Here is a 126,392-nt window from a genome sequence, read left to right as displayed (position 1 = left end):
TTAGATATACTAACAATGTACTTATACACTATGATATGTCAGTTGAGATACAACAAAGTTTAATTGACTGTACTATTTTAAGACACCATGAAGATATATTTAGCCTGTGTGTTTTAGCTTCTCTGCACTGGCTCCCTGTAAAATCCAGAATTGAATTTAAAATCCTACTGTTAACTTATAAAGCTCTAAATGGTCAGGCTCCGTCATATCTTAGAGAGCTCATAGTGCCCTATTATCCTACCAGAACACTGCGCTCTGAGAACGCAGGGTTACTCGTGGTCCCTAAAGTCTCCAGAAGTAGATCAGGAGCCAGAGCCTTCAGCTATCAGGCTCCTCTCCTGTGGAATCATCTTCCTGTTGCGGTCCGGGAGGCAGACACTGTTTCCACATTTAGGACTAGACTTAAGACTTTCCTTTTTGATAAAGCTTATAGTTAGGGCTGGCTCAGGCTTGCCCTGTACCAGCCCCTAGTTAGGCTGACTTAGGCCTAGTCTGCCGGAGGACCTCCTATAAAACACTGAGCACCTTCTCTCCTTCTCTCTCTCGGCTTTGCTAACACTCATGTCCTGTTACTGCATCTCGCTAACTCGGCTTCTTCTCCGGAGCCTTTGTGCTCCACTGTCTCTCAGGTTAACTCGTATTGCAGCGGTGCCTGGATAGTGTGACGTGTGTGGTTGTGCTGCTGCCGTGGTCCTGCCAAATGCCTCCTGCTGCTGCTGTTATTATTAGTCATATGATTATTGTAACATACATATACTATCATATATTAATATATGCCTACAACATATTGTACCACAATAGCCGTACTTATTAATATTATTACTTTCATTAATGTTGTTGTAAGCTACTCTCATTACCGTCTGTCCTGCATCTCTCTCTCTCTCTCTCTCTCTCTCTCTCTCTCTCTCTCTCTCTCTCTCTCTCTCTGTCTCTTTTTCTGTCTCATTGTGTCATACGGATTACTGTTAATTTATTATGCTGATCTGTTCTGTACGACATGTATTGCACCTCTATCCGTCCTGGAAGAGGGATCCCTCCTCAGTTGCTCTTCCTGAGGATTCTACTGTTTTTTTTTCCTCGTTAAAGGGTTTTTTGGGGAGTTTTTCCTTATCCGCTGTGAGGGTCAGAGGACAGAGGGATGTCGTATGCTGTAAACTCTGAGGCAATTGGTAATATTGGGCTTTATAAATAAAATTGATTGATTGATCTAAATACACTTAAAGGGCCTGTATGTAAATTTAAGGCGAGGATTGCAGATTCCAACCAGCTGAAATTTCTCCAGGTTGGAACACGAAGTGTTAATTGTTGGAAGGTTTTTACCGGGAGTCGAATTATCCAGAGGTTTCTTCTTCCTCAAAACAAATGGAACCAGTGATTTAAACCGGTAAAAACCCTGCATATAGCAGTTTCACATGAATGGCCCTATCTAGAGCCATTGTTTGGTTTGTCCATTCTGGGCTGCTGTAGAAACATGGCAGTGCTACACAGCGATCTCTATGGAAGAGGACCCACTTCCTATGTAGATCAAAAACGGCTTAATCTACGGTAAAGAAAATGCAATGATTCTTATTTTCAGGTGATTAAACACTGAAGAAAACATAGTTATTATATTATATTCCATTTCAACACATTCTCACTCCCATCTTGTCAAATATAAACGCTGTCTCGTCAAATTATGACGTGCTAGGTATGCTCCTGTGTCAATTTTGGATGTTCAGGGATGATGTGTGAATTTATACTTGTTACATGCGTCATCTCTATTAAAAAAAAATCTTCTGTTTTCACAAGAAATAAACATTTTCTGCTTATTAAATGCATACAGTCTTTCAAAATACACTTAGAACATCAAAGAACATGGTTAGCTTTCGAAAAAAACATCATGGTTTGGGTTAAAAGAAAAACACTTGTTACTAATGTAATATAACGTCATGTGACATAAGTCACTCATTCCTTCAGTATTTATTGTGGAGGAGGTTATTATGGGGAGCCGAATTAGATAAGATTTTCCTTAAAGTCCCAGTGAAGGTTTCCTCAAAATAAAATCATTGCACAAAACACCCTCAAGTCTTCTCCTCAAGGTTTCCTTCAAATGTTCACTAAGCATTTATGGTTTTCTCCTTGTCTTGGTCTTATACTTAACAAACCCCTAGACTGTTGCACAAAAGACCTTAGCGACCAAAGCAAGATTAAAAGAAATCATGGTTCTTTGTAGACCTAACTGCATACTTTAGTTGCCAGGACCTATAGAAGTGAAGTTAAAACAAAGTTGTTGTTTTTTTTTTTACCAACATTCTTAGTTTAGTTTGAAAAGAGACTGTATGCACTTAAGAAGTAGAAACTGTACATTTTCTGTTAAAACAGGAGTTTATTTTAAAACGGAACAATGCATGTAACAAGCGTAAATTTAGACACTGTCCCTGAACGACCAAAACTGATGCAGGAGGAGGCCTAGTGGGTCATATTTTGATGTGTAGGGCTGCTGACCAAGTGTTGGTATTGGATGCGTTGGGAGTAAATTAAGTTTTGAAAAGAGACTGCATTTAAAAAGTAGAAACTGTACATTTTCTGTTAAAACAGAAGTTTATTTTGAAAAGAAACAATGCATGTAACAAGTGTAAATTAAGACACTGTCCCTGAACGTCCAAAACTGATGCAGGAGGGGGCCTAGTGGGTCATATTTTGACGTGTAGGGCCGCTGACCAAGTGTTGGTATTGGATGCGTTGGGAGTGAGAATGTGTTGCTTTAATAGCACTAATAATGTATCATAGCAGACTAAGTACATTGTTAGTACATTAAAAACTGATATGAAGTTTACTTAGATTAAGTCTAGTTCAGTGTACTTCTACCTTGGTTTTAAATTACAGCAAATTAAGTTACGGTCGGTGCAGCCTGTTGTGTGTGTTAGAGGTTGTTGACTTTATAAGGCAGGTTAAGGCCACGCTGTGTTGTGACACTGATGGTTAATTCATTTTTCAGTACTTTGGCAGTACTTTCACTCCAGCTCATCACTCCGTCCTCCTTGTCTTGTAAGTCATTCTGGGTCAGGGCTTCTGGCGAAGGAATTAATGTAATTTAATCTCCACCTGGCCTTTATCGCTGGCCTCAAGGAAGTGTAAGCCAAAGCTGTGCAACATGCTGCTTATCACTGGGGAGTTCACTCCCTGGTGCTGCGTACTTAATAAAGGCAGTTTCACCTTTTGTCGTTTTCGCTCATACAGCATAGAGCACAATGCTGACGGAGTGAGACAGTGAATCACACATGATTAATTGTCTAAAATTACCAGAAGCTGACACAAGTGATTAACAGTGTGAAAAATGTTGATCAGGGGTGACTGGAGGGGCGAGGGAAGCGGGGCGGTGGCACATAATGTGGGAAGTGGATGGAGGCGTGTGGAGCTCATTATCAACAGGACACTAACGTGATGGGATGGGAAGTGAGACGATCTAAGAGTCTTAAGACTCAAAACAACATGTGTTGGCGTCTGTGTGTTTGGGCGGAACTGTACGGTGCAACAAGGGGCAGTCTTTAAATAAATGAAATCAGCAGCATGTCTCATGAGCAACTCATCAGGATTCAAGAAGCATTTATGAGGAATCAAGTTACCAGCGTGAGTAAATAAGTGATAAGAGGGAGGTGAATGAATGTTGCATTTTGCTCTGATACCATAAAGTTAAGTGGGGAAACCAAACATGAAGAAAATAATAAATAATGCAAACCTGTGGTTACTTTTTCGCCGTTTTGCAACCAGATGCTAGAAAAAAAATGTTGGCATTGTGTATTTCTGCAAGCCACAGATACATTTATACATTATTATGTTGTGGATATGTTGAAACTTTACATTTTAACAATACATTTGATGTGTGGTTAGGTTTAGGCATAAAAACACTTGGTTATGGTTAGGAAAAGATCATGTTTTGGCTTAAAATACCCGGTTTGGGGGGCACAATCCCCGCTGGAAATGCAGCGGGGATTGTGCCCCCAAGCCAAGAAATACTGGTGGCACTATCTCAACTGGAAATGAGCAATATTTTGGTAAAAAAACACAACCACTTTTCACTGGACTTTCCTCGCAGAAAAACCACAAACCACCAAAACACAACCGTTTTCATTGTTTGTCTCAGATAGTGATCTGCAGTGGTTTCGTCACTTTAGACACGTTGATATGATCCATGCGAAACATTTAAATGTAATGTATTATGGTTTGTAGAAAAGTACAATGCCAACATTTTCTTCTGCTGACTGGGCTGCATTTTGTGTGCATGGCTTTGTTTCCTGTTCATGTACTCTTTTCCATCCTTGGTGTATAAGAATAAGTTTGGAGACATTACTTTTGAGAGCATGTCTTCTCTCAGACTAGTGGACAGAAAACCACAGTTTACATTTAGGTTTATCTTAGTTCAGATTTCTGTTCTGGAAATGTATGGCAAAAAAAAGTCCAAATCTAATGAGATAATGCCTCATTAGCATATTCAGACATAAAATTTCAGAAAACTTGTGATACCAAAAATAATAAGTAATCAACTTGAGAAGATTCTTGTAATACCAGTTAGTTAAAAGTTTTATCTGGGTGCCCTGTAGTGTAATAATACATGTAAAGAAGTAGGAATAAAACCAGTAAGAATTAATAAACATAAGAACCATTAAAAAGTAAGAATGAAATGAAATAGAAACAAATGATAAAGACCAGCAGGTAGACAATAAAAAAAAGGACACAAATTAAAACCAATTAAAAAATGAGAATAAAATAAAATAAGATTATTGAAAGGCGCACCTACAAAGGGATGTTTTCAGTGTAGTTTTAAAGGACAATAGCATTGGGACCCACCTAACATGACTGAGTAAGATGTTCCAGCAGCTTGGAGCAGCTAAGCTAAAGGCAGTTTCACCACTTTTCTTGGAGACCTGGGGAACAACCTGACGGCCTGCTCCAGATGGCCTGAGGGGTTCACCTGGTTCATAGCTCATAAACAGTGCCAGATGATGTAGGGTCTTAAAAGCAGCTATTAAAGTGTTAAAATCAATGCTAAAATTTAATGCAACAACCTCAGCAAAGGTTTACCAGGCATAATATTTACTGTCTTAGATTATCTTGCGTTCAGACAGGGCACGAATAAAACAATTTGCTTATGTAAAATAATTAATGTAAAGACGCGATTAGATGTGAATTCCCACCGGGTGGTACGATGGACGCAACACAAATATCGCAAAATCTGCGAATTAAGCAGCGTGAATGAAGTGAATTGTGCGATTTCTCATCATATGCTTATTCGCAAGACGTAAAAAATCTGAACTTAAGCGACCAATTTGCGCCGTGATAGCCGATCAGCACTGAGATCCTGTGGGGACATATGATGCTGAGTACGTACCGGTGTAAGTTCATTCATCGATTCAGCAATTTCACGCACGTATGATGGCAACAATTTTTATTTTCAAATAATTATACACTAAAGAAAAGATATTGTATTATATTCTGTTTCGGCCAACTCCCTTGGCAATGCCTCGGAGACAATGCTATTTGTCTCCAAGAACACTGTGATCATCTGCTGCTGATTTATTTGAGGTTCCAAGCAACAGCTGGAAGAAGATCAGGGATGCAGCCTTTGTCAATTATGCCCCAACACAATGGAAAACACTACCTATAGCTGCAGGCTGTACCTGCCACTGACAATACCTGCAGTGAGGAAAACTCTTGAGGGCCTAAAAGGTGACACAAGAAGAAGTACCATCAATTAATAGGGTCTCAAATCACCACTTTTAAATGAAAATTGTAGAATCAGATAATCCATGTTTTTAAATGTCCTTTTATAATGAATTGAATTGTCTGTTTTATGTCCATTATGTCTATTTTCATGTGTAACATGAACAGTGTCCCTATTGTAAAACATGTTGTGCTGTATTTCTTGTATAAAAAGTGCTATATAAATAAAGTTTGTTGAGTACTTGAGTAAATATACTTAGTTACATCCTACGCAAACCTCCAACAGGATTCAGTGCAATACCTCCACACAGACTTATTCATCCACCCACTACAAGCAGTGCTTCCCTGTCAGCAGACTGCGAGGCGAGGAGGAGTGAATCAGAGCTTTGGCTCAGACAGAGCGAGTACACATATGAGGTGTTTTGTTGACAGACCTGTCTGAAGATGGCTGTTACGATACTACAATGACATATAATGAAATATTTATCAGTTGATGATTGTAGTAATGTATTTATATATAGTGTATTTGGTATCAGTATGGTTTGATTGAGATACTGTAACTGCAACTAAGGAAAGCATTGATGCAGTTCAGGAGTTGGCCAGTAGATGACAGGCCAGGCTGTTAGATGTTGATTGTGTTTCTAAGTGTGTGTGTGTGTGTGTGTGTGTGTGTGTGTGTGTGTGTGTGTGTGTGTGTGTTGAGGGGTGCAGGGAGCTCGAGACAGGAACAGAGACAAGAGCGCCCCACGCTGGCCTCACTCAACATTCAACTGCCTTAGGAAAAAATAAATATATTCATAAAGGCCAGACATTTGGCGTTGTTTCCTTTACTGTCCCTACAGGTACAAAGCAACCATACCACTTACTGTAATGGTAAAAAAAAAAAAAAAACACATACAAGAACAAGAACACTCAACCAGTTGTGTGGAACATCATCTGACTGGCATGGATGGAAAGGTCTCCTTTGCATTGCTTTTTCCTTTTTTTCTTCCACTAAGAGCCAAATGCAGTGACACTGAACCATCATCTCACATTGGCATCAAATGCCAGCATGGCGCACAGCTTTCACCAAGATAGACACAACTGTTATTGGAGAAGGTGACCTGTCATAAATTTGTATAAGGAAGAGAGCAGAGGGAGGGAGGAAGTTTACATCAGCAAACAGTCTAATTGACAGGCTGTCAGTGTTGCATTTAAGCTATAACTTTCATAAAGTGCCGGCAGTAAAAATGGAGCGAGCGCATAGTTGACCCTTATTGGCATAAAGAAACATTATGCTTCCCCAAGACACATTATGTTCCCATATCCACTCTGTCTAATGGCATTTTTGATCATCTAAAATCTGTCCTTCAGTGACTGACTTCAATCCAGGGAAAATGCCACAATAAATTGAGAAGCAGGCTGTTGAGATTTGCCAGGAAAGTATAATTTTATGTGTTTGACTTGTGATCTTATCAGAATTTAACCAAAAGACTACACTTGGCTACAGGAAGTTTATGTTTTGACACCGCAGCAAACCAATGTTTAAAAGTCATTCTCAGAGTTTTTTCTATGAAGCCCAAGTTGCCAGAAGAAAATGTTGCACGAAACATGCAAACATATTGGTTACGTTTGCCTGTTTCATACGTATCAGCGTTTCTAAAGTGATGAGCTTGCTTCGTCATTGGGGGTGGAGGGGATGGTGGATGGCCTACCACCTAGAAGAGACACCGACCAAGCTTTACACCATTGTCTAACACCAACAAACATGTTTAAGTGAGTCATTGCTGTTTTACCAGTGGTTTTAGCCCCATTGCGGATGTTTTGTAGCAATGTAACCTAATACAACTGCTCATATGATATTTTAGGAATTAGCACTGCACCAATTTGGCGCCACCTAGCGTCGGCGGTATTGCTTGCACTGTCGCAATGACCAAATTGACTGTGGGCTAGAACATGGCTTAGTACTAAAACATTCAAATGTTACAAGTGGCATCAATATTATTAAACTGCAGGCAGAGTGTATTGACAGAGGAAAGGCGTTCACCAGACAAACGGGAGCGGAGGAGAGGATTTTACTCCACTTCTCCTGGTCGGAGAGGCTGGCTGCCCAGTAGCTGCAAAGGCTGCCCTCACAGGCGAGGGGGGGGGGGTATCACTGTCCGAGGGCTGTCGTAGAATGGCAACGAGGATGTCAGCTGACCAACACTCGCTACCCGGTCCCTGGTTGCTGCGATTTGCGATGTTGGCCAGCTAGGAATGAACTAGCAGCCAGTACAGTACAGTCCTCTCTCGTCTAGCTAACATTTAGCCGTGTTACTTACTGATCCATTAGAAAGAAAGCTAGCTGGACATCGGTTTTGAAGCCTCTTTGGTCACGGAGCTCCCTCCATCTCTTGAACCCTGACTGAGGTTTACTCTTGTTTTTCCCTCTTCTTTTATCACTCTCCTTTTTGCTCTTCTTTGCCTCCTCAGACAGATTAGCTCGTTTTTTTTGCTAGGCCGTTTTTCACTAGTTTCCAAACTTTGTCCGTCTGCCATTGTGCTCATGACTCAACTATCTCATGCCCAACTCCTCATAAGGACCAGTTTCAGTCCCTGATTGGCTGACTGACCAGTTTCACAATACATGATGCGTTTCCTGCCGTAAAGCAATTTTTTTCCACGAAATTTCGCCCCCGGTGGCAGAAGCTTATTACAAAGATTGCAAAGCCACTAAGTAACCTACAGTATGTAAACACTGATAGTCTGATTTTACTGTGGACACTACCTTGTGCAACCCACATTATTTTCATAATGATATACAGTACAGGCCAAAAGTTTGGACACACCTTCTCATTCAATGCGTTTTCTTTATTTTCATGACTATTTACATTGTAGATTCTCACTGAAGGCATCAAAACTATGAATGAACACATGTGGAGTTATGTACTTAACAAAAAAAGGTGAAATAACTGAAAACATGTTTTATATTCTAGTTTCTTCAAAATAGCCACCCTTTGCTCTGATTACTGCTTTGCACACTCTTGGCATTCTCTCCATGAGCTTCAAGAGGTAGTCACCTGAAATGGTTTCCACTTCACAGGTGTGCCTTATCAGGGTTAATTAGTGGAATTTCTTGCTTTATCAATGGGGTTGGGACCATCAGTTGTGTTGTGCAGAAGTCAGGTTAATACACAGCCGACAGCCCTATTGGACAACTGTTAAAATTCATATTATGGCAAGAACCAATCAGCTAACTAAAGAAAAACGAGTGGCCATCATTACTTTAAGAAATGAAGGTCAGTTAGTCCGGAAAATTGCAAAAACTTTAAATGTGTCCCCAAGTGGAGTCGCAAAAACCATCAAGCGCTACAACGAAACTGGCACACATGAGGACCGACCCAGGAAAGGAAGACCAAGAGTCACCTCTGCTTCTGAGGATAAGTTCATCCGAGTCACCAGCCTCAGAAATCGCAAGTTAACAGCAGCTCAGATCAGAGACCAGATGAATGCCACACAGAGTTCTAGCAGCAGACCCATCTCTAGAACAACTGTTGAGAGGAGACTGCGCGAATCAGGCCTTCATGGTCAAATAGCTGCTAGGAAACCACTGCTAAGGAGAGGCAACAAGCAGAAGAGATTTGTTTGGGCCAAGAAACACAAGGAATGGACATTAGACCAGTGGAAATCTGTGCTTTGGTCTGATGAGTCCAAATTTGAGATCTTTGGTTCCAACCGCCGTGTCTTTGTGAGACGCAGAAAAGGTGAACGGATGGATTCCACATGCCTGGTTCCCACTGTGAAGCATGGAGGAGGAGGTGTGATGGTGTGGGGGTGTTTTGCTGGTGACACTGTTGGGGATTTATTCAAAATTGAAGGCACACTGAACCAGCATGGCTACCACAGCATCCTGCAGCGACATGCCACCCCATCCGGTTTGTGTTTAGTTGGACGATCATTTATTTTTCAACAGGACAATGACCCCAAACACACCTCCAGGCTGTGTAAGGGCTATTTGACCAAGAAGGAGAGTGATGGAGTGCTGCGGCAGATGACCTGGCCTCCACAGTCACCGGACCTGAACTCAATCGAGATGGTTTGGAGTGAGCTGGACCGCAGAGTGAAGGCAAAGGGGCCAACAAGTGCTAAACACCTCTGGGAACTCCTTCAAGACTGTTGGAAAACCATTTCAGGTGACTACCTCTTGAAGCTCATCGAGAGAATGCCAAGAGTGTGCAAAGCAGTAATCAGAGCAAAGGGTGGCTATTTTGAAGAAACTAGAATATAAAACATGTTTTCAGTTATTTCACCTTTTTTTGTTAAGTACATAACTCCACATGTGTTCATTCATAGTTTTGATGCCTTCAGTGAGAATCTACAATGTAAATAGTCATGAAAATAAAGAAAACGCATTGAATGAGAAGATGTGTCCAAACTTTTGGCCTGTACTGTATTTAGGAAAAAAATGCTGTCTGTTGCCTCTTTAATGTAAAGTTGCATAGATCTAGGCAAGAAAAGTTATGTAGATTTAGTTTATGAAAAGAATAGTGGTTGGGCATCGTCACACAACATACTTAACGTTAAGTTACATAAGTTAGGTTTAGGAAAAGAAAGATGTTTGGTTGTCGTCAAGTTACAGACTTAACGTAGAGTTACGTACTTAGTGTAATGTGATGAAATCTGTCACGAGTCAGTTCAAGCAGGACCCAAATGCAGACTAACAGACAGTTTGAATTTTTAACAAAAAGCAAGCTTTAATGTAGCCAATAGAAAACATCCGGTACAGGCAGGTAACTAAAAGTCCAAATAAAAGCAGAGCAAAAAACTAAACTGAAAACCAACTCGGATAATATGATGAACTCAAATCCAAAATCCAAACAGAACATCAGGCAGGAAATGGAGCAGGGAATGTAACCAGGAACACAGGGGTGAGCACAGGAACAACACATACGAACTGACAAAGAGCAAAGGGAAACACACAGCTATATATACACAAAAAACTAATCACAAGAACAAGACACAGCTGGATCGGGAAGACATGGGCAAAAGGAGGGAAACAAGGGTGTGGAGGGGAACTCAAAGGTGGAGCAAACAAGACTGATACAGAACAGGTGTGAAGGAAGACTCTGGGGACAGGGAAGGACTAACGAGACAGGTGTGACAGAAAAAAGGCGGGAAAGCACACAAAGACAGGAAGTGAAATCAGACACGACGCATGAGGAGAGAATCTACAAAATAAAACAGGAAGCAGATTAAACATGAATGAACAACATGAAACAAGGAGCACAAACAGAGAAATCCTAAACAAAGTCCATAGGATAACAGAATATAAACAAACCCAGGATCATGACAGTATCTTAGAACTTCAAGTTTACTCAGTTTAACATGGGACACAAACACCAGTCTCTTGGGGAAAGTCCTGTTTTGTTTGACCCATCCATCTCCCAGCCTGCTTCCTTACATGGACTTTTGATCTGTATTCTACTTCCTTCTTTATTCCAGTCAGTGCATTGCGTCCTTCACAGTTACATGGATTTAACAATTACTGGCTCATGATTATGTGGGTCATATACTGTTGTATAACTTTTTGTAGGTATAGTAACAAACACTGCACGAGAGCAGCGTGTTTGTAGCAACCCACTGGTGTTTTTCCAGCTGGAACAGTTGCACAAAAAGTGATTGTTTCTTCACTGAGACATCGCTGCACTTCCTGCCGGGACAGTTGCACAAAAGGCAGTTGTTTTTTTTACTTGGACATTGCTGCTTTTTCTGCAGGGGTTGTGCCCTCTAAAACCGGGCATGGTTTACATTTCATACATATCATTTGTGGTGACATAGTATATGAGCTGACTATTTCATGGAGGACCAACAAACAACAAAAACGGTTGTTTTTTAGCAAGTCATCGCCGTTTCCATCAACTTCTTGGGCACCAAATGTTTTTTTAGCGGCTTGTGGCTGTTTTTCCAGCAGGAATAGTGCCATGAGAAGAAACTGTTTTTTACAGAGACATCACTGTTTTTCCAGCGGGGATTATACTCCCCAGAACAAGGTATGGTCTCATGGCAAAACATGATCTTTTCCTGATCTTAACCAAGTGTTTTTTCTACCTAAACCTAACCATACATCAGCCACAGCAGTGTTGAAATGCATAGTTTTAATGTATCTGTTACATATGTAACATATCCCTGGTTTGCAGAAACATACAACGTCCACATTTTTTTTCTTGCGATTGTTTCATGTCTAATATAAAATATGGGGAGAGGTCTCAGTGTCTTGAAGTGTGATCTCATGTGCTGATTGATATTCATGGGATAATGCAAATATTGGAGGACAATGACAAGCTCAAACAAAGCCACGCAGTGTCAGTTAGCTGTGAAAACTGACTCCGATAGAGATGGCACATGTACCTCGTAAGTTATATTCATCACACAATGTGCAGCGTTTGCATTGCATTTTCTCTGGCACATGTGTTTAACTGTAATCTCACCTTTAACCACTCCACCACCACTACCCTTTATCCTATACCCTCAGATTTTCTAAATGTAGCCCCTGGGGGGGTTTGGGTTTAGTGGTTCAGCCGTGGTCACATTGCATAAAAGAGATGTGTCTTAATATTTTATTAGACACATTATGTTTCCACTCTTCTTCATCTCTTCACTCTCTTTTCAACCCCCCCAAACAAGAACGCCATGGCAACACAGATGAACATCCCGTAAAAGGGAAATAGATGGACACTCTGTGCTACAGGAGAAGCATGCTTGACATTTTATCATGTCAAAGATGATTCGTGATTCTTGTTTGGGGTACAACACTAACAGATTTAACTGGTTATTGACTGAATAATTGATGGTTTTCAGTTGACAGTATCTATCTGGGCAATCCAAGAGAAAACCAGTTACAGTAAATCCCTTTGAAATTGTGTATCTTCTTCCTAAATCAGTAGCACCGCTGTGTTGGAGAGACTACAGTAACATGAGCCTTACTTGAATTACTGAATTGATTTCAGTATTGCATGACCATGGCAATCATCAACCCAGTCACCAGAAGAAATGCTGGCGTTGTACATTTCTGCAATCCACGGATGCCTTACATTTATATGTTATTATGTAGTAAATACAATGAAACTTCACATTTCTACATTGTTACTGTCTGAGTTACTGCCTCAAGCAGGGGCATTCAAATATCTCGGAGTCTTCACGTATTAGGGTAGAATGGAGTGTGAGATGGATAGGCAGTTTGATGCGGCTTCTGCAGTGATGCGGCTTCTGCAGTGGCGCAGGCACTGTGCCAGACCGTCGTGGTGAACAGGGAGCTGAGCCGAAAGGTGAAGCTTTCGTTTTACTGATCGATCTATGTCCCAACCCTCACTTATGGTCATGAGCTCTGGGTAGAGACCGAAAGAATGAGATCGCAGATGCAAGTGGCTGAAATGAGTTTCCTCCTTGGGGTGGCTGGACTCAGCCTTAGAGATAGGGTAAGGAGCTCGGACATCCAGAGGGAGCTCAGAGTAGAGCTGCTGCTCCTTTGTGTTGAAAGGGGTCAGTTGAGGTGGTTCAGGCATCTGATCAGGAAGTCTCCTAGATACCTGCCCAGTTTTATGGGCATGTCCAACTGGTAGCAGCAGGGATTACATATCTCATCTGGCCTGGGAACGTCTTAGGAACCCCCAGGAGGAGCTGGAAAGAGTTGCTGAGGAGAGGGATGTCTGGGGTGCTTTGTTTGGCTTGGATGGATGGGTTTCTACATTGTTGTGGTTAATCTGTTGTTTCAGCACATGACCCACTTGATTATGGCATGAAAAAGATCATTTTTTGACTTAAAATACCCAGTTTTGTGGCACAATCCTGGCAGGAAACACCATTGTCTCGGTATAATAAAACAACACCTTTTCGTGGAACCATCCCCCGGGGGGAAACAAAGCAATAGGCTACTATAAAACACCCATGTTTGCCTAAAAAGCTGCTGGAAACACAGCAATGACTTGCTAAAAAACAAATAGTTTTGTTGTTTGTTGGTCTCGAACAGTGGTCTGTAGCTTGGCACACATCTCACATAAGTGTAACACCATTCATCCCCACTATGGTAAATTAATTGTACTTGTATTGTACCTTTCTAGTCTTCCAACCACTCAAAGCGCTTTTACACTATGTCACATTCATCCATTCACACACTGGTGGCCGAGGCTATCATGCATCGTGCCACCTGCTACTCAGTAAGCATTCAGACACACGCTGATGGAAGAGCCATTGGGAGCAATTTGGGGTTCATTATCTTGGATACTTTGACATGTGTACTGGAGGAGCCAGGGATCGACTACCGATCTTCCCATTAGTGAACCCAAGGCACCCCCTATCTACCAATGACAAATTCAGCTGATATGTTATATCACTTTAGCAACTGTAATATGATACATATGAAACGTACAAAGGTAACGTATGAATGTTTTGCAGAAACTCACAATGCCAACATTTTCTTTTGGTGACTGGGCTGCAATCCTGACTATAGCACAAACAGCTCAGTATTATTGACCTTTTAAAAAAAAAAAAAAAAAAATATTTCTAAGTGCTCCAAATATTCCATAAACACTGTTGGTCATCCTTAATGCATCTGTTAGAATCAGAAAAGACAGTTAAACACATGTACGAGCCAGAAAGCACAAGCGTTCTCAGCCACAAAGCTAAAGCTTCCACTGCTTTTTGACCACTTTCAGTTTTTCTCCCCCTCACACAGGAACAGCCATCAATCCCTGACCCATGTTAATGCAACCTTTCAATATTTTATGTTTTTATATGGAGTGCTGACAATAGAACACAGAAATGGAAGGCACATTTTGCCGAGCTACTTCACTGACTCTGTATCCATCTTCTTGGCAGAGCCATGCACCTTGATGCAGAAAGAGGAAAACAGCAAGACAGCGAGGCTCATTTCATCTTTAATTCACACTAAACAGAAGCGTTGAAATGAAGCAGTGGTATTGTGCATGTTCTTGTTTTGTTGTTTTGCACAGTCCATTGCAAAGGGTCGTAATTGGTTTGATTTGATCTTGATTTTGTATTTGTTGCTCTGCTCACACCCTTTCATGTTGGACATATTATTTATATACCATAGCTCCTCTCTCAAGGTGAACTCACTTAACGGCATAATCAACTGTCAAAGTGCCCGGTGGAGGCGACTCAGAGTAAATTAAAAGAAATCAATTAGGTGGGACAAACCTGTGCATTAAATCTGCCTCGTATCGGAAGGAGGACACATGCACCAGGAGAGGATCATTACACAGGTCGCAGCTACTGGAGGAGACTAAGCATGATGAAATACATCCCACACAACAACAACAACAACAACAACAACAACAATAACAAAAGATCTTAGATAATCTAAGTTTAAACACTGCAATGAATCAAAGAGATTTTGAGAATAAAAGTGCAGGGCCATAGATCCTCAGCCACTTCGGCATGAGCAAAACCCATAAACCACTTATAGTAAATAGAAGTCTAATCTATTTCATTTCCTAACCTTCTGCATGTATTTGTTTTAAAAAATTTGCTTGCTTTGGTCTGAATCAGGGACTAATTTTGTTACAAAGTTGCATAATTGCCGAGAGTTGGTTTGTGTTCTCACGGCAGCATTTACAAGCGGACCAGATCAAATGTGAGAAAGGTCAGAATTATCATGCGGGAAAATTCCAGGAAGTAAACAAAACCTGGAGGAAGAGTGCACTTGCAAGATAAATGTGACACTTTCTAATGTCACAATGGAGGGACAACTATGCAGGTTGATTTTAGCGCTGCTCATTGTGGACTATATTGCTGTTCATTTTAGTCAAACCATACAGTTTGAAAACGAGGCGCGGCTCCAACTAGAAAACAATGTTTTGATGCATTGGATGTGCTGAATGTGCATATTAAGGCAGTACAGGAGGAGGTGCACATTAATAATCCTCCAGGACTGTAACATGCTCATGTTTAACCCAAAAAATGTGTCATGTGACTGCAGTTGGATCAGATCCAGGTCGGAACACGTTCTCACCACAAACAAACCGCACCAGAGTTCGTTTGTAAGCGGACTGAGATCTCCTTGCCAAGAAGGTCTCGGTCTGGTTGTTTTGGTGCGCACACGAATGTGATTGCTGTGTCCACAACTGCTGAAACACACCGCACTTAGGGGGCAAACGAACCTGAGTTTGATTAAACCGAATCAAACAGAGTAGGTGTGACAGCACCCTAAATCAACTAACAGCAGGGCAAGAATACGAAAAACTAGCCCAAACTGAAGCCCCGAGAGCTGGTCAAAATAAAATTGCTATCCTGTAATCTTTACAATCTTTGCAATTTAAGCATGATCATAGTAGCAAGGAAACAGACACAACAAATACATCGACACCATTTTAAATTTTTTTTTTTTTTGTTTGGGTTGGGTTTCAGACCTCAGATTATCTGGCTCTGGATTGAGACAACGATTTAAGACCACAGACTTGAACAAGCAATGAACAGTAAATCTGCAAGCTAGCCTAGCCTAGCTATCTTAGCTTGGCTGTTTACCGGCCTAACCAAACTATTACTATGGATTTAAGACCTCAGATTGTCTGATGTCCAGATGTATCAGCTACAGCTCTTTCACTGTATCTCTTCTGGTGATGCTGCTGTAACAGTCAACTCATATTCCCAACAAGCTGCTTCACTATAACTTTTTATGACCCGGTCACACATTAGTGGCATTGATTCTGTCTAAGTATTAAAGTCCCCTGGTTATCTATTGCGCATTACTCATTCCTTGGAATCAATACTTGACCTCTGACCTCAAATCAGTCTTGTTAATGTGTGTAAATTCTGGTATTAACTGGGCTCTCCAAACCTTAAGGAGAAGAGTAACTGTAGTTAGTGATCGATTGTTTGACAATGGAGGTTTTTAAATAACATCCCTCTGGTCGATTTGGTACAGGCAACGCTTGAAAAAAGGAAGAAAGAATGATTTGACGAGCAAAACGTAAATTAGGTGTATAAAAGGGATGCTGTATGTTGCATAGTTATTTCAATAAAACTATTAAATTCACGATGTTATCTTGTTATAATGTGAAATGTTTCATGTGATAACGTCATCCCGTATCCTGTAATAACATGAAGTTATTTTTCAATGTATTACCTGATACTGATCAGTTTTTCTTTTCTTTTTTTTTCTGAAGTGGCATCAATATGTTCGTAATTTTCTGCTATCATTTAATATTTTTTATTTTCAAATTTCTAAATTTAAAGGCTTTGTGTGAGAAAGAAATCTAAAACTCCTCTAAAACTTTGAATGCTACATCACTATATTTAAAAACAGCAACCCTTGGAGAAAATTTGTCTGACTGAACATTCTGTGTAAAGCACATCGACACATACTATGTACTGTATAGGGTGAAAATTTAAAGAATGAATCTCTCCTCTCTTAACTGTGCTGCTGCATGCCTTTTCTTGCCCTGATGCATTATTTATAGTAAAACAGCTATGTCTCAAAAAAGAAGTGATATGGAGCAGAAAAAAACGGAACTGGGGTAAAAACAAGAGCGAGGTGGGCTGTAGCTGTTATCTAAATGGTTACTAGGTTGCTGTTGTGCATGTTTTGAGGTTAGGCCTACATCTATCCAGCATGGTAGCTTAACCAAAGCATAACCTTTTTTTGTTCTTTCTTTTTTTTTCACCAATACAAAACATAAAATTCTGGTATTTTAGTGTTTGAAAAGGATTAGTGGATAATTGTGCAGGTGAACGAGCATCAGCCCCTTTTTTCACACTGCCTGTTCAAGGCAGGAATATCATGCCGTTATGCCACTTTGCCATGATTTACCATTACTGTTTATAAAGCGCTACTGATGCGTATTTTATATATCACACTAGAGACTGATGCTGCTGTGTTATATGTCACGCCCCTCACGCCTCTTTTGAGTCTGCAGTGCCGGGATGCTTGTCTAAAATCAACACTGGAGCAGAATGATGTCGCAGTTGTTGGGGTCTGTGTGAAAATGCAAAGGCAACATGAAGAAGGGACTTCGTAGCAGCCCTACAGCACAAACTCTGTGTAAAAAGGGCTATTGACAACTTGCTGAAACCCCTTTTAAATATGCGCTCTTCAAAGAAAATGAACAGCAGCCAAGAATGTCCACAAAGTGTAAAAACATGGTGAGAACGTGTTCCGACCTGGATCCGAACCAACTGCAGTCGCATGACACATTGTTTGGGTTAAACATGAGCATGTTACAGTCCTGGAGGATTATTAATGTGCACCTCCTCCTGTACTGCCTTAATATGCACATTCAGCACATCCAATGCATCAAAACATTGTTTTCTAGTTGGAGCCGCGCCTCGTTTTCAAACTGTATGGTTTGACTAAAATGAACAATGACAGCAATATAGTCCACGATGAGCAGCGCTAAAATCAACCTGCGTAGTTGTCCCTCCATTGTGACATTAGAAAGTGTCACATTTATCTTGCAAGTGTACTCTTCTGCAACGTTTTGTTTACTTCCTGGATTTTCCTCACATATAAATTCTGACCAATCAAGAGCAGCTTTCTCGCGCAAGTGTGCTTGTAAATGCTGCCGTGAGAACACAAACCAACTCTAGGAATTTATGCAACTTTGTAACAAAATTAATCCCTGATTCGGACCAAAGCAAAACAATTCTAGGTCTGAACGCACCCTAAGATGGCGAACATGCTTAACAACATTATGTTAGCATTGTCATTATGAGCATGTTAGCATGCTGATGTTAGCGTTTAGCTTAAAGCCCCACTATGCTTCAGCCTGACAGAACTGCTCACATAGCTGCAGACACTTAGTCTTGTTTAATCTCTTAATTGTTCTAAAATACACCAATCAGCCAAAACATTAAAACCACTGGTGGGTGAAGTGAATAATATTGATCATCTTGTTACAGTGCAGTGTTCTGCTGAGAAACGTTTGGCTCCTGGTATTCATGTGGATACCACCTGAGACGTAGCACCTACACAAACACTGTTGTGGACCAAGTACAGCCCCCTTTGTGGCAACAATGCGCCTTGATGGCAGTGCCTCCCCCAAGCAGAACAATGCCATGCCACACTGCAAAAACTGTTCAGGAATAGCCTGAAGAATGTGACAAAGAGATCACAGCATTAACCTGGCCTCCAGATTCCCCAGATCCCAATCTGAGTGAGCATTCATGAGACGTGCCAGTACCCCAGAGGTACCCCTGCTTAACTGCAACCTTCTTGGATCAGATTTGGCTCTGACATGTCAAGGCATGGACACAGGACCTCTGGGGGTGTGCTCTGGAGTCTGGTACTAGGGCGTTGGCAGTAGATCCTTTGAGACCTGACAGTTGTGAGGCGGAGTACTGGCATGTCCTGCGGATGCTCGATCGGATTGTGATCTGGGGAATTTAGAGGCCAGGTTGATGCCTTGCACTCTTTGTCACGTTCCTTGGGTCATTTCTGAGCATTTGTTTGTGGTGAGGCATGGTGCATGTTCTGCTGGAGGGGGGGGGGGGGCACTGCCGATGGTGGTAATTGTATTGAATCCACTGAAATTTTAAAGACTTTTGCATTTTTGTGAGTCAGGAGTTCTGGGACAACAGGCTGGTTAACATAACACATATTCAGTTGTATCTCTCCACATCACAAGTGGCTATTAGAAAACAAACTTTGTATTGTGATAACACTGGTAAATAATGCATCACCATCTCACCATTTATCACAGCACTGCATGCAGAGCTACATTTGTGTCATTTGTATGCATTGTGCAGCAGTCACAGGACGAGGTCCCAGGTCCTGCTCCTGATGATATCGAAGTATTAGTGTCTGGGGATGTCACTGCTCAAAAATCATTAATGATGCTTGGAACTGATGACTATTTAAAGCCATCGATACACAATTAACAACACATTCTAGTATGTGCTGAATTAAATCATTACAAGCCTGATCAGGGTTTTTTTCTGACCATATAAATTACAAATACACTGATATGCACATAAAATCAAAGACTTTGGCATGTAAAGTACAATCATCCATTTTCTGTAACTGCTCATCCCCTAAGCGGTCAGTGGGGGCTGGAAACAATCCCAGCATGCATTGGGTGAGAATATGAACATGTTGCCAGTCTATCACATAACTAACACATATGTAGACAAACACATTCACACTCACATTCACACCTACAGAGTCTCCAGTGAACCTAACCTACATGTCTTTGGACTGTGGGAGGAAACCACAACACCCTGAGGACATCCACACAGAGACGGGGCGAACATGTTAACTCCACATAGAGAGGCCTCTGCTGTCCATATGCAGTCAAATCAATGAAAGATGACATTTTTGTGCTTGTCAACTGTAATGGCCCCTTTTCCAGATGTGCCACTCAAAACAGTACTGATGTAAAAAGACCTTAACCAGTATCAGATGGCATTAAAAACTTGTCTGTGTAAAGCCCTAGACAAATGCTTGTGTTGTACATATCTATAAACCACGGATATGCAACATTTATATATTAATGTAGCAGATATATTGAAACTTTTTGTTTAATGTTTCTTTATGTTTTAACAACGATGTGGTTAATGCCACAATCATGGCTTGAAATTTTGCCTGTGACTTGCTACAAAACACCCAGTTTTGGTGGCTCATTCAAGGCATGGAAATGATGCAGACGTGTCACTAAAAAAACCCACCTTTGGGGGCACAATCACGGCTGAAAATGCTGCCATGTGTCATATAAAACACCCACCCAATTTTGGTACCACAGTTGGAAATGTCACCAATGTCTTGCTAGTGGCACAATCATGGCTGGAAAGGCTGCCCACATCTTGTTTAAAACACCCAATCTTGGGTGCACAGTAACGTCTGTAAATGCCACCAATGCTTTACCTAAAAACACCTGGTTTTGGTGCCACAATCACAGCTTGAAATTCCGCCAATGGGTCGCTAAGATACACTCGGTCTTAGTGGCTCAATCACGGTAGGAAATGCCACCGATGTCTTACTAAAAAGCAAACTATGTTGTTGTTTGTTGATGTAAAACAGTGGTCTGCACTGGTCTCACCTTGGTGTCAAGCCATCCACCATCCTCTCCACCTGAGAGATGACAAAGTCAGCTCATATACATGTAACCAGAACTACACCAATTTAGAAACATTAACATGACACGTTTGAAATGTACAATTGTAATTTATGTTTGGTTTCCAGAATTGTACAATCCCAACATTTTCTAGCTGCTGGGCTGCAGATGCAAGTCCTGCATTTTAAATTTTGATGGCAGGGGCAACTATTTTGTTTACATTGTTTTAGGTAACAGATTGTACCTTTAATCTGGTCTTTGCTTCACACAAGACTCAAAGGAGGGGCACAGGTTGTGCCCAAAGGCCCCTAAACCACCTTGGCTATGAATCTATAAAATCAATGAGCTGGTTTGGACAGCAATACATTGTTTCCTGATGCTTAGAGGCATGTGTGGACCATAATATTTCAAATGTCCTACTGGATCATTACTGTTCTTTGTGCTCCAGGTGCAGTCACATTTAGAGGCTGTTCCCTTCACCTTCAACACATAAACATTTGCTGTGGTTCAAGCCCAGAGTGTATCCAGAAAAAAAATATCCAAATGTGCTACCATATATAGCGCCATGTCCTTCACCAGAGGACAGAAAGTCTCAGCAAAGAGTTTCAACTGCATCTGTCCTTCTAACAAAGCAAATTAATTATCTAGTGCTTTGTAGATGCATAACTCAGACCGCCCCAGACAACCCCAGCCCAGTCGCCAGAAGAAAATGTTGGCATTGTATGTTTTTGCAAACCTGGTATGAGTTACATTTGTGGGTTTTAGGTGTATCATACTGACATTTCTTAAGTGACGTAGTATATGACCTGACTTTGTCATCTGGAGGTGGAGGGGATGGTGAATGGTATGTCACCTAGGGGAGACACATGCTGACAACTGCAGAACATTGCAGATCATTGTTTGAGACCAATAAAACCAGCTGTGTTTTAGCAAGTCATTGTTGTGTTTGCAGCGTCTTTTTAGACTCTAAACATAAGTGTTTTGTAGTGATCCATCAGTGTTTTTCCAAGCAGCTATTTAGTTTCCAACCGTGGGTATTTTGTAGTGTCTGTGCTTGTCCAGCAGGTATTTAGGCTCCAAACATGGGTTTTATGTAGTGACCCATCAGTGCTTTTCCAGTGGCTACTTAGGCTCCGACCGTGGGTGTTACTTAGTGGCCTGTCTGTGCTTTTCCCGTTGATATTTAGGCTCCAAACATTGGGTGTTATGTAGCGACCAATCAGTGTTTTTCCAGCGGCTATTTAGGCTACAAACGTGAGTGTTTTGTATGGACCTGTCTGTGCTTTTCCAGCAGCTATTTAGTTTCCAACCATGGGTATTTTGTAGTGACCTGTCTGCGCTTTTCCAGCAGGTATTTAGGCTCTGAATACTGGGTGTTATGTAGCGACCCATCAGTGTTTTTTCAGCGGCTATTTAGGTTCCAACCATGGGTGTTTTGTAGCGACCTAGTGATTGTTTTCCATTGTCTTTTTAGGCTCCAAATGTGAGTGTAATATAGTGACCCATCAGTGTTTTTCCAGCGGCTATTTAGGTTCCAAGCATGAGTGTTTTGTAGTGTCCTGTCTGTGCTTTACCAGCAGTTATTTAGGCTTCAAACGTGGGTGTTTTGTAGGGACCTGTCTGTGTTTTTCAAGCGGCTATTTAAGCTCCAACCATGGGGGTTTTGTAGCGATCTAGTGATTGTTTTCCATTGTCTTTTTAGGCTCCAAATCGGAGTGTTTTTCCAGCTGCTTTTCAGGATCAAAATGTGGGTGTTTTGTAGTGAACAGCCGGCAGTGATAGTGCCATTAAAAGCGGTTGTTTTTTACCGAGACAACGCTGCTATTCCTGTAGGGATACTGCTCCCAAAATTGGGTACTTAAAGCCAAAACATGATCTTTTCCTAACAATAACCTTTGTGCTTAAAAATAACCACACATTAACCACATCAATGTTAAAACGTGAAGTTTCAACATATCCGCTACATAATAACGTGCAAAATTCATATCCATGGTTTGCAGGAATGTACAATCCCAACCTTTTTTTTGGCAACTGGGTTGATAGGCGTCAATGCTACTTTATTCAACCTGTACTACAGAAGAGAGTTTTTACTTATATTTGCCAACAATGTATAAAAAATACACTGTTTAGTAGTTCCTGAATTGAAAAAGGGGCAAATATTACACTTGTCAGCAGGAGTCACTTTGCGTCTTTATTCAGGAAATAGGGTATGAAAGGAGGTATATTCTCATAAACGCGCAATGTTTTGTAATCAAATTAAAAGAAGATACTCTTGATTTTTCTTAAATTTAGTTTTTCAGACTGTCTTCATGTTCAACAGTCCTTATCAAAAGCAAGACACCAACTAAGAGGTGAGAGCTCTGACAACAACCTGGAATAGCAATGGTATATACCTGATTTTATCCTCTTTATTTTGCAACATTGTATGCTATTTACCTTTTGCGGACTAATATCTGAAAATAAATTAATAAAAAGTGAAATGAAACAATGTAGAATATTAGTCCTCAAAGGGCAAATGAAAAGACATTAGCTTTCTTTACTGTATAAGCCTTTATTTGTAAAAAGTCTGTTGTTTGAATGATAACCCTTTTTATACCACATACTTGAACACCTTGTATTTGTAAAAAACACATTTTGTTCAAACACCTAAAAAAGCTGATTGACACTATAACATTAATTTGCACTGACAAAAAAAAATACAACTTCATACTACACAAATGTTGATTCCATGAGTACTGATACTCCAAATGAAATCAAACACCTTATTAAACAACTGAATCAAATAAACGCCCAATGTGAACAAAACAATTACAGTACAAAAACCAAATGCATTTTTCTTCCAGTGCCAGTATATCAGATGAATTACATTTCCTTCTTATGATAAAACAACAACAACAGTAAGAATAACAATCCATAACAAATGCAACAAATACAATAAATCAGAAATGAATCAAATCATTTACTAATTCATATTGAAAAATAAATGGTCTATTGGTCTTGTGGGTTTCTTTCTTTTTGTTGCCAATTTTTTTCCCTATAAAGTGTTGGAAAAAACTTTCTTACTTACTGGTTAAACATGAGATAGTCTCCCTGGTATGCTCTTCCAAAGAGGGAGGTATACTGATGTGTAACTGGGAATCAGCACAGCTTCTTGCAAGCATCATCATATGGTAATTGACAACAGACCTTAACCAGAGGCAACTTATTAAAGAGAAAATACAGGGAACGCCCACTCAGTGTGCAATCACATGGCTTACGTTCAGATGCTACTTGTGAGCATCCTTTACATCCTTTGTAGTTGAAGGGCGGTTGATGTTAATGCTGAACCTGATAAAACTACAGCATGCACTTGGTGCATCTATTCCAAATTGCGTGATTTACAGTAAATACATTGTATAGAAGTACATATTCATGATTCGCATGAATCACAGCGTGTACGTTCTACATTTACATTTTTCCTCCAGTTTTACGAACAGTTTGTTTCACAAGATTTTATAGAGCTGGCTGTAAAACAAGTGCAATTTGAGCATGTAAACACTGGATCTTTCTTTTCCTGGCTGTGGAGATGAATTCGGATGGCGTGGAATAAAAATATATGAAAATAAACCTTTCAAAACTCAGGTCATGCAAAACAAAACCTACACGGTACATACAAAATAATGAATGCACCAGCAAAAGTTCCTCCAACAGTGAGGAGTCTGTCAGCCAAGTTCTGGTGTTTGGTGGATGAAATTTTCTTTCGTGTTTGTGGTCCACTCTTTTATCGGAGGTCGGGCTCCGTGCTATTCATGACTCACACAACACTTTTGTGTTCACAGGTTTGGCCCGTCGTGCATATCTGTTATCTGGGATTGGTGTAATCCCAGATGAAACGCCCTAACATGAAGACTGGAGTCAACAAAAAAATGACAAAGTATAATCACACTACAACAAAAGGCCTAAAGGAGCTGTGTGTAAGATTTTGGGGGAAGTAGTGGCATCTAGTGGCAAGAATTGCAGCTTGCAACCAGCTGAAACTTCTCCCGGTTAGATTTCCTTCAGTGTTCACAGTTCAGATGTTTTTTAGCGGGAACTGAATTATTCTGAGATGTCTTTTCCTCTTAAAACAAACGGACCAGGTGATTTAAAGCGGTAAAAACACTGACGAAAGCAGTATCAAGTTTAAAATCTGTTTTTCTACAACTTAACAACTGACAACTTAAGATCCAGACGTTCAGGTGGATTTTACCAGGAGTGGAATTATCCACAGAGGTCTCCTCCGCCTCTCTAAAACAAATGGACCTGTTGATTTAAACCAGTAAAAACTCTTAATGTCCCTATCTAGAGTCAGTGTTTGGTGTTTAGTCTGTTCTAGGCTACCGTAGAAACATGGCGATCTCAGTGGTCTAAGACCCGCTTCATATGTAGATATAAACGGCTCATTCTACAGTAATGAAAACACAACGATTCTTCTTTTCAGGTGATTATACACGAAAGAAAACATACTTGTGATATTATATTCAATTTCTGCCAACATATCCCCCTAAATCCTTCACACCAGACCTCTCATTAACAGAGCCAAGGGACACTTGTGGAACTGTTTTATCTTTGCATTTATCCAGGGGACAATTTCCTATCAATACCCTCACATAGCTAAACATATTTGCTTCTGGGAGCTAACCCACACAGACATAGACCTCTATTGTAAGCAAGTGAGCAGCTGCACTTGGGCAATTGGCTAAGTGCCTTGCTCAAGGGCACACGTGACTGTCTTATTGAGGAACAGGAAAAGAACATCCCACTCGCCTTCTTAAGGCTATCCTGCTCCTCTAGCCTCTATAAGCCAGCTAGCCGATCATGCCCTTTGTATTTTTAGCAGATTCCTGGACGATTCAGTGATTTGTTGATGGCTGAGGTAAATGCTGCAGGCATACTGTGCTGAAATCTGCTGCAAATCCTTAATTCCGGTATGGTAAATGGGAAAACCCAACTCGAGAATTTCATTCAAGATGTCACCATCCCGTTCGCTGACAGTGAACTAAGACATACTGCAATATCCAGTGGCAGCCTTAGCCTTGTTCTTGAGGGAGCAGGTGAACCAATACAAGCTCAGAGCCACCAGAAACTCCTTCACTGTGAGAGGACTTTGCATTGATTTCTCCATTATTTTGTCCACACCATGTATTTCTTGTGTTTCTTTTTTTTTTTTTTTTTTTTAGGTTTCGTTTGCAGAAGTATGCCAATGCTAGAGAAGCTGTCCATGCCATTAGCAGTGAGGCTAGCTGGTATTACGAACTGCCATGTTTTTGTTCATGCATTAAGAACTATTAAGTGAAAGATATCATATTTACAGTACAATTCACATGTAATTACACATATACACTAGAGGCAAGAAAATTCACATTGAAATCAGTTCAACACTTTTTTTTCTCCTCCTCTGCTCCTTGAACATATGTGTCAAAAGAAATCTGTCTTCTCTCGTATAAGCAAATATCCTAAAGGAAAAGCACAGAACAGAAGATCCTCACAGCTTTTGGGATGAATGTGCTGATTTCATGTCCAGAAAGCAGGTAATACATGTTCTGAGTTAAATGAGGGGTGAGTATATTTTGCATGCATGCAAGGGCTGCTAATGTTTCTCCTCAGTATGCGTTTGGAGTTCATTAAAGATATGCATCAACTGTTTCAAAACATAAACGTTAATACCTGAATTGGCATGTTTGTATTCATTTCTGGAAATAAACCAACCTGAATGGGAATTTGATTCTCGTGTTAGTCTGCCTTACAAAATGTAAGTGCAAGTTGAAACCACAGAGCAGATGGATTCTTTCTGGTTAAACACATTCTATTGTTTCAGTTAAATAACACTTATGGTTGTTCCATAGTTTTCCAAACAATAAGTGCTTGTTTTGCACCGGAACAAATGGTATCCTCTGGCCTCACACTCTGAATCAACTCTTAGTAAAGATCCATCATATTGTCGTTGAACAGTTTGACAAGCTGTTAGTGTGCAGACCAGGATGAAATGATGCAAAATAAATGAAAAAAAAAAAAAAAACTTTGTAAAGGGTTTTATTTGAATGAACTTGCATTCACTAACTATTACCACCTTCCTTTATTTTCATTCTAAAGAACAAGGTTACCTGAAACATGAGTGTGAATGTGCACATCGGCAACCTCAAAAGCGCCTGGTACTCCTGACACAGGCGCTTCTTTCCACAGCTAACATCATATCCCCTTGAGCCAACCCTGAAGTAATATATACTGCGGAAAACAATTAAGATCTGCTCTTTATTTTATTGCAAACACCAGTTGGCAAAAAGAGAATCGTATCTAGTAATGATGACTTCATTGCAGCATCTTGAATGAGACTGTTTAAATTGCAGCATGCATATCTCAGAGATGTCGTTAGTTAAAGGGGAACTCCAACAATTTGGCACACCAAAGTCTGTTTACAGATCTTGGGCAGAACTACTGCATTTGTGAAAAAAAAGAAAATAATTTTAAAGCCTTTTGTGGCTCCAGAAAGGAGATGTGTGAAGTCTGATATATACTCCTAAGTGATGTCACTTGAGTTGGCCTCAGTTGGGTCTGAAGATTATAAATTTGAAGATGAAATTAATCTGTGGGGGTTCTTTGCTATCTTGGAAATTAGCGCCCCTACCAGTTAAGTTAGGTGTAGGAATAGAATCATGGTTGAGTGTTGTCATGTTAAATACTTGAGGTAACGTTATGATGTGATGTTATGTTTGTAAATATCTTAAAGTAACTCACATGGACCCCAGTCTCCTGGGTCAGCCCAGTTAGCAGAAGAAAATGTTGGCATTGTACATTTCTGCAAACCACAAATACGTTACACTTATACATTTCATACGTATCACCCATAATCATGTATATGGGCTGACTTTGTCATCTGGAGGTGGAGGGGTTGGTGGGTGGCAGACTACTGTTCAAGACCAACAAACAACAAAAGTGGTCGTTTTTTAGCAAGTCATCGCGGTTTCCATCAACTTTTGGGGCACCCCATTTTTTCTTATTTTAGGGAAGCTAGGCTCTTTTTCTCGTGACTTTCAGCCCCCAAATGTGGGGGATTTTTTAGTGCCTGTGGCTGTTTTTTCCAGCGGGAACAGTGCCATGAAAAGTGATTGCTTTTTACAAAGACATTACTGCCTTTACAAGAGGGATTGTGCCCCCAAAGTGGGTATTTTAAGACAAAACATGATCTTTTTCTAACAGTAACCAAGTAGTGTTTGTGCCTAAACCTAACTACACATTAAGCATCGTTGAAACGTGAAGTTTCATTGTATCCGCTACATAATAACATGCAAATGTAACGTATCCGTGGTTTGCAGAAACGTGCAATGCCAACATTGAATCTGAAGATTGGTTTGTCTGGGTGAAAGTCCTGTGTTTGTTTGACCCATCCACCACCCCGACCTTCTGTAAGCAGACCTTCTCGCTCTTTATTTATCTACCTCACCTTACTTCCTTCTTTACTTCTGTCGAATGAGGGAGGACAACCTGCAGCGTGTAAGTCACATGATCACAGCCTCCTGGCTCATGATTACATGGGTTACATACGAATTATAGTGCATTACTTTTCATAGGTATAAGTACAAACAGTGAAAGAGAACAGCCTGCCCTGCTTGAGGCTGGCGCCCCGAGGCTACATTAGCCGCTACTAGCATAACACACCCACGTTGAAACAACTGATGCTACTGAATTCAAGTTCATTGCATTTCAATCTTACTTCCATTTGGCAGCTTTAAAAATTTGTGCACATTAAGCCACTTCCTCAGGCTTTAATCTCACCTGTCAACTACAGTATAATACTGAATATGTATTCTCTATGTAACACAATAGAAACTACTAATTTAGCTCATTGTGGCACCCGTTGACTCGTTGCCAACTTTGTCATAAATAACAACAAATTTACTTTCTTCCCATTAAAGACTTATCACTATGTTTTGGTCATGTAATCCCTTCGACCTCACAGTTGACTGAGAGACAAACAACAGATTGTTCAACTGCAGACAGAAACATAACACTCAGCTCAGTACATCTTCCTGTTACTCTCACCATTTTAGATACTTCCTGTATATTTTCAGGGATTACTGGATATTTAAAGGGGAATCTTTTTTTTCGTTCTTTTTTCCTTTTGCTTCAACAGTACAAATGACAATGATGCATGAAATTTAAACAAAAAGAAATACGAAACTGGGATCACAGCTCGGGCCTGTACAAACTTCTCTCTGACTTGCGGAGACAAATTGGTTTTTGGTCAGTATTTCTTTTTTGAGGACATCTTAAGCATACTACACTCAGCGCTCCAGAGGGGAGTGGATATTTCTGATGATAAATTGATTTCTCTGCAGCCCTTTCATCTTCCTCTTATCCCCACGTGCTTGTGTACTGTATATGAAAATTTCCATCTCTTTTCCATATGTATAGTTCTCAGGGACCACGCTGTGTATTCTAATCAGCCAATCACCTTTTTTCTTTTTGCTTTTCTGGTAGATTTGGCTGTGCAGGTTTTACTAGGAGCCTGTTGCTCCCAGTGGAGCCTGTTCGTGCCTGAAGTGAAGATGACACAAAGAAGATGCCGATCTGCACTTCAGCTGAAGCCAAACAGGCACGGGAGGATGTGTTATATGTAATTTTTAAATTTCCCTTCATTGTCTGTTTGGCTTTTATTTGGTGACTGATTTGGATTCAACCTATAAACACGTGATTATCGAGCAGAGATTAGAGGTTTGACCCTTTTTACTGACTCACTCGAATCACCAAGTCAGTTACCCACAGAGAGATGAAACCCCCACCGGCTCCAACTGCCATAGAGCTCACGCACCAGAGACTTTTGCGGACACGTTCTGCGTCTTTTACCTCCTGGAAAAAACGAGGTGGAGTGCTGGATGCTGCTGTTGTGCTTACTCTGTGCCAGCTTTCAGAGGTTGCGCCTTACATTGCAAAGTGATCAATACCACTGTATCACGGCCTTCTTACTAGAATCCTGAGTTCGAAGCTGATCTTCTTTCAGGCTTTGTTTTGAATATGTTAAATTATCTGTGGGACAGATCGTAAAGCCCCGCACTCAATGGATAACTTATTCATATTTACTATAGACAGATATTTATGATATCAACTGTGTTTGGTTGTCCCTCATCAAATGAGATGCAGTGCTCATTGCTGTGTGCCACAAGGGTGTTGCTCTCACTTTTGAGCATGCCTTCTATGCGTCTGCACTAACAACAATGCAAACAAGGCATGTGCACTGCCTTTAAATTCCGGTTTAGCCCTCCCCTAACTTGAATGGGGATAAAATAACTTAATCATGTGGCTCCTCTAGACTTTTCAAATGGTATCAGACCAAATGGATCAAACTGATAGTAAAACGAGTCATTTCACGAGGGTTGCTTGAAAGAGAAAAATAATTTATCCACTGTTTAAAAGACGCTCCTGTTCCCATGATTGTATGTGAGAACAACACATTTTGTTTCTGCTGTGGAACTGGGAAGTTGTAATTACATAGTTTGACCACTTGGTTAAATTGGCCTCAAAGCCTGGCGCTGCTCCTGGGGTCTTGCTCAAAAGCACTCAAGCTGTTTCGGAGATGCTCAACTGGAGATGACAGCTGAGTATAAAGTGTTCAAGTGCTCAAGCAGCCCGAGTCAGACCTTCAGCTCTGGGCTGGCAGAGCGAACACTGTGTTGAAACAAGCGCCAAAGTGGTCAAGGTTAATTAACTCGAGACATTTCCAGAAATACAGTGAATATAAGAGTTGCGCAATAGTGTGAGTAACACGTTGTCTCGCCTCGTCTTTGCACACTAGCTAGTAGCAGGTAGGGGTGAGTCAGTGAACGAGTTAGCGGGGATGAGGACTTGTCACTCCCGAGTCAATAAAAAGAGTCATTCATGCCCTGCACATCACTGTTATCCAGTTGAATTAAAAACAAAATCAAGGTCCTAAAGTAGTTTTTTCCATTTACAAATGAACCTGAGCACTGGAAATGCAGTGTGTGTGTGTGTGTGTGTGTGTGTGTGTGTGTGCTTGATAGCAAAACAAAACAATAATGCATATGGATTATAGGCCTTTTGGTTCTCAATTCATGGCTATTTATCACACATTTTCTCCCCCAGAATCAGTGCATCATTCCTGATTAGGCTGATGTTTCGGATCCTCGGGGTTCGGAGCGTTTGTGTGATGGCACTGATTGAGTTTGAGTGTGAAATGTTGAATCCTTCTCCTCACGTCTTCAGCCCGGGCTGCCCTTTACAATCCCAATCAAATTATCTCGCCTTCACAAACTGCGACTCCAACACAAATGCTCAACAAACAAACAAAAATACTGTATACTGAATGACAACTGGTCAAACTGCGGGCTGATATGTTGACTCTTTTGAATATATATGTCCTCACATTGTCACTGTGGAATCATTTCAATCACAAAAGCCTCCCATTTCCTTTCAGCGAACACAAAGCAGGATATGACGTCAATGAACTCTGCATCTAAAGAGCATGGGAATCAATCAATAGGAGGAAATCAACAGTACAAGTATACTTTCATGAGAATACTGAATGATAAAATGTATAGAATATGTTTTTTTTTTTCACACAATCAAAATGAGTAATGCATACCTTTGACTCTTTTATCTCATAATGCCCTAGCTCTAGAACATGTTCCGACACCCTCTGAAATCACAGTATTTTTCAAGACAAAATCATATCTACAATAATCAGCACTTGTTTTCAACCATAATGAAAAAGACCCCCCACCCCTCCCCCAAGGACGTGTTTCTAAAAATAACATGAGAAGAGAAAGGAACACAAATTTGTGTTGACTCTGGGCGGGAATGCGGCGGTCAATCATACCATCCACGCGGAGCCCATTAGGCCAGAGCTGATGTCTGATAAAGAGAACGATATCACTTCAAAAAACCCAAGGAACAACACATAATCCAAACAAGGTTGCTGTACATAGTAGAACCGGAGATTTCCGTGCATGTTATCCATGGGCGGGGTGGGTGAGGGCGGTGGGGCTGGTGGAGGGAGGGAAGGGGGGGTGTCAAGGATCTCACTCAGCTGATGCCTGAACAGACGAGCCACCACTAATTTCATGAGCTGCAGTAGAGGATTTCTGATTACAATAAGTGTCAATAAAAAGTCAATGGGACTCTGAGACATCTTTTCTCTCTCAAGAGCTTTCACTTTCTCTTTTTTTCCTTGTGTTTTTTTTTTTAGCAAAAATATCATGCAGTCTTTAGTTCCAAAAACCCCCGGGTGGGATCTCGTGTTTGTTTGTTTCTTTCTTTCTTTCAGGAGGAAAAAGAAACTCAAAGCCTTGAAATTCTTCTCTCACAATTATTCTTAAACATTCAAGTCATCCTATTAATACTTTGTACAGCAGAGAGGTCCTTCAGGTTTCACACGTGTATATATAAATATAATATATAGAAATATGCATATACATATGTTCAACTTGTATATGTGTATACATATTTTGGAACTGTATCAAAGCCAATTTAATGTGCTCTCAAAATATGGCCCATGATTCCTAGTGGGATGCACATCAATTCACATAGTACAACCAGTAGATTAGGTTGAAAAATCCAAAGGTGATAGGGAAAATGACCCGGGACCACTTGTCAATGGTGCTAACATCTGACAGGTTTGGGATTTTCAACTTGAGCTTGGAGGAGCGTCGTCGTAGCCGACAGTTGGCCCGGCTCCGCATGGCGCTCCGGTCCAGCGAGTGGTGGCTGAAGCCATCTCGGGGCGCCATGGGCTTCCTGAATTGGACCCCGGAGCTGTCGAAGGACATGACTGAATTCCGAGAGTCACTGACGCTGCTACCCACGTCAGAAGGCATCACCTCGTTGTTCATCTCCAGCGTGGTGAGGAGGATGTTTCCATAAGCATCCACCTGTGAGGAGAGGGGAAAGACACTCAGAGTCAGTGAGGTCTGAAATGTCGAGCAATAGCCCCAAATTCCCCCAATAATGAAACTTATATTAACCCCCCTCCCTTTCCCGAAGCTGTCAAAATGCAGGGATGATATGGAACGTCATTTCTTGCATGCCACAGAAATAGTTAACAAAGAGTTTCTTTATACATACATCTATTAGTATTCACTTTTTTTCTGTGATATAAGTAATCTGAACAGCCTTAATCATCTGACTTTACTGTGAAGGCTGGCCTACAACTGATATGATTTCTAAATAAATGTACCCCAACTTTTCTTTGTTCCTCGAGATACAGATTTCTTCGCTGTGTAAATGACCTGAAGGTGTTGGTTTGAAACGGCACGGAAATGGAGTCCTTGCAATGTGAAAGAAAAATGAAGAGAACATTAAAACGGCTATAAAATTTTGGCAAATAAGCACATTTTCTCAAAAGTTACACAATGCATAAGACATAGAGTTAACAGTAAACAAGTTTGAGTAAGCATAGCATTTAGTACTTCACACAAAAAACAGGGGGCGGGGGCTTCATTCAGTCTGACCATTTCAGCATCGCCAAATCAAATTACCAATGCCTTCTCAATGGGCATTCTGATATTTTGTCCATTTTAAATGGATGTTAAGGTAGCAGAGAATGAATGAAGCCTACAGCTTAAACACAGACAACAACCTAAATAAGATGAGAATGTTTACACCACTCTTGAGCTAGATGAATCGCTATCTCAATGAGAAGGTCTATGCTCGATAAAAAGCAGTCTGTGCTTGAGGTAGAAGCAATGGATGATGGTTGGTGAATACATATTGGGCTGTGGTGGCATCAGTATGCTTCTGGAAAGATTACTTCAGGGAATACTGCATACAGTATGTGTCTGTGGATAAAATGACTATGGCTAGAAATCTTGTGTGCAGAACATAGCTGTTTTGTACTTGAACTCTGACTGACACAGAGAGTAAAAAGAGAGGCAGCAGATGAAGATGCAAACCTGTTCCCTCAGGCGCTTCTCTTCGTATCTTGTGCGCTCGTTGTTGGCTTTGTTCAGCCTCTCATTGATTTTCTTCTGTTGCGCAGGGCCCCGGCCAAAGAACACATAATTTACAAAGGCATATTCGAGCAGGGCCAGGAACACAAACACAAAACAGCCCATGAGGTAGACGTCGATGGCTTTCACATACGGAATCTTTGGGAGAGTCTCCCTAAGGTGGGTGTTAATTGTTGTCATGGTAAGCACCGTTGTCACACCTGAGTACAGCAGCACACACAGAAACATAGAATTTATGGTCAGACACAGAAATTATATTTCACTTTAAAGGGGACCTTTTATGCTTTTCCTTATTTTCTATTTGATATATGATGTCGCAATGTCAGACGTTCAAATTAAAGGTTGCCAAACTTTCAAACAATGAGGTATTTAAAAGCAATCCCAGTGAGCAAGAACCTTGGACTTTGGACCTTTTCAAATACTCAAATACTAGTTGTTTTTTTTTTTTCTATTCTGGCTACAAGATTCTTTATATGTTCATCTGTTCCAGGCATGCTACAGCAAGCGTTTTCACAATGTTCCCTACACTGCTACATGTAGCCACATGCTAATGTCAGGGAAAAATGTAATCACGGCTGCCCATGTTGCTAATTTCTCCTTGATTTTGGATTGTATTCCTTCTGGAACTTTTCTGGTTATGTTTAGAAGCTTTTATTGGTGATTTTTAATGGGAGAATATGCTGCTATATACAGCCATTCCCTGGGTCTAAGTGCACTGCTACATGTAGCTACATGCTAATGTCATGTAAACATGTAATCTAGGTTCGCCGATGTTGTTAATTTCTCCTTGATTCCAGATCATATTCCTTCTGGAACATTTCTGGTTGTGTTTAGAAGCCTCTACTGGTGCTTTTTAGCAAGAGAAAGTGCTGCTATATACAGTCATTCTCCGGCTCTAGGTGTGCTGCTACATGTAGCTACATGCTAATGTCAGGGTAAAATGTAATCTTGGTTGCAGATGTTGTTAATATCTGCTTGATTTCGGATCATATTCTTTCTTGAACATATCCGGATGTGAAGATTTTGGTTTGGAAGCTTTAATTGGTGATGTTCTCTACAGTAGAAAGTATGACATTGACCCATTACAGTCATTCCCCAGCAGTGGTGACATGGCAGACAAGCCAAGATGTGGAAGACCTGGAAAAGCTGACCAATCAGAGCAGACTGGGCTTTTTTGGGAGCCTGTCTCTGAAAAAGACGGGCGAAAAAATTGAGCATCTCAGACAGAGGGTATATTCACGCCTTCCTGCACAGACAATATGAGGAAAATAAAGTGTTTAAAAGTGCTTTATGCACATTAAAGCATGTAAACGTGTTCTGGTAGAAACCCAAAATACAAGTATGAACCTGAAAATGAGCATAATAGGTACCCTTTAAACATTTGCACATTCACATTTAGACACACCATATATTTATATATTTATATTAAACTTTAACTACATGTCGCAGCGATGCAGACCTCCTGTCTATTTTTGTAAGCTGAAACCATTTCCCTCAGTGGCTTTGGTCATGGCTACTTGACATGAATAAAGTTGATAGTTTCACATGCCTGTAAATGTAAACAATGTACACAACCAACTTTGCACATGTGACCGCCACATGCTGTTAGTGCCAGTGATAATCACTGGATTTCAACAGGGGACAGTCGCAAGTTTAATAATGCAGCGGTGGCTGTGTCTTACCCAGGGCCACCCGAGCTGCAGAGGCATCATAATTGATCCAGAAGGAGACCCAGGAGAGGATGGTGATCAAGATGGAGGGCATATATGTCTGCAGGATGAAATATCCAATGTTCCTCTTAATCCTGAAACTCAGCGAAAGCCTTGGATATGAACCTGTAAGGAGAGAAGATGGAGTGATAGTTTGGAAAAGAGCAGGGGCAGAGTGGAAACACATCTGTTAAAAAAAAAAGGAGAGAAACGTTGGCACAACTTAAGAGTTCCAAAGTCTGCACTTTGACAACGCGCAGGGTAGTCATTTCTCCATTTGTTCAGATGGAGCACTTAATTTCCCCAAAGCGATGGATTCCTTTCCAGGGACAAGTTCGATTCCAATTAAACATGGCAGAAAGTCGCAAACACGGCAGATTTTTCTGCAACCCCCTATCTCAGCAGGCAGCTCCAGCATCCCTCTGAGAATTGTCACAGAGAGCTGCTCTGCTTTTCTTTCGCACTTTCTCTGTCCTCTAAACATTACCAAAAGGGCATTTTAGAGGTGCATAATTGCAACACATGCCTTTACACTAAAAAGAGGAAGGTAAATATATTTATATATATGTGGCTGCATGGCGGTAACTGATTCCATTTTACATTTTGTGGGGAAATATCAGCTGGTTGTGCCAAGACATTAATTGGTCTTTTGACTGCATTTTAATTTAAACAACCACAACAATACAATGCTGATGCAGACTGCTATATATACATCATGGCATGATCTCTCTGCTTCAGCTATAACTAGATATTTACGAGGTTGGAAACAATACAAATTGCTCTAAATATAGTTAAATTCTAATCTATGTGTTCTATCTACAGTTTTATTTCCAATATGTCACCAAAGAAAAAAGGCCTCAGATAAGCGCGATGGTTTTAATCTAAAAGGCGATTTGCTATGTGGGGAACACACAATGATGAATGACCTCATCATCCCCAGGTTCCTGTAAATCTTTTAATGAATCAATACTTTAGCATACATACTTCATCAAGCCTGAGACAAATAGCTTAGATCAGATCACCCAAGTACATCGTAGATTAATGGCGGCGACAAATGTTCACAAGTTTCATTAAAGGTGTTATACCTGGCCACATGCTCAAAACTAAAAGGGGGGCAGCATTTCACCTCAAAGCCAACAACTAACTAACGCCAGGGTGAGAATATGCAAAGTTTGACTAAACTACTGAAACACTGCGGTCCAAATAAGGCCCTGATCACACAGAAAGTGTTTAAGGAGCTGAAGGCGCCTTTTTGTAATTGATTTTAATGAGAATGAAGCTTTTTGCTCGCGGTTTTTGCATTGCGACACGCCTTGTGTTTCTGTGCTCTGGGTGCCTGGCGTTTTTGTTGGAGTGCTCTGAACTCCTCGAGCTGAAAACACTTCAACTCAAAGCAGAAAAATGCCCCACATCATCTCTTTCTTTGTCATCTTTGTCTAATCAGATGATTTGAGGGGCGGGCCTGTGGCGTTCACAACGAGTTTACAGTTGGTGAACAATGGAGGAGAAACTGTTGATAGCAATTGCTGGATACCCAGAGCTATATGGCCCGACGATAGACAGTAGGTTGTCAAACTGCTCCCGAGTCATCCTAAAATGTGCCTATAAATAAATAGCTGTCATCGAGGAGAAGCTCCTGGACCAACTGGTGGTACTCCCCATGATCCATCCCCTTTTTTAGGGTCTCATGTGCCCACACAGATCTCTGTTTCCCTGTGCCCAACAAACTACTTGCTGACAACCTCTCACCCTCAACCAGAGCTACAGCAAGTACCCTCTGCTTCAACATTTTAGGAACTAGATACTAATTACTGACTAACGGTTAATTGATTACATAGGAAGGTTAGAGTAAGGAGGTGATGGTGTGGTTGCCTGGCCCCAATACAAAGGCACAGCAAGCATTTTTTTTCACCAGTGGCATTTAATTAGAAAAAAAAGGCAGTGTGGCGTGCCTCGTGTTTTGCAACCTGCAAAAATGATTCTTGTGTGATCGGGGCCTAACACCGCTATCTTAGACATGAATCCGGATAAGTGCCGGAAGTAAACAAGTCACCATTACTGTGCAATGCCATTGTTGCAATGGCTCAAAACTCTGAAGCCTCATTAATCAAAAAAAGGCCCATTGGACCGAAAGCTCATTTCTCCAACAGCCTGGTATACCAAAATCAAACGGCCATTACTTAAAGTACCATTTGACTGACAATGCACACTGTCTGCAGTTACTTTCAGTTTCTCAGTGGCGTTTGAGGCATTGATCTCGGGTGTTTTTCACCAACCCGTTCCTGGTGACTTGAGCCCTATTTCCACCGAGCAGTACGATATGGTACAGTTCAGTTCGGTTTGCCTTTTTTGCATTTCCACTGTGTAAAGTTGTGGATGGTACCAATGGAACCGTTCCGTATCATCCCCATTTTCGGTCCCCTCTCTGTTGGGGTACCTAGCACACAGATCTGGTACTAAAAGGTGGAGCTGTGAACACTGCAGTCTGTTGATTGGTCACTCTCTTTTTTAAGGCTGAGTTGTGGCTGATTTTGAGGCTCATGTAACCACTGTTCATACAGTGGAGAGTTTTATTAGTAAACTGTAACTATAAAATTAAAGGATGTTTTGCTACCTCTTGCAGCAGCTGGAGCCTGAGGAAAAAATAACTTAATTCACTGGGCCGACTGCCGGCAACTTTTAAAGTGGAACGGTTACTTGTAGTGTTACTCAATGTGTAAGCTGACGACGTGAATCCATCAGCACACCTTAAATTTCAGCATGACAACTTTGACCATTACTAAATGTCAGCCTCGTTCTGTGGATGATAAACAAGGTGCAGACTGATAAAGGAGGAAATACAGTGAGTGCTGGATGGATGTCTGAAGGGTTACTTTTGGTTTCAAAGGTACCATACCGAAAGTGTTTGGTAGAAACGGGGCTTTTGACCTCTTTGTCCTCTCATGTTGGACTATCGGCAGGCTGGAAGCTACAGTGACTCACTAGGTACAAGTGGTATTACAGGCAGGATGGGCCAGGGCTAGCTGGACAGGTCGCCAGATTATCGCAGGGCTGACAAACAACCATTCACGCTCACATTCACACCTACGGACAATTTAGAGTTATCAATTAACCTAGTCCCCAATCTGCATGTCTTTGGACTGTGGGAGGAAGCCGGAGTGCCCGGAGAGAACCCACGCTGACACGGGGAGAACATGCAAACTCCGCACAGAAGGGCTCCCACACCCGGGATCGAACCGGCAACCCTCTTACCACCACACCACCGCCATCAGCACCTCTAAAGCTCACTCTGAAGTAGAAATAGTAAACTGCACAAAAGAGAAATACTCAGGAAAGGACCACAAACTCATGTTATACAATAATTACCAACACTTCCTGTACATTAATTGAAGCTCTGATTCTAATAGGAACTCTGATGCTGAAATATGTAAGAGAACAATTACTGTAGTTATCATGAATCAACATTTGGTACTTCAGTTGCACTTTGTTTTTTTGCAATCAGTGCACATTTTACAAATATGTGGAAATGGCCACCTACAATCTGCTGCAGCGAAAAGGAAATTGTCTTCCTGCACGACCCAAATATAATCATATTCCCCGCAGTGACAATGACGTATATACTGATGCCCCCACTCACAGAACTCACAGTGGCGACACAGATCCAGAGGTGTTCATAGAGCATCATTTTGTGTATGCAGTGGAAACATTCAGCCTAATTAGAAACATTTTTTACAACAGCCTTACCTGTAGTAAACCAGACCTCCCGGGACACCAAGCGGACGTCTATAATGGAGAACTGAGGTAACTCTAACTTGTCGACGCCCGTCACAGCGTTGTCTCCTCCTTGCCAGAAGAACACGATGTCATCTCTGGTATATCCGTCTATGTCAAGGTCAGGGCAAATTCAGGGGGAGAGGAGAGAGAGAGGGAAATAAAGCATGTAGAGTGTGAGTGTGGTGAAGAAATAACCATTAAACAGAACCATTTCTATTTATAGTCTGTTACAAGAGTATGGATAATGAGTGGAGGTCGCTCTGACAAATCAAACACGTATTACTTTATGTTTCATTACAGTCACTTAAAGCTAGGCAACCTCACAAGATGCTTTGTCTTAGTTCCTTGTATGTGAACATTTGGAGGCCACTGCATTGCAAGAATCTGTGACTACATCCTAAAATGGCAAGTGATCATCTTAATCTTAATCCATCTTAACTCCCCAACAAAAAAAAAAAAAAAAGGATTTTTTTTTTCTCTGGTAAAATGCAATAAAAGACATTTTTTTCTCACTCATTTCTTTGTTTAGATAAGAGCAAGGTGTAACAGTCTATTAATAAAGAAAGACATGTAACATAAATATGAAATATTTTTAAATAAAACTATCTATCTAACAGTATTTTGAGCTGCACAGCACCCTGTAATCACAGTGAGATTTGTAAATGTCCACAACTGTCATTGTGATTAAATTTGTCTCTGTTGATTCATTATAGCCAATATTTTTAGTATCAACCTCAATTTACAGCCTGTTGTCCAATACCTATGCTTTGTCACGCCCCTCGGACTGTGGACGCACCAGGCTTTCAACTAATTCCAGTGTAAACCTACCTGTGTCAATATTTTAGGGTGATTTCAGACTGAAAGTACGCTTGCTTTGATTAAATCAGGGAATAGAGTTGCCTGGAGTTGGTTCGTGTTCTCACGGCAGCATTAACAAGCGGACCAGATAAAATGCCTTGCGCGAGAAAGCTGCTCTTGATTGGTCGGAATTTCCATGCGGGAAAAATCCAGGAAGTAAACAAAACGTTGAAGAAGAGTACACTTGCAAGATAAATGTGACACTTTCTAATGTCACAATGGAGGGACAACTACGCAGGTTGATTTTAGCGCTGCTCATTGTGGACTATATTGCTGTTCATTTTAGTCAAACCATACAGTTTGAAAACGAGGCGCGGCTCCAACTAGAAAACAATGTTTTGATGCATTGGATGTGCTGAATGTGCATATTAAGGCAGTACAGGAGGAGGTGCACATTAATAATCCTCCAGGACTGTAACATGCTCATGTTTAACCCAAACAATGTGTCATGTGACTGCAGTTGGTTCAGTTCGACGTCGGAACACATTCTCACCACAAACGAACCGCACCAGAGTTCGTTTGTAACCAGACCGAGACCACCACTTCAAGAAGGTCTAAAAAAAGCCACTAAGAACACTCAAACTAAGTGCTAAAATGGGCCAAGCAGGTTAAGTACTACATATTTCATCACAGCTTTATCAAAGGAATTCTAAAGATGCATTACATTATTGTAGTCTGTTGGTGGGAGGAGTTGGGGGTTTAGGGAAAAATGTGTTCTCCAGTAGAACTATGCAGAACCTAAGACAGCACTAAAACAAACAAACAAACAAACAAAAACACTCCTTCAGCGGAAAACTTTTCTACCTAAGACTTTAATCTGTCCATTCTCTCAACCTGCAATCACATGCTCCACTGTCCAGGCTCCTATGAAGCAATATCACTGCATGCATTACCTGCTGCATGAATATTTATTAACGTGTGTCACTTGGTATGGCGCTCCCACACATTCTAAACTGGCAGTGCAATTGAAAGTGACCACAGCAGTAGATTTATGTCAATAGGCCAGTATGCATTCACTGCGGAGCCATTTCTCAGTCCGGGAAGTGTTACTACATTTCACATTCTACTACCCCACGTCCAGACCTGGATGGCATTAAACTCACTAAGGGACCAGGATTCATTACCATTAAATCTCCCTCTGAGGTTATAGGGTAAGGAAATGTGACATTGTCCATGAAATTGAAACAACTGCCTGCCTTATCAATCAAACTGATGGTTAATGTGCACGACTCCCACCAGTGCAGAGTTCTTCAATGAACATAAACAGCAGGTATTCTCACAACTTTTTAATTCGTGGCATATTCATATTTCATTTCGTATTGATATCCCTGAGGGTAAACACTCTGCACTTTTATCTTGGACAACAAGGACCGCAAGTATCTGCTGTATTGAGCGAGTGATTGATGGAGTGGTCGATGAAAATGATCAAGCAAGTACAATTTTTAATTACAGCACGAGCACATTTTGCTCCTGGATATTGACTTATCTAAATTAAAGAATTTGAAAAAGAAGAAAAGACATGAAACTTCAATTCAACGATATTGGGTGATATCATTTCATTTTTATCCAGTTTTCCCTGATATGTATCTGATGTCTTCGCAGATGAACATGCATACAACCAAATTCCTTTTAAGAGCCAAGCTGCCAGTTCACAAGCATGTTCCACTTTTTTTAAAATCCCATTATGATATTTAAGGGTTATTGTATACAAATCTAGGCCACTTTATGTGTCATATGGATTGCTGTACATCTATTATGTTGATCTGTTCTGTACATGCGACACTAATTGCACATCTGGGATCCCTCCTCAGTTGCTCTTTCTGAGGTTTTTAGCATTTTTTCCCCCATTAAAGGGTCTGAAGTTAAAGTTTTTCTTTATCCACTGTGAGGGTCCAAGGACAAAGGGATGTCATATGCTGTAAAGCCCCCGAAGGCAAATTGTGATCTGTGATATTGGGCATTGTAAATAAAACTGAATTGAATTGAATTAAGGGCGGCACGGTGGTGTGGTGGTTAGCACTGTCGCTGTTGTTCCTGGTTCGATCCCGGTTTTCTCCAGGTACTCTGGCTTCCTCCCACAGTCCAAAGACATGCAGGTTAATTGGTGACTCTAAATTGGTGTGAGTGTGAATGGTTGTTTGTCTCTATGTGTCAGCCCCGTGATAGTCTGGCGACCTGTCCAGGGTGTACCCTGCCTCTCGCCCAATGTTAGCTGGGATAGGCTCCAGCGCCCCTGCGACCCTCAAGAGGATAAGCGGTTATGAAAATGGATGAATGGATGATTTGAACTGAATTTAATTAAATTGAATTGAATTGAATTTACTAGTCATAGACTGCTTAACCTGTGAAAAGAGTTGGATCATAATTCCTGTGCAGTCCTGCTGTCAGGGGCAGTCATAGGTACAGATGACCGCGGCTCAAGGCCCAGGGGGGCCTACGGAAAGGTCTGTGGTTGACCCTTAAAAGATAACTTCTGGATTTTCCAACACGGACCCTATTTTCCTGTGTTTTTGTGTCTAAGTGATTAATGGAAACCACAGTTTGTGAAATTGGTCAAGTATTGAGCAAGACCACTGCTAGTGAAACAGGCTGCAATCTAATACCTGGCGGCAATTGAGCACTGTCAATTTACATCCACTTAAAGTGCTTGTTTTTGCCACTGACAGGCTCATATGGTTATTCAGTGTCTGACAAATCATAGAAAGCATCCCTACAGAGATAGACCTTTTTGTTAAAGAGTAAGATCCTTTTTGTTTAACCAGAAAAAGGCCTGAAATTGCCATTGCCATTTCCACCATACTACTATTTAAATAAAGAGTGATTTAAGTGTGTATACCGCCAGCAGTTTTTCTTTACATCTCAGTGTCGGTGATTGTTGGAACAGTAGGAACACAGACCAAGAAAGTTTTGTGAGTTTATTTTGTTTCTGTCTTTGAATGAAGAAGCGTTGTTTCGCAGTGATAAATTGCTGTTTATTAAAGTAGAGCCTGGTGGGTTTGATTATAGTGATTTCTGGGCTGTTACTGGATAAACAAAGAGGATCTTACTCTTTAACAATAAGGTCGGTCCTGTAAGGATACTCTCCATAGTATCGTCAGACACTTAAAATAATAACCTGAGCCTGTCAGTGGCAAAAACAAGCGCTTTTTGTGGATGTAAACTGATGGTGCTCAATTGCCCAATGGGATTACATTGTAGCCTGTTTTGGCCCAGTACCAGACCACTTTCAGAAATTGTCCCAATTAGTCACCTAGACAAAAAAACAAGGGAAAACAGGGTCCAGGTTGAAAAATACCAAAGTTACCCTTTAAATGGGATCAAATACATCAATTTACTGAGTGACTTACATCACTGACAGTAGAAGTTATACGTCTTTACATTTATTGTTATCATTAAAACAGCACTCGTGCCCCTAATGTTAAAATAAAAAGGAAAACATGCAGCCTCATTAGCTCAGTCAAAATCCATCACCAAAATCAGGGTCTCAAAAAAAGAAAAGCAAGAACACAAAGAGATAATGAAAGGAGCGATGAGGCAATGGCCAAATTTGTGGCCCAAAAAAGTGAAAGGTAACTGTGGCAAAGATAATGGTATCATATGAAACTAGACGTCTAGTCTACTAAGGCGTCTATTGGTACCAACCATGTTATGATATCCTCTTTGGAAGAAGCTAAAAAAAAAGCTCCAAATTTAAGTTCAATTTTGGTGAGGTAAAAAGCGGAATTGCCATTTTTCAAAATGGTGCATTTGAATGTTTCTGCATACTGGGGCCCCTAAACAGTCTTGTAATTGCATAGATTGGGTATGGCTGGAAAACCAAGACTCTTGTGGATTCAATGAGCCTGCTGAAACTGGCCTGCTCCCCTGGCTCTGGGGCTGGAGAACAAATCAGGAACAGAAGAGTTAACCAGTACTTCCTAAATAATTACTTTGAGAATTTGCTTTTTTGCTGAGAGTTAGATGAGAAGATGATATGAAACCAGGAGACAGTTAGCTTAGCATAAAGAGTGGTAACAGGGGGAAACAGCTAACCTGGCTCTTTCCAAAAACAGCTACATCCACTCACCGGTCTAAAGTTCACTAATTAACACTTCTATCTTGTTAGCTTAATCCACACTATGTCTTGTTTGTAGTTCTCCTCTAACTCAATGAAAATGGCAGATAATCATAAATTAATGTGCTAATAAATAACTTGAGATGAAATTGTATGATACTCTCTCATTGAGCCAAACATCTGATCTCTACACACTGATCAAGTCCTTAATAAATCATTCCTGATTAATCAGGTGCCAAATGACACTTAACCAATAACTAATTATAACTTCCTTGTTTCTTACACGTGTGTCTCTTACCTGTCTCATGTTCAAATTATTCATTAAAGTGATTACTGTGGTTGTGGTGGATGTTTACTCAGACACTGCATGACATTAATGTAATTAAGGGGTTAAAGAGCCACACTGAGGGATATGTAAGGTCGCTAATATTAATGTCATCATTTTGCCTTCGCCACTCAAAGATCCAGTGGTGGCCCTGTCCATCTGTCACACTGAGGGAATCAATGCACATCAGCAAGCACTGTGATTTCTTCACTATTTCTCAAGGCAGTCATCAACTGCAGAGGTCAAGCCTCTGACAAATGGCACACATTGGCAAAGATGCCAGATATTTCACTCATGACTCCTCTAAATGATCTCAAGTATAACTGTATACCAAAATAAAATGACTTAATTAAAGGGCGGGTCTACTTTTTTTGTGGGGTATGACATTCGGTAGCTTCCCAGTAGTGTTCCTAAACTCAAAACATTTTCCCACGTGACCTGATGATGATAGATTTCTGCATGTTGCTCCTTATAAACCTGTTTATGAATGTTCTGAAAGTCACACAATAACAAAAAATAAGCGATAAAGGCAGCAGATAGACCAGCAACGCTGTTAGGTAAAATTATTATTCTGCCAATGGAGTCTGGTAAATTTGATAAGTGCGATATCATGGCTTCAGCTCCCCCTCTGACAGAGCTGTCTGATTGCAAGGTAAAGCTGTAAAAGTAATCTAAATATAGCGTACCCTTAAACTGGTATTGTCTTCTTTAGGTGGTCCTTTATTTAGCTGGCTAAATTATGTTTTTCTGCTGCCCCTGTCCACAGCAACATATCCTTGATGGTTCATATGAATTAGTGCCCTACGAATAACATTAAGTACTTAATGAATGTTATGGAGGTGAGATTTAGGACATGAAAAGTTACTGTGGTTAGGTTTAGGATAAGAAACATGGTGACAACGTGCCTTAAAATGACTCAGAGTTTAATCAAAGTCTGGTTCCAAACACTAGTCCTCTGGGACAAAGCCCTGTGTTTTGTGACTCATCCACCACCTCACCCTGCCCCCTTACGAGACCGCTTCCCACTTTATTCTTGACCCCCATCAGCACATTGGTCACTTTATCACAGCCTTCCATATTACGCAGGTTATGCACGAGTTCCTGACTCATCATTACGTGGGACTGGTACGAATTTTGGTGCATCACTTTTCATAGAAAAGCATACAAACAGTGCATGAGAACAGTCGGTCCACAGTCATTCCATTCCATTGACAGTAACAGTAACTTTACTTTGCAGAACACAACGAGTTACTCATCTACCTGCTGCCTCAGTTGGTTGGTTTGTGTTATTGTGTGACTTTTTGGAAGCGAACTAACATGGCATCCACGGCACTACATTGCTTAGCTTCTGTGCCGGTACTTCTGTCTGCTTCTCCAAACTGGGACCAGGACTACTGTCGGGGGCTGTACGCCCGCTGCGTTTTTTGCGCCCTCAAATTCATTATTTTCAATGTAATGGCTGTGCCCTGAGATAAACAGAGTTCAACTTTTGGAACGCAGCAGTGTGCAATGCATGTCATGTGACAAGGAACAACTAATCACAGCTGACAGATATCTTCCCCTTCTTCCTTAAATATCAGTCAGTAGTAAACATGAAGGAGGAGTCAGTCATTTTAGTGCAGGGCTACTCAGAGCTTTACATCTGTCCCACAGACATTACACATCCAAGACAACACCTGAAAGAAGATCCACTCTGCACTCCGGATTTCTGGTGAGTAGGCTATGATACGATGCTTGTTATGGTTGTTTAGCAACCTCAGACGTAACCTGCCTCCGGGCCCTTGAAAGTTGGCACAGAGAAAGCACAAGAGTAGTGCCCATCGTCTGACCTTGTGTTTTCCAGGCATTTAAAAACATGGCATGTGTATGGCCCCAAAGTCATACATTGACAACTGATCTATAAATGTGTATAAATAAAAATATTACATCATATTATATTTAATCTCAAAGTGTCTTCACCTGGTTAAATAAAGGTTTAATATTCAATAATTCTTCTACTTCCGAGCTCAAATCTTCTGAGCTAACATACATGTGGGGGGTTGAGAGGTGCTGTTACCCACCTCAGTATTTTTGCTAATGGCTGAGTCAAAGTATCTGTTTGAAAAATGCGGAAAAGAACGCAGATAGACCCGCCCTATGATGTCATTTGTAGAGGTAATGCAGATAATTTTAACATAATGACTGCCCAGTACAAACAGCTTCCTGGCAATCACAATTATTGCTTTTGCAGGTTGCTGTAAGTTCAGTGTCGAGGTCTGTGTTGTGAGGGACAGTGTCAAATCATACTCACAGCTTTCAATTTCCAGGGTGCAGTTCTGTTCATCGAGAGGGTACCTCCTCAAGTCCATCATGCAAGCAGCAGTGGTGGTTATTCTATGAGAATTAGAAGGAAACAGAACAGAGATTTTCATTACGACATGGATACACCAGGACACGGACAACTGTATGTAATGATTCCCACAAATGAGGAAAAGGGTTAAGAGGGGGGTCATGATGTGTCACAGATTAATGTTGCACAATATGAAGAAGCACCAGAAATTTCACCAATTGCTCAAGTTGAACTTTCAGAGTAATTATTTTGTGGCTGTTTGTTAAAAGCGCTGCAGCAGTTCAATAATTCACGGCTAGCTTTTAAACTTACATTACTGAGGAGACATTTTGCCAATACAGCATGTATCCGGGGGTTTGAATGTATTTAACTGTGAACGCATTCATGGAGACTCTGCCTATGTACATGTGGCAAACCATTGCTTTCTTACTGTATATCAAAAGGGATGGTGTAATTTCTAGGGAATTTTCCACAGTATTTTTCCTCCTTTTCCAGAGACTCTTAAATATGATTTATTCTTTATGTTTCCATGAGTAGTCTGGAGAGGTATTTCCTTTTATATGGATCACTAACTGCTCGGCATCTGCGATTTTGTCAATGCACATTATTTATTGCTAGTACCAAGGTATGCATTTCTGCCAGGTAGCTTTGGAAAATATGTATGCATAGCAGTTTATTAATATCAATAAATCCAGTAGCCCAGGAAAAAACAGCTTTGGCTACAAATTACACATGGAGGGGTCTTTGGCATTTAACTGAGATATTTACCGGTGCAGCACATTTTAGTAATTACATTTCTGCTGTTCATACCAGCTGTTATGTGTTCATCATGCTAGCTTTCATTCTCTTACCGCCCTCCTGTGTAAATGAAATGGAAAAATTAATTTCCAGCTCATCATCTTGGTGTCAGAAGCCACCGGCTCGTCCCCTTGCAAGCGTGCTGGTGGCTTCAAACGCCGAGCATGATGAGAGTAATATTAAGTTTTACCCTTTAAAGCACATTTTAGATACTTTATCAATCATGTTTAAGTCATAGCCACCCATGCTGCAACAGTCTGTGGTTTTACATTGATGCAGTGAGCACATGTACACAAAAATCTACTGTACCTGGAATTAGTAATACAGCAGATAATAAGCAGTGTGCATTGTAAATATATTGCTTGAACACAGAGTTTGTAAATTGGTCATGGTGGGGTGAACAGAGTGCTGTCGGCAGGTAATTGGAAAACAAAATATGTGCTGCTAAAGCTGATTGGGGCAGATTAACGCATGCGGGGCCTCTGGGTTCGTGGTAGCAGGAGGCACCAGAAGGGTAAAGAAAATAATACATAAACAAAATGTGTGACAGGTATATATTTATTATTCACAATGACACTGAGCTGCATTCTGCTGCACAAGCATTAAGCTGCCCAAACTGCATTGTGTTCTGCTCTACTGTACTGCACCTCCCTGCTGCCTCACAGTGCTGCTCCGCTCTGAGTGTACAGCACGGCTACTACTGACACACTGTGAGGAGATAACATCACGCCTAATTATACTGATAGGAAAGGTCACTTGGCAATCGTGATTTTCTAAGCAATAGTTGAAAAAAAACATTGTCTTTTCCACAATGACCTAATAATAACTGCTTAAGTTACTAACTACTATACAAAGAAAACAAAACAAAAAAAAAAACAACCCAGACATCTCTATTGTGAAATAACCAAAATTGTTCTTACTTTGGTAATAAATCTAAATGCCTGCATGGTTTCTACTAGAACATGTCTACATGCTTTAATGTTAAAACACAACCAGACATGTTCAAGCAGAAATACAAACCAAAAGTGGGGAGAAATTTACGACATCTGCAACGAAGATTACATGTTTCCCTGAGGTTAGCATGACGTTGCAAGTATCTGTGTACTTGTAGCCAGGGAAAGACTGTGTATGGTGGCACCTTCTCTCAAAAAAATCACCAATAAAGCTTCTAAGCACAACAGGACATATTCCAGAAAGAATAGGATTCTAAAATCAAGAAAAGGTTTGCAACATCGACAACCAAGATTATTCGCTTCCCTGACCTTAACATGTAGCTACATGTAGCAGTGTACTTGCAGCCAGGAAATGACTGTATATCGCAGGACTTTCACCCATTAAAAAAATCACCTTAAGCTCTTTAACACAACTGAAAACGTGAAATAATATAAACTGAAATTAGGAAGAAATTTACAACATCTACAACTAAGATTACATGTTTTCCTGAGGTTAGCATGCAGCTACATGTAGCTGTGTACTTGCAGCCAGGAAAAGAGTGTGTATAGCCGTACCTTGTCTTGACAAAGTAACCAATAAAGCTTCTAAACACAACAGGAAATGTTCCACAAAAGAATAGGATCCAAGATCAAGAAAAGGTTTACAACATCTGCAACCAAAATCAACTGTTTCCCTGACATTAGCATGTAGCTACATGTAGCAGTGTACTTGCAGCTGGGAAATGACTGTATATCGCGGCACTTTCACCCATTAACAATCACCAATAAAAGCTTCTAAGTACAACAGGACATGTTCCAGAAGGAAAAGAATCTGAAATCAGGGAGACATTATAATCAGCAACCGAGATTACATATTTTCATGATGTTAGCATGCAGCTACATATAGCTGTGTACTTGCAGCCAGGGAATGACTGTGTATAGTGGCACCTCTTCTCGACAAAATAACCAATAAAGCTTCTAAACACAACTGGACATGTTCCAGCAAGAATATGAACTGAAACTGGGGAGAAATTTACAATATATGCAACCAAGATTACATGTTTTCATGATGTTAGCAGTGTACGTAAATCCTTGCAGTAGGATGCCTGGAGCAAATGACCGTATATAGAAATCTTGTACAGTTTTCAGAACGGTCTAAGGCCTGAGGTTCACAGGGATTCATTTTACATATGTTTACCTTGTTATTGGAAACTTTGGCCATGTGTAATATGAATATCTGACATTGGAATTTATATATATGACAGAAATAAGGAAAAAAAAAACTGTCTAATGACAGTAAACTAGAGAAACTTCAAACACATTCTAACCAGGGCTTTCTACAACCAAAACCATGATACCACAAATACATCACCAAATAAAAGAAATGTTTTAAAAGTATTCCAAAGTTGCACCTTATAGTATGCAGTGAAAAATGGAACAAACTAAAATAAGGAGAAACTAAAATGTACTGCCTGAAATCTAAAGCGGTAGCGAGGCCCTGTGTCCTTTGTGATCATAAACAGGAAGACATATCCTGTCAAGACACAGTTATTGTTCTTAAAAGACAATACCCCTGGTAGCACAGTGAAGCAGTGAAACCCTGGCAGCAGCAGCAGCACCAGCTCGGAGTAATGGACAGAAATGAATTCTTTACCCCTTGGCAGAGAGTAAAAAAAAAAAAAAAAGAAAAAAAAAGAATAAAATTGACTTTATATGTGACAGTTAACAAGTCAGGAGAGAATCATCATTGAGTAGGCACAAGTTGGGACGGCTCACAGCAAGGGCCTGGGATTTGGAAATGTCAGCAGATGTAGGTCAGCAACTTACAGTCCCACCAGAGACGGTCAGCAGCAGCCTCAGACCTGAGCAGGCACTGCAGTCCCACACTCAGCAGTCTGTTTACTTTGTAGATTTCAACATGATATGCAAGATGAGTCCGTTTGTGTTTTTTGTCTTTTTTTTATCATTGTCACGAAGAGGTGTGAGATGACTATAGGGGCAAAGAACTATAAAGAGTTTGAGAATAACTGTCGCAAATGTAACTTCTTTAATTTGAATACAATGCAAATGCATTGCAAAACAAACTGAGAGCTCACTAGTAGGCGTCTGAGGAGGAAAGAACTATTAATTCACAATTTAAGGTGTACTCCACTCATTTTTACAGGCCATTCTTGGCTTTTCAGACCATGTATTGTGCCAGCAGTACGTGACAACTAAAAGCAGTCTGGAGGTGGATCCCAGAGGCTCAGCACTACAGACAGGGAGGCTTTTAAATATATGAGCAATAGTTTTGACACCTACACAGTCTACTCCTGAATCCCTCTCTGTGAGGCGGCTTGCTTTCCAAAGAAGATCATAGTACTACACTATGGTTTAATAAAGAGAGGAACTCGAGAGAGCAGATTCACCGGAATGGGAAGAGAGAAATCACCATCTGGCGAAAGCTTAGCTCAACGAAGCCCTCAATGCTCTCAGGACCCAGCGCACTATCAAACAGGATTGTCAGTCCGCTAACGATGATTCAGCCTTTCAACTCACTGGCAAGTTAGAAAAAGCTGCTCTATCATGCACACAGGGCTGGACACTTTCTACTGACACCGACTTCTTTTATTGATGTTTCCAATGACTTTGTTTGTTTGCAACACCCAAATGTTCTCCTGCACCACTCAGCAGTCTTCAGACCTCTGTCCTCTTCACATAAAAATAAAGCACATGGTAAAAATCTAGCTGCAATATATCTCAATATGACACCTTAAACAAGGTTTTCAAAATCAACATTTGTTATAGAGACATGTTTGGGTAAGTTTTCCAGATCTGATTTGATTTTTGGACACCGTCATTACTTCTCACAATCTATGGCAACTCCCTGGGAATTATAAGCAATTTATAGACCAAGTTAAATCACTTATTTTCTGTCATTTATCAAATGTTACAACGTCAGATGTTTATATTAATTATGACCACTGTTTCAAATGATGAGGTAAATGCATAAAGAAGTTGTGACGATTTTAGTTTAGAAGCTTTTATTGTTCATTTTTCACGGTAAAAAGTGCAGCTATACACAAGTACGCTGCTACATGTAGCTACATGCTAACATCAGGAAAACACGTAATCTTGGTTGCCAATGTTGTTAATTTCTGCCTGATTTTTGATCATATTCCTGCTGGAACATGTTAAGGGGGTGAATACAGGTGTTTCAGCACAGACAGTATGAGGTGTTTTTTGAACATTTAAGCATGTAAACGTGTTTTAGTAGAAACCCCAAATACAAGTATAAACCTGAAAATGAACATAACAGATCCCCTTTAAGGTCATGTAGTAAATGTAGCAGTAGTAGCAGCAAAAATCTTGCAATCAAAATCCTACTCAAGTAAGAGTACAGACTTATTATCAGCAAAATGTAACACCGTAAAACTTCAATTAAAAGCCCAGGCTATTGTTTGCTTAAATTACTGAAATCAACAGGCCTATATTTGGGAAAGGCCTTTAATTCCTTTCACATAAAACTGTTGCTCAGCAAAGATGGGAAATACAATCAACTTGGTAATTTAGGCTTCAGAAAACATATCAATTATGAATCATTCATTTGATCTAGCTCCGACTGAGAGCACATCAGAGAGAGAGTGAGTTACAGCACTCAGGGATTACAGCACCCAGCATACCGACACAACCCCAATTTATCCTGTTAAAAAATCCTCACAACCTTGATTCATTTTTATGGGAAAACCTTTTTGAGTATTTTGATCTGAGGACCCTTACGGACTAACGGAACAACCCAGTTTTATACATCCGAAGAACCAAAAAAAAAACAAAAAAAAAACCCCTGCTTGGCAACCAGACCATGACAGGCGTTTATTTGTCAAGTTGTGTAGCCACACAGGGCTAGTAAAATGGACTGGGCGTTTAATTGGGACTAGGCTCTTAATTGAAGTTTTAAGGCAAATGTACTCTGTTCAGAGGCAAAGTGACCTCTGTCGGCAGTATGACATTTTATATGTCATGATTAGATTGGTCATACTGATGCATCAATTAAAATAACAAAGCTCTACTTAACTATTTTTTTTCCCCTCTTGACTATTCCCTTTTATTTCCTTGACTATTTTTTAGTCACAGGTCAAAATGGTTAGGCACCACCAACAAACAAACAACACTAAAATTTCATAGGCTTATCATATGCCACATCTGATAACTAGAAAAGTAAGAAACTAGAAACTGTATCTGTAACATAAATGTAGCATCATAAAAAGGACAATATTTCCCTCCAAACTGCAGAAGTGTTGAAGTATAAAGTATCATGAAATTGAAACACTGAAGTTCAGTACCTCAGAGTTGTTTATAAAAACAGTACTTGGGTAAATGAACAGTCAGAATCAGATCTGATTTTAGTTCTTCAAATGTTGATTCCTCAACAATGGTTGCAAAATACAAAATTTGTTGTCACTTTAAATCACTGTCTGTACATTTTGTAACTACAGCATTTTATAAATAATCCTAATTGCATCCATGCACATTTTAGTGTGTAGAAAAAAAAAAAAAAAAAAGCTGACGTAATCTGCTTGGTTTAACTGCAGGTACAAACACGAGATCATTGGTTAAAAACATGTGGACACAGTTGTGAAGTACAGCTTGTACTTAAAACAAATACAATAAATAGAGGTGGTTGATCAACACAAGTGAGCGCAGCTCAGATTAAAATCACTGTAAGCATCATGAATCGAGGTAAATAATGGTTTAAAAATAAAAGACAAACAGCAGTATCAGCACATTTCACAGTGAGTGGATAGGTGAGAGCACAGTACTGGGTGCAGCAGTGTGTGTAATATGATTGTCCACAGTTTGCATTCTACTCAAGAGTAGCACGGGGGATGGATTCAAACAGGCGGTCTTTACAAGAAAATGCATTCAAGACAACAAAAACCTGAAGCGTTCAAACTTGAGAGGCATTCAAATGACTTGAACTGAGAACGTAACATCTATTGTTAAAGTTACATCTATTGTTCTCAGAAAAAGAAAATGTCCGCACAACCCTTGGGCAAAGTCAAACATTTTCACAAAGCGATTTAATTGCATGCTTACAGGAAGCTTGTAAAGGTCCTGAAATCACCATGGCATGTAGATTATGCACTGCCTCTAATTACTGTACAATGCTGAAAAAATGGTCTGGAGGACAGATCCAAGGGCTTGACGCCATCTGCCTTTTACCATTACTGCAGTGGGTGATGGTAACAGTAAACCCCTGTGCAGTATGCTTGAAGATGAGATGTTGGAGGATGCTGGTGTCCCCAGCAACAGCCTTAGCTTTCTGTTTCATGCAGGCACAAAGCCAGTAGAGGTGCAAATGCAGGTGTAATGCTATTTTCTTCTGGCACAAGTCCATTTTACGGTGCTTGTGCCTGCTTGGTACTTTTGTGGCTCCAAAGGAACCTTGATGTGCTGAGGTACGTGTGCTGAGTGGAGCAGCTGGGAATGTTTATTCAGATCAGGTGGCGCAGTGTCATTTTGGCACCAAACAGCGTGAAACTGATCCTATTTCCACCTGCTTTTATTTGGTGGAGGCACACGTATGTAAAGTTTTTCATTTAGTTCACATTTAAAACAATCAAAGATACATTAAATTCATTGATTTATGCTGAATTAGCACTTACACAAATGAGTTATTCCCACCTATATTAGCTACAATTGTTTACAGTATATGAGGTCCTTCTGTCTCAGTTCAGTTGATCCCTTTAACCATTAACCAGCAGCAGAAGGGGAAAGACAGAAGGTGATTTGAGTGGCTTGTATTGAAGCAGATCCCACTGGTACCTGCTGACGTATTCCTCTAACAAATGATGTATTCATCCCACTCCAGACCCTTTTCAGGGTGGGAGCATGCTGTTCCAAGATTGTGCATTGCCCAACCCAGTCGCCAGAAAAAAATGTTGGCATTATATGTTTCTGCAAACCATGGAAACCGTACATTTGTATGTAACATTTGTGCACTATTATGTGGCAGACACACTGTTTACATTTCAGCGATGCTATGGTTAACATGGGGTTAGATTTAGGCAAAAAAACAACAACTCAGTTATGGTTTGGGCTTAAAAAACACCCTGCTTTATGTGGCACTATTCCGACAGGAGATACAATGATGTCTGGGAAATAAAAAAAAAACCCTGCTTTTCGTGGCACTATCCATAGTGGATAAACAGCCATGGGTCACTCAACAACACTCATGATTTGGGGGGGTACAAAGCCACTTTAAATGCAGTGATGTATTGCGAAAAACATCGTTGTTTGGGAGCTCTTGGAAGGAGAGAGCCACAGGTCACTAAGAGACACCCACGTTTGGAGGCTGCAAACTTGAGTAAAAACACCCCCATGTTTGGGGGCTGAAAAGCCACTCCAAAAACACCCACATTCGGGGGCTGAACAGTTGCAGGATAAACAACTATCAGTCGCTAAAAAAACCTCACATTTGGAAGCTAAAAAGCCTGTAGAAAAACATCCACAGGTCACTAAAAACTACCCATGCTTGGGGGCTGAAAAGCTGTTACAAAAACAGCTACAGGTCACTAAAATACACCCATGTTTGGGAGCAATAAAACTGCTAGAAAAAAACGCTTTAACAACACCAACATTTAGGGGATGAAAAGTTGCAGGATAGCCACCACTCACTAAAAAACACTCATGTTTGGGAGCTAAAAAGGTTGCTACAAAAACAGCTACAGGTCACTAAAATACATCCACACTTGGGGGCTGAAAATCTGCTGTAAAAACACCCACATCTGGGGGCTTAAAAGTAACAGAATAAACAGCCACCAGTCACCAAAAAACACTCCCGTTTGGGAGCTATAAATCCGCTGGAAAAACTCCCAATTTTGGTGGCCGAAAAGCTGCTTTAACACCCACATAGAGAGGCTGAAAATTTGCAGGGTAAGTTGCCACCGCTAACCAAAAGAAAAAAAAGTGCTACAAAAACAGCTACAGTTCACTAAATTACACACAACTTTGGAAGCTGAAAAAACGCTGTAAAAACACTCAAAGATTGCAAAAAACACACAATCATTTTGGTAATAAAAAGTGCCTGGAAAAACAGCCATGGGGCAAATAAGAAAAAAACATGTTTAGAGCAAAACAGCCAACGGAAAAACAGTCAAGGGTTGCTAGAAAACACCCTTGTTTGGGGACTACAAAGCTTCTGGAAGAACAGCCTCGGGTTGCTAAAAACACCCAAGCTAGGGGGCTAAAAAAACAGCTGGAAAAACAGCAAGGGCCCCTAAAACCCCACTTGTTTTGGGGCTAAAAAGCTGCTGGTAATGCAGCAATGACCTGCTACAAAAACACTTTTGTTGGTTGTTCGTCTCAAACAGTGGTCTACTGCTTGGCGGGTGTCTCGTCTAGGTGTCAATGCAATCAATCATCCCCTCCTAATCCAGATGACAAAGTCAGCTCATATACTGTGTCACTTTAGAAACACTGATATGATATGTATGAAATGTACAAATGGTTTGCAAAAATATACAGTGGCACCATTTCCTTCTGACGACTGCCAGACCAATATGAAATTGTCACAGAGGGTAAAGAACAAACCTTAAAAATTTATCCAGTAGGCAGACATTTGCAACATGGTCTTCGGCGGCAGTGAGACTGCATTTTTACAAAGCTGATACCTTTTGAAGAGTCATAAAAGGAAAAAGAAAAAAAAACTTTTGCCATCAAATCTCCTTTTGTGTCAGCACCAATTCAGTAATCCAGAGTTTCTGAATACTGATTATTGCATTAATAATTCATTACTTCATATGATCTACGCCTTGTCACTGCCATTTTATTTTATTCATGGAACAAAACACGTTCCCAGCTTCTTTGCTTCCGTCAAATGACTTTATTTTAATGACTTGTGTTAAGAAAAGCAGCAATCCGTTCTGAGCTCGAACAAACCTCAGGACGCTTTCGTACTTTTAGCCGTCCCCAAGGGATTTTAGACGGGTCCCTGTGTGCACATTCATTGTTGACTGAATTGTCTAGTTTGTCACAGTGATCTGGGACATTTAGGTGGTGAGTATTTTGAACCTTTTTTTAGCCTTTCTGGGACAGTGAGTCTTGGATTAAATGAACCCCTCTCCTTCCAAAACATTGTTATTGTTTGTCCTGAGTCACACTCAGAACTTTGTAGACTGCTAACTTATAAATAAAGCTTTAAAGACTGTTTTTCTTGCCAAAAATAAATCTGTCATAATTCTGCCACAGGACCAAATACTAGCAGCGGTGATCTTGTTTTTCTGGCGCCACATGTGAGGTTATCAAAATTTTCACTTGCTGTACTGCTGCCACATGACAGAAGGAAATGATAAAGGCAGCAGTTTTCTAATTAAAAGTCTCCTTCCCATCCGTCAGCTAAGTGATCCTGTTTTCTACAGTCTAATATTTAATGAAGTGTTTGCTCTTGCTATAGATTTCTAAATACTGCTGATGCCATCTATCCATTTTCTGTATGTGCTAATACTGTTCAGGGTCACGGAGGAGTAAACCCTATCCCAGCATGAATGAAATATCTTTCCTGTATATCCAGATTTTCTTCCGAGGCATCATCTTTTGCATTAATAAATCTTTGCAAAAGTAAAATTTAAAAAGACACAAAAAAATCCATCCATCCCTCCTCTATGCTATTCCACCTTCCTTCCAAACAATGGATGTATAATAGGGCTGCCCCCTAATAGTCGACCAAACATTAGTCGACCAGAAAGGCCAGTAGTTGGCAAGATTTCATTGGTCACTTAGTTGCAGAAAAAAAAAACAAAAAAAAAACAAACAAACGTGAAACTCTATTAGGAGCTGCACCTTGTCAAAATATATCAAAACCTATATGACTGGACCATGTGGGAATTTAACTTGAAAGGACAGACACAGGAAGTGGCCATGCTCAGCAGTCAGACAGGAGTCATGTTACAAACCAATCACAGCCGACAGATATCTTTCCCTTCTCCTGTAAATATTCAGTCTGATAATACGGAAAAGTTGATCATGTTAGTGCAGGGCTACCCAGAGCTTTACATCTGTCCCACAGATGATAGGCCTACACACTGATCATGTGTTGCTGAATCAGTTTTCTTAACAGTACTGACTTTTGTGGTGCACAATGGTCAGTTTGTGTAAATTAAAAAGTTCTTTTTTAGCTAAACAAAATCTCAACAGCCATATTGTTTTTTTCTTTTTATAGCTCTTTTCTGAAAATTGCAGCTTCTACCAAAAGTTCACCCAGATAAATGTTGAAACTGAGAAAACAAAACCAAAGTGGATGCAAAATAACAGCAAATACACAGTGCTGATTAGTCACAAATTAAAAAGAGAAATGCTGATGTAAGCCACCAGTGAGATGTCTCAAGCATTCTTACCTCAGCCCGTATAAGACAGTGCCATCCGGGTGCAGTCGGATCATACGGTTTTTTACCGTCACGCCATGAAGAAAGGACTTCTTGTCATTAAGGAAGTAGGTGTCAGGAAGCCAAAGCTGATCTGCTACACGGTTGTCCAGAGTCAGGTTTAGCTTCAGCTCACCATAGGCCAAACGCTTATCTCGCCAGCTCTGCTGGAAATACATTGTGATGGTGTAGTCCTGGGGAGGAGGAGAAACGTACATGAAGTCACAGACGGAAAATAAAAAAAAACAATTTCAGTTGTACAGAAAGTCATGAGAAATGGGAACAATTTAGAAAAAAATGCATTTCTGTTTTTGTTTTTTTCTTTTGGTTTGAGTGACCCCTTCAGAAATAACAGACAAAGCTGGGACTTTGAACACAGATGTTATCCCAGGCAGAAAGTTTAATACTGGTTTCAGTCAGTTGGCAGATAATACCATAAGTTATGTAGGGGGAAGAACAAGAACAAGGTGGTGTGTACTAACAGGCATGGAAATATAAAAGAATAAAAATGCCTCTATTCAGTAAATCTACAACAGCAACAAAACCAATGCATCTGCTACGAGGGCACTACAACACTATGTTTAAACTCTCAGGTCACGAAAACTGTTTTGCTCTTTTACACAATCAGTAAAACTAAACTGCTCAGCATTTGTAAAATAGGACATGGGCAGCAAACCAATAAATACACCTGTGCTAGTACTGCTGTACTTTACTGTATCTAACTGAGAAAGTGCTTAAGTGGAGATATAATGTCTGCCTGCTAATGCATCATTACCCCTCTGGTCAGAGTAATGTAGTCTACAGTCAGACATATGAAAGATACACATTGGCTCCATTTCTAGCCTACACAGTCCAGTGATTTTAAATATTGTGTTCCATTCGTCTTGGATCATTTTTGCCTGTTATAATAGCAAGTTTATCCACACTCCATGTGTTGGAGCAAGACGCATGTTAACACAGCGAGTATCCTTTACATCCTGTTTGTGATTAATGATGCCATAATGAGTATTAATATTGAGTATTAAAGTAAATGGTACACGGACTGCACTTGTATAGCGCCTTTATAGTCTTCTGACCACTCAAAGCGCTTTTTTTAAAGCAGTGTAATGAGTTGACTATTCTGTCTAATATCAGGCAATTTTTGACACTTGACTGTCTAAATTAAAAAACAGTTAGCAGTTTCAAACTTTGTGTGCGTTTTGTTGAATCGGTGAGAGTCAATACATTTAAAACTCACATAATCCATCACCATGAGCAGAAGTAAGACAAATAAACCAAAGAAAGAAAGACAGAGAGGGTGAAAGAAAACAAAAAATAGAAAAGCTGTCTCACCATATGGGAGGAGTCACGCTAATTAGAATAGAGTGCTAAGAGACAGAATGACACTCAGTTGCTGGCCATGTTTTCTTCACAGCTCAGCCTGCATTCATGAATGCTGTCAATGTGCTGTCTGGCAGAATTACACTGAAGAAATGATCAATCGTTCGAGACAAAATGACAAAAACGACAACAACAAAAAACAGTCCCTTTTATGTTAAGTCTTAGAGAGTTATTGAGTTGTATGACTTTATAACCCAATAATATATTCATTGTTTTAGGATCCATCCATCTTATGGTCGATCTACATCCCAACCCTCACCTATGGTCATGACATCTGGGTAGTGACCAAAGGAATGAGATTGCAAATACAAGTGGCCAAAATGAGTTTCCTCTATGGGGTGGCTGGGCTCAGCCTTAAAGATAGGGTAAGGGGCTCAAACATTTGGAGGGAGCTGAGAGTCAAGCTGCTGCTCCTTCACGTTGAAAGGGGTCAGTTGAGGTGGTTCGGGCATCTGATTAGGATGCCTCCTGGGCACCTCGCGTCAGAGGTGTTTCAGGTGTGTCCAACTGGTAGGAGGCCCCGGGGCAGACCCAGGACACGCTGGAGGGATTACATATCTCATCTGGCCTAAGGTCCCGCAGGAGAAGCTGGAAAGCGTTGCTGGGGAGAGGGACATCTGGGGTGCTTTGCTTTGGGTAATTTTATGATGTTTCTTTTCTTGTTGTGAATTTACCATTTCAATTTCAGAGAATATCTTACTTTTTTCTCATAAATTTACAACTTTAATCTTGGAAATTCAGACTTTTTTCCTCTGAATATTACCCCCCTGTCCCGGCTCAGTATTTTCTTTGGTCTACAATGGCCCTTAACACGCTTTTTTTTACAGCTGGCAATGTTTGTGTGTGGGAAGCCAGATAGGGATCATGCATTCGATAATGCACTGGCAACTCCCTCTGGTTGGCTGTTTGGGAAGTGAAGGATGAATTGGAGACAAAAAAACAAAGAAGTCTGTAACTTACCATGTTAACTTCTGAGATGGAGTCGATGCTCGCTATGTTGATGCTCATTCCTACGATGACTGGAGGACCTGAAGGAACAAAAGAAGAAGTGAAGTCAGCGAAAAGGACAAAAAGATAACAACAACTGAACTTTGAAAGGCGATCAAAATTGATGGAGTTGTAATAATGTTAAATTAATTGGATTTCTACTTTATTGTAAAGTCCACTTATGCTTTTATACCAGCCCACCCTCACCAAAAAACGTCCATTTGGTCGGTCTGTCCAAGCACCTTATTACGAGCCATACTGTAATTATGTTTATTGTTAGGTGGCAACTTCTAGTGGCCTTGGTAATGATGACGGGAGCAAAGGAGGAAGTCAGATGACGTAGTATGAAGGGCGACTAGAGCCCTATTTGGACGGGATTAGTTTTCCAGGTACAGTTAACGTGGGGTAAAGTAATAATTACTTTTTTAGTTTTAGATTTTAGTCCCGTCCGAATGTGCCATGTCAGTAATCATTACCGCACAATGTCAGTAAAGATTACCGCGACTTTTACCTTCTGTAAAAGGGTCCCGGAAAATTACCTCAGGTAATACTAATCCTGTGCGAATAGACCAGCAGTAAATATGTGTGTGTAGATATTTCATCATATCCTGTTTACAAGTGGTTTTTCGTGGATTTTCAAGCATGGAAGCTCTTGAAGAAGCACTCAGTTTTGCACTTCACAGTCGGACAAGTCCGTGCGAAACCTCAGGTACTGTGGGCCTATGACGAACGCGATTCAAAACCAAAAGAAGGTCCCATCTTCTGTGTTTTTCCTGGAAGGAGTGTGGTACGCACAGGAAGCAACGTCATATGCACATGACGACAGGAGGGGATGGCGGTGCGTGAATGGATTAACCCCTCCCACTTGTCGTAGTTTTACTGATATTTCTTATATCGTTAATATTACCGCAGCCTGTGGTAAAGTGACATTACCCCACGTGCCTATGTAAAACTAATCCCGTCCGAATAGTGCTAAAGTCTGTACAGGGGAGAAAGTCAGGTTGATAGATGGGTCAAACAAGAACAAGACTTTCCCTAGGGAGACAGCTGTTTGTGTCCCATGTGAAACCAAAAGTTAACCATGACATTTAAGTATGCACCGCACTAATTGACCCCACGCAAGTAACGTACGTACATCACTGAAGTTATGCAACAAATATAGGCTACTTGTTTTAACCAAACCATGATCTTTTTTTAAAACCTTACCACATAATTTTGGCGTGCAACGTTAACCAGATTTTTACTGCGATCAGTATGTGTGCCTGTTGCAGGTGCTCTCCTATGGTCATATATGTCGTTTTTTGAGTCACTGGCAAACAACCTATTCTGTCCTTTAGGTATGAAGATATGTTGTCTAAAATGTATTTTTCTATTCTTTTAATTCTCACTCAAATTTTTTCCAACACAGACGAATGGATTTCACCCAACAGTAGACTGTTCTGAGTTAAAACACCAGCATCAGATAGAAGATTTGCATTATGCATTATTTGCACATGTTGAACTACACTGATGAAAAATTTAAATCTGTTTTCGCTGCTCAGAGAGTGTGTACATATAACAGGAGGTAAAGATCAGTTACTCTCAGCTTATGCTTATGAAACAATGCTGGGAAAATGCACTCATCCATCCTAATTTTGAGGCTTGGCAATCCATGCAAAGGAACAGGAACAGCAGACTGAGCCTCACTGACATGATTACAGTACATGTTGTAGACATGTAAACAGCTATACACATCATCTTCCTTATGTACAGATAACACTTATCCCACTTCAATATTCACACAACTTAAGGTTTACAAGGATTATCCATTCACAGCGCTCATGTTCTCACAGTCACTGTAACCAAGAGGAAGTGACTTCAGACGTACTGTGTGATTATGTTGAGCAGGATCACCCAGATAAGCCTATGTACAACGATGTCTTAATTTTAAGGGGTATTTTTTAAATCAAATACATATTTCACACATACATGCTTGCAATGATAAGTGAGCATTTACCATATGCAGCAGCTGGGTATTCTCAGAGCCTCAAGCAATCCTTTCAAGACATATGGTTTGGTATCAACATTCCATACCTTAAAGCAGTGGTCCCTAAGTGGTGGGTCACGGTCCAAAAGTGGGTCCTGGGATAATTCTGAATGGACCACAAGCGACTTGCAAATGTGTCAAGTTTGTAAAAAACACTTTTTTTGAAGTGCAGTGAATTTCTAGCACATAAACAGAGACAGCAAACTACCTTCACAACATGGCCAAATGCAGTATGACGTATGAATATATTAAACTGTGTGAACCTTGAACTAATCTTAGGACAAATCTGGGCCCCATGGCTGGACCAGTTGGGAACCACTGCCTTAAGGTTATCGACCAAAATAACCCAGTGCCCAAGTTGCATTGAAACATTTTAAGTCAAACAATGCCTACATATCCTTCTGTAGACGTTCTTTGATTTAATGTGTGATTGGCTCACAACCGCAGCAGCTACAACCTTCATTCATTCATTCATTCATTCATTCATTTTCTGTAACAGCTTTATCCTGTTGGAGGTTGCGGGAGGCTGGAGCCTATCCCAGCTGACATTGAGTGAGAGGCGGGGTACACCCTGGACAGGTCACCAGAATATCACAGGGCTGACACATAGAGACAGACAACCATTCACACTCACATTCACACCTACGGACAATTTAGAGTCACCAATTAACCTGCATGTCTTTGGACTGTGGGAAGAAGCTGGAGTACCCAGGGAAAACCCACACTGACACAGGGAGAGAACATGCAAACTCCACACAGAAGGGCTCCCCCCGGGGTGCGAACCTCTTGCCGTGAGACAATGCTAACCACTGCACCACTGTGTCTATTTGCAACATGTTTTCCTTTAATGCTTTTTGGCTTCCTGCACCCTTTTTTGAAATCGGCATTTTTCTGGAGCATTTGCCTTCATCAGCCACCATAATTTTAACCACACAAACTCTGATATATATTAGCATCACACTACAGCCACACCTGCTCGGTCAACACATACAGTGAAGAGGCTGGAGGCGGAACAACAGAGAGGGCTGGAGTCTATTCAAAGTTATTTTCCTTCCTTTTATCTCTTCTTTCTATCAAGCAACAAAATAAAGAAAACCAGCTCCCACCACATGAGAAGCTGTAACCGCCGGCAGTGGATTTTGTGAGTGAACTGACATGTTGACACTGATTCTGAGTGTTTCATCATAACAAATGATTTCTCCTTCTATGCATTTTTAGTCCTAATGTTATCCTCAACACCTAAACACGCTCCCCGCCCCCCTCTTCAAACTGTGCCAGCTGTACATTGCTTCAGTGAGAATGATCAGGCCACAAAATATGAAGTGCTGACACAGAGAAGAGAAACAGACGAAAACATTTCAGTGATTGGTTTATGAGGCAGTGCTGAATCAGTATATTCAGATAATGTTTCATGGTATTATAGTGGAAATGGTATTAGCATAAGGATCATAAACAACACAGAAAACAGCTGTACTACAATATGTGCTTTTTGCGTGTATCATCACATTCAAGCGGTACAGAACCTACCTCTACTCAAAGAGGAGGAGCAAAGAAAATGGCATTATATTACTGTTTATGTATATTTGCAGTGCAGTCGGCAGAAGAAACTGTTGACGTAGTGCATTTCTGCAAACCACAGATACGTTACATTTGTATGTTTTATACATATCATATCAGCGTTACTAAAGTGATGTAGTTCTGAGCTGACTTTGTGATCGGGAGGTGGAGGGGATGGTGGAGGGTGTGAGACCTTGTAAAGATGGCTGCTAAACTGTAGACCACTGTTCGATACCAACAAACAACAAAACTGGTTGTTTTTTAACATCTGCCTCATTTCAAAACAGATTATGGCAAAAAAAAAAAAAATGGTATTTTAAGCCAAAACATGATATTTAATATATTTACCACGTTTTCTGTGCCTAAACATAACCCAAGTAGGCAGCCTCTCCAATTGTAATTGTGCCACCAATATTAAGGGTTTTAAGTAAGACATTGTTGCATTTCCAGCCGTGATTGTGCCACCAAATGTTGGTATTTTTACCAAGATATCAGCACTATTTCCAGTGGTGATCGTGGCACCAAAACCAGATATTTTAAGTGAGACGTAGGCGTCCTCTCCAACTGTATTGTGCTACCAAATCGGGTGTTTTAGGTGAGACATTGCAGCATTTCCATGCCTTGACTGTGCCACCAAAACCGGATGTTTTGTAGTGAGACAGAGGAGAAATTTCCAGCCATGGTTGTGGCACCAAAATTGAGTATTTTAAGCCAAAACATGATATTTTACTAACCATAAACAAGTGTTTTTTATGCCTAAACATCTCCCCACGTTTAAAACAGTAGTTGAGAAGTGACACCTTGGTGGTATTTCAAGCTGTGATTATACCACCAAAGTTTGGTGTTTTTAGCAAGATATCTGCAGCATTTCCAGCCATGAATGTGGCACCAAAACCAGGTATTTTAATAAGATGTAGGCAGCCTCTCCAACTGTAATTGTGCCACCAAAATAAAGAGTTTTCAATGAGATATTGTGGCATTTCCAGCCATGATTGTGCGACCAAATGTTGATGTTTTTTAGCAAGACATCCGCAGCATTTCCAGCCATAACTGCGCCACCAAAACCAGGTGTTTTAAGCGAGACATAGGCAGCCTCTCCAACTGTATTGTGCCACCAGATTGGGTGTTTTAAGTGAGACATTGTGGCATTTCCATGCCTTGACTGTGCCACCAAAACTGGATGTTTTGTATTGAGACATAGGAGAAATTTCCAGCTGTTATTGTGGCACCAAAACCGGGTATTTTAAGCCAAAATATGATATTTTTACTAAACGTAACCAAATGGTTTTTGTACCTAAACAGAACCCCACCTTAATCACGGGGTTGTTGAAACATAAAGACATGTAAAGTTTCAACATATTCGCTACATAATAAAGTAAAAATGTTACATTTGGCATTGTACATTTCTGCAAACCATGTTCCATGTTGAAAGCCACGTCACCATTGTATTAATGTACTTACTGACACCTGAGTTGTTACCACACTGACCCATGCAGATAGGTTAATGATGTCTGGACATCCAAATCAGCTCTGATTACTTGCAAGTAAGAATTCTTACATTTGCTTTAAATATTGTTTTACTACATATCATTTCATTTTGATAAAGAACCAACATAAATTTGAAAATCTGTGTATTGGGAGAGAAACAATATTCAATATATGAGTCAATAGGCAACTTAATATTACATTGTAGGGCATTAGCGGAACAGTACTGTGTATAGGAGGATTAATAAAGCCAAATACTTCCTATTTTCCCTTTCAAGATATGAAACATACAATGCCAAAATTCACTATTTATTTATTTTTTTTATTTGCACAGTAAAAAAGAAAAACAAGCAAACAAAACCGACAGAATACAGCAAGCAGATTGTGCAGGTGAGATTTAAAAAACCCAGAGAGGCTTATAGAGGGAATCTCACCATATCAGCATTAAGAACATATATTAATAAGTCCATAGCAAAAAACAGACAAACAAATACAAAAACATGGAATCAAAAAGCAAAGACAACAACAAATAGAATTGTGAGTGAGAGCATAAGCGTATGTGTGTGTGCATGAGTGTATGTGTGTATGTGTGCTCAAGCGAGCATGGGAGTGTGCGACTGTATACGCACGTGCCAAAGCACAGTTGTATTCAGACAAATCAGTCAAATCCTTACAGTGGATAGAGGATGGTCAATTATAGTTACATGTGATCAGTTTGAAGAGTTTGGTTCATCAGACAGGACCGTAGCCTATATTTGAAACTCTTGAGTGAGGTAGACTGAGATGCAATTTGAATATGACTGTTCCAAAGCTGAGCCCCTCTATATCTGATGGAGAATTGACAAAGCCTAGTACGAAACATTGGAAGATGTAAACATTTGACATGTCTCGCATTATACTTATGAACATCACTGTTAGTCTGGAAAAATTCTTTACAAGGCATGGAAAATGAAGCAGACGGATGCAAGATTTTGTAAATTAATATACAGGTTTGAGATACATTTATTTTAAAAATTGATAAAATATTAAGCTGATTGAAGAGAGGGGCTGAGTGTTCTATCCTATTGCTGAAAGTGGCAATTCTGCAGAACTTTTTTTGTAAAATACAAAGCTTATGAAGGTGGATGTGACTGTGGCTATGAGGTTGATATTTGGGTTTGTCCTGTTCCATCCTTTTAGACACCCTCTCCCTCTGCTGCCTTGTTTGTCAATGTCCTTCTCTCTAATTCAAATGAACAACAAAAGATAGAGAGAGAATAACAAATGATGGGAAATGTACTGATCAGCATCCTGATCAAAAGCAGCCATAAGTTAGTTGTCTTTACTTTGTTGGGTTTGTCCTTGCACATCCGTTCAGATCACTTGTTTTCCTCTGTTCTTTAAAACTTTGTAACGTCTCACTCCCCACACAATCTTGTCTTGTCAGAGTGACAGCCATGAGCGAACAACACCTAAGTGTCAGGCAGGAAGTCATAAGTTAGCATTTCTTAATTTCAATATATTTTGGTCCTTTTATGTTAAAACTTCAGGATAAGGCACAGACAGTTATGAGCCATGTGACTCACAGAGGACGGGGTGATTCATTTTGACACTCGGTTGATGGATGTGCTGCACAGGTTCACAAAATAGACTTCAGTGCATGGTGTCTGTTTGACTAGAACAGATCTACAACTTTCCCTTTACTCTAATCCTCTCAAAATACAACGCTTTGAAATGCAAAAAGATGGAGGGAAAAAAAAAAAGATCTTGACAGTTACTGTAGACAGCATGTGTCATGGTGATGTTTATGGGTTGCGGACTTGCACAGTTCAGATCCCATAAATATTTTTGACAATGTATAAAAATTGCTAATATAACCCTAATCTGTCCAAAGAGCCTTCACAGCCCCGAAATAAAGAATCAAAGTGCATAGAAAGGCCACACAGCTATACTTTCTTAGTAGATCATATGGCTAAAAATACAGTCCAATCAAAGCTGTCAGTCTGCACTTTACCCTCTCTAACTATAGTGTTTGTCTGTAATAACAGCATAGAATCACAATTAGTGTGTCTGGCTTCAACTGCTTGCATGGAGCTCATTGTACACTGTCTAATATGAAATTAAAGAGGAATGAGAACATTTAACCAGAAACAATATTTGTTTAGTTTGATGACTAATTAGCCAAGGGAAACTCTTGCATTGATGGATGTAACTTCATAAAGTGTAATTTACTCACACCGCAGTAAAGTTATCTGTTATATTTTTCATATGGGTCAGACTCCACCAGGTGCAATGTCCACTTAGTCACTGAATATTTCATTGTACATTGCATCAGAACATTTCAGTGTATCGCCCACACTTGAAAACAAAAACAAACTAGACCTGCATGAAAGTATAATACCCCACGCAAAGTCCAACTAAAGTCTCGCTGACCCAAAGCGATGGTGAAGCCAAGAACAACACTGAATAAGGCTTAAACAGGTGGTTTAACACACACGTTTGTTTGTATGCTTGGGCGGGCTCAGACGCCCTCCTGCAGGGCACACTGCCAGGATCTGATCCAACTCTGGACCGCAGGGACTGTTGAGTCTGTGTCTGCACCAGAACTATTGCGAATGAATCATTCACGAGTGATGACGTGTCTCTTACCTTAAGCACTGTGAACTCAAAACATAAGAGGCCAAAATCCTATGAATAGACAAAAACATCCCTAACTACCCTTACATGAATGGACAGTTCACCGTCCAAAATACATATTTTTTTATAAATAGCACGAAAGGTAAGAACTTGTATTTGTTAATCTAGATTGGTTTGCTGTGGGTTGCAGTGTGTTGGAGACACCAACTGAGATATCTGCCCTCTCTTTAGTAGACTGGAACTAGATGGCACTTGGCTTGTGGTGCTCAAAGTGCCAAAAAAGTTCAATTGAAAAACTCAACAGTAATGTCTCTTTCTACAAATCATGACCCGTTTACTCAAGATAATCCACAGACCTTATTGTGAGAAGTTTAATGTAGGAGCTATTTTCTTTCTACCGATCTACACCCACCATCCATATCACAGCGCAGAAAGAAGTGTGCATCTACTCATAGACAAGACGCTCATAATCGTGACAGCGCAAGATGTAAACATAAATAGCGTCCTCCTCGGCTGAGCTGTAAAATTAGCTAGCTCAGTGATGCTAGGTAAGCCAGCAGTAGATGCACACTTCCTTCTGTGTGGTGATACTGTCGGCAGGTGTCGTCATCCATCATAAGACTGACCTGCAGAAACAACGGACTGACTAAAATGCACATGGAAAAGCAAACTGTAGGAGAGCTCAAGCACTGTGGCCATACAGTATGCTTCAATTTAGTGTTCTCCGCGATGTAACCTGTAGTATGCAAGTATTAGCATTAATTATTATTGAGGAAACATTGAACTTCAGGCAGTCATGCGTGCAGGAACAAATGCACTTGAATTAGGTTAAAAAGATTTATTTAAAAAAAAAAACATGGCTTCTTGCATTAAAACATTGACTGGTTTCGACCCTAAGGTCTTCATCAGGGTGCAAAAAAGTGTCTTTCTTGACTTTCATATGATAAACAGCCCTCGAGCACACCACTTCTTCGTCCACACAAGCATGAGTTAGTACTTTGGGTTAAATCCACAGTAGGTGGCTGCGTGTACACTGTGGGGAGAAGGACTCGCCTTCCAGTTTCGCTAACTAACACATTTGGGTGATGCTGTCTACTGAATGTTGGCAGCCATTCTGTGCTAATGTAATGATAGCTCAATATTAACACCTTCAGCGTTTGTGGTGGCAGCAGGGAATTTTATGAAATAGCTGAAAAGTTGCTAAATATAGCAAGAAAGTTGGCAAGTTGGTAAAATCGAGTGCACCGCTGTAAAGGAAAGGGGCAGGGGTGTAAAAATAGACAATGCAGACAGTGCAGAGAGAGGGCCTTCCGATGGCGTGTTGGCCAGAGAACAGGCTCTTGTAACTCAATCAGATTGCCACATCAGAAATACATCCATGTTCAAAGCTGAACTCATGTTAAATTAAGAAAAAGTGGGGCCAACTGCCATATATGTAAAAGCAAACCCATCTCCATCATGGTTTCTTTCTTTTTTTTTATCTTTTTTTTTTTTTTGGTCAGTAGCCATCTATTCTTAAATAAAATTTTACGTGTACTTTACATAAACTATGTAACAACAAATAAACTACTATAAATATTTAATTGAATGAATACTTTCTTATTTTATTTGGTATTTTTGTCATACACAGATTTGCGCTGATGATTCCTGGGTAATATGTATGTTGATGTTGTCCAATGTCAAGTCGTAGCTAGTTTAGATGCAAAGTGTTACACTAGGGCCCATCATACGAACATACACTGGGGCCTGTCCTAACTACCATACACCACTGGAACAGGATGTGCTGGATTTATAACACAAGACTAAACTAAAGCATCATTGGGAAATAGAATGGGGCACAATACTCACTTTATCTCAATTATCTTGTTTCCATAATTGCTGGAAGCCAAAATCAGAATTGATAACAAAATTCGATTGATTCCACAACCCTACAAACATCTCTACGGCTGATATCTCCAACACTCTGCAACTCGCACCAAACCAATCTAGCAACTAAAATAAAAAAATATGCAGTTTTTGGGGTGAACTATCCCTTTAACACATTTCAATGCATGAATCTTCCTGAGCTATAAGTAGCTATTATGGTGCAGCTTGCAGATATAATTGGATTGGCTTACATGTGCTAAACACCACATGGGTGTATAACATTTCTAATTGCTTGGAAAACCGTGTGGCAGCTGTGCGGTGGGCAATTCATGCATACGTTAACAAGTCGACAAGTTATTGGTGTTTTCCAGTGGCATCGGTCAATAAGTAGTTAGTGTGTTTGTTCTCAAGTTCACTGAAACACCAAAAGCAACCGCTGCAGTTCATGGAAGAACGTGTGCAGCAGTTACAAAAAAAAGTCACGAGACGAAAACATACTCTCCTGTACTGTCCTTACAATCTGAGGTATTAGGGTCAGGAAATACTCCCCTGAAGCCTGACTGTACTCATCTTTGACATCACAAAGTTAAGAGACATACAAAACCTGTAATGTTAAACTTTGGTGTGTTTCTGTCTGAGTTCATTCAGTATCAGATCATCAAAAGACAAACAGCACAGACAGTTTGAAACTGACTCAAATCCATAACGACTGTTTGTTAATATCTACCCTGAACCATCTAAATGACTTAAAGATCCTTTTTCCCATGGGGCCGTGCAGATATTGGTTAACTAAGATGTTCCCTTCAAATACTAGTACTAAAATATTAACCAGCAAACCACTTGACCGTAAAAGGCCCATCTATCCTCTCTCTTACATTCTGTAATCCTATTTCCTTCCCTCCACTCCTCCCACTACGCTAAATGCCCTGAAGCTTTGTCATATTCCCTGACCCAACTCTTTCAGAAAAAAAAAAGGGGGAAAACGTAGGGCCATTTTCCATCGCACTTCGTGAAGGCAACCAGTAACAGTTCTCCCCAGAGATGTCAAAGTACATTCGTTCTCAAGATGAAAACAGAAAGCACCAAATCTCTCTCCCGCTCTCTCACTCTGCATATTTTGACCCTGCGTTAGTGAAACAGAGGCACTCACTTTGTCACCACAGCTTTCTCAAAATAAAACCGCAACCTGCACTTGCACTTCACAAGTTGGGAGAACAACAACACTCCTTCAGAAAAAAAAAAAGAACCCTTTACATCTTAAAATAAGCATTTCTCCATTAATTGTCGACCAACATTTCAAACATTGACTAGGAAATGCTTGATTTTTTTTTTACTTCACATAAATTATTTGAAAAATAACACTAATAAAAGATGAAAAAACTGCTTATGCCAAGTCTATTTTTTATGGATTTTATATAAAAGGAAGGAGCGAGTGAAAAAACATACTATCCCGAGGCAAACCATATTGTCTCTGAACAAACAGTTTCCACTACTTTACCAAGAATCCAATGAATGTGTCAACCAGCTCCCGATTTCACGTTGATGTCAGCCAATATCACAATAGGAACAGCTTTCAACAGATGATGATGATGATGATGATGATGATGGCTTGAATATAGATGTGAGTGCATTATAACAAACAGATGCACTGATCTTGAATTGTCAACTAGTTGTGCCTTTTGACTGAACCCAGTGTGTGGTCTCCTGCAGAAACAGGCACAGTAATCGTGTTCAGAGGACAGAAGAGACTTACAAAAGTCTCCTCGGTATGAGAAATGATCTCCTTTGTAGGAGATAATTTTTTAGACTTAATTAGGCAGTTTTTGGAGGGGAAAAGCCATGCAGAATGAAACACTTAGTGCACCATACAATGGGCATTTCAAAGTTCAACCAAATGCAGCATAAACAAAGGTTTTACCTTGTCAGGTAACTGACTACAAATGTCCACTGTAAGACATAATAGATTCTACTTTATACGCACCACAACAGTTAACACACATTGTCTAGGTTTCCCCAGAGACACTTCTCATCTTGTATATTTGTGTATTTTGCCAGATATTTAATACTCTGTTGTTATAAAATTGAGCACAGGAAGAGACCCTGACCCAGTGAGTGACCTGATCCGGGGAACTTACTGGTTGTTGTGGACACTTGGATCACTAAGGATGAGCAGTACGGAGATATTTTGTGGATTCAATTTTGTGTTCCTGGACGTTAGTCTGGGGCGCCGTCGACCATTAGATGTGCTAGCCGCTCCACCTGCCGATCTCTGCAAGGGATGTGAGGCCTCCCTCGGCATATGGGTGAGTAGATAATGGCTGAATTTTCATTTTTGGGTGCACTATCCTTTTAAGCAGTGCGAATTAAGTGAGTAGCATGATTTCCATCATACGCTTATTCGCGAGAGAAATCTGAACTTCAGTGACCTACACCCCTACCTACAAAGGGTGGTAACAATTTTTGGTGGTCATATGCTGTAACTAATCCAAGCTAAATAAGGCTGTGCAAATGTTTCCAGTGGTAAAGAAATGTAAATTGTAGATTTGTCGAGTCACCAGTCATTACCAGTTAGCAGTTTTACAATACAATAAAAATATGGCAGCACTTTGCAGTGATCCATTTAAAGTCATTGAAAGAATAGTTTGACATTTTTGGACATTTGCCCATTTGCTGCGTTGATAAAGTTCCCACATCTGTCCAGTAAATATCTGACTACAGCTAGCTGTCGGTTAACTTAGCATACAATCAGAAAGTAGGGAAAACAGCGAGCTTGGCTCTGTCCAAAGGTCACAAAATCAACCTACCAGCACCTTTAAAGATCATTTATTTGCATGTTTTGTATCTTGTTTGTACAAAAAACTTAAACTTATGAACCCTGTTGGCTCTAACAAGACATCTGTCCTTTAACTCTTTAAAAACTTAGAGAAAGAAAACATACATACTGACAGTATGAGTCATTTATGACATTTTCTTACATTTTCTGCCACACCTGTGAGTATCACCATGGCAACTAACGATACATTCAATCCACTATCCATCAATCAACAACCATCTATGCAAGCGTTTCTCTGAGTCCATAAGCAAACAGGAGACTCTACAAATGGCCTTTCTGTATTGCTTTAAGGTGTTTCAGACTTTGTAAGCTTCAGCCATCATCTAAAATTTGCTCTGGGCACATTAAGATATTCCGACTCTCTTCCAAATGAGAGAGTTTACTGCAGCACTGGGACTTTCAGAGGTGGGCATCAAGTCAGGGTGTGCAATTTATTCTCCAGCTTTTCTCTATGGCAACAGAGGTGATTATTATTATTAAAGAAAATACAAGAATTAACTCTGTGAGCAACACAATCAAGTACATTAAATATCTATAGAGCTGAGCGACCAGGAAAACTCAGCTGATGTATTGACAGTCAACATGAAGAAACTGGCCACCGTGTTCACACTGTTGTTTTGGTGCCAATGAGATATTGATCACTAAGTGCAAAATAATAGAGAAACTGCCATATAGCTTTCTTAAAGGGAGGGATGTTATCCAACATTCTTGCCAGAGTGGTACTGTATGCCATCTGTTTTAACCTAAGCTTGTTTGTATTTGATCAAAGGTCATCTGGTTTCTGGATTTCACGCCCATGTTTGTCAAACAAGCTGGGGTCCTTTGCCATTTAATTAGAGAAAATTTAACAAACACAAGCTATTCCATTAATAAAAGTATTACTTATGATCAACTCTGGGTAGTATTGCCAGCTTCACCGGATATCATCACCTCATCAGATAAGCAGCATAAATGATGTGCTCATGACGTGGACAGTACCTTCCACTTAAAGAGCCACCCAACATAACTATAACTTCATCTTCATAAACTCATCTTCATTGGTCGACTACAAACATGACGTATCATTTGAAACATGGAAGTAGCTACATGCCCATTAGCCCACAGCGTCATTAACAGGCGGCTCGCTCAGTGTGTGACGTGCACTTGTAGATAAAATATAGGCCTATATTAATGAAGGTTCATTAGTACGGTTTTGTATTTCTCTGTAATGTAGCACAGCGTTAACAATGTTACTGATACTATTCTTTCTCACACCTTCAACTCAAACCATTGTGTTGCCCCGCCCAAAATACATAATATGATAATGAAATTAATATTGTAAACATGTAAGAGACTAGTCGACTAATGGGCCTAAATGACAACTATTGGTGGACTAGGAAAATTCTTAGTCCAGGACAGTCCTAGAGAATACGCAAACATATTTGGAACTTTTTTTAAAGCCACAGGAAACTTGGCTTGAAATCGTAGAAACACATTTATGATATCAAAGATCAGTGTCTCATTAAGCATCCACAAAAATCTGAGTGAAAATAATGTTCGTAACTACAAGAAAACCTTGTTCAAAAACAGCTCATTTGGCTGCTCAAACCATTAGGATTGTGGGGACATGATCAGATCAAGCTTGATTGACAGCTCACTATCAGTTCAAGTGACGTTAGCATTTTCTTTTCTTTTTAATCTCTAGCGTTAAAACGTTTGCTGCCACAGAAACAGTTCGCATTAGCTTTGCCATGCTATCCTTTTTTTTTTAATCGACTCCATGATAGATACAGATTTGGCATACCCCAGTCTCCTTGTTATCTTAACACATTGGGCTCTAGTTTCCCGGCACGGCGCAGGGTGGCGCAGGGTGGCGAACCCCGTGCAGAGCTAGTTTCGAGCAGCGCAACCCGAGGCGGGCTCAGTTGGTAGTTTGGCAGACCGAGGTGCGCTGAGATGGGTATGGTGGCGCAGCAGGGGGAGGTGTCGACAGATCCAGCTTGGCGCAGTGACAGTTTCGTGCCAAAAGGCTTCGCCGAAGGTGTGCTAAAAGCTTGCCAGCTGAAACCAGGTCTACTGTCAGCGCAGGCGGAGCGCAGCCGGTGTAAGCCGAAGTTTGGCTGACCGGCGGACAGTGCGCACACGTTACCAAAACCTCACAGGCAGGTTTCCAGAATATCAGGCACATTAACGATGCAATAAATACCCAAAAAAAAAACACTATTCAATGCAACTATCTGCAATCAGCACATAAATGTATCTCTATACCGACTGTCCCGTCACATCTGATGTCAGATCAAAGGAGATTGGCACTGTTTGGCACGCATAATGGAAACCCAACCTGATTTGATTAACACAGCTGCAAACTAATGAGTTCACATCCCTCTCAGCCAACCACGCATATTTAAGGGCGAGGAGAGGGGCTCATTTGATTGGTGTGATGTGTATAAAACCCATTCCACGCCTTCTCTCCTCCCTCTTTCCAACTTGCGCAGGTAGGAGGGACAGAGGTGGGAAAGAGGAGTAGCTGCGCCAGCGTGCACGGTGTGCCAAACTTGCAAGATCCACCTGGCCACACCCATTTGGCGAAGCGCAGGTGCACTGCGCCTCCACCTCGCCCGGTCTGCGAAACTAGAGGCCATTAGCTTTCAAACCACGTGAAGCATGCATGGGGATGGATTACTTTGAGAACAGGTTGCAGCAGGTCTGAAAATAGTCTGTGCTGCTGTTTGCAATGTAAACCATTGTGTGGCGCATGCATGCAAATTTGATTGGCACAGGATCAGCTGTAACTGAGACTGACCAGCTGGTCACCGATCATCGCCGATCAAGCTAAACATTGGCCAATTCCGGATACCAGAAAATCATTCGGTGCATCTCTGAATATATCAAAGCGAATTATATTTGTGTTGCATAATAAAATGACAAGCATTGTTTAGGAATGTAATCATGCTGTAAACAGTTAAATTGAATCTTGTGCATTCTGTAAGCAGAAAAATAAGTACTGCTCAGCCTTCTGGGGTGTCATGGGCCTAATTCCTCTTATCTTTAATGGGAAATGCCTCCTTAATAATACTAACATAACTGCATCTTGAAACTAAATGCTGTAACATTTACATTACGTGCTTACTGAATGGTGCTGCCTGCCCGATGATCCCCATGGTAACCGTTTACAATTAGCACATCATCCTCACAACATCTAAACTGTGTTTTAGTATCGGATGATTGACCTGGATCACGGCTGAAGGAATTAAGGTTGTGAGCTTTGTGATGATGATAGCTGCTGCGTCGAGCAGATTCTCTAGATGGCTCAAAAAACAGCCAGTCATCGCTGTGCTTATCATGCTTTCACTCCTTGTTGACAAGTTTCTTTTCTTATTTAGCCTAGCTGTCCTCTCCTTTGCTTATTATGTATGTATGCTGTCCTCTCATCTCCAACAATGTGCAGCCACATTCAGCTTCCAGCCTGACAGTCTTATCTCGCCTCAGGGCAGACAAGCTAAACTGATGTAGTGGGCGGTGAGGCTGCCCTATTTAATGTTTTCCTTGGTAATGGCAGCTCATATCAAAACAATATAAGTTCACTGTCAGGGTTTGGCTGTAAGATTAAAAGACATATCCAGAATTTAACTGAGGGCAGCACAGAGGTGTCTCTGTGGGAGCTGGATCCCCTAACTGGTCATCTTGTTTTTCTAATTTGAGCTATGCACCTCAGTGGCAGGACCTTAGATATACCATCTCCAAATCCCATGGTATCTGTAACTGCTGCAGAAATCTGACAAATAAAATCCTTCTTGGTTGTGCACAGAATCGAACAGATTAAAATAGCCAGTTCATGTCACTGTATAGACAATGCCAGCTATGTTCTGGACTGCATGATGGTTCACAGGTTTGCCAACTCTACCTGTATTTTGATCGGCAATGCATCATTAAAGGGACAGTTCATCTCAAAATCCAAAATACATATTTTTCCTCTTACCTGTAGTGCTATTTATCAGTCTATATTGTTTTAGTCTGAGTTGAAGAGTGTTGGAGATTTTGGCTGTAGAAATGACTGTCTTCTCTCCAATATAATAAAACTAGATGGCACACGGCTTGCGGTGCTCAAAGCACCAAAAAAAACCATTTAAGTCAGGAACACCTTAGTCAAAAAAACTTAATTTCCATTTGCAGCATTATATTTGGCGGTATGGCTCTGTTCTGGGGCCTCTCTGCCTTTCCTCGGGCCTACGCAGAAAGCCTCTTCCATGCGCCTACGTGGAAAGCCTAAGGCGGAGAGAGCACACCTCTTCACCCTTCCACGCACCTATGGTGAAAGCCTTACAGCAGAGAGGGAACACCTCTCTGCCCTTCCATGCGCCTACATGGAAAGCCTAAGGCAGGAAAAGCAGCATCAAAGACCCCCCCGGGAACAGAACAGAGCAGCATCAGTGACAAACAGAAATGACATTGATAAGTCAGACACAGCATGAAAAGGAGGAGCTGGGGTGGAGGCAGGTTGCAAAGCAGCTTGCAGAGGAAGCAGCAACAGTAGGCAGGCCAGAGCAGTTTAAATAGGGTGCCCTGAATGAGATTCACCAATTGGTTGCATAGAATGGAATCATGTGATCCATCAGCTGACTCCCTTCCATCAATCAGCTGCATCATCAGTTGATTGGCTGTTTGAGATGGGCTGATGTAGCTGGGATGTGAGCTGAGCTTGATATTGTGTCCTGTCTGAGCTAACCCTATGCTCAATTTGAAAAACTCAGCAGCAATATCTTTTTCCAGAAATCATGACCTGGTTGCTCAAGATAATCCACAGACCCTGTTGTGAGCAGATTTTGCAAGGAAGCGTGCATCTACCCACGGTTGTGCTCATGACAGCACAAGATTCAAACATTCATGGCGGCCTCCTTGCCTAAGCTGTAACGTATGCTAGCTCAGTAGTGCTAGGTGAGCTAGCAGTAGATGCATGCTTCCTTCCTGTGAGGTGATATGGTTGGCTGGTATAGTTCGGTAGAAAGAAAATAGTTCCTACATATAACTGCCCACAACAAGATCTGTGGATTATCTTGAGTAATTGGGTCATGATTTCTGGAAAGAGACATTGCTGTTGAGTTTTTCAAATGTCTTTTTTTAGCGTTTTGAGCACCACAAGCTGAGTGCCATCCAGTTCCATTATATTCCAGTGGTGGCAGACATCTCTACGGCTGATATCTCCAACACTTGGCAACTCACATTAAAATCATTTAGATTAATAAAAAGCACTACCGATAAGAGGAAAAATATGTATTTAGGAATTTGAGGTGAACTGACCCTTTAAATTTTGAGCTGGGTGGGTGGTTGTGTTCCAGGGACTCATCAGAATCCCTCATCAGACTAATGTTAAGATTACATGGACAGAAGAGAGAGTCTCACCTCCCTGCTGATATTCATCACTTGGGTTCCTTATTTTGCAAATTTGGAATTTTGCAAACCTCAAAAAGGTATTGCATTAGCATTTTCTTGGACTATGTACATTAATAATGTCGGCTTTAGCCATTGCTATGATTTTCAGCACACCCTTTAATTTCACGACATATCTGAAAACAAAAGAAAGGCGCAATGCAAAGGCGGTTTTAAAAAATCAAAAGTTAAAAAAGACAGATTACTTTCAGTCTTATCAGTCTGATATCTGAATGCAACCACAAGAGGGCAACATTATGATATCCCCTCACTGTCTTCACTGCTTATAAATTGGATATTTTAATAAATGGAGCAGCATAAATTACCCGCAAACAGGTGCTGAGATTAGGGGCTGAGTTAAATCTTTTGGCATATATGGATTGATTCCGTACTCGTGCCAAAAAAAATGAGCTTTCAAGAGACGAAAAGACACCTCGTTGCACCCCATACAGCATCAGCACATGATGAAATCTGATTAAAGAGGCTCCTGAAGGAATCTAGACGGTAATATTTAAGGTTCTGTATGGTTTACACAGAAAGGAGAAGCACTGCTTTCCCCCAACATTAATGCTTACTAGAAACCTTTCATGATGTTTACATTTTTATGTAAATATGAAGCATTTGAATATTCAGTATGCCAGAAATACCAGTTCGGTGTATGAATATTTCATACTGGATACGCTGCATTTGATAATGGATAGTGTTGTCATGTTATTCCACAGATCCTGTCAGTTGTAAAACCTGTCAGTTCTGAAAGCAAATTTGGTGGACGGCAAAGAAAACACCACTCTGCCTCTTATATGAAAAAAAAAAAAAAACCTCTGATAATCAACCCATTGCCTAGCAACAGAGGGTTCCATAGCAACTGTGCAGCATTTTCCCTACAGTGTTGCAAGAGAAGCATGATGATTTATCCAGTCGAGTCTGTGTTTGCTTTTGTTTTCAATGGCCACTGCCCTCATGAAGCCCTTTTTCTCAAGAAATTAACAAACAGAACAACATGTTACGTCGCACCGAATTCTTCCCTTCCTGCGTTTAATACAACAGCCTCATCAATTATTTCCATCATGGCAGAAAGCAACTGATACAGCTGTGGAGAATGCAGCAAAGGCTTACAAAACCAGAAGGTTTCTTTGAAAGGCACCAACTGTGGCCAAATACTGAAGATCTAAAAAGCAACAATAGCCTTAAAATTCAATTACTCCAAACAGTGTTTGGTCTATTGAATTCATTATTGTACCAGTTTTCATGTTTCATGTCCACCCTGTACATTGGTAAGTAAATATGATCACTCAGGAAAACCCATCACTGCTTGGCTGCCATGAATTTAATGTACAATTTAGAAGCATAAAAGATTCCTATTGGGCTCTGTGTGAATGTCTGAGACTGTTGTGTGTGTCATGGTACAGCCACAGTCTGACACTCTTAACATCTTTATCATCCTTATCATTGACTTTGGGTAGTATATATAGACTAGCTATAGGCTAAATACAAGTGTTTGTTCACAATAACTTCTAGAAAACCCCCACATCATGTAAATGAAATGAAATGGCGCTGAGCAAACACCAGCTAAATTGTTTAGGTTTTAGCAACCTAAAAGAGGCCCACTAAAAAAACAACATCAACTGAAGTGTATGCTATATTAATTTCAGTATTTTTACTGCTTTACCTTGCCGTCGCTCAGCCCTCTCCAATGGGAAACTGAAACGGTTAGCTCAAAGCCACCAGACTCCATTGACAAAAACAGTAATTTTACTTTGCAGAACACAGGAGTTGCTGGTCTACAGCCGCCTTGATCAGTGTATGTGTAAACTTAAGTGAATATATCACGTATCATGTTGTGTAAACTTAAACCTATATGGATTTTTTGTGGTGGGTGCTTAGCTTCTTTACCAGCAAGTTGGTTTATCAAAAGCCCCATTTCCACCGAGCAGTATGGTACAGTTTGATACGTTTTTTACCGTTTCCACTGTAAAAAGTTGTGGATGGTACCAATGGAACTGTTCTGTACTGTTCCCATTTTTGGTCCCCCCTCTGTTGGGGTACCTAACACACAGATCTGTTACCAAAAGGTGGAGCTGTGAACACTGCAGTCTGTTGATTGGTCAATAGAGGACGGTCACTCTGCTCAGGGCTGAGTTGTGGCTGGTTTTGAGGCTCATGTAACCATTGTTCATACTGTGGAGAGTTTTATTAGTAAACTGTAACTATAAAATGAAAGGATGTTTTGCTGCCTCTTGCAGCAGCTGGAGTCTGAGAAAAAATAACTTAATCCACCAGGCCGACTGCCGGCAACTTTTAAGGTGGAACATTAACTTGTAATGTTACTTAATGCATGAGTTGATGACGTGACTCAATCAACACACCTTAAATTTCACTGTGACAACTTTGACCATTACTTTATTTTTTTATATGACATACACTTTGACCGGGTTATGTGAACTGCATATATCCCAATCCTCACTTGAAGGAAAAAAAAAAAAGTGTTGTGGAGCATTGTTCCCATGGGCTCCAGCAACACTAACATTTGACCTTGCCTGAGAAGGACTAAATGCACAAACCTGCCTTTTTATAATTTTTCAATTGAGAGAGACTCTCACTGCAGCCTGTTCTATTTTGTTCTGAAAATGCTGGCGTGCAACCTCGTTCTGTGGACGATAAACAAGGTGCAGACATTACATCTATGAGGAAATACAGTGAGTGTTGGATGGAGCAGTGAGTGACAATAACCCCGCCCACATTTAAAAGTACTGTTTGCAGTGGAAACACTAGGATCTAGGTACCATGTCTTCAGGGTTACTTTTGGTTCCAAAGGTACCATAATGAAAGTGTTTGGTGGAAACGGAGCTAAAGATGCTAGCAAAGCAACACAATACATAAAATAAGCACAGTTGAAATGTCATACAGGTCGGATCACTGTGTTTAACCCTTACATAGTTTCTGTATCCTGGGGGATACAGACATTTGACAGGCTGTAGGGGAGGGGCATTAAGTGGGTGCACTTTTTATCATGAGAAACACTGAAGGTGGGGATGTGTCATCTACTCAGGTCATGTAGCTTCATGCCATCATGCCATCATTCAAAAATATACTGACTATTTGTATCAAAATTAAAAATGACAGCCTGTGTTGTCAAAGGATAATTTAAGGATAATCTTCTATGTTCTTGGTGAAAAATAAGGGTGATATAATGCCAGTGGATTGCATAGATCAAGAGTACACACTAAGACGGAGGTAGTTCTACAGCTGTGACATATTGGTCCACAAGGCGGTGAATATAGATTGTCTTTATGAATGAAGGTATGTAGGTCACCACAGGGAACTACTTTAAGTGCCCGTGCTGCCTGAGTTTACGCATACTGCACCCTCGAGACTTTAAATATCCCTACACATTCACAAAATAAGAACACTTAAATTCATAATTCAGCAATCATCCAAAAAAAAAAAAAGACTTCTATAAAAGACAACAGTTTTGAATTCAGTCATAGCAAATACCAAAGTATGGCATATAAGATCGATACACAAATTGATAATATTATAATATAATAAATATTCTTCCATTTCCTCCATGCTCTTCTTCGTATATCCCAGCATGCACTAGCTACGAGAGTACACCCTAGACAGGTCACCAGTCTATCACAGAGCTAACACACATATAGAGTGACAAACACATTGACACCTACGGGCAATTTAGAGTTTCCAGTTGACCTAACCTGCATCTCTGCTGGACTGTGGGAGGAAACTGGAGCAGCCGGAGGACACGCACTCAGACATGGAGCGAGCATGTGAACTCCACACAGAAAGATCACAGTCTTGAACAGATTGGAACCCATGACCTTCTTGCTGCGAGGCGACAGTGCTGACCACCGAGCCACCATGTGGTCTTCATAAATATTAAAATACATTCAAAAGTTGTGTTATCTTCCTTCCTCCATAGTGCTCACCATTAACAATTTCACAAGAAAATGCCTGTTTTCTGCATGGCAGGTAAAAGTGTACATCTCCAGTGTCATTTGTTTTCAATATGAAACATTTGAGTATTTCTCACATATAAACATTTAGTGACCGTTCTTTACAAAGTCAATGATGTCTCCTCCAACATACAGTAACAAAGCCTTTTAAACTGAAAAATAGACATATAGAAAAAAGATATACAACCCAAGCAACAACCTCCAGGGCTGAAAATGAAGCCAACATGGAAGTACCTAAAACTGCAGTTCCTCTAATGGCCACTTGAGACTGGCTCTAGAAGGGAGTCAATCCCCATAGACTCCAATGTTAAAATGCCCAACTTTACAGCAGAAATAAACATGTTTACAGCCTGGTACAAAAAACAGATTTGGACTCTAGCTAAATTCCCATGCTGACAACTGTATGAGGGGTTATAACTTACCCATTTAAATTTCATTAAGGCTTAAAGTTAAATCATATTTACTATAGCATTGATTATCAGGAGCAGTTTTCCACAATTTTATTTTTTTCCATCATTTTAGTTCATTCTCAGAAACTCTTGTACCTATCATACTCCTATTGTTACTCTATTAGTCACTGTTTTTGCTTGTGCTCCTTGAAAACACTTCTATCTTGTATATTTGTATATTTTTCCAAATATTTAACTCTACTGTTCCAAAACTGGGCCTAGTGAGTGACCCTAACCTGGGGAACCCACTGGTTGTCTGGTTGATACTGATTGGGAATCTGTAATTTTAAGCATTCTCTGGCACAAGAATTTCCTTCGGGATAAATAAAGTTCGACTGAATTCAATTGAAAAGTTATACATAATAGAGAGTGGGGCCCTTTCAGTGACAGGTGGACGCCGTCCGTTGACAAGTCACTACCATGGTGACAGTGTTGGTTAAGTAACATAACCATGGCGTAACCTCAGATTCACAGAGTATAGACGAAGCTATAGCTGTTGCTATTTCAGTGTGTTTTGAGTTCATGAAAGTTAATTGTAACATAGAAAGTCTTGTACGCTTTTGGTCCTACTAAAAGACCCTCTAGGGCGTTCGATTTTTGGTTTTTCAAATGAGCACATTTTGTTTTAATGGTTTTAAACTTGTTATTAGCTTGCAAAAATAGCATTAGCATTACCAGTAAATGTAATATAGCTGTAATACACCATGCTTACCAAGCTAGCAGCTAGCTTTAGGGTTAGCCCCATCCTCACATTCAAATATGGTCACTTTTGGCTCCAAAAATCCAAGATGGTGACACGTGGCTACATCCATTATTTCATTGTTAAATGGTTTTCTCAGACTAAGATGTTTTGTGCTTTTAGGTTTATCAGTATGTGCAATGATGTGTCTATTGTAGAGTTAAATAACTGAAAATTCAGACTGTGATATTTCAAGCCTACAGAAAGTGTGTCTCAACTTAGATGTGTGTTAAATTAGCCTTTCATTATGTGCTGCATGCAGCACAGCATTACACCACATTAAGGTTTTTGTATGACTGATGGCGTTGATGGGGAGATTACAAAGATGGTGATGACCAGGCTGAGAATTTTTGGTTGTGACTACTCTGACAGTGGTGAAAACCTAATTTAAAAAAGGAAGACTCTTCAGTCTAGAAATGAAAGGGGAAACCTGATTGCTGATTAATTACATCTGCAAAGAAAAAAAAGGTTGAAAATGTTGGCAATGGTATTCTTGGTATTTTGGCACAAACGCAGTAACGTCCCCAGTGTGATTTGATCCAAACCATGCTGTTCAGTTTTATTGCCCAACAGGCCACCAGGAGACCTACTGACTTGACATCGCAATTCATTCTGCAGTTCTGCTTAATGTTTTTCTCGAGGCCTGATTAATCGTGTCAGATATTTCCAACTTCAGTCATTTAACCTGGACACCTTCCATATCCATCAATTCTTAAAAAAAAAACCCATACATTTTACTTATTTTATTTAACATCTATTTAACCAGGAGTAAAAGACTCATTGAGATTAAAAATCTCTCCTGGTCACGACAGGCAGCATTACAAATAACAAGTTTGCAGACATAAAACAAACAAATAATAAATTCAGAATTAAAACAAATAACAACTTACACAAACTATTCAATCATTCTTCAATCATTCAAAACATCTCCAGGCATATTTGCCTGCTTCCAAGTCATTTCGAAACCCTTTCAATGTACTCAATGAGACCAGCTCCTGAAGATTTATGCTGCCTTCAAATGGAACTCGTGAGCTCGTGGTTACGACATGGGAAGCCCTTTACACAAGTGGGTAAGTTGTAAGAGCACCGCTGCTAGTTTACAGTAACATGGACACTACTGTTGGTGTCTATAAGCCAGCGAGGCTAACAATTTAGCAAGCTAGAAATGCAAAGGAATAATGACAAGGCCATTGGGAATACTGTAAAACTTCAATTAGCAGCCTGGGCTATTATTTGCTTAAATCACAGAACTCAACAGGCCTATATTTGGGACAGGCCTTTAATTCCTTTTACACAAAACTGTTGCTCAGCAAAGATGGGAAATGTGATCAAATATGTTTTTTTGAACCAATATGAATATTGCTTGTATAAAAATTAGGCTTTGAATAACATATCAACAATGAATCATTCATCTGATCTAGCTCTGAGAGAGTTATGACACCTGAGGATTACAGCACCCAGCATACAGACACAACAACACTTAATACTGTTAAAACAATATTCATAACTTGACTGAATTGGAAAGCTAATGATGTGTAGCATGTTTATGTGCGATCTATACAGCTATCTAACGTTAGCTCAAGTGTGTAGTCGATAATCCAGTTTTATACATCCAACGATCTTCTATAAAATGAACTGCTTGCCAACCAGACCAGGCGTCTAATTGAGACAGGACTGTATTTGTCAAAATGTGTAGCAACACCAAGCTGGTAAAAGGGACTGGGCGTTAAATTGGGACCAGACTTTTAATTGAAGTTTTACGATATCAACATTTTCCTTTGTAAAATTAAGAAGAACTCTAAACAATTAAAATTAAAACTCGTGAACCCAGAGCTTTCAGAAAATTTCCACTTACAAGGAAGCAAATACGACAATGAGGAGGTGTTCGTACAGACTCTTCTTGAAGACACTGTAAACACAACCCCATTTCGGGGCAGCATTAGGGACAAGTAAGTTTGATTCCAAGCTGTGGGAGCAGCATACTCGACGTCTTCAAAATTTACCATCTCACTTTTGTCTTCTAGCCAATAAGATTCTTGCCCTGCCTGTTATTTCAGTAGTGTTGATCCCACAGTAAACAAAGTATTACATGCATGTTCAGTAATTAAAATTCAAGCCATTGTAAGCATTATTATTACTATTATTATTACTTTGAGTATTTTCTAATGTTACTTCTAGGGTTAGGGTTAGGTTAGGGTTAGTGGTTCTTCTGTACGATCTCAGATGAGATCTCAATCTACAGTAACTGAGACAAATGGGTCATCATCATTGCAGCTTGCATTGTCATTACCCTAGGATAATAACCTACCTGTTAAATTTCTAGCACTAACCAAATGAATAAACAGTGCGCTGCTACAGCAACAAGAGAAACAGCAAGGCAAGATTAGCGATAGCTGGTGAATAAAAGGAAAATCATTAAAGTGGCTCCGGCACGACGAGTGAAAAAGGACAGAGGAGAAGGGAAAGGAAAATGATGAGGTAAAACAGGAGAGCAGAGGCAGTACATCACAGGAAGCCGGAGAGACAGGGGATAAGTAAAGGTGGCCTCATCTTATCGTCCTATCCTGTCACAAACCTCCAACCTGATATATGAAACCTACTTAAATTCCACACCAAGACGCTACATATGAACAATGCTTCCTACTTACATACACAGATTTTGTCAGTGAATTATGAAACTCTGCACACATTACCGGCTGCCATTCCAGCCCATAAATTAAAATCCCATGAGGTGCATTATTAAAGTACTCCAAAGGGATGGAGAGTGAATTACAGTTGAAGGTTTACTTTAATTCTAGATTAGTCAGGTAAATAAAATATTGTTTAAATGAAAGTAAATTGTAAACGCATATCTTTTGTCTTATACGTTGAGGTTGAAGGGTGAGATTTATTCACTGGAGACAGTAAAATGAGTCGAACCAAGCGAAATAAATTGGACATAACATTACAAGACCGCAAAATGATGCTTCAAGATGCGCAGAGCTGGATTTGATGGCTGTATGCTGCACAAACAGAGGACGGTATGTGCAAGATGGTATGAGTCATGATTCTGTTTTAAACTAAATTTCAAAAAGAAATGAAATGAAGACTCTTGAAGGTTAATGTCTTTATTAAAAAAAAAGGCGGCGTGTCCATGTGCTGTACAGTGTGGGTACTTGAGGACAAAGTCTGCTCACTGCAGGATTTATCCTGAAGCCATTAGGAAACTTATTGGCCAAATAAGTGTATGATTCATTTAATAGTCCTTTATGGTCCAGCTTATAATTTATTTACTCAAAGGCCTAATTTATTCAGCAAGTCGCATATTGACAGTTTTAATCAATGCCATCATTTCCATGTCCCTTAATAATTTGGAAGGGAACATTTTGAAGTATGAGCAAGAGGGAAAGGTAAGGATTTCTAGGATTTTCTGACAAGACAACTGTCTCGGTCTCCTTCAAAGCTAATCTCCTGAGTAACCCAACATGTGCAGTAAATCCCAGTTACTTCAGTGGCATGCCATGTAATGGTAAGTCCTGCCGAAGCTGCCTGCATAATTACATTAACCTGTGGTAATTATGTGTAGATCCTCCTCAACGATCATGGCTAATATGTCCCAAGAGAGCAGAATTCATGAATTAAGTCTCTATTAATATATTAATTTGTGGCCATTACACCAAGTCTGGTGTGCATGCATCAAACAGGAGGTCACGTTGTTGGCTGCTGTTTTGACAAATCTGTTTTCATTACCGCTGATTCCTCTTACTTGTTTGTTCAAGCTGTTATGTCAATTACGGGGACCAACGAAGACCATCACAGACCATAAAATATGAAATATTGTCAAGCTGGTACCTGAAGGCATCAACGATAAACCACAGCATCCTTGGTTCACACCTAGCCGGGGACCTCTGCAGGTCATCTCCTATATATTTCCCCTCATTTCCTGTCATCTATCTAATGCCGTGACGATGGGCGTTATAAAACTGGATTGTGGGTGTTGCTTTGACATCAAACATACCTTACATAGTCCTACCATAAAGAAATCGAAACCCAATCACTAGAAATGTGGGCATTGTACATTTCTACAAACCACGTTATTAAGAAGCAGATACATTGAAACTTAATGTTTCAACTAGGGCCCCCTAGTAGTCGACCAAACGTTAGTCAACCAGAAGGGTCATTAGTCAAGAAGATTTCATTGGTGGCTTAGTTGCAGAAAAAAACAAACAAACAAAAGTGAAAGTCTATTAAGAGCTGCACCTTGTCAAAATAAATCAAAACCTATATGACTGGCCCATGTGGGAATTTAATTTGAAAGGACAGACACAGGAAGTGGCCATGCTCAGCAGTCAGACAGGAGTCACGTTCTAAACCAATCACAGCCGACAGATATCTTTCCCTTGTTCTGTAAATATTCAGTCTGATAAATATGGAAAAGTTGATCATGTTAGTGCAGGGCTACCCAGAGCTTTACATCTGTCCCATGGACAATAGGCCTACACACTTATAAACAGCTCCTGGAAGAAGATCAGCTCTGCACTCAGGATTTCAGGTAAATAGGCTGTACGGTGCTTGTTAGGGTTGCTCAGCAGCCTCAGATGCAACATGCCACTGCACTCTTGAAAGCTGGTACAAAAAAGGCACAAGAGTAGCACCCAGCACCTGACCTCGCATTTTCCAGGTGGTTAAAGATGCCGCATGTGTACAGCCTCTAATTTCCAGGGCTGGTACCTGCGGTTATTCCACAGGCTAGTTAATAACATGTGGGGCAGGAAATCCAAAGTGTGGGATCATTTTGAGAAGGTGAAGGACGAACCCAAGGTGATATGTAAACTCATCTTCATTGGTCGACTACAAACATGACGTATCATCTGAAACATGGAAGTAGCTACATGCCCATTAGCCCACAGCGTCATTAACAGGCGGCTCGCTCAGTGTGTGACGTGCACTTGTAGATAAAATATAGGCCTATATTAATGAAGGTTCATTAGTACGGTTTTGTATTTCTCTGTAATGTAGCACAGTGTTAACAATGTTACTGATACTATTCTTTCTCACACCTTCAACTCAAACCATTGTGTTGCCCCGCCCAAAATATATAATAATCAAATTAATATCGTAAACAGGCGGTGACTAGTCAACTAATGGCCCTAAATGACGACTATTGGTTGACGAGAAACATTCAACATTCAACAGTCAACAGTTGGGGCAGTCCTAGTTTCATCAATGCTGTGGTTACGTTCTGGCACAAAAAACAATTGGTTTGGAAAAGATCATGTTTTGGCTTAAAAGTTTTGAGGACACAGGTCCAGCTAGAAAAGCAACATTGTCTTGGTACAAAACAACCACTCTTGGTGACACTATCCCCACTTGAATAACAGAGATGGGTCTGTAAAAACAACTGGTTTTGTTGTTTGTTGGTCTCAAACAGTGGTCTGCAGCTTGGCAGGCATTTCGCCTAGGAGTTAGGCCATCCACCATCCCCTGTAGAAATGTTGATACGTGCAAATGTAACGTATCTGTGGTTTCCAGAAACATACAATGACAGCATCTTCTTCTGGTGACTGGGCTGGAGAAATGGCCAGAATGAAAATTGTAAATGACAAAAATGGCAAACTGAGTATTACTAACATGCCATTGTCCATTGCCCAGTTCAGGATGTGCAGCCGAATATACACTGTGAGTTATGAAAAAGTTTTTTTTTTTTTTGTTTTATTGCCTGTATAAATCCGACTACTTTAAACTCTTTGCTTCTGCTGCACTGCCATCTACAGTTTAGAGTTCATTTATTTGCACATGAAATGATGATGCACCAAAGGAACAGAGAAAGTCACATTGTGCAGGTGAGATAAAAAAAGAAACACAGAAAAAAAAATCTCTCCTCAAAACAAAGAAATAAAACAACAACGTGACTAACAAAAGTCAACAGAGCTGGATAACAGACTCTAAATGACAGACTCAAAAACAAGGAAAAAATAGTATATCAAAAACAAAACCGCATAAATGTAAAATCAGGAAAACAAAATAAACTCACGAAGACCAAATGAATAAAAGTGGAATCAAAAGGAACAGTGACGAAGTGTGTGCTGGTGTGTGTTCAAAGACTCAAGGGAAGGAGAGGGACAAAGTGAAATAAAGAAGCTGTGTTGGGCTACTTTAGTGGAGGACAGTTTAGTTCATCAGTCAGTTGATACATACGTCTATATTTGAACTGTAGAGGCGTGTGACCTTACAGGCAAGATGGACGGATCTATTCCAGATGCTTTTAATGGAGAGCAGACAGTATAAATTATAAACTAAATGAGCACTTTGCAGGTAGTAAATGATGGTAGTCCAGTAGACATTTGAATTTACAAATAAATATATATGTCTGGCATACACTGCTGTGAAAAGGACAGAATGTCCGACTATTTGAAGATGATCTGATTATGACCCACATCAGCAGAAATACAGCCCATCAGGGTGACACAATAACACATGTTTAAGTAATCTTTAAATGTTTGCATAGCGGCGTTTGATTGAAACTGATGACTCAATAAGAGCAGACACAGTGTACTCGCGACGTCAATGTACCCACCCGACAAAAAAAAAAAAAAAAAAGAAAGAAAAATCTTGAATAATGGATCGTCTTTTGAAAGCATGGACTTAAAAAACAGTGCCAACAAACAGCCAGCTACTTGAGTTCTTTACTTACTGTGATGACAAAGCTTAATATTTTTGAGCTTCGGCCTTGTTCTAAGTTAATGTGCATGACTGTAGCACAGCTGTTGTTGCAGGCTAGTTGCGGCGATGTAAGTGATAATACACTAAATGGTGTCCAGGATGTTTCAAACACATCCTGCCACCTACTCTACTTTCAGACCTAGAGTTGTCTTGCTTGGTTCGAACCAGGGACTATGTTTGTTACAAAGGTGCATTGTTGCCTAGAGTTGGTTTATGTTTTCACGGCAGCATTTACAAGCAGACCAGATAAAATACCTTGCGCTAGAAAGCTGCTCTTGATTGGTCAGAATTTCCATGCCTGAAAAATCCATGAAGTAAACAAAACGTTGAAGAAGAATACACTTGCAAGATAAATGTGACACTTTCTAATGTCACAATGGAGGGACAACTACGCAGGTTGATTTTAGCGCTGCTCATCGTGGACTATATTGCTGTCATTGTTCATTTTAGTCAAACCATACAGTGTGAAAACGAGGCGCGGCTCCAACTAGAAAACAATGTTTTGATGCATTGGATGTGCTGAATGTGCATATTAAGGCAGTACAGGAGGAGGTGCACATTAATAATCCTCCAGGACTGTAACATGCTCATGTTTAACCCAAACAATGTGTCATGTGACTGCAGTTGGTTCAGATCCAAGTCGGAACACGTTCTCACCACAAACGAACTGCACCAGAGTTCATCTGTAATGGGACCGAGACCACCTCTTCAGGAAGGTCTTGGTCTGGTTGTTTTGGTGCACACCTGAGTGTGATTGCTGTGTTCACACTTGCCCAAACGAACCACACTTAGGGGAAAATGATGTTGAGTTCGACTGAACCGAAGCAAACAGGGCAGGTGTGAAAGCACCCTAAGTCAACGTTGACTTTTGATTTCACATAGGACACAAACAGCGATCTCCTGGGTCAAAGCCCTGTGTTTATTTGACCCTTCCCTCCTTCCTATGCAAACTTTGTCTCTCTTCATACTATGATACCTGACTTCCGTCTTTGCTCCCATCATAATTATTTCGGCCATTAGAGACAGAGGAAACATAGGGCTTTATTTGGTGAGGGTGGGTTGGTTCTGATGCACTGATTTGAAGTGATCAAACTGTTGACCGCAACTATTGTTTGTTTGTGGCGACCTGAATTTTCTGTCGGTTAATGAATGGAATTTGTAGGAGACTGAGCTTGAGCACCAAAGCAATCAGCAAACAAAATTTTACTTCATACAGTGCGTCTTTGCCATATCTTGCAAAATGTTTCTGCATATGCTGAGCCATCACATACTCATAAGAGAGAAATAGAACTTATCTCCACCCTGATGTAAAATTGTAGATACTTAAATCAGGTGTGTCAAACATACTGCCTGTGGGCCAGAACCAGCTCTCCAAACGATCCTATTCTGCCCACTGGATGACTTTGCAAAGTGTAAAACTGCAAAGATGTCATTCATTTCAATTTTTCAATAAAATGCGCTGAGAGTAGCAGGCCCTTTGCTGGATAAACTATTACGCATCGCACATGCTTACGTACTACTTCTGTTCTTGTAGGAGCTGTCCGTGGAAAATGTCTTTGTCAACAAGGAGTGTTTTTCAAGAAAAAAAATGGACCACCCCCCCTTTTCTTTTTTCACAGAGGTCAATGGAAGCCAGTGTGCTCGGTGTGTTCACAGCATCTTTCATCGCTTGGGGAATAAAACATTGGGTGAAAAATGGAAGAACTTGCAAAGACAACTGAGAACAGAGAAGATGAATAAATCTTTGGCAGGTTTGGGAAAGTCCGTTTCTAGTCATAGCGGAGAGATCAGCGATGTAGCTGTGAAAGCTAGCTACCTCAGTGCTAACAAAATAACATGAGCATCAGAGCCACACTTTGAGGGTGAGTTTGTGAAGACATTCATGTTTAACAACTTAAACATACTGTTAAAATTGCACTTCCTTTACTAAAGACATGAGGCTGTTAATCCTCCTTTTTGTAACTGTAGATGTAAGCTTCTTGGAGATGTTGTTATGGTTTTACTGACCCGGCTCACTTAAGATCAAATCAGCCTGTATGTGGGCCATGAGCTAAAATGAATTGCTTTAGACAGAGTGCTATAACAGTAGACACAGTAGGCCAAACATAAGAAAGGATGCAACTACAAAGGCCAATTATTAAGATCTCTAAGCATATCAGTACAGCATGTCTCGCTTTTATATTATTAATGTTTCTCTCATATTGTTGACTTCAACATCTGCACTCTCCCATCTTGTTTTTCCTCCAGCTCTGCATGATGCACACATCATTTTTATGTGGAAACCCGTCTTATACGGCCAGCCGTTGGAGTTCAATAATGAGATGGGCTTTTAAGCGTGCTTCCTGGTAGTGAGGATGACAGCCTCTATCTCCAGATGCTGTAAATGACATTTCTTTCCTTGTTTATCTATGTGAAACAATTGGATAGCTGCATCTTGCCCTTGGCCAGCCTATCGTGGCCCTGTCAAGGGCACATCTCCCATCAATCACTGCAGGTTCAAAAAGTGAGTCACTGGGGACCTTAAGAGGAGAGTGGAAGAGGAGGAGAAAAAAAAAAGCCCAGCATGCAGGATGCCTCACCAATGTCTGACCTAGGGTTTTTGTACTTTGCAGTCCACTGCGATACATTCTGGTGCAATTCTATCAGCATTTTTCTCCTTCATTTCAAAGTTGCTGAAAACAACACTTTTAATGGGAAGATGAAGTATGTCCTTTCTCCTGCATGCCATCTCTCACCACCCTTGCCCCCCTCTGCCTGCCTACATACACACCTCATTTAATTCAAATAGAAAATCTAAGTGAAGGGAAGAGGGAAAAGCGCCCAGCTTGAGCATTTTTCCTGTGTTTCCTCTGAAATAAATCACTGGGCCTTCTCTCTTCATCAGGATAGATACCACTTGTTCATGCCCCAACATCCATCCTGGGATTCTGACAACACACTCCTGTTTTGCGCTGAATAGGCATTGCTTTGAGACTGAGTTACAGTGGCCTGTGCTATCAGCCCGTATGCAAAGCAGCCCACCGTTTGACATGTGGCAGCACACACTAGGAGATTGTCCTCAGTATTGCAAAAGTGTCCACTCTTGAAAGAACTGCAGCCGTATTTCATTTACGAGCTGCAGCTGGCAAAATGCAGGTTGCAGCTGACGTCCTGCACACATCAATCAGCAGTCATGTTCACAGAGGGTAAAACTATCATGTGGGGAAGTGATTTCTGTAAATAGCTGCACGCATACAGTATGTGAAGAGCATTTAGTCTGTTATCTCATAGGATCCAACGCCTAAGATCCATTACACTTACATTACGTACAATATAGTGCATTAGAACCTGAATATAAAGTGCTACAGCTCCTGCATTTACTCATGTGTCCGGGCTCTCCCTCTCATATTTGGTCATTTAAGTGTCTATTCTACTCACCAGTCTCACTGCAACTGATCTGCAGTTTCATGGCTACATTTACTGCTTTTCCATTACAAACAAGATCAAGCTGCAGCCGGGGCTCATTTGGATCAATGGGAAATGAGATCAGTAAAACCGAGGCTGCGTACGGCAGGCGGGGACAGGTGACCGTACTTTGATGACACTGCTGCAGGATGAACCGGCACTGAGCTGCATCAGAGTGGTAAAGTGAATGCCGCCTATAGCCAGGGATCAGGTGCTTACGGTTATGGCCACAAGCTGCCTCACAGACAGAGTCGGGCTCTCAGGTCCCCGCGCTCCTGGCACCTATTGATGCTTTTTAATGTTCAAGATCGTTAAACTGCAAAATATACGCTAATGCTCCTTCAGCTGGAACCATTAAGGCTCATGTCAAATTCCTTTAGAGTACATTGTGATAAATACTCGGTTCAGTTGTAATGGAGCCCTGACAGACAGCTGTCTGGTTGTGGAGAAAGATAAACGCAGGATTATGAGCAGCTATGGAAGCAACATGAATTTCAGCGTGCTGTACACTAGTGGTATTAACAGTAGGGCTGTTGGGGGAATGATAAACTATTGAGAATTATTCTTATGCTTATTAGAATTATTCTTATTTAACCGGCACAGCATTTGTAATATTAGCTTAGCTGATCAGGACTTGTACACCAATTGGATGCACTAAATCATCTTATCTTATCGTGGTCTGGTTGAACGAGGTCCTAAGACAATTTTTCTTATCACAGATAAGTTATAGCTCTAAGCTAAACAAAACAAAACAAACAGACAAAAGATATCCAAATCCCAAAACTGAAAACCAAACACCTATCTGACAAATGAAAATCTCAATAGTCGAATATTCTGGTTCAGCTCAAATTGACACGAGCAGAGTTGCCAACACATACAAAAGGTATGTACAGTACATGGACAATCTAATGAACAAACAAACATGGAAATGACCTGGAAAGAATGCTTAAAAACTGTAATCATTCTGTATTTAAAATGTAATAATTATAAAAATTATAAATATATTTTTTCCCTAGTTTTTTTTTTTTTTTTAATATTTTTCTAAGTCTATTTGTTTTCTTTGCAATTTGTGGGACAGTTCTTACCAAGTTGCTCATTGCCTTTTGTCCCCCATGTTTCTGAAAGAAATTGCACCAGTGTGCTCAGGGTTCAAATGCTTGCGAAAGGCGTCTGAAAGCAGCGCAAGACAAGTGATGTCGCTCCAGGTTTGAAAGGGTTAAGAGAGCGTAACTGCATCGATTGTAGTTGTCGTTCGCAAACGAATTGTTCAAAAGAACAAATCTGTTGAGTGAACAAACTGAAGTGAATCACTTCCGGAACTGATTCATTCATTGCGTGCAGGCTGGGAGTGGAACTGTCGATTCGGTCCGTGCAAATGATGAATCACTCGCAGGTCACGAGGCAGCCAGGGTGCAGGAGGGACTGCCTACCGCATGACAAATCACTTGGTGAACGAATCACTCGGTGAATGAATCACTCAGTGAACGATGTAACCCCGATCCCTGAGTGATTCACATAATTTCTTCTCAGCGATACACCTTCATAGGGACCGTTTTCTCCAAGCTAACAGCTAATGTAGCCAGGAGTCAAGCCACATGAACACAATCACACACCTCCCCATTGTTTTAAAAGACTTAGTTTACAGATAAACAGACTTAAAACATTAGGCTGGCCAGTAATGAGACTCAAGCAGCAGTAGCGTTGGGTCGGTATGAGAAAAAAAAAAAAAACGGTCCGGTTTTTGTAAAAAAACCGCATCAAGCTGGTAATACCGGATTTTCGCCACTTGGGGGTGCAATTGACTCATTTAAAATAAAAAACGACCTTAGGACAAACAGAGTGACAGTAACAAGTTGTTTCTTTTATTCCTTACAAATAAATTTTGCAGCTTACTCAATCAGTGCAAACAAGGGTTGCCTCCTTCGTCTGGCTCAAAGCCAAAGTGTTGCCATAGTGGCGCATTCTTTGATTTCTTTGAGACTAAACTGTCTACCATTATCGACTCCCCATCACTATTAATCAAACTCTAGGCTACAGTAGAGGCCTTGGCGCATGCGCACTCGCACCCCCTAGCTCAGTCCCCGCCCCACCCCCCTCTCTCTCCTGCTCGCTGTGTGCTTGGCGAAGAGGCAGACACAGGTGCTCACAGACTTGGGCGTACTATAAGTGGAGCGGACTCCGCGTAAAAATGTCCATGAAAAATTCCCGCAATGTGAAAAATACATGCCCAACAGTCTTTTGTGTGACACTGGTCTGCGGAGTGGAGTCCGCGCAGTCGTGGTTTGCACACACAGGGCTTGTGGACGTCCACTTTTACCGGGCGCACCTCCGCGACGTCCGCTCCGCGTATGTTCCACCCGAGTATGCGGTCTGGTCGGTCTCAAAAAAAGAAAAAATCCGGTCCAAGATGGAGTACCGAACCGAATTGGTATTACCGAGAACCGACCCAACCCTAAGCAGCAGCAGCTCAGCCGTGTATCAGTTCAGTGAGTCAGACTACGCAGTACACAGTCAGGGCTCCTCTCGCCAAGCACTGAACGATTCGGTGAACGAATCTTTTTAATGAACTGATTCTAGTGATTCAGTAACATCAAAAGAACTGCTTTGCCCATCGCTAATCGATTGTTTCAGAAACTAAAATTGTATATCTGTTTCCTCTGTTAAGTTTATAACTACAGTTTTTAGTTTTGCTGCTTAAATTTCCCACAATATTTGCTGCAGACATATACATGCTCTCACTGCATTACTCAGAAAACTGCTTGCTTCTCTAATTTGCAGAATTCACCATTTTAAATACCGTTTAAAGGAATGGGAGATGAAACTGAGTGGTTGAGGTCATGTTACACCAAAACACACCTATGATTAATTAAGGGACTAAATACAACCCCTTTTCCCCTTGGGCCTTACTTCGCGCCCAGATTATGCGCCATTTAATTAGCAAAAGTGGAGCTGGACACATGTGAAATGCACTTGTACCATACACTTTAAAAAGGGCCCAGTGTGTTAAAGAAGTGTTTTTACCTTCGCTGTATTTTTTAAGGCCGTACTTTGTGATGTTATGTTGTGCTTGTTGTCCATAGATTGCATATTTACAGATCATTTGCTACAATATGTGTTGTGTATTTAAAGTTTGGGTGACGTAGATGTCTAATGTCTTGATGTGCAGTACGAAAGGAGGCTTCATACTGACAGTGCATAGGACTTTGTGGATATACTGAATGTTTACATGAGGCTTCTCAACAAAAATAATTTAATTTTATAGCCTGTGACACCCAAAATGCTCCCACAACCTCAGAGAACCCCTCGAGGACTCTCACAGTCACCTCTTCCCTGTGTTATTCTCAGAGGAGCTATACATTTGATTTTACAGTCAGAGGTCAGGACGCCTTCTTTTCTGTCCTTTCTGCCGAAAAGGTACACAAGTGAACTTTCATTAATACATCCTGTACAGACACATTTTGCATCTCTACATGCACCTCTGACGCCCGAATCCAAAATAATCACAGAACAGATTATCGCTTGCAATTTTGAGCAGTCACGTGGATTTCTAAAAATCTGCAGGGCTGTCTACAACAATTGACAACACTTCATAAATTACCCCAGTATGGCACCTTCTGTTAGACAGTCACAGGCTCTCCAGTTTCTTCGTCATCCTGTTTATGCACATCTACAGTATGCTCGGCGAAATTCATTTTCTCTCTGCTGCACAACCGACAGAATACCATTTAATACACACTAAGCCAGTTTCGCTGTTTATTACGCCAGACAAGGACAAAGTAAAGAAGGAGAGTAGCTTAGGAAAGCATCAGAGAACTGTATTTGTGCTGATAATCTAAATTATTTTCCATGTTCAGTATAGGAGGGGGAAAAAGACAATGTAAATGCTGACATAATCAACAACCACTGCAAAGAAGCTGAATAGTATGAAACAGCCCAATACATTACATGCAATACAAATACAACTTCCAGAGCAATCATGACTGCTGTGCAGCATATTCATAACTGTATTTCATCATCTTCTGTCATCTATCTGAGCCTTTAATGTGAAATTGAATGGATGCATTGAATGATTTTTTTATTATTGTGTCCTGCAAACAGTTTTGCCCAGCCCGCATGTGCTTACAAGACACCATTGAATCAAAAAACACGCCAGGATCAGAGTCCAGCGTACATATTTGCAGACAACATTAAAAGGAAAGAAAATGTCGCAAAGCAACAAAAGCATCGCACATAATCAGAATAAGACCGAGTTCATGGATCAGTCACAGAGGTTTTAACATGTAGCACTCAAAAAAATAAAATAAGCACTAATTAAACCAGGTTATGTCGACTCGTCTGTTCAGATGCAATTCATGGGTTGACGCTGACTTGCCATCAAGCAGATTACCTAGACCTTAAAAACAACCAGGCGACTTATGTTTTCTCTGGCTTTCCTATGTAATGAAGAAAGAAAGATAAGCGTGCACTTTAATCAGTTAAAGAGCTTCAAACTCGTGCTTCATGTGGTACAACTTGCAGTTTTCTGTAATCACATTAAACACTGGTATGTACTCTACATTGACGGTTGGGAGAAGAAATGTGCACATCGTCAGTGAAGCACCTCCTTTTTAATGATTGTTTTTTATTTGCAGCAAGTTAAATGTTTTAATTCAAATACAATCTAGGTGGCATCTTGTGTCAGAAAAAATTTTATGTTCTATATATTTTGTTCTGCGTACATTAGTGTACTATTAAATAACTTTAGTCTGGTATTCTATCAGCCCTGTCTCCGAGAAATTATGTTTATATAGGACTAATTTAAATGTTGGGCGGCACGGTGGTGCAGTGGTTGGCATTGTCGCCCCACAGCAAGAGGTGTGTGGGGTGGGGGAGCCCTTCTGTGTGGAGTTTGCATGTTCCTCCTGTGTCAGTGTGGGTTTTCTCTGGGTACTCCGGCTTCCTCCCACAGTCCAAAGACATGCAGGTTAACTGATAACTCTAAATTGTCCGTAGGTGTGAATGTGAGTGTGAATGGTTGTCTGTCTCTATGTGTCAGCCCTGTGATAGTCTGGTGACCTGTCTAGGGTGTACCCCGCCTCTCACAGGATAAGCTGTTACAGAATATGAATGTAATTTAAATGTCTCCATTTAATTGGCAAGTCGCAAAAATGTTGATACTAAACACAATGTTCATGGTCAATGTATTTCACTTGTCTTTCACCAAAATAGGCTTCTTGCAATGCCCTATTCACTTGTAGTGACTACTGCAGTTTATTTTATTGTTATCTTTTTTGATTAACATTTAAAGAAGTATTTCATTGCTGAAAACATGGTCTTTTCATAAAACTAGGCTGTTTATGCAGTAGAAAAACTTTTGAAATTGGTGCTACAGGACCAGAGAAAACAAAGAACAAGGGCTGTGGCGTTAACTATTGCACTATCAATGGAAAAAGCTGCTAAGAGGCTGAGTAGGCTTGTAAGTGTGACTTGCTCAAAGATATCCATACCAAAGTCCAAAGATGTGTTTTATGATGATTTATTAAACACACAACTAAGATAAATAAAGCAAAATTAAAAGAAACAAAATATTAAGTGACGTGATGACATAATGTGATTGTGGTCAATAGAAAATATCGGAGCCAAAAACTCACCCTCTTTGTCTAAAAGCCACCATGCCAACGAATGAACAAGTGAGATAACGTGAAACCACGCCCACCCCTGTGCCAATTACTACTGGAAGTGAAAGTGACCAAAAAAAACGTGTACAGCCAAAACAAATAATAAAAAGAGGTTAAATACACATTCTCCTACGACCAGAATGCACCGTGTCACAACAGACCAATAAATGCTCCCACTGGAGGATGACGTAATGCGAGCACGGCTATAGAAAAAAATATGGCGACGGGCTGGTAACAAACCTCAAATTACAGTTAAACAATAAGCTGAAATATTTCTTGGGAAAAGTTTTGAGACAACACATTAAGGGTGCGATCACACAGAAATGAGACGCTAGAGACGCGGATGCTTCAATGACGCTTGAAACGCTGGAAGCGCTTATTCAATGTGCGCTAGCTACTGCCGTCTGACGTTTAAAAAGTTGAAAATATTTTAACTTTTCAGCGTCTACGCGCGTCTAAAAAGAAGCGTCTACAAAAACACGCGTCTAAAAAGACGCCGGAAAAACGGCTGTCTAAAAAGACACTTGAACGCCGGTCAGACACGCTGTATCATAGGAAAACAATGGTTTTACTGGCGTCGCGTTTCTAGCATTTCATCTCGGTGTGATCGCTCCCTAACAGCTCATGATGCAGGAAACAGTGTGGCAACCGCTTCTTGTTCACAAACTCTCTTATGACAGTCAAACTGTGTACTAAAGTCTGTTTCTTATACATTAAAGGTGAGAAATGCGCAATACACCATGATAATGTAGGTTTTATATTTGATCAGCACTGCCTAATCTTACAGTTTGACCTGACTCTGGTTTGCGTTTCAGAGAGAAAAAGAGACTTAAGGATGGGTTGCTCTCTTGATCTGCTTCTGCACTCTTCGTGTCCGTCGTGGCAGGTATACAAAAATGCGGAAATACAATCGAGCAGTAGCTCGAGCAACAGCCCTAGAGCCAGCATGGCTGAGAGATGAGCAGGGAGATCTGGGTGCTGGTAAGATGGACTGAAGTAATTCACACATACTACCAACAATTGAAATCACGATCCTTCCCTAAACCTAGGACAGGAGCCTGGACACAAACCTGGGATTCTGGCGTCACAGTTCTGCACTTTGTATGCCTGCTATCCACCCATCAGTGTGGTACATAAATATAGCGTTTAATTAATTCAAAGAAACATCGCCAATTACGAATGTATTTTGATAAAATACAAATGTAATTTCTACAGGGTTGTATTCTGCAGCACAGCCTACACTGGCTTGGCCATTTAAAACTATATTCTCTCTGTGACGACAAGCTCATCCCAAAGTCACCATTTCAAAAGTGCTTGCCTCAGACCACCCCCTGGACATTTGTCAACTATATTTAGTGGGGGTGGGGGAGGTGGGGGTTTTCAACTTCACTTTGTGCTCTTCATGATCAGCACTTGTATTTGAACACATTTGTTGCCATGCCTTGTACCAGCTATACACAGTCTTCTGATTCCTGCCACAGCAAATTTAACTACGTGTGTATATCCATAAAATTCTGTAGTGTTGAGTGTAGATGAGTATGAATTTTAACACATTTTTGTAGTCCAAAAATGCCCTTTACTTCTTGGTTAAAAGCTCAGCAGGAAAAATGGCATGTTCACAGCATTCGTGATATGTCACCCTTCATGCTTTGTTAATGATGGGAGCTGGGATCATAAAACCCATTCCCGTGATGATGACAGCTTGATATGAAATATGTCCTCCAGAAGGACGAATGTGTGACCGAGGTAAGAGCTGAGCCGGGCCTGTTATCGCCTCCAACTCACTGGATGTCACATTTCTTGTGTATTTTGGATTTTTCTTTAATATTAAGATCAATACGGTGAATTTCTCTCGTGATGGAATCCCTCAAGCAAGTCCGCACACTGGTGACCCATTACTCTCCGTGATTCCAGGTCCCATGTGCAAATCAATACATGGCGACAGAAGCAATTGCCCCGCCCTTTTTCCTGACCGACGGTACACACCCCACCCTGCACTGTCCATGACCCCTGGCAGCAGAAGTGCACACAAAAAGATATAACCTCTTACTAGATCACATGCAGAAGATAAAGGCGTACATGTGACCACACACCAAGTGGCCTACAGTAAGCAAGTGGTAGACTATCCAGTGATTGGCATCTTCTTTGAGGCCATAGGCGGTTATTCTTCAAATCCTGGAAACAAGGCTGACTGCATATGCTGACTGGGTGGAAAAACCAGAAGTCTTTCCATGCACGTTGAGGCAATGAGTAGAGAAGACAATGGCTGTGTACAGTCGATGGAACAAATGCACAAACTGCCTGAAGAAGAACTTCAAAGGTCATGTTATAGGTTACGTTAACATCCTGTAAAACTGATTTTTCATGCGTGATCAAAACACTCACTGTACATACCAAAGCAGCATGTGTGTCCTCACCACGATCTAAAACATTAACTTTGTTGCTGTTGTTACTCAAATTCAAATAATCGTCTACTACAAGGTAACACCATGTTCGTAAATGTATTGAGAGACTGGTTAATAATTAAATGGGCCTCTTATGAAACTGATTTAGCTAGGTCATGTATTTCATTACTCTACTTAATAAATTTATTCAGATACATTTTACGGGTCATCAGTTTCATGAAAACCACTTCATCATACAGCGTAACATCCCACCAGGCCAATGTGTACGGTATGTGCCGAGGCCATGTGTCAGAGAAATCGTGCCGTGCATTTCAGAGGGTTTCCATATATTAAGATGGGCAGGTTGTCCAGGAGAGGCAGAATTTACAGTCATGGTTTCATTGTAGTGACCGACAGCTCGATGGTGGAATAATGATTTGGTGCAGAGATGTGAGGTCTCAAGGGCTCTTGAATGCCTATGTTTTTGTGAGTGCATGCATGCAAGGCAATGAGAAACAGATTTGAAAAGTGAGATATGGCTGCAGTGAAATTGTGTATATATAAACGATGATTATCAACATTGCTATTCATTGGCGATTTTCAAACAACAAAGCATCTGAACAAATATATGAATAATGTCTATATATGATTAATCTCGAATTTGTTTACATACTTCGTTGCAACATACAGTACATATTGCCATGTGACGGCTAATGAGAGACTCAACTGTAGAGTAAATGGTTCTGCTTCTAATGATTCTCTGCCTCTTTCTTAATGTGCAGCAAAAAGGTCAGTTTTAGTGTATATACATGTAAATATTAAACTGTTTACCAAAAAAAAATGCTGAAGTAAAACATAAGATACTGGTATTTGATGTCAACAAAATCTTTTCAGAAATGTCAGTCAGAAACTATCACAACAAAAACAGAGAGCCCATTTGTGGGAGCTGGTCGGTCGGACACTACATGTTGCTGTTGAGTGTCGTGCTTCTATCACCATATGCGTTGTAAGCTTATTAGTCGGCAAGATTTCACTGGCTGCTATTAGGAGCTGTCCCTTGTCAAAATAAATCAAAACCTATGACTGGACCATGTGGGAATTTAATTTGAAAGGACAGACACAGGAAGTGTCCACGCTCAGCAGTCAGACAGGAGTCAGGTTAATTTCCAGAGCTGGTACCTGCGGTTATTCCACAGGCTAGTTAATAACATGTCGGGCAGGAAATCCAAAGTGTGGGATCATTTTGAGAAGGTGAAGGACGAACCCAAGGTGATATGTAAACTCATCTTCATTGGTCGACTACAAACATGACGTATCATCTGAAACATGGAAGTAGCTACATGCCCATTAGCCCACAGCGTCATTAACAGGCGGCTCGCTCAGTGTGTGACGTGCACTTGTAGATAAAATATAGGCCTATATTAATGAAGGTTCATTAGTACGGTTTTGTATTTCTCTGTAATGTAGCACAGTGTTAACAATGTTACTGATGCTGTTCTTTCTCACACCTTCAACTCAAACCATTGTGTTGCCCCGCCCAAAATATATGATTTAATAATTAAATCAATATCGTAAACATGCCGGAGACTGGTCGACTAATGACCCTAAATGACGACTAGCGGTCGACTAGGAAAATTCTTAGTCACGGGGAGGCCCTAGTAAGCTTATTGTTAACTGTGTAGACAACCCTAGCATTACCTTAGCTACCTAGCTAACATTAATGTCAAGACAGTGTTGTCACACAAACAAAACCCATTGATGAAGTGCCTTGCCAGCGCTATTCTGCCAAAAGCACTTTTCTGTGTCTGCCAAAATGCTATATGGACACACCCTTAGTAATTCACATCAGCATCAACATACAAGAGCGCATTTGTTGCCTTTGGATGACAATCAAATGGCAGATGCAGTTCATTCCTCTCAGCTGGGTGAATTGGAGAAGCACCACAAACTGAAAATGCCCCTTTGGGAGTGTCCTTTAGCAAGCCCAGAGATCAAAAAAGCAACTATAAGACTGACTACTGCAGAAAGCATAAAACCAAAAGTACCCAACAACAGGACATGCTTAACTCAACAACAGGATGTTTACAAGTAAAACCTCTGCAAGAACTGACAGGAGACCTTACAGCTGCAGGAAGCTAAAAAAAAAAAATCAGGGGTTGACGGTATGAAAGGTCTTGTTCATCAAGAATCTTGTGAGAAGGTTCTACCTTTTGAAGTTGAACTGTCAGCTGGTCTCTGGTCTCCTGGCAACAGCACTGATGGTGCCAGGTGCACTGGTGCTGCCATGGGAAGCTCTGGCAAACTGACACTCATTTTAAGTCATGTCACATAAGACGATGGCCTCAGTGCAATTTAATGACATTCCAGTCGACCATCTTGACAATTAACAAGACAGAGGCCCTATGCATTTGGATAACTCAAAGCAACTTGCAGCTCATAGTCATCTGTGGTGTCAGGCAGTGCAGAAAACAAGACAAACCTCTTGTAATATTCTGAAGTGTTCTTTCACTGTCTGAACTGCTTGCTTTTCTAATTCATTAGAGGCAGGATACTAAGAAGCTGTATTCACAAATGCGTTTCTGTTTCATGAACTCATTTTAATGTCACAGGTGAATATTCTGTCACTGCAGTATTAAGCACGCCATGGACAGCAAACACCTGAGTGAGCGAGCATCCACAATTCCAGGGACTGATGAGGAACATCTGCTTTTTCAACGGACTGGCTAAGGCATATAAAGAGCTGGTGGAACCACTCTTTTATTGGATTTGTTCTCTACATCCTTGTCTATTTTGGCCAACACATATACAATTGGGCAGGACATTTCAACAGAGGCACCGAAATGCTCACCATGTCCCCCCCTGTGTGATCTGTGATCAGTCACAAGGAGGTACAACCATTCCGGTCCCCCAAAGGATGCATCCATCTTCGGCATACAGATTGGTGCTGACATAGGACATAAAAAACAGGTCCTCCTCTATTATGTCTAAACTGCTACTCGAACATGTAGTACAGTAGTCAAAGGGTGGCCAACCATGTGCCATGGAGGGTTGACGACTTCCTTTCCTCTACTTGTGAAGAGTACTACTCACTAAGAGGATTCTTTGGTTAGCTGCAAAACCTGCAGAGTGTTGGCTCTTTCTGGTACATGGTTGGAGACTTCTGCACTAGGCTGTTGTACCTGAACAAATCCTTGTGCATTTTAAAGTTGGGCTCATATCCAATTTTTTTTTATTTCGGGACCGATATGATGGGTGCCACCCACTTGGAAACATGCACTGGTACAATGATCCCAGTCTGTGCAAATGCTCCAACTCTTCCTATGCTTTCCCTTCATGGCATAAAGCACAAGCTGGGCTTGTAAAACTAAGGGGTGGCCTCTTGATCAATGTGCATCCTCACTTTAAATTCCGTGAGGGTGCCCAGCTCCTCCTTAAAAACTACACAGTATCTCTGGATATAGTGCTGTACTTGATTTTTTGCCAATTCAGTCATTCAGTCAATTCAGCTATCATCATTAACCCTTCAGAGCAGCCTGTCTAACAGCATGTCATCAAACACAATGCAAACTTCACAGTGCTCCAACAACTGGTGCAACTCTCTGAAAATACAGGCATTAAACTGCCTTTACTTACTAAAACGGCTGTGAACTTTGAAACTCTGGAGGGCTTTGGATCAGGGTGGTTGGAAAACAAGTTCTTCATGGGGAATATCGCACACAAGAAACACTTAGAGCTCTTCTTACTGGCCGAAGATGGAAATCCTAGATTTGCAAAACTCTCACAAGCTGCTTCAAAATATTCTTGTCTTGATGTTTTATGGTGTGACAGCACTATCAGTTAAGTCCTGGTTAGGTTTAGGCAAAAAAAACACTTGCTAAGGGTTAGGAAAAGTTTGGGTTAAAATGATCACTTGAAACATGGAACATAAAATCTTGCGAGAGTTTTTGTGAATCTTGGGTTACCACCTAGATACGACTCTTTTTTAAACCTTGTCCATAATCCCATTAGCAATATTGTAGTGTTTCAATCTCTAGCTTTAGTTCCCTTCACAAATTAATCAAACCTTTCAAACAGGACCAAATAATCCTAAGACATCCTCACACATCTTCCTAAATCTTCTGCCTAACCAGGAGTCTATTATTCAAAAAAGCATTTCCCCATTTATAATCTAGTTAAGGCTAGCATACAAGAGACAACGGTGTGTGAGAAAGTGTAAATACAGTTGGAGAAACTGGAACTAAAATGTGTTTTATCCTTATTTTATTATGGTTGAATATGAAATAGGAGAAGATAAAACAACACTGAAGTAGCAAGCTTGTATGTACTTGCTGAGTATTAGTGCTCGATACCTTTTAGATACTGACCGAAACAACCCACTACCAAGTAGTATCAAAACTAGTATACAAACTGACTATTTGTATAGTTTAGCTTGCAGCCAATCACAGCAAGTGTTCTTTGATTTAATACAATGTGTGTTTGGCAGCAGCTACAACCAAGACACGTTGTGGTGTGGTGAAGTCTAGTGCAGTGCATTTGATTGAATTGGCAGTTCAGTGTGTTCAAATGCCTCCCAAATATTCAAAAGTATGGTTTTACTGCACGCCTGTGGCATCTGGTGGCATTTTTCGCAACTGGATGCTTCCATTCATACGACATGTATCAAATGAATTTTTAAAAAACAGAAAAGAAAAAGGGATAAAATTAAGCACTCTATTAGTATCACTATCACTTTAAGGTAATTGTGATATATCACTGGCTCAAGTGAGACGATCCACGAGTCAGTTTTGTCTGTAGAGGGATTTCCACCCTAAACAGTGACTAACATACATTCCCAAAGTGAAACTTGAAGGCAGAGACCTCATGTTGATGACAAAGGCAGAGTGTGATGCAAACACATATCCCTTCTCCATCTTTTATTTCAGGAATTGGATTGGGAAGTGGTAACAGTAGTAGTGACTGTATGCATCAGTTTGAATTTTACACTCTTGATTCTATCCTCAAAAAAAATATACTTTCTTAGCCGGGTCTGCAAAGCTCTGGTTGCCTTGCTGAATCTAAATCTACGAAATGCATCATTCAGGTTACATGGGGGTTGTGGTCTATGATTCATCTCTATGACCATGGGCAGTTTGTTTGGAAGTTACATCTGAGGGCTATAATCCAAACAAGCAGATCATAAAAAAGAGAAGAGTTACATATACCATTTACAACTGATGCATTAGTCAGGAAAATATGACAAAGCCTAGTTTTTCTGTAAATTAAATAACTATAAAAACTCAAAAGAATACAATGCACTTCCCCTGCAAGATCCTGAATGCCGGTATAGCTACTATTTGGGTCTGTGAATCATTTCTTGAATTCCACTGTTGCTTACAGATCAATGGGGAGAAGAAGGCAGTGACTGCAGAGTGGGCTTTTCATCTGGCTACACTGGTGGTAAGGCCACAGCATATCGGTAAAATCCTATGGCATCTCTCCTGGCAACCTTTTCCTGACTGTTCAAACCATGGTCTTTTTCTATCAATGTACACCTTTGAGTTTTTATTTCAAATATGGGTGTTGGCCACGCGGTTAGGAGCCACAGTCAGTGTCCAGCATTGTGCCAAATTAAAGCCCTCTTTGTTGAATCTGGAGAGCTGAAGGTCGTCAGCAGTTGTGTCACGACAGAAGTAGCTGACTGATGTTGGAAATATCAAGACATGATGGACTACAGCTCCCTTGCCTGAGGGTAAAGCACAGCTACTCTCTGCCTGGGATACTCACTCTGTAAAACTTGCTCTACCCACTCCAGTGCATTCAGAGGCTGCTAGACAGTCGTGGGCTTTAGACAGCAGATATTCAGGCAACCAACACTGACATAGATATGTTGTTGAAGTTACCTTAGTCAAGAGAGCTTGAAACATTTAAAAATCTGCCAATACCAAAGCATAATTCAAAAAGAAAAAAACATCTTGAACCAGAGATCAAAACAAGTCCTCCTCCATTTTCTCACATTCTTCCTTACAGTCGTGTACATGATATAAAATGGTACAGTTCCATGATTTGTGTTAATTCATTAGTTGTTTGATATAAATCATGCATATTTAAAGCACTGTGTTATGTTGAAATGATACAGATAACCAAATGTGCCATTACTTTGTTTACACTGAGAAGTATATACAGAACTAAACACAAGACAAGATGTGTGTTTGGAAATGTCGCAGTGTGATTTTAAGAGATGTTCCGATACAATTTTTACCTTCCCGATTCAGGGTGCTTTCACACCTGCTCTGTTTGGTTCGGTTCAATTGAACTCAAGTTTGTTTGGCCCCTAAGTGCAATTTGTTTGGGCAGCTGTGAACACTAGTGGCCTAAGTAATTATGATGGGAGCAAAGAAGGAAGTCAGGTATCATAATATGAAGAGAGACAAACTTCGTGTAGAAATCAGGGAAGGGTCAAATAAACACAGGGCTTTGACCCAGGAGACCGCTGTTTGTGTCCTATGTGAAATCAAAAGTCAACATTTACTTAGGGTGCTTTCACACTTGCCCTGTTTGGTTCGGTTCAGTCGAACTCAAGGTCATTTGCCCCCTAAGTGCAGTTCATTTGGGCAGGTGTGAACACAGCAATCGCACTCAGGTGTGCACCAAAACAACCAGATCGAGACCTTCTTGAAGAGGTGGTCTTGGTCCGGTTACAAACGAACGCTGGTGCGGTTCATTTGTGGTGAGAACGTGTTTCGACCTTGATCCGAACCGACTGCAGTCACATGACACATTGTTTGGGTTAAACATGAGCATGTTACAGTCCTGGAGGATTATTAATGTGCACCTCCTCCTGTACTGCCTTAATATGCACATTCAGCACATCCAATGCATCAAAACATTGTTTTCTAGTTGGAGCCGCGCCTCATAGTCCACGATGACCAGCGCTAAAATCAACCTGCTGTGAGAACACGAACCAACTCTCGACAATTACGCAACTTTGTAACAAAATCTGTTCCTGATTTGGAGCAAGCGAACTCTAGGTCTGAAAGCAGCCTCAGATTCCTGAATCTGTAAATCGGCCAGCACTGAGTACTAATGCGATACCCTTGCGTTTAGAAAAATGAACTGCTGTATACCACTGACCCTGAAACAGTTTGTTTGCATTGCGTTTTTAGTGGTGGGACTTTACGTTGAAAAATACTGCCAATATTGCTGACACTTTACTAACAGGTAATGTTAAACCTTTTACTGTAAAACAATTCTTCTACACTGCACTAAAACAGAAGTTGCCAGTTGCTGCACAGCTAAACTTGCTGTGTAGGCTAGTGTCTTAAAGTGGCAAAAAAGAACTGATTTCCAGGAAAACTGTATTTTAGGCAGTATCAGAGGCATTTCCGATACTGGAGTTGGTATCAGAACAGCTCTACGGATTTTATATAAAAGTGAAGTTTTTTTTTACTGTATTGTCGGATGTTTTTAGTTGAGTATGTATCAACAAAAATGTGCCGCAATGTCTCAAAATGTGATGTGAGTTGCTGGTGCAGAAGACAATAAGTCTTCAAAATCATTAAAATGAGTTAAAATTGCTGCCAGCTGTCATGAAGGCACTACTTGAAATGTCTTCACTGGGGCAGAGTAAGGTGTCAATATGTTATAGAAGCAAGTGAAAAATTCCCTGACTGAAACTGGCTGCAAACTGAAAATTCTTAAACATGAAATGCTCACACTACTGTTGACCATTACACATTTGACTCTACTGTCTGAAAACAGTTGTGAATGAGACGTTTCTTCGCCGCTTGCTCTCCTCTCCTTCCACTGAATCTATGAAACAACTCTGGAATGGCAGCTCTCCAAAAGACAGAACGGAGACGTAACCTCAACTATAACATATTTTTTACAATGGCTAACATCAGGCTAACGCATTTTGGCACATAAGCATTCATCAGAGCATCTGTTTTTGGCAGAGCACCCTACCAGAGGAAGGTTATATGAGGAGGCGCACCTGCTATATGTTTTTTCACTGCTTGCTCTCGTTCTCATCAAGTGTGATGTGGTCGCATGACTGACAAGCTGCTACCTGCAGCCTATTTTAGAAAGATGTTGTTTGTATATGCTCGTTAGTCATAGTGCATTAAATTGTATGTGTGACAAATAACAATAACAATGAGCCAAATTCTGTATAATCTATGTACTACTACATTTTAAACATGTTATTAAGCATTACAGAAAAAAGCCAACCTACCACAGTGGATTAAATATGTGAAGTTCTTGAGGCAATGAACATCATCACGTATAAATACAAATAACCTGGCTGCACAGCATATCCAGATATTTTGTAGGTGATTCATGCCACATTGTCTCTACCCACCATTCGTTAATGTGTATTCCTTCAGTAACTTGAATGCCATGCCTATTATTTCTGACTAAGATTTGAAGCAACTGCGGCTAAATATGGAACGATGATGAATTTTCCAAGCAGAGGGTTTATCAACTTGTTGATATATTTCCATATATGGTGGATTTTTGGCCGTGCAACCCCGGAGCTGGAAGAAATTTAAGTGGCGACAGACGTACTGTTGTGTTACTTGCTCTCATTAAATTAACATCACACTCCGTTAACATGCCCTGGAAGTAAAAAGCCTCCTTTGTTCTTTGTTTTGCAGACAGTGACTTGTAGGAAGTGGCCATAAGCTTTTCTACAGACAAAGTTTTTGAATACAGCGAGAACAGAGCCGAAATGAATAGGTGCAATCACACACTGTGTTCAGTTAGAGCCATTGCTACGGCTGTCAGTCAGTGTTGACTTATGATGTCTTCAGTGAGTGGCCTTGCACAGGACCAGGCCCCACATGCTGATGAAACAGGAAGCACTTTAAATTCATCCTACACTTAAGGCGCCATAGGTAATTTTAATATCACAATAAAGTAATCTGATCATTAGCAAATTCATTGCTGTTGAAAATTCCAGCTATTTTTATACTGTTGAACGTCTGTCTTGGTGAAATAGCTTCGGTAAAACAATCAACCCAAATGACACACACTAATGACTTGTCCCCCACGCCTTCTATTTTCAGCAATTATCAAAATAACCATTACTCTAAAGAGCGGATGTGAAAGATGCACGATTTCCAATAAAAGTTAATGGGGCAAAAGTGTTTTCCTGATCTGCAAATCAAACGCCGCAGAAACGCCGCCGTGTAACACAACGAGGCCATAAAACATCTCCAATCAGAAAAGTATTAAAAATCAATACATCCACTATCCCCACTTTTAAAAAGCATAGTGTTTTACTGCTCTTATCCACGTGTGCCCTACTTCTCGACGAGCAGCCATCTTCGATATGGGAATAGATGCATAGTAATGACATGGTAGCAGTCACATCAAAGCCATCCCCATATATTGTGCCACGGGCCGACTCTTCCACAGATTTGCAGAGGGAATGGCTCGTAAATATCACCGTGCGCACACCTTGGCTTGTCAATACCCTCCACAACAGAGCCTCAGAGCCCCGAAACGCATGCAGCCGCGACACGTACCTCCAAAATCAGGCCTTAAACGGATGTCATATCCCTTCAGCAACTTGTCCACGGTGGTCTTGGCCACAGACATTCCGGAGCTTCCAGTGGAGGAGCTGTGGGCAGAGACCACAAGTGTTACGAGCCATTTTAAGTCATAGAGGAGGAAAAAAGCTGCAAAAACAGATACTTTTGCCATAGACATTTTGCTTCTCCCCAGCACACCTGCTGTATGATAAATGATTACTGCACGCACTTTGTTCTCAATAATGGCATGTACGCCACTTTTGTAGAGGAAGCCCTGACGTGGTGAGGTTTTGACAAAGGGGAAGAGGACTTAGCATTAAACAGCATCTGACACACACCCATATTCTTATATTTCACACTCAATTTCAGTTTTAATTTCACATTGTGTCACCACCTAAAAAGAATAAACATTCACACTGCAAAGAAGCTACTTTTTTTTGTATGTTGCAGTCAGTTGTCAGACAATTATATCAAAAACATGCTGACTCTGGTGTTGTCATGGCAAATGTTCAAAATGTGCCTTGTGTACGCATTATTCCCCCCCTTGTAGCCCCACATACATGTATTCATCTCATCAGCTGAGGTTATGATGACGATACACCTGTCAAGCATTGATACTTAAGAAAAAGTGTCTTTAAAAGTAGCCATCACTGAGTTCTTTCGCTCACACATTAGGTAGAAGCCCAGTCTTATTCATGCATGTGTTTAAACAGGCTCGACACAGCCTCCCATCATGCTGTCAGAGACACAGGCTCGGCTGGTCTGAGCCCGGAGACAGACTATCCCCAGGAGGAGCGTATAGTCCACACTAGTCTGACTGACACTTATAACATTGGTGCCATGACCTGCATCACCTGACCGAGACCGGCTCTCCAGCTGAGGTTCCTTGTTACTGGAGGAGGGTGTGGATGGAATGAGCGTGGGGAGGAGGGGAGGAAGTGGGTTAAAATTGCTCCCCAGATAGGAGCACTAGCCCTCGGCTCAGTCAGGGAAGCGCTGTTCAATTAGCTCATAGGTAGTGCAGCTGTTCATCAAGCTGGCCGGTTACAGTTGACTTGTGGGTTTGACACCCGGGGAGCATCATTGTGAGGGAAATATCAATGACACCTGGAATACATGCCAGATTACGCCCCTTTCGTTTGTTATTCCGGGGGTTATTATGATGGAATCAAAATGTCAGGGAAGTGCGACCCAGTTCCCACTGAGCACCTACATCTCATAACTGAGGCTGTGGGTTACTGCAGCCAAGGAAAAGGAGTAGGCCACGAGGGATGTGCAGCCTATCAGTGCCTTTAACAACAAAACAATAAAGGAATTGATCTGGAGATTGGGACTGTGATGATGTCCATGCAGACTTGTGCAGTTATTCACAGTGTCATCATTCCAGGTGCAAGAAATATTTATTGAAATCTCACAGCCCTCCTCCTGTCTTGATGACCTGCTGAGATTATTTTCCGATTTTCATTGATTTAGTTCTGATCAATAAATTGGGGAGGCAATTAGGAACATTATATGAATGCCTTGCGTTTTTAGACATGAATGCAATAAGTAGGCTTCCAGACAGAGTGGCAACAGCACTGTAGACTCATACATCTGGCTGCTTACCCCGGAGTAATCAATCGATCGCCGGCTGATTGATCCCATCAGCTAATCATCGGTCTGTGCTGTCATGTTGGGCAGCATTACACTAAAAGTCGCCCTTTGCCACACACATATGTACATCCCCATTTCGATATCGGGAGTAGGTTACGTTTCACAATAGGCTTGATACAGTGCACGCGCATGTTTTTACGCTCGCGCGCGCCATAGCACTGTCTAATAGAGCATATATCGGCAGCAATGCCCCTAATAAGTAGGCCTGGGTACCCCGTTAATGCGATTTGCCACATCTCAGCCTTTTATTGACCGGTAATCACGTCTGTTGGTGTGAAATGAATTTTTTTACCTCTCCCCAAGCGACGTTTTCTTACCTTTGAACAAAGCAGAAGAAGGACAAAGCCGCCAGAGCAGAGAAAATTCCACATAATTTATCTTCTTGACGACCCAACATCTCCACAAATCCTTATATATAGTTTCTATAATCCAACCAGTCCAGTGGTCCCTCCAGAAAATGCACAAAGTAAAAACTGGCAATTAAAAAAATAATTGCCTTTCAAAAATATCGAATAAACTAGCCTACATTTACGCATGCGATGTCTTCATTAAAACAGGCTTCTTGATTTAATAAAAAAAAAAAAGAAAGAAATGTGGTAATTGGCCCCCGCTGTTTCTTCCCCGGCTATGGAAATCCGTGCAGGTCACAGAGCCCCTCGACCAACACCAGAAGATCAGACATCTTGCTCAAAAAACAGCATACACAATACTTTTAAAAGTGATGACAAGTCTTCTTCCCCTTAAAAAAACAAACACTGGCATGAATGACTGAGCAGCAGCCTCTTGGTGATCAAATTGGTGGATGAAATTTCCCAGTCCAAATCTGCAGAAGAGGCATGGTTCCAGCGATGCTCCGGCGCCCAGACTATTCCACAACGTGATGTTGTTAAAAGATATTTGTTTGAGCTGGGAACGCTGGTCGGCTGAAGGGGAGCGGTGGGTTTAAAAAAAAGAAAAATGAAATCTTCATTCCCTTTTTCCCCCCGTTGCTGCTGCTGATGATGATGGTGATGTAGATCAGCGCAAAGTCACTGAGGGGAAAATGCACATTGAAAAAGCACTGGGTAATATCTGATGCAGACGTCAGAGCGGGCTATATCACTCCTCTGGTGGAAAAAAAAAAATTAGATGCCGAGAAATATGGATGGCCCCTTATACGCCAATGCATGTATCACAGCGTCGGATATCATATTAAAAGAAGCCAAAGCTGTTTGAAAAGCCCACTTGCCTCCGCTGTCCAACGCTAAATGGCGTTTCAACACGTTAATGTGGTCCGCTCGTCTTCTCCTCCAAACACTGAGCAAACAGACATTCAACAGTCCAAAGAGACATGATGAGGGGATCTTGTCTCTTGTCTCCTTTCGATCTGGTTTTAAGTTGAAATTAAAATGATGTCCTACTGGGGGGGAAGGGGGGGGGGGGGACACCTAAGGTGAATTCCTCAGCGACAGCCTGTTCATGCGCTCAATTGTCTGTCTATTCTCTCTGAAACCCATTAGGATACTGGGAGTGTTTGCCTGTGCGTTTTCATGCGTTTCTTCCACTTTGCCACAATTTGGAAATACGCACACAGAGAGACACGCACACACACACACACACACACAACCCTGTGCGCGCACACCATGAACACGCGTATTTTATTTATTTATTTATTTACTTATTTAATTCCTACATCACGAACCAGGAGTCGCTCTTTTGTGTTTGAAACATAAACACCCTCACTGGAAAATTGCTAACGCGCACATCACAATTCAAGAATCACACAAGCTTGTGTTTTATACAGAGGAGGAGGTTTTCTTCAGGGATCTCTGTGCTGTCCAGTTGCTAAGCAACCCCAGCCAGCACTGATGCAGTTGTGGTGATTCGAAGGCTATGCGCAAAGGCTCATTTAAAGGAGCAGACCCAATGCTGTCACCGCTGTGGTGTCAGTGGGACAAAGGCAGATAGCAACTGATGTACCGTGGAGCCATTTCTGTTATGATAAGGAGGTGAGGGGGAAACGCCATTTACAATAAAAGAAATGTGGCGTGTCAGGGATATCACACTCTGCTTTTGCTTCATCATCATTGTCCCCCTCATCATCATCACCATCACTGTCAGGGCCACTGTGATAAACAGCCCAGTCAATCAGTTTATAGCCCCTTTATAGTTTCTTCTTCTTCTTTTTAAACACGTTAATACTCAACAGGTATTTGTTGCATTTGAATATTCTCTGCTGTCCTCCACACCCTGATATGAGGAAGGATCTGTTAGTCCCTTCCATAGATGATGTCACAGCACGGAACAAAAAGGAAGTGATTCTGCAAAGGAGGAAAAAATTACATTTATGTTTTTCTGGTGATGTTTTCTGATTTGGGTAATAATGTCACTTTTTTGTAAATGTCACTGTAAAACAAAAAAGAAAGTAGAATATTGATACAGTACAGCACAACCTTACCCTAACACGAGCTCTTAGGTTGCATGTGTCCAGTGCGTTTTACACCCAAATGAAGTTGGTTATCAATGTATATTTACATAGGGCAGCTCGCCTCACAGCAAGAGGGTCCCTGGTTCAATCCCAGGAGGAAGCCCTTCTGTGCGGAGTTTGCATGTTCTCCCCGTGTCAGCGTGGGTTTTCTCCAGGTACTCCAGCTTCCTCCCACAGTCCAAAGACATGCAGGTTAATTGGTGACTCTAAATAGTCTGTAAGTGTGAATGTGAGTGTGAAAGGTTGTCTGTCTCTATGTGTCAGCCCTGTGATAGTCTGGTGACCTGTCCAGGGCGTACCCTGCCTCTCACCCAGTGTCAGCTGGGATAGGAAAATGGAATTATATTTACATGACATGATCTGCAAGACACTGACTGGCTTTCACAGCTTATGCTTGTTGCATCCCAGGAGTGGACAGACAAGTAACTAAGTCAGTACATTGAGTGTGGAATTTCAGTGTAAAAAAAATAAAACTGACAAGCTGAAGAGGGCCATAAGATGCAGTTGAAAGCTTTGGATAAGGGTATTAGTGGACATAGAGTTAAGATTTTTTTAGTTAAACAAAATCAGTGGGCTGCTCCTCAGTTCTTGAGTAGAACCTTATTGGTTACAAACACAAGCAGCTAAAATGAAGAGGTTTCTGTGCAGCAGAAGGTTAAAGGACGCTTAAGAAAGAGCACAGTATCGAAGTTATCTGAAGTTAATCGTCTACATCAGAGGTAGGCAACCTGTGGCTTTGACAAAAGACTTATACAGAAATTAATAAAGGCTATTTTTTTTAACACATTAACATTTACCATTTTGTAGGCCTAAAGTGATTCTTACAGTCCTAAATTGTTAAAAAAAAAAGAAGTGGAGCGTAAACATCCATCAATTTTTGTAACCGCTTATCCTCTTGAGGGTTGCGGGAGAACTGGAGCCTATCTCAGCTGACATTGGGCAAAAGGCAGGGTGCACCCTGGACAGGTCACCAGACTCACAGGGCTGACACACAGAGACAGACAACCATTCACACTCACATTCACACCTACGGACAATTTAGAGTCACCAATTAACCTGCATGTCTTTGGACTGTAGGAGGAAGCAGGAGTACCTGGAGAACACCCACGCTGACACAGGGAGAACATGCAAACTCTGCACAGAAGGGCTCCTGGGATCAAACCAGGAACCCTCTTGCTGTGAGGCAACCACCACACCACTGTGTCGTCTGTAGCCTAAACACTAAAAACAAAAAAACGCTTAAACATTTTGTCAACTAAATGTGCATCATATGTTTATGGCCTGGCACCTTTTCTTCTAAATTTTGTGAACCTCAACAGCAGTGACGAGGGTTGAGTCTTTCTAGCAAGGCTAACTTTGGATTCTCAACCCCAAAAAAGAAAAAGTCTTGGAGGAAAATAGAGAATTTATTAGTGTATAGGGTGCAAAAATGGCTGCTGGTCCCTGGTCTAACCACTAAGGAAGTCATTTTAAGTGATCATAGAAAATGTAGAGTTTGCAATAATGAATGAACTAATAATTGTCCTTACACTGAAAAGCTGAGCTAATTGCATTGATTATTGCTAAGATTATTATTTTATTAATCAATTCTAAGATTGTAAAGCTTTTTATGTCAACACACATTAATATGCTGTGCTTATTCAAAGACATTTTTGTAAGCTTTTTTGTTTTGATCTATATCTGTATTAATATACTGATAGTGTCCACTTGTACTGACACTGTCTATCTGCAGTGATAGTATACATCTGTATATTGTACATAGTGTTTTATTTTCTTATTTTTCTTTTATGTTTTTAATTTATGATATTCTTTTATTTATATTTTTCACTTTTTACACCTTGTGTTTTAATCAGCCCGCTCTCATTCCCAACTCATTAATACCGCCATTTTGTCCGTGATTTCAACGTCAGACACCAATGCAAAAAAAGGCACCTTTGGCAGCGATATACATCACCAAGCAGTGTGACTTTATAATACTACATGGCGCCAGACCATACCGCTGCTAAACGTGCGTCAGTAAAGTGGGCAAGAGTGGAGGTGAGTTGGTTCAACAAACCCCACACTTTTACTCGAGAGGCCACTGTTTGCTTCCTGTGAGAATGTTGAGCCAAGCCATAATTTTTTTTCTAACCTTACCACGTGCTTTAGTTGCACAAGGAAATAAATGTTTGTTTTTAACTGTGCAGATGACAGAAAATGTTTTGACCTGGACCAAAGTGAGGGGAAATTATTATTAGTCCCTCTTTGGCAGGAAATTTTGGGGAACGCAAGGGAGCACTATGCAGGAATTGAACATTATCTCTCATATGATCAAGCCATTTTTTTTCCTAGAAAACACTTGCCTTTATTCTTCATTAAGATAAACTATTAATAATGACAATAAAGCACTGTATTATCTACCCTATAATATGATGTATCTTCAACACAATTCAAACCATTCTGTTACTGATGTTCATTTAGCAGCTCTGCAATGCTCAGGTATCGGGTTAAAGGGTAACTTTGGTATTTTTCAACCCGGACCGTATTTTCCCGTGTGTTTGTGTCTAAGTAAGTAATGGGAACAACAGTTTTTGAAATTGGTCCAGTATTGCGCAAAACTGCTGCAGCAAGAAGCAGCAAACCGGCTGCAATGTAATCGCTGTGGGCAATTGGGAATCGTCAATTTAAATCCATTAAAAGCGCTTGTTTTTTCCCACTCATAGACTCATATTATCATTCTAAGAGTCTGACAACTTATGGAAAGGATCCCAACAGAGATAGACCTTTTTATTAAAGAGCAAGATCCTTTTAGTTTATCCAGAAAAAGCCCAGAAATTGTCAATGCCAAACAAACCAAGCTCCATATTAATAAAAAGTAATTTAGGTGTGTATAGAGCCGGCATATTTTTACATTTGATTGGATGTATGAAGGGTTTAATTCAACCAAACCAGAGCTGATGATTGTTGGAACAGTGGAAAGATGAAGCAGGACAGTATTTCTATTATCTATTTGGTTTCTCTTGACTTTGAATGACGTGTTTTATGATAATAAAGTCACAGTTAATTTAAATGCAGTCTGGTGGGTTTGGCGATAGTGATTTCGGGGCTGTTTTTGGTTAAACAAAAAAGGATCCTATTCTTTAACAAAAAGGTCTTTCCCCATATGGATCCTTTCCACAATACTGTCATGTACTTAGAGTAATATTCTGCAAATAGTAATAACCCTGGGGAGTGTCTTGTATTTAAAAGAGTGAAACACCTCTCCCATAATTTTGTGCGGCCTCTAGAGCTAAATACTGTATCTGTATTTGTCACCGTGTAGACCATGGTACAGTAGGCGTTCACCTTTGAACCTTTGGTAGATTCTGAAGATATTGGTTTTCAAAATGGGATTCAGTGATTTAAATGCAAATCATTCACCAGGCAATTGGAGAATAAGCTGGCTTAGCGTACTCTCAATTTTTAATCAGTCTATTCATGCGTAGGTGCCAAGGCAACAGCAATTGTGTGCTGGGTAATTGCTGAAAAGGCAGACTTGTCCATATATGTATTCTTTGCAGGCAGTCCGACTCCCATCGGTTATTTTAGTGAGTATGGTCAGTACGGTACAGTATCAGAGCGCAATATGGAGTTATAACCCGTGTGGCACCATGCTAGATGGTTCCCTTGCAATCTCTGGGCATGCCCAGTATGTGATTCCCGCCACAGTCTGTCTCACTCACATTCACAGCATTCCCTGATTACCACAATTAACTTTAATTGGCATCTATGACAAGGAGATCTAAGCCCCTGAGATGTGCATCTACCATGCTCTTTTTTGCTCCATTTATATGTTGCATAACACATGTAAGTTACTGGGTCACCCTTGCTCCTATGATATAAATAGTATCACATGGTTAATGCATTGGTGCCTTCCAGTCACTCCCTGTTCCTCTTGCTGTTCATATCTGTCAAACACCCCAATTGACTCTAAGTAATGATATATTTAACACATGTGTTTTGAGATATTTCACCATGTTACCATCCTTTCTTCACACAACGTCACCAGCAGGCTGGGACATAAGTGAGTATATGTGTTTTATCAAAGGGGCTGACTTAATGAGAGTTCACTTAATGTGTTGTGGGACTATACTCCCTTTGATTAGAGAACACAATCAGGGCTTCTCATGAAGACGTTAAGATTAATTTAAGGCAACGCAGCCTGTAGCTATGAGTTGAGATGACAGCTCAGGTTCATGTTTGGTCAGCCTCACTGTGAGAGTGCTCTTCTTTACTGGTTGAATGAGATCGGTATTTCCACTGTCACACCTTGGTTTGGAAAAGCAGTGCAGGAGACCTCCCTGGAGAGACAGAGACCGCAATACTGGCCTGATTCAAGTCTGAACTTGATGACCTGTCTTTACTGTATTGCATTACCAAGACTTAGCCTACCTAGATTAGATGGACAGTGACATGTTGAGACTTTTTTGACTTGGGTGCCCTCCTTATATCTACTTTAATTACATTACAGTATCTTACAGTTTCTTAAGTCCCTTGCAGTCTATCCTGTAAAATGTTGAGGAACATTTCCTGCATGGGTTCATGTGTGAACGGGAGCAGGAATGGATACTCAGGAAAATATGTACCCAGTTTTCCACGTCAAGATCCTGTAACATTTCAGGCATAAAGGGTTACTTCTGTCTGACCAAAGTCACTTTCAAGTGGACTGAAGATGTATTTGAGTGCGCGACTTGGCTTCAGTTTAGCATTTACGGTATCTTTCGCAGGTCATTTGATAACAAACAAATTCATTTGTTTGCAAACGAGCTTCTTTTTTTCAAGAATGGCTGGAAACTTATGGCTGTTGGCATCCTTAAGTGTTGCATTGCTGCCATTTGCAAGACTGTTCCTTGCCCCATATAATCCAGCATTGTCATGGCATGTATAAAAAGGCACAAGACGAAAATGTGAAAGTGAAAATCATTAGTGGTGCCTGAAAGGTTATCCCAGTAATTTACTGGGATCTATGTGTGAAAGAGGTTTTGTGTTTAAAAGGCAAATAGACCAATCACATACAATTCTCATATAAAGCTTCCAATATCTACTCCTATCCAAACCAAACCAAAATCTTATTCTGGGTTTTTGGCAGGCAAGGTGCTCCTCCGAAGCATTGCTACCTCCAAGATTTAAGACTGCATTGCACCTACAAACAAAACTCTGTTTTCCTCGTCTAACAGTTGGTTCCAACTAAGGTCCTCCTTCTGACTGGGCTGATAGAGATTCACAGTTTAGGATAATGGGATGTCACCAGGTGCAGCCAGCCCACCCTGTTTGCCATGGTCATTTGATTAGTTCCAACAGAAAGTAGTGATTGTTGTTAGTTGTTATGGTGACAACACGCACACATCAGTGGGGCCATAAAGTGTGTCACACTCACTAGTTTGAGAACTCTGTTTTGGCCTACTGCTGCCCTTTAAGTGATCAAAGGTATTGAAATCTTTGCAGAGTGAGTAGATGTATTTATAATGGGCAGCGTTGGGGGTCATCACAAGGTAAGTACTACGTTTTTGTTGTAACAAGTAACATAACACGTTAGTTTTGCAATTCAAGTAATCAGTTACTTAGTCAAACGTATACTCAATTCCTCTCTAGCAGCATGGCACAAAAGACACCTCTCCATGCTTCATGCTTCTACTTGACTGCTCGTTTGGTCGCTACTGCAAAGCCTCACCTCAGTGAGTTTGAGACTTGCCATCATAAGAAAGTTTATACAGAAGTAATCCCACTACCAAGGCTGCAATGGCATCGGTATATGTATAGGTTCAGAGCTTAAGTTTATAAAGAAAAGTCTCAAAGTAGCTGAAACCATAGGCTGTATAAAAGAGGACTTGCAACCATCTCGTCATCCATTGGTTTGTAGACTTAGCTGATGCCATCTTGGTTTTTTAGAGCCACAAGTGACTATATTAGGATGAAAGCGTAGAGCTGTGAGGGAGTGAGGGGTGGATCTGACAGCTAGGACACCGCTGTGGCAGTGACTTGTCAATTACAAGGTAGCCACGCCCTAAAACATACCCTGCTTTATTGTCTGTTTCAATGGTTCCCAACTGGTGGGTCGCAGGTCCATTGTTAATGGACTGCAAGTGACTTGCAAGCGTGTCAAGTTTGTAAAACAATGCACTTTGTTTTTAAGTACAGTGAATTTCCAGCACAAGCTTGTATTTTGAAGTGTCATTTCCTGTTGTAGAGTGAGTTAACAGCAAACTAGCTCGACAACATGGCCAAACACAAGTATGATGCTGAATATATTAAACTTTGTGGACCTTGAACTAATGACAAAGGAGAAATCCGAATCCTGTGGCTGGACCAGTCGGTCTGTTTAACTCTAAATGGGACCATAATTTACAAAATGAACATCATGCTGTGTTGACGAAAACTTGAAAGTGGTGATTGAGACCATAAACTCATTAGGAAATGTTGACTGAGGTGATGAATCATGTGAGAAGAAGAGTAATTTTCTCATAGACCTCTACACAATCTGATTTCTTATTGCAACCAGTGGAGCCACCCCCTGTTGCTCATTAATAAAAATGCAGTTTTAAGTTACTTAAGCATTGGCTTCACTCTTAAGACCTGGACATAAACCCTTGGCAAGAAGAGATATCAAAGAGGAAACCAACCACAATCAACAGGTGTTTTCAGTTATGTTGATTCCCCCAGCCACACACAAGCAAAACCCTCTGACACTGGGAGCTTAGCTGACTTTCTGACTCATGACATAATTAACTGACTATAAAATCAGAGTCAAGCTAAAACTTGTGATCTATGTGAGCACGGTGCTAGGTTCTATATATAGAAGTCTGACAGCAGGTGAATCAGCATAGAGGTACTGTATGTACATGCTGTGCTTCATTATAATCCACTGTTCACCATGGTATTTTACACTGTGATCTCATTGGCAGGTTGAAGCCACACTGCACAGGCTCACCTCTCCACACAAAATGAAGGTTCAACTTCAGTGTACATCACGCCATTCATTGACTGCAGTGATGAGATTGGAGGCTTTGAAAACACATGTCTCTGAAGCACTACCTCAAAGCAGGCTACCAGGCAATTGTTGCTATGCTACCGTAGAAAGCCCAATCAAAGTGCAGCGTGTTGCTCGTTGAGGCTGAACTGCATCACAATGTTCCAAATACTTGTGAGGAGCGCTGTTTACACTCAGACCATAGATAGCACACAAGAGAGAGGGCAAATGCATGCTAATGCTTCCGCTTTGACCACCCCAGGAAGAAAAAAAATCATGTAAACAAGTCTGAATGATGCATCACATGAATAATATCCTATTGATCATTAGACTACATGTGGTGTGTGTATATATACTACAGGGTGGCAGATGGAAAAGCTGTGTGTGATTTATGACCTCAGACTTAATGACATCCATTCATGATTACTAAAAATGGCTATTAAAATGAAAGATTCACCTTCAACACTTGGTTTCATGCTCAATTGTTCAGTTAGTTTTCTCACAGCAATGTACGAGTGTTATGGAAATAACAATGCTATGGAAATTAATGAACATGTTCTGATTGACCATAAACAAGAAGGTCATGTCCCTTGAAGAAAGGCAGATAGAATATAATACAATTTTAAAAAGATCGATAATGACAACATGAGGTGTTTGTCCTCAGGGGGTCTGAATAATACTAATTAGGGGCGTAATGATCAATCGATCTTGGTCTTTGTATCGATTCAGTAATCAACAATTCAATATCATCAATGCAAAGTGAATACACTGATCCATATCATCCTCTTTAGGATAAGCCTTCATCTTGAAATTCTGTGTCACTGTCAAACAGTGCAGGGTAGATAATGGCAAGCAGCCAAGAAAAAGAGAGTAAATTAGAATAAATCAGCAGTGTGGAAATAAACACATTCTCACACCGACCTCGTCACATATTGATGTTTGGTCATGCACTTTTCACGTCCAGATACAATGTGCAAGGTACCGTAGGAGCGTTGGTTGTTGACGTTCCAGGATGCCATGTCAAATTCTGCCTGTTACATGCATTGTCTTCTTTCAAGATACACTTCTGTTTTCACGGAAAATTTACCATTTACATACAGTCTCTTTAAAAATGAACGCACTACATTGGTACAGTACAACACCGAAAACTGACCCTTTCTTTGCTTCAACAACTAACGTACGTGGTTGGGTTTGGGCAACAATAGCACCTGGTTAGGTTTAGGAAAAAAGAACAGGGCTTGGCTTTATAATCTCACGGTACGTGAACATCACTCTCTCAGGTGACAGTCAGTGTTTGTTGGACCCATCTACCGCCGCTCCCGGCCACCCTACTCAGACTTTTGCCGCCTTAACTTTTATTCTTGTCCCGCTGTGTTTCCCCTGATGCTTCCAGCTGCCAGCAGCTAGTTGCAATCAGCTGCAAATCATGCCGACTTGCGGATGGCTTTTGTCTGTGTCTGACGCCGGAGGTCACGTGTCGGATTTCGATGACTTCGGAGTGAGACCGGGTTGAAATATTTGGATTCCGGAGAATATACGGGCTAACAGACAAAGCTCATGTCATATGTAAACAGTGCCCGTATGAGATTAAATACTCAGGAAACGAGGTGTTTCTGCCTAGCCGAGCATCTCATTACGCTAACTTCACCCCGATACAGTGGTCACATAATGTTGAAATTAGCTATAGAGACCAAAACCATTTTTGTACCATTTGTTTGTTTCTGCTGTAATGGCATTTTAACATGGGGCTCTATGGGGATTGACTTTTTACTTTTAGTTGTGGAGCCAGCCTCAAGTGGCCATTAGTGGAGTTGCAGTTTTTGGCATTTCTGCATTGGCTCCATTTTTTAGACACAGAGATTGCCCGTTGGTTTCGTAACTTGATTTTGGCACCAAAACCAGATACTTTTAGCATTAAAGATCTTTTCCTAACCATAACCAAATGTTTTCTGTGCCTAAACTTTACCACATATTAACCAGAACATCAGGCTAACAGTCTGAGCTCATACCATATGTAAATGATGCCAGTATGAGATTAAATACTCAGGAAAACCAGTGTACTTCCGCTAATTTTTCGCTACAGCAACATTAGCTGCTCTGTTTGTTATGTTTTAACAAAGTTGAAAAAGCTCACATGCAGGCTGAAATTCAACCATGCTGTTATGTTGTTTTGGCGATGTAGTGAGTGAGAAAAAGCACAAGTAATACATGTTATTCATTAAGCTATGAGTACAGGAAAACTGCGCTAGCCACAAGGCTAAATTAGGCAATGTAAAAGTGCTTTAGCTAATAGGTGACTAGCCAAAAACAATAATTTTGTCATTGAACCTGACAGTTATTATCATACCTTGTTTAAACTTACTTAATGAGATAAGATAACCCTGAAGTTTCAGGAAAAAGATCATTGGTTTAAGTTAAGGGGAAAGCCCTGGCGGCTAACTTATCCTGTGTACTGTTTTATGTATGTTAGTGGAGTCAATTTGAAGTCAACTTTACTGCACTCAACAGGTTACAATTTTTTATGTGTGATTTTTACCTTTTATGGGCAAAAGCAAAAGCAAAAAAGAAAGGGGTGGCAGCTTCAATTTTATTCATAAAGCCCAATATCACAAATCACAGTTTGCCTCAGAGGGCTTTAGCAAACGGCATTCCTCTGTCCTTAGACCCTCACAGTGGATAAGGAAACACTCCCCCCAAAAAAACTCTTTAATGGCAAAAAAACTATAATTGACTGTGTTAAATGAACATACGATATCGTCTCAAATCACTCGCAGGCACCTGATTTACACCCCAAATAGTAATCAGACTAAGCAAAGGTTAGATGTGTCACACCACCCTCTGTAAAATAATTCTTTGTATTGTGTGCAATTAAATGTACAGAGCAGCCTGTAGCGTACTGTAACACACAGTCTACCTGTTCATCCTTCTAAGTGAGAAAACTAAGGGCTCACCGCCCTGCAGGCACCATGCAACTAACTGACCTGGAACACTCATCTGTCCTCTACACCAGAGGAGTGCACATCTCAAACAGTCACATGGCTCGGCGGCTCCAAAATTAGCATGGGTGAGGCGCAACACTTGATGCTAAATAGCTATTGATGGGGGACAAACACTAATACGAATCTGTAATTCTGTCCCATACCTCACCCATGTCCCTTTGCAACTCTCAGTGCATTTCATTTATGGAACATTTGGGGTGGTGCATATTTAACCAGACCCTCGTGGCCTTTTATTGATACAATCAAAATAATTAATTAAGTGTTTGTAAAGGTCTGGCATGAGGTTAATCTTCTCAATGGTTTATCAATATCAAAACAGCATGTCTGTGACGCGGACGTCGTCCAGCAAAGTCTTTAGTCAGTAACAGCATCACCTCTCTCCCCCTCTTGAGACTGAGTGTATGTTAAGTGTGCTTGTTTGTCTTTGCACGTGTGAGTAGGTACATGCTGTCTGCGTGTGTATGTCAGAGATCCCTCTTCCTTTTTATACCCCATGTATCTTTGATATTACACTGTCTTTCAGCTCGGTGGATTTTTCAGCATGCCATTGATTTATCTTTTATCAAACACTGTCTCACTATTTCTCCCTGTGAGGACGGCTTAGAGCCATAAGGTAGAGGCTTCATTTGGTCATTCTCTTCTTCCTCTGGCAACAGGGTAACTCATGTAATGCTCTTATTTGCATTCAAAGTGTCCTCATTTCAGTTTTCCTTAAATTCAAATGTCAAAGCCTCATGCAGCAGCCTTCAGTTGTCTCCAAAACACGGACACAATGAATGTCAGCAGCACAGCAGACGTGGATTCACCACTTCATAACAAAAATATGTAGCATCTCATAAATAGTAGCATTTTGTCAAAAATAGCACGGTAGCATCCCTTCCTCTTTTCCTATCTGTATTCTACGTGGGATTTCTACACGGAACTCCTGCAAGAAAGGGTTAATGAATTCCTCACACAGATAGATATTGCCATGGAAACAGCTGCGTGACTGCTTGCAGCTTGTATACACACAGGAGGAAAGAAAACAATGGTGCCAAAGGTATTTTAAAATTCAGCAAGCAGAGGCTTTCCAGTGCACATAGCTGCATTTAAGATTTTTTTTTTTTTTTTTTTAAAACAAGGACCAAGCCACAAAGAGTGAACAGTAGCCACCTTGCACTCTCACCCCCTGTCCTCCTCCTCCTCCTCCTCCTCCTCCTCCTCCTCCCTCTCTCCATCTTTGAAATTCAAAGGAGTGTGATTGGCATTGGAGATGCATTTGCAATAGCCATGGAGTTAATGCATTCAAAAATATGAGGTCTGGAAGTGGTAGATGGGAAATTATACTGTGCTCTGTCATTTCCTTTGCAATAACAAAGTACACACGCAGCCACTAAAACACACACATGCGCACACAC

The 126,392-nt window shown here is 40.7% G+C and overlaps 1 protein-coding gene across 2 annotated transcripts; it reads right to left on the bottom strand.

The window, feature by feature from the left end:
• Positions 1-31,895: 31,895 nt before the first annotated feature.
• On the bottom strand, positions 31,896-114,048 carry gabrb4 (gamma-aminobutyric acid type A receptor subunit beta4). 2 transcript variants are annotated; one of them, XM_033643918.2, is made up of 10 exons: positions 112,862-114,046; positions 110,886-110,980; positions 60,221-60,288; positions 57,854-58,074; positions 46,711-46,793; positions 39,154-39,291; positions 35,383-35,535; positions 33,644-33,900; positions 32,929-33,018; positions 31,896-32,623 (listed from the first exon to the last, which is right to left on the bottom strand). In XM_033643918.2, the coding sequence occupies exons 1-10, from the start codon at positions 112,939-112,941 to the stop codon at positions 32,270-32,272; spliced, it is 1,539 nt and encodes a 512-aa protein (XP_033499809.1). In that variant the 5' UTR covers positions 112,942-114,046; the 3' UTR covers positions 31,896-32,269. The 2 variants fall into 2 exon arrangements, with proteins under 2 accessions (XP_033499809.1, XP_033499817.1); XM_033643926.2 differs by lacking the exon at positions 32,929-33,018 and having other exon boundaries at positions 31,907-32,623; positions 112,862-114,048.
• Positions 114,049-126,392: the final 12,344 nt, after the last annotated feature.

The sequence above is a fragment of the Epinephelus lanceolatus genome, chromosome 11 (genome assembly GCF_041903045.1).
Source record: "Epinephelus lanceolatus isolate andai-2023 chromosome 11, ASM4190304v1, whole genome shotgun sequence".
Taxonomy (NCBI): Eukaryota; Metazoa; Chordata; class Actinopteri; order Perciformes; family Serranidae; genus Epinephelus; species Epinephelus lanceolatus.
The sequence above is the reverse complement of the archived record's forward strand: the minus strand, read 5'-3'. Positions and strand labels throughout refer to the sequence as shown.

Coding starts and splice junctions, on each gene's coding strand:
- gabrb4 (XM_033643918.2), bottom strand. CDS start 112,941: ATGTTGGGTCGTCAAGAAGATAAATTATGTGGAATTTTCTCTGCTCTG. Junction 58,075..60,220: donor CCATCTCAGAAGTTAACATG/GTAAGTTACAGA, acceptor CCTCCTCCCCAG/GACTACACCATCACAATGTA. Junction 46,794..57,853: donor ACTGTCTTATACGGGCTGAG/GTAAGAATGCTT, acceptor TAATTCTCATAG/AATAACCACCACTGCTGCTT.